This window comes from Corvus cornix, chromosome 3 (genome assembly GCF_000738735.6).
Source record: "Corvus cornix cornix isolate S_Up_H32 chromosome 3, ASM73873v5, whole genome shotgun sequence".
NCBI classification, from domain to species: Eukaryota; Metazoa; Chordata; class Aves; order Passeriformes; family Corvidae; genus Corvus; species Corvus cornix.
The window spans coordinates 91,615,973-91,760,151 of record NC_047056.1 but is presented as its reverse complement, the minus strand read 5'-3'; the positions used below and the strand labels follow the sequence as shown (position 1 = coordinate 91,760,151).

Sequence of the window (144,179 nt, the reverse complement as noted above, 5' to 3'; positions counted from 1 at the left end):
TTTTTTATATCCATTTGCAGAAAATTAAATATGTGGTTTATGTCCACTTTTATGCTTAACATAACAGCAGCTACATCAAAAAGTTGGTATAGATCTGGTCCAAGTTTTCATATATTAGTCTGCAGATGACAGAATGAAGTCCCATAGAAATGTTTTCAAATAAACATAGACATTTATTTAAAGTGGTTACTCACAGGACAGGTACTTTTTCCCAGAAATATTACCTGCAGTCTGTTTCTGGAAACATCTGTGCTTTAAGTGGTTTCTGTAGTGTTTGCAAAGCCTCCAGACATACAAGCCATTGAGAATACAACCGAAACTGTGTGTTGTCTCACCCTACAGCAGTTTGTAGTGTTGCCTGCAAACAAAAGTAAAAGTCAGACCAATTATGGCTTGAACACTACCTGTGCGACACTGATAACTCTCTAACCTTTTTCATTTCTGTATTTTTGTAATACCTCAAGCAGAGGATATGCTTCCCTTTCAAGCTCCAGCCCACTCCTGACCTAACCACTCTCATTCAGGTTGGGGTAACTTTCCCTTCCATTTGTTCCATGAAGTCGGACTCCACTGTCTGTTTATTTCATTTTCTAACAACATTTTCACCTTGTCCAATGCAAACTCATAGAATTTTTACTAAGCATTACAGATTTTCTTTCTCTGCCTTCAAATCACTTACTGAAACTTTGATTTGCAGCTAAGATCACTGGCAGCCATGCTAACCATTATCTCACTGTCTTCACACTCACCCATTTTAAGAAATGGTTCCCTTGTCCTGCGCATAGACTGTAAACTGCTTAGGAAATAAATACTATCTGAGACACAGGCTATGACTAGCATTCCTATGTGCAGATAGAAAGATAACATAGGATAAAAAATAGTAATTTTTGTGAGGAACATCAAGATGAAAACGATTGGTAAAAGAAGAGCAGTACTTCACAATGCACCACTGAGGCTTTTGATCAGTATCTACCCACAAAGAAGAATGCCACCCACTAAGCTGGTAATACAGATTAATCACTCAAAGCATCCACGAGTCTTTTTATGGCGATCATTCAACTTAAGTCAGGTAAGCCTACAAAATATAAGGGGGAGAAAAGCTCAAGACAACAAGGCAGAAGAAACAGAGGGGTGGAGAGTGTTTTTAAAAAGAATTCTTTTGTTTATCTAACATACAGTTTCCCCATAAGAAGTTCAATTTTTCCACGATGGTTACTCCACCTTTATACCAAATGACTTGGAACATAAAGAGCTCATTTAATACAGGCATTTCTGTTTACAGTGTTTAAAAATTCATAAACTCACTATATAAGCCCACTTGCTGGGATTCATGCTAAACAGTCTTTCCTCAAAACAGTGTCACACCTGCATGAAAGAAAATTGGTTATAAAATGGGGGGAAAACAGGTGGAAAAAATTATGTGCAGAATTACTTTAGAATATTTAACTGCCTCAGCTTACACTGAAGAAAATACTAAAATTAAATAATGATGGAGATTATCAGAGCAATACATTTTAAAACGTTTGTGTGAATTAGGCATATGGTGGTCCCTAACAAGAAGCAGGATGTGCCACAATGCCTACTTCCCTTGAAACCTAGTTTGCATACATGTTATATAGATTGTTCTACAGAAATAATAGAATAGATTCCTCTTTTGGTTGTGGTTTTTTTCCTAAATGGAACATTCTAAAAATCAAGCATTCTTTACAGAAAACAAAAAAAGCAAAATTGAGGGCAGCATAAAAGAAGAATAATCAATGAGAAAAATAAGCGGAGGTTTTCTTCTTTTATTTAGTATAGTAGCATTTGGGAACCTTACACTCAGATCAGAATACCAGTGTGTTTGGAACTATGCAAGAATATTAAAAAAAAAAAAAAAAAAGAAGAAAACATTGCTTTTCCTATAACCTGAACGTCATCATAACTTGATTCTGATTTTATAACACACAGGTATGCTAAGCTTTATACTCCACTCAGAATGCAAAGCGCTCATGCACTTTGCAGACAAGTGCAATTTTTTGCTTTATTCAAGTTATAATAGGAAAGGTCTACTTAGGTGTACAAGAACTTACAAAAGCTTTAGATAAAAGCCTCTCTCTTAGGTAATTCATAATATTTTTTACATAACAAGATTGTTATGTAAAAAATTGGGACAGAACATCAAGAAAGCATGTAGATTTGGTTGTATAAGCAATCTGAACAATTTTTCATCATTAAAAGTCATAAAAATCTTGAAAATCTCTGATACGTTCAAAACATCAGGGCACATCTCCACTGTTTTTGGAACACAGTATTAGAATCATACCAGCTGTGGTAGACCTTTGACTTTGTGATGATATAGCAAAAATATCAGAAAAATAGTGGCGTGGCACAAACCTCAATGTATTATTGTCTATGGACATCGAACTTGGTAAGTACAACTAACTCTGGGGTGTGCATGATGGCAGAAATTTTTAAGGAAAGAGGAACATGAACACAAGAGGTAAGTTAGTCATTGTGTTAGACTGAAAATATCCTCCAAAGTTTCATCAAGAATGCTGTTTGCTAAGACACCTACTAAAAGGAGATCTTCTTGGAGCTTGGAACTTTGCCCGTTCTGTGCCTGAGTGATTCCAGGAAAACAAGATTCTCTGTTAAACTACCTCTAAAAGCATGCAAAATGTTATTTTAATTACTACTCAATAAATAAATACTCCTTTTGTTGAACTTTTCTTCATGCTTGCAATACTCTGTTGGCAAATATTTCTCTATCTTAAGTACCAAGTGCCTTCTTTTCCTTGTCTGTATAAATATTATTTTCAGTCTATCCACAAAGAGGAACTGACATTAACTTCAGCAAATAACTTAGAATCAATAAAATAGTTGCTTTCTGGAATTTGGCAGAGCAAAACATTGAAACCGTAATCCTCTGCAGTGGCCATAACCTGAATGAGAAAATTAAGATATAGACATAAACATCCACCATAAACTTATGTATGGCGTGTTTATCATTTTTTCCCCACACTCAGCATACTAACCCATGCACAGTTATTAAGTTCATCTCTTGTTTGTGATTAGGCAAAATTAAAAACCCGGACTTGTGATATTACACATTATTTTAATGATGACGTTAAAAACGTTATGAGTAGGACAATATTTAACTCAATGCAATCTGTCCACTTGTCTACTCCCTAACTAAGGGAAGACACATAAGTAATTGTGGTGAAGAGTATTAATGATAAAAGGAGACTGCAAAGCTGCTTCAAAATAATATGGTTGCAACAGTCAAATGTTGTTGCTTCTCAGATACTCTTTTCCAAAAGCAGCTTTTGCAATGCACGATGCTGCAATAGCTTCTCCTTATGAGTTAGGAGATTGGTAATTATTGTTTTGGTCAATTCAACCAGTCAGGTTGCAAAAAGTAAATCTTTCTTTCTCGCTGCTTGTCTCCCTTGTCACCTTGTCTTGGCTCATTTCCCTTCCCCTTTCTAGCCAGCAGCTATTTGCATAATATTCTATTGCAAATGTCAATGAGGGTTGTTTTAAACTTTTTCAGAGGTGTTTGTTATTTTTCTTTTGCTGGTCAGACAAATTATTTTCATTTTAAGCAAAATGAGAGAATAAGTGAAAAAGAAATCCACTGTTAAAAGTGTGATTAGCTCTGATATACAATATTCAAGATAAGCCAATTTCTTGCTTCCCACTCTGTGCGACTGACTGGCCATACAAAAGATAAAAAAACTAATGTAGTTGTTTTGATCAAGACTCTTCCTTTGGAGCTGGTAATGCCACTCACTAATACATTCCCAACAACACCTGGGATGGCTCCAAAGGAAACAGCAAACAGGTTGCGACACACTCTCTACTGGCTTTATTGCACTAAAAAAAATGGGAATTTCTGTCATGCACCTTTCTCCCTAGTATGAAACCCAAGTGAAGCTGGGGTAGGAGTGCTTCATAGCAGGGTATTTCTCTGAGTTCCCAGAAATGGCAATTTTTGCCTTACTAATCTGCTGTGGCACATTTTGAGTTCCATGCTGCGTTCTTCTGGTTTAGTTGAGAATGTCTCCACTGTGTATCCAGTGTTCTCCCTTAGGTGCCATACTCCAAGACAGGAGGAGGAGGAAGATGCACAGCAGAAGCCTCTCCTCACCCAGAAAGTCATCGTCAATGGCTCCCTTCTTTGCACATGGATAAAGAGAGGCAAAATGGCTGGATCACTTATAGTTGAACATTTTGACAAAATTATTTAGTCAATGAAGTTGAAAGAAAGCCTCTAAGAACTGTGTGGACAACAGTGGATAAGTTAACCTTTTGGATTAATTGAAGCTGTGTTTTCCTCTTATGCTGCTCAGTGGATTCAAGCTGAATACAACCTGAATACTCCGTGAATACAACAGTTAGTAAACTGATGTTTCACTTCAAATGTATATTCCTCAACTGATCTACCTATATCAAATAATTTTGTGGTCGTTTCTTAAATCACTTCTGAAAGTACTGCTTCTTCTTTTGGATTACTTCTCATCCCTGATTTACATCTTTTGTAGCTACTAACAAAAATAACTGTGGAGTTTTAAATATTGCAAAGATATGTCATTCAGAATTACCACTGTCTCTTGCCTTGCCCATTTTCCTCTAAGACCCTCTCACTATCATGTTTCAAATATCTGTTGTGACCATTTACACAAAAACTGCATTAGCTATTGCTTTCATTTGCCCTTCTTTCCCCATGCTTCACAAATTTACAAGGAAAAGTGTTGGGATCAGACAAAGGCATATATCTGGCATATCTATTTCTCTTTGGCTCATATTAAGAGTGGAGAGCCAGAAACTCAGTGATAAGCATTAGATGCACTGCATCTGAAACATTGTTTTTGAAAACAGAAAATTAAAATCTTCTGCTGGAATTGTGAAGGTTTTGAATGGATGTCAGAAAACATGAAAAACCACACAGTCCTCACCAGTATTTTGTTTTTCTAAAAATATGATACTTGATCCATCCTTCCATGCACAATCACACACATACACACACACTCACACAAACCCATATTCTAGTCCAGTGATGGAGTAAATCCTGTGGCTAAAAAACCCAATATACAGCTGTGAACAAGTGATAAAGCTACCTGCCAGCTCAGCTGTAAAGGCATGTCCAAGGCTTTTTTTTTTACCTCCCTTAGGAACAATGGGAATAGGGTTGTGATTGCTACCTGTGGCATTTTATCACATAAAGCAAAATGTCTATGTTGTGTTGGAACATTTCATCAGTGTCTCATCACTCTTTATTGGATATGTCATGGCTGTTCAAAACTGCATGGCAAAGATTCCTTTGAAATATGATGGTTTTAGGAAGCCTGACACCATGTTAGCTCCCTCCATCCTTATAAACCTAAAGCCCAATCCTCCAGAAGTTTCGTATAAAAAATTTCAAACACAAAGCAAGGATTTTGCAAAAACAAAGTGCAGATTCACTGAAATAAAAATATTTTTATAAGTATTTTGGTTTCATAAATGCACGGCACAAACATAGGCAGGCTTTGGAGCAGAAGAACACCTGTCTCTGATATCTGTTCTTTTCCTAGCTAACCCTGAAGGCAATTTTGACCTTGAGTCACAAGTTTAACGATTTTAAGAAGCTAGCAATATGCTTATGAAAACTGGAGATTCTACCATTTCCAGGCCTGGAACTGCAGAAGACCTAATTATGTATACAGGACTGGGGTCAGAGATCATGACAGTGCCTTTGTATCACTAGACTTCTGAAGCTGGTGAGTGCCAGTTCACAGCACAGAGCTCATGAATAGGGACTCAGCACTTCTACACCTCCCACAGAGAATTTGTGATCCTAGAGAAACTCAAAGGAACACCCTAAGCCAAACTTTTCAGTGTCTACAGAGTCCAAATAATTAGAACAGGAGTTCTTAGTTTGAGAGGGACTTCCCAAGCTGTCCTCTCTGAAAACAGCTGTAAAAATAATTGTTCGCCATGCCAGAATGTCTAACGAATCATTTTGTTGGGCCGAAACTAAGGTGACAGCATGCTTCCTCAAGCTGGGAACAAGGTTTACAGAGCCTACAAACCATAAGCCTGACGATTGCTCTTCTGAGACTCTTGCAACCTTGTATTATCTTGATGCGGTGCAAGGAGGGGGTGGAAAGAGTGCCGCGTCCATCCTGAAAGCGTGCCTTCGGAGCAGCTCAGGTGGTGCCGCGCAAACACACTAGGACACACGCTGACACGCTGGAGTTGGTGGATACACGCAGCCACTCACACACACAAAGCCGAATAGCTTCTGCAGCGCCACCAGAGACAAAGAGGCGGGAGGGGTCCTTTGTATGGAGTTCCAAGGGGTTTATTGGGGTCCACCCTTGGAGGGATCCAGGGACAAAGAACCCAGTACACTGAGGGGTCTGGGGTTTTATCTGAGGCAGCACTGGGGGGGGAAGAATGTCTGAGACCAATCATCTGGGGCCCAAGGGGTGGAGAAGACATGGGGTGACAGAACAGTGACCAATGGGGAAGGCGAGGGGTGGCACATATCTAGAATATGGACTTAAAAGGGGTAACGGTGGTGGTAAGCCAACAGGCCGTCTAACTGAGGGTAATTAATGTAGGGAAGCAAGGTCTTGTGGGATCTCGCCATGACCTGAAGGGCGGTCTTAGACCTCTGAGCCTTCCCACCAGCAGACCTCCACTGTTTTGGAGCGCTGTGGCTCCATGGTCGATCCCATGGTGGACTCAACCACTGCAACATTATCTATCATGCCTTGATCTGTTTCTGAAGATTTTAAATGTTGATAAGCACCTGCAAAAAAGATTACTTACTACATATTGCCTCTTAGTGATTTCAGTGGACTGAATGTGAGGGCCTAAAGTGCTTCTTGATTTTTAAAGCACTAAAAGGTGTCCTCACATTATTCTCATGTAAACCAAAGGGCATGAGAGATAAAGTCCTGGAAGCATAGAATGAATAAGGTTGTAAAAGACCCTTAAGATCATCAATTCCAACTCTTATTTGAGCACTGTTAAGTCCGCCACTAAATCATGTCCCTAAGTGTCACATCTACACATCTTTCAAATACTTCAGGGATGGGGACTCAACCACTTCTTTGGGCAGCCTCATCCATTGCTTGACAACCATTTCTGTGAAGAATTTTTCCTAATATCCAACCTAAACCTCTCCTGGGGAAACTCGAGGCCACTTCCTCTTGTCCTGTCACTTGTTACTTGGGGAAAAGAGGCCAACCCCCACCTGGCTACAACCTCCTTTTGGGCAGTTGTAGAGAGTGATAAGGTCTCCCCTGAGCCTCCTTTTCCTCAGGCTAAACAACCCCAGCTCTCTCAGCCATTCCTCATAGGACTTACCCTCTAGAGCCTTCATCAGCTCCATTGCCTTTCTCTGGACTTGCTCCAGCATCTCAATGCCTTTCTTGTAGTGAAGGGCCCAAAACTGGACACAGGATTTGAGATGTGGCCTCACCAGTGCCAAGTAGATCACTAGTCCACTCTATTTCTGATGCAGATCAGGATGTCACTAGCCTCTTGGCCACCTGGGCACATGCTGGCTTACGTTCAGCTGCTGTTGACGAGCACCCCCAGGTCCTTTTCCAATGGGCAGCTTTTCAGCCACTCTGCCCCCAGCCTGTAACTCTGCATGAGGTTGTTGTGACCCAAGTAAAGAACCAAGCACTTTGCCTTGTTGAGCCTCACACAACTCTCCAGATCCCTCTGCAGAGCCTTCCTACTTTCCAGCAGATAAACATTCCTGCCCAATTTAGTGTCAGCTGCAAAATGATTGAGGATGCATGCAATCTTCTCATCCAGATTATCAATAAAGATATTAAAAAGGGTTGTCCATAATACTGAGACTTGAGGAACCCCACTAGTGACTGGCCACCAATAGGATGTAACTCCATTCACCACCACTCTCTGGGCCTGGCCAAACAGCGTTTTTTACCCAGCAAACAGTGTGCACTCTCCAAGCCAAAAGCAGCCAGTTTCTCCAGGAGAATGCTCTGGGAAATGGTGTCAAACTCCAGGCAGAAAAAATCTACAGCCTTTTCCTCATCCACTAGAAGGGTCACCTTCTTATAGAAGGAGATTAGGTTGGTCAGGCAGCACATGTTTTTCCTAAACCCATGCTGGCTGGTCTCATCCCCTGGTTGTCCTGCAAGTGCTGCATGATGGCATTCAAGATTATCTGCTCCATGACCTTCCCCAGCACTGAGGTCAGGCTGACAGGTCTGTAGTTCCATGGAATTTTCATCCAGCCCTTCCTGCATATGGGCATCACTTTGCTAACCTCTAGTCCCCTGGGACCAGTTAGCAAGGACTGATTTGTGAGCACTTCTGCTGGTTCCCTCAGTACCCTTGTGTGGATTCATCCATCCCCATGGACCTTTGTGTGTCTAAGAGATGTAGCAGGTAGCTGACCATTTTCCCTTGGAATACGGAAACTTCATTCTGCTCCCCATCCCTGTCTTCCAGCCCAGGGGGCTGGTACCCAGAGAAGAACTGGTCTTACTACTGAAGTCTGGGAGAAAAAAGACATGAAGTACCTCATCCTTTTCCTCATATTTGCCACTATATTTCACCTCAAATCCAATAAAGGATTAAGATTCTCCTCAACTGTCCTATTGTTGCCCTCAGTAGCCCTCTATACTCTTCTAGGGATATGATGATCAGCCATGATTGCAAAAGAATAAAGATTTTACAGGCTAGAACCTATGTATATATAAATAATATACTGAATTCCATGCAGCAAAATTGCATATAAAAGTGTACATAGGCCCCAAAGAGAGAAAAACCTATCATTCAACAAGGTATCACCTCATGATGGTTCCAGGTAAGTTAATTCTTACACTGGGAACAACAGGTTGCTTAGCAATAGGAGGACACAAGAAAGACAAACTGATATATTATATCCAGTGCTTCGGAAAGGCTAACTTTACAAAGCTCAGGAAAATTTGAACACAGATAAAGCTTTTTAAGAGGATTCCAAAGGAAGGTCTCACCAGTGTAGTGCACAGTGGCACTGATACTTCCCTTTCTCTGCTGAAAATAGTTTACCCGATACATCCTTATGCTAAGTTCCCTTTCCACAGACCTGTCCTATTGCCACACCCCAGCTGACCCAGATCATTGTCCTTTGCTGTCATTTCCAACTGATCAGTCCCTAGCTTCCAGAAGAAATTCTTGTTATTAGTCCCTAAATACATTACCTGGCACTTTTCATTATTAAATGTAATACTATTCTATTACTGCAGTCTTTTAGGTCATCCAATTTCTTCTTCGTATTGATAACACTTCCCAAATTTTTTCATAAGCAAATTTCATTACCACATTCCTACTATTTCTGCCAAGATCCTTAATTAAACTATTATATGAGATCAACCTCCAAAACCAATCCTCGAGGAAATCTACAGACAACCTTTTTTTCACCACAATTATTCCTTCAACCAGTGTGTTGTCATATTGTCTTCAGCCAGTTCTCTTGTACTTCTGTCTACTTCACTGTTCTTCATTTTAACTAGTATCTTACCAAATGGTGATATACTGAATGCTCAGATGAAGATCAGATAGAATGAATGAATTTCCATTACTTTTCATATCATCTAAGACTGATAAAGAGGCTTACATTGGCATGTCTCATAGTTAGGAGTCTTAAAATGATTAGTTGACAGAGCTAGTATGATTTACATTCATATTAAAAACACTAGGAAGTACAGAAATTTCAGAATAGATACGTGATCAGCTAAGGAAACATCTTTGAAGAAATAAAAGGTTTCACACACAAATAACTAGGTTGTCATCATAACCAAGTAAAATTGTGGAGAAACACAAAATCTTAAGACAGGAATAAAATTATGTCAAGAATTTAGATTTTAAGGAAAACAGGCCCTTTCAAACAAAAGTGATTTCATTCTTTCATAAGACTGACAAATGGAATGATATACCCTTAATATAGAAACTTGAAAACTATTTGATGTGTGCTGCATTACATTTTGATTAATAAATGAGCATCATATTCTATCAATGAAGCATGTGGTAAATAGTTTAAAAGTTACCATGGACAGTATATACTTTGAATCCTAGACTGACTCCTGGAATAATCTAAAAGGATGTGCACTATTCTCTCTGGTCTGTATTATATATTATACCACCCAGCAAAGCCACCCAGGTTATGGGGTAGCCTTTATTTTTTTGGTTTTCTTTTTATATTTCATGAAGCAGAATCAGAGAGATGAAGAGAGATGAAGTAGTGTGCAAAAATTCCAGAAATTATTTGGAAATTTTTAATATGCAAACTTGCCTATGCAAGTGAGCTTGAAATACCTTTTGAAAGTGTATTAACTTATTAAGCAAGCAAAGACAGATTCATCCTGGAAATTTAAGAGAGTCTCTGAAAAGGGAGTAGACCATTCCTGTGATCATGCTAAAATACTGACAGACAAGGAAGGCTAAGAATGGCAATGTCGTTAAGACCCAGTATTAGATTCTACCTTACTGAAATACCTTCAAGAACTCTTCCCACTGAAGAGTTTTCCATTGACTGGGAGTGTTTTTCAGGCTGTCCCAAAGGCACTGGTTCAAGGCTTGGTTCTATCCAAAATTTTCATTAGTAAGCTAGTTAAAAATTATTACACGACCATACAGTAAGCAGAGTGATAAATAATGATGAGGAAAAGGAATCATGCAGAACAGTTCTCTCTCACTTGCTAGGTTCGGCTTCTATTTAAACAGTGTAGAATTTACTAATTATAATGCAAAGTTCTATTTGTAGAAACCAAGAGTAGAGGTAAAATCCACAAGTATGACAGATTGTATCCTGAAAATTAATGATTAAAAAGCATGTAAGAATCATAGTAGACTACCAAATAAGCATAAACAGCTGGTGCATGCTACCACTATCTAAGGAGATTGCACCTAGGTCTAGTCTATTCAACAATTTCAGTCATTGGGGAAAATGTGTCTCTTCATTTGGCTTCTCATGTGCTAATCAATTCCTAATTATCTTCAAACATATTGACCTGCTCTCACTGTTTGTGCCATATAGACTAATGAATGACATTCTAAAGAACACAATATTACACTTGGAGAGCAAGGGATTCATGTATTATTCACTCTGCATAAATATATACTGTTACCTCTTATTTGATCTAAGTCAGACTTTGGAACTTGCATATTGTTTGTGTGAGGAGATGCTGATAATGCAATCTTGTTTATTTACATCAACATTTGAAAAATAGAAACCAGAGAACTAAATAAGTCTCTTACAACTCTGCCCTGGAATTCTCAGCCCCAAAAACTCCCTTTGTCAGGACCACAGTGCCAAGACTGGTCCAGGCTATGCCTGGTCCTTCCTTGGTAGCCCCTCTCTTTTCTCCTATGAGTTTTCTGCCTTAACAATGCAACAGCCCAAAAAATCTCACCAGCCTTTCATCTGCTTTACTTTTATACCCAGAAATATGTACCCAGGTTTGGGAGTGAGGCTGCAGTCTAGTTCTTTGAAGAGCTAACTGCTTTCTTTTTTCCCCCGTGGTTGTGTTTTTCCATCTTGATGCAGAAGCAACACATTTGGGGAGGTGAAGGGCTTGAGAGGTGAAAGAATAAAGCATAAGATGGAAAATGCTGTTGCGTAGGCAGAGTAGGGAAGAGGACAGAAGAAGTCATCATACATAAACAAAGAAAAAACACATGCCTTGGGAAAACACAGGAGAGAAAGAAAATAGACTTGAAGAGAGGAAATTGACATTGGAGATTGCTTTGAGCACTTACCCATGTTCACAAGTCTTTTTCTCCCATGGTACTCCCAACCAAATGCATTACCCTTGTGGGAAACAATGCCTTCCAATATGCTACACTGGAAAAAGTATTCCTAGTTTTGTATGTAAAGCTGATAAAAAGGGGAAGAATATTCTGAAATTGTGCTTTGTCCAGTTGAAGATAAAACTGCCTTCTACCCTCTGCTGGTCCTTTCCTAGGCAACCTAATTTCTCCTGATCAAAGATTGTGTGATTTATTCCGGCTTCTGCCAAATGTCATGGCAGCCAACAATCTGTCAGAGCCTGCCTTCACCTCTTCCGTGCTCTGCTATTCCTATGAGGACAGCTGGGACAGGTGCTTGGAGAAGGGTATTCTGACTTTGTGGAAGGGAAAGGTTGAGGTCCTTAGGTCACTTTTTTTTTCCTGCTGCTTTAACAGTTTCATACCAAACAGGAATTTGTCTTCAGAATTATGAAGACTGTGTTCTTTTCCTGACTTGCTGATCTGGACAGAAGTGAGATAAGTAAGAATTGGTCTAGCATTTTAAACCATTGTAAGCTTTTTTTCTCTGTTGATGTAATTAAAAAAGATAGAAACATGCCAGATACACAGAGGACTTAGCAATATACCTATAAACATGCATAGAATGAAAACAACCCCTGCACACAGAAGCAAAAAAAACCCCTCCTGTCTGACCTTTATGTTAATTTAGAGCCTGTTTGAATAGATGAGGTGAGATTTGAGCAGATGCTTAAATTTGGTGCATATTGTCTTTTGAGGTCTACTCTAAAACTGCAGTTACTCTGCAGAGTGCAAGTGCAATAACAGGTTTCAAAGCAGGCCAGGTAATAATACTATTCCAGGGGCATGTCACAAATAAACACTGAATTTGAAGCACCTTGGTATATCAAGAATTGATCCAAGTACTTCTCACAATTTAGAAGGTTAATCCTGAACTATATATATTTTCAGAATTTAATACTTTAAAAATGAAAACATCCCTTATCAAGTACTATCTTACCAAAACCTTGGACTTTGCCAAGGATAGATACAAGACTTTATTTGCGGAGACATGAACAATGACAGCACAGTTTACAAATCCCTCTCCTAAGCAGAGATTGTATTTCCAGTATTTTAAGTATATTTAGGTATTCTGCATCATATGGCCAAACTTTACAAGAGTATGTGTATAAAATATTCTTTACAGGAATATATAACTGTTGCTGCATCAGGGCCCATATGCTTGCTTACTTCATAGGAGCACGAATGTGTGATTTTAATTCTCTCTTTACTGCTTTCATTTAAAGAACATTTTCCCCTTCTGGAATAAACACATAATTAGGGTTCTTACAATATGAAGAGAAATGAAAGCCAGGGGGAGAAGAGAATATGTCCAGAGGAAAACATAAAGGAGGAGACTCTGCTGCTATGAGTATCATGAATGGGGGCCTGTAACAAGTGCTTCTACACAAATGGATGCAATGTGAGAAATATCAAGAGGAATTACCAGTTCTTGTGTATCTGTAGAGAAATAATATCAGATAGAGGAGTGTGGTGGAACAGTGTTAATTTTCTCTGTTTTCATTTTGCCTCTGTTCCACGAGTTCTTTTACTCAGAGTTTGGACTGGAACACAGGATTGAGACGCCAGACTTTTCTTCTAATTGATGTTTATTATTTTCTTATCTATAATACAGCTGCACAGAGTGTGTCTCCAAGTTAACAAGGTGGAAAATGGCCCCGAGTTCTAACTTCCAAGGCCATTTGAAGTCCAAATCAACCAATTATGAAATGAAACCTAAATTCTCCAAACCCAGGGTTCCAACAGAACAGCTCCCATGATTAAGTGTTGCAATAGCTTTTTGTGCAAGTTTTTTACATCAGAGAACAGATCAACACGGGTGACGTTGTGGTGTGTATCTGTTATATATCATCTGATCAGAAATATCAAGACAAAAGTTTCTTTAGACACAACACTTTCACTTGCCCTGGTAGCATGGGGAATTCAGCCACTCTGATATCTACTGGGAAAACATAAAGCTTGGTGCAAACAATCCAGGAGATTTCTGGGGTGCATTGTCAAAAAGTTGAGTTGGTCCTAATGAAGGGGATCAACTAATTAGGGGTATGCTCTGCTAGACCTCTCACAGAGCTAAGAACTGGCCAAGGATGTGAAGGTCAAGGGCAGCCTTGGCTGCAGTGACTTTAAGAATGTGGAGTTTAAAATTCAGAGAAAAAGTCAGCAAAACAAATAGTAGAATCACAACACTAGACCTAAGGAAAGCAAATTTCAGATTGTCATGAATCTGCTTGGCAGAGTCCCATGAGAGACAACTTCAAACAAAAATGGAAAACTTGAGGAAGCCCATACTTACTTTTTGAAATATGTATATGTTCATGCAACTTATCCTGTTTAATGTTCGTATTTTCACTAAAGTAATAATAGTAATAAAGTAATAAAGTAATAGAGAGAAGAGAGAGGATCATTAATCACTATATACTCAGCTCTTCAAAAATGTGACCTGAAATTAGAAGACTGCACTAGAGTCTAAGTATGAAGAGTGAGTGGGGGTTAACATTTGCATAAGATATGTAATATGGGCAATATAGACAACATGGATTATGTAATGCATATACTTATTATGATTAATAACATATGTATGAAGACTTTTTAAAAATTGATATGTCATAATTGGGCCCTAACTACATATACAACCATTTATACCAAGGTGGGAAGGCTATTAAGAAAATATGACACCTGAAAATGTTCATCAAAATGAATTTGGGGCTTTCAAAAATTTTGAAAGTCTATCCACTGTAAAGTACAGATTTGGAAACATAACCTCAAGTTAACAAGTATGGACAGAGGGTAGGTCAGGCTATACAGGAGCCAGAAGACTTTAAACAAGGGAGAACATTTTCTCTAGAAGGCACGTCAGAACAAATTAAACTAGGCTCCTACTCTGAAGTATTTCATAAATGGATCTCTACTAAACACTGAGGAAGTCTAGAGAAATTAGCCTCCTGTGCCTGAAGCTAGTCATTGTAAATACCTCCTAATGTCCTTCTTGATACTATGTCTGTATATAAAAGTAGATCAAATAATTGGACGATCATAAAAATATGGCAAAGGTACTTGGGCAGACAAGGAAGGTTTCTTTGATGTAGATTTGAATTTTGAACTTCAAGAGATGTGTGATGATATTAAAATAAATCAGAAAGAATCCTTGTGGTTGAGAAGACAAAGATAAAAGCAGAATATAAATTTATTCTACCTCCATTTCTCTCTGACCATTAGTTGCAATCCTGAACTAATAAATAAATGAAAAAGCACTAATGCTAATATTTAAATATTAACTTTTTTTTACTTTAAAAGAAGTAGAGTCTTTTTTTCTGACCTTTATTTACCATTTAATTATTCCATTCTGCAGGAAACATCTAGGATGAATTTATTCTAGGATACTTATGAAGGCAAGAAATAAACATCTAAAATTTGCTCAGGTACAAACTGCAGGACCAGATTCTTTCTAAGTCATAATTTAAAGCAGAAAAAAAAACTCTCCTGGATGTAAGATAAGTTAGCCAAATGTCTAATGAAACTTGTTTACACAGCACTGTAATAAAAATATAGATGTTATGTATGAGCATCCTAAGCACGTCATATCACCAGTCTAAAACACTTTATATCACCTTGAAGGTCCTTTAGACAACAGTTTGAAGACAATTTTTTGCCTACTCTCTTGGGTTTTTTTCCTATTTACATTCCTTGAATATGTACAAGGTTAACTTTGAAAGAGGTGATGCATTCCCTCTGTGCTTTCCATATTAGGAAAGGTATTTTGGATATGTATCTGTTTTATCTTTATTTGAAAGGATTTCACAAATAGAATGTTTTATATTTCTGTTTATGATCAAAAGAGAAAAAGACCTGGATAAGGCATGATCAAAAGAAATTTTAAAACAATCCCATAATACTTAATTTGAGCATAAATAAATGCAAGTCAGATAAGACTGAACAAACAGATGGCAAATAAAAATAACATACAAATACCAAATAACTCATGACTGTGCATAAGACCTTTCATGCAGTACAAAGAGTCTACAAAAACAAAATCTGTAGCAAGTAGTGGGTTTACTCTTTCTACATAAAATAGAATATTCTGGTTCAAACTAAAAAGATGTTTTAGTAAAGATATTTTGTTTCTTCAATTTTGCATGGACTTTTGCATATTTATTACAGCTTGATATGAAGAACAATTTTTACAAAGGTAAACCAACAGAACAACCAGCATCCATGTGACAGGAATATCCCTGTATTCAAAATAGAAAGGAAAAAAAAGATGTTGAAATGCCAGCCTCATTAGTGCAGTATTTGGTATAAAAATATTGAAATTAAAATATTATTAATGTTTAAAGCCAGAAATTGATTCAATATTGAATACTGCTTCAAAGGCAGTGCCTTTGTCTTTAGGAAGTATGACAATGCAGATTTCAAACCTGTAAAGATTTGGGGATATGATTTTAGTGAGCAATGGTACAGAATTCCATGCAATTTACAGGATAGAAAAGTTTATTTTGCTTATTATGCATGCTTTAAGGCAATCACAGTGCTGTAAATATTCAGTAATTTATCACTGGGGTAAGACAGCAATTAATTAAATCAACATGAGGTAACAAACTCATTGACTAGTATTGACTACTATTTAAAATAATTTTGAATATTCCCTAGATAATCACCATATTATGACATGGAACACACTCAGCATCCAATAGGGGATGACTTATTCATAGAAGAGGTGAGTTTAAAAGCTTTTTGAGAAAAATCTCTATGGATTCTGTCTAAAATCAATGGAGAAAATAAAGTTCTTAAGTGAAAAAATCAGAACAGTTTAATTAGGATACAACTCTGAACTATCCATAAAAGAAGCCTTTCAATTAGCTATAACGAAAGCCAAGGGAAACTTGGGAAACATAAGTGCTAAGAACACCCACCTCTGTCAGTATAAAATTGGAACTTTGGCTGCTGAATGGTTATTACACCTTAGGGTTCAAAACTTTAAATTAATTATCATTAGGTCTAAAGGAGAGAGGAGAAAAAAAATCCCTAAGGTTGTATCCAAATGGATTAAAGTAGAATGGAAAATAAATGGTTGCTCACACACCTTCTAGTCCTGAAGTTCAAAATAAGGACTAGGGAATGTATTTCCTAGGATGTCCCAAGTGATTGACAGATCTATCATTATTCTCTTATATTAGCATTACCACTGAACCTTGAGGCCACTGTCAGACTGTTCAAGACAGTGTTTATCATCTTTAAAGACAAAGAAGACAGGTAACATTAGGGTGGGGGATTGAACACTAAAGTAATATCCATGTATGCTAAATCACTTATCTACATCAGGCAATTTCTTGCATTTTTATAGGTAAAAATAGTGGGTCTGCTCGTTATTCACTTTGGTTGACATTTCCCTAGTACTCTGCACTTAGCTGCATATAATCTTGCAAAATATTACCAGTCCCAACTGAATTTTTTTAATTCAGAGAATAAACTCTTTGGAAAAGTCTTTATCTAGATTAGTTAGCTTCTCCTGAAGGTATGTTGTATTATAAACTCAAGGAAAACGTATTTTGAAGGCTATTTATCCTGTGAGGATCTGGTACTCAAATGCTTTGACTTAAGACATATTTCTGAAATGTGCCTTATCCAGCTTCACGCAAATATATCTAAAATTGTCGAGGTTGGAAAACTTGGAATGTTGCCACTTACACATGCTCTGTAGAAACTTTTGATCTTAACAGATTTGGGTTGGTGTAGATGCTGCCTTTGCTGGGTGAGGCAGCTTCAGCCAGTGCAGAGTAATACTTTCTGATTGTTTGGATGGCTGTGGACCGTGAGGAGCCCAGGAGCAAATTCTATTCATCTATACATAGAGCATGAGCACTCTCCTCTGCATTCACTGAGCACTGAGCACTGAGGAACTGTGGGCATTCAAAATGGGAAAAGAAACAAGATGAATCTAAATGGACATGAGAGAGTGAATTAGGACTAAATAAATGGGAGGGAGAGCAGTTCAAAATTGAACCTAGAACTACTGTAAGTAATAAAAATCACACAATGGTAGAAACTAGAAAGTGAAACCACAACTGGGTTAGAAACCATGGCAAGACAAGGAAAAGAACAAGAGTCAGGGAATAGGATGCAAGTAGAAAGAGCTAAAGGGGTTATTGAGCAAAATTAGCTGTGAAGGCATTGGGACATTGAGATTGGGAAGGGATCTGGAAAGTGCAAGTGGTGAGGCAGTGGTACAGATCTCAGCAGGAGCTCTGCCACTAGAGGGAACTGGGGCAAGTCACATACTGTGCCATGGTTGCAGGAATGCAGGTGCAGGAAGAAAAGAAAGACTAATGGAGAAGCAAAGACTGGAACTAAGCAAAAAAATGGGGTCTGACTGCACCAGAAGATTACAAGTGTGGCAGAAGTCTGGAGTGAGGGGAGCAGCTGGATAATGTTCTGGTGCTTGACCTGTCACCATGGAGAAGGCATAGGAAGTGTTTTGTATAAAGCCTACATCATCAGTTGAAGAGTCTCCTAGTAATTCAATAAATTACTTAATAAAGAAGTAATCAGCAGGTAGTACAGTCGAGTGTCCAGAGAAGGAATGCCCATTCTTGATGTCCTATTTTCAAAGCTCTAACCTTCTCAATGTGTAAAATAATGCTGGATCCCAGCACCAAGACATGGGTCTACAAGATTGAAGTTCACCTTATTCTCTATATCTGGCAGTGACAAATAACCAGTATGGCTAGAAAAACTTAATGTACTACTTAATCACATACTACTATAAGCCATTACTCTGGGGTCACTAAGGAAAAGATTATATTAATTTGAGTTTGATTGGTTTATGAACATGATTACTTGACATGGTCATCAGTAAAAACAGAAAACTGCCTCAGTAGCAGCTTGAAAAATTCACCATCTCCTGCTTTTAGTAAAATTATACAGAGCTAACCTTTTCTGTTGGAAAATAACACACTTCTCAAGCACATGCGGCGATACAGTAGCATTTTGTCATATTCCTTTTTTATATGGGGGATGTATTTATCTTTCAGTATGATAAATTACAAGTTCTACAGAACAGTGCACATTAAATGATGCCAGAGCATAAAAGTGGCAATGATGCTTCATATTACAAGAATATAAATAGATAAAATGTACAATAGTTCAAAGTATTTTCAGGAACTTTAAATTTTATTATAGGTATGTAAATAAGTGATAAAATATGAAGAAGATAAAGCATTTTTCAGTGCTATAAAATTTATACAAATGAAATTATTTTCTTATATATGAGTGAGAGGAGGAGAGGCAATGCCTCACACAACAAACACATTACCATGATTTTTACATGCCCTAAGATACCAACACTGACATAGTAACTTTCATTCACTTGTTCAAAATATTCCAGCTTTTTGAAAAAAACAGCTGAGAACTGCTTCGCAAATTTCTCTTTAACACTTCCGTCCAAAAGACATGATTATCTTCCTACTATGCAAAAAAAAATGGGATGTTGTTCATTACTAAGACAATAACATGAATCTCTGTCCCTTTCTATTGCCTTTCATCAGTCTGTTTTAATATCCTGGCCCCTAGGTTTTCATCTTGACTGTTAATCTTGCCACCAAATATCAGCAAAATCTGAGAAAGTATGCACAACCTCCCAAGTCATAACATGGACTACATGTAACACATAATCAGAAGCACATACTAAATGATCAGAAAACAGAAAAAATCTGTTCTCTCATCTTAGGATGTCCTAGCACTTTAGGAGAAACACAATTTTAAATAGCATTTGTGATTGTGAAGTTAATGGCATCCTTTTGAATGTCATATTTCACTTAGAGATAGCTTAACTTTTGGGCATCAAATATTCAGATACTGTCACTGTTCTAGGATTTTTTCCTTCTTTGTGGCTGTTACTGCAACTAGGATTGCTTTTAAAAAGTAACATAATTAATTTGCTAAAATCTCTTAAGAATAAATAATTTTAAAATGTTTTATTGTATTTTTAAAAGGAATGCTATTGTATTGTATTTAAAAGAAATGCTATTGCATATATTATATGCATTATAGTTATGTTACAAAACATATATGTGTGCATAATTACCCTTCTAAGTACTCGATTTACCATAAGAAAAGGCTGTAATGTTTTGCAAAGGAATTGTTCCATCTTTGCTAAATTACAACCTTAATTGTAACTCAGCAAATGTTTCTAGGCATCTGTAACAAACATTATGAACAGGATGATTCTGATTACACAGTTTTTTCTAGAGATCATATATTCCAGCTCTAAATCACCTGTGCTGCAGCCCTGACAAATTCCAAAGCAGAGGAGCACCATCTAGTTGTTTCTATATCAAAGCTGCTGTCATTTTTTAAATACTAGTTTTGATAGTATTCTTTTCGCAAACAATAAGATGTTAAATAATCGTAAATGGTTTAGGTATATTTAAGCAGGAAATTCCTTTGTATGGTTTAAAATTTATTTCTAGATGAATGCAAGAAGGTATTCTAATAACCAAGAACTTAGCAGATTTGACTTGCTTGGTTCTATTGTGTGTGTTTGCAAGTAGGATTTGTGGCTAGACAGAGGACATCTCAGCATCATGCATCAGCAGGAATGATCTCAGGAACACGTTTGCACTGTTCTCAGAGATGTGAGTGACACCTGGTATAGTCAGGCTCTGTCAAAGTCTTCAGGACATGGGAAAATAGCAGATCTATGAGATACGATCTTGTTTATTTATTCCTAATGTGGGATACACACCCATGGCTCTTCAGTCTTTCCTAAAGCAAACACCTGTCAGTCAGGTGAATTTAACTTTCTCACTTTTAACTGTAGAACTTTTTCACAGTGTTCAGGGAGCACAATCATGATTTTTAGTCCCAATTTCAGCAGCACTCTCCTTGTCGAATACAGCAGAGATATTTTATGCAGACTGCAAGAAAGTGCAGAGTCAGGATCTTTGTTGTAATCAGCTCACCTGCAGACTAATACTGCAGACTACCCACTAAAATTTAAAATGGGTAGTTTTATGTATGAATTCTTTAGTTTGTCAGCATGCTTCCATGCAGTATATATACTAGCACCAGAAGAAAAGAAGTATTTGGCAAAAACTTAATACCTAAAGAGACCTACCTATATAAGCCTGCCTATAAAAAAGCCTGGCAGGAGATCTAAGAAAGTCATTGTATCATTTTTACAGTTTCCCAAATGAAAATTATCTTCATACTTTAAAACTTCCTAAGGCTGCATATTCAAAGGCACCTGGAGACCTACACTATATTCTAGACATTCATTTAATAAATCTGGAAAGACAGACATACACAGAAGAAAAATTATCCTGCAATATGCCTATTTCTTTGGTTTTGGCTGTTAAAAAAAATCTCAAAGCTACAAACTAAACAAGCTCAATCATTGGACTGGGATGAATAAAATTACCTATTCTTAGAGACAACAGAATACAAGTAAACCAGAGGTGAAGAACTGTGTACAGGTCTGTAGACTTAATGAGGGAGCTGCTATGGGACAGCAAGCAAAAACACAAAGCACATTTATATATGTCTTCAGTGTTATGGTAGAGCTTGTATATTACCGCAGGCCTGGTTCCTACGGTATATCACCGTGTCCCGCAGCCATAGGGAGGAGGAGGAGAGAAGATCCAGCAGGCAGGAATTGTGCAGCAAGATTGATTTCTTTAATTATTTTACAAACTCTTTTATAGACTTTTTTCTTCGTAGTCTAATTGGACAAAGAACCAGCCACCCCTTGGGGGTGATTGGCCAAAATCCTAAAACATCCATTGTCAAAATATTTTCTGCTATACCATAAACAAGACTTTTCAAGGTTGCAGGTGGCTTGGTTGTTTACATACTCCACTACCTCTTCTGTGAGAGAGAAAAGTCTCTCACGGACTTAGAAAATAACAAGAAAATCCTCGCTAGCAGCATTTTTGTACCTACACTTGTAAAGCATTATTAACTGGCTGAAGAAAAAAAGGACTAACAAGCTGGACAAACAACATTTTAACTCATTAAGGGTAGAAGTTTGTTTTAACCTGTTATATAATTCACTTTTATAAGCCGGTAGGCTGGGAAACAGATGGCTGCTACAAATTCAATTCTTCAATTGAAAGAGCTGCTAGAAGCAGCTTTCCATGACTTCCCATGAGGTCAGATTTAGTAGGAAATGAGATAAAGCATTCTAATATTGTGAAAGAACATTTAAAGCTAAAATCACCAAAATGTATTTTCATGACCTAGTGCTAATGGTAGTGCTTCTTTGGCTTTGTTTCTCCAGGAACCAGTAAGCTAGAGACATTTCAGAGACTGACAGAAAAAAAATACTTTAAAACTGCAGATGGTACCTCATTTCCTATTCAGATCCTGGAACTCTATTGAACTTTCATAATCTGGATCCTGAAAATTATCCTGATCTGTCAGATAAATACAAATTAAAATAAATAAACAAATGAAATAAAAATAAAGATGAATATAGAAGAGCTAGAAATTTCACATTTTAAAAATTTAAAATACCCAATACCAATACATTCTGTAGACCAATATTTAGGACCATTATGCCAACCAACACCTACTACGCTTCTTAAATCAGTGTGGTAAGCCTGAATTAGTTAAAAAGAGCCAGAAAAATAAACAGAGGAAATACTTCAATATCTATATCGGTCTGCTACCCCCTCTGGAAGTGGAACAGTGTGTCAGAGTATTAAAACAAAGTCACTGGCAAATCTCCAAGATAACAGCTGTAACATACCTAGCAAAGTCATATATCATAACAAGCAATCTCTGCAGGAACAGAGACCATCTAAATAAAAGCAAAAATGGTTATGATTCTCTGCTTCTTGGGAAGATCTAGAATGTCAGCCAATACTTAGCTACAGCCATGGTGCTCCAGAGCACTATGTGCTTTCTACATCCATGAAGCAAGTCCTTTGAACATCCCATCTAACGCTACAGTGTTGGGTGCGCTTGTATAAACAATCTCTTTCACAGATATCTGTAAGATGCCAAAGGCCTTCCTATTCTTTTTTCAACTCCTTTTTGTCTATACCTTACAAATTAGTTGATTCACTTTACTGTACCAGATGCTCCTGCCTTTCACCAACCACACTGACCATATTATATCAGTATGTGAAAAAAAGAGGTAAATTGTGAGACTGGGAAAAGTTGAGAAAGAGTCTGATCCTCAAGAGCGCTCTATCTAGAGAGAAGTAAATTCCAGCATGGTAATGTCCCATTTTATCCCACTCCCAGTCTTTATTCACACTGAAAGGCTTGAATTGTCTCATGCATCTCCAGTGGGGTATTCAGTCCACATCTACTGCCAAGTTAAGGAATTAATACCAACCTTGTTGCAGCCAAGAAAAGACTACAGTACAGACATCTCAAGCACTCTGAAATGCCACAGATATTAGAAAAATATTCAAGCCCACTCTGTGAGCAGCAGGTTCATACCCTGGCACCAGGGTTGTGTTTGTTTTGAGGCAGAGAGCTGTCACTCCAGATGAACTATGAGAGAACAGAAAGAGCCTAGTGTAGAGCTATGCCTAGGGCTACATTTTTCTACCTGAGATATGGGTACACTCATCACAAGTGTCTCACTTCTTGTTCACATGACATGGACTCCTGCAAGCTATTTTCTCTTGGATCCAGAGAAGCAGCCTGGGTAAGAAGAATGAATACTCCAGAACTGACCTCCTCACTCACACACCTTCCTCTTTAAATGCCCCAGTCAGCTGCTGGCCAAGAACCAAGGAGCAGGTATCTGCAGTTACTGGCATTTCTGCAGCTGTTGTTCCTGGTCCCAAATTAAGCTGGTTTGTCTTTTGGGTTTTTTTCCATTTGTTTTTCAAGAGAGAAAAGGCAGGACAATGGCAAGGTCAAAAGAGCAGCAAGGCAGGTGTTATAATAGTGTGTCAAAGGAAAGTACACAGCATTCTGGCAGCAGGGGTTAGTCTTCTCTGTTAGGAAGTAACACTAAAATTTTTGGTTGATTTCTGAGCTTGGGTGGGGGTTTTTTAATGGTCTGTACAAACCTCTGTTTACTTATTTATTTATGGCTTACTGCTACAATATGTGTTTAAGGACAGATTCAGTTTAGACTTCAAGTATACATTGCAGTGAGCAGACTGACCTCTTTTCAGGTGGGAGAAAGAGGTGGCAAAGGTGGGAGAGAGAGGCGGCACTGCTGGTGGGCAGGAATCATCAAGCATATCATTGTTGGTGCCAGGCAACATTAGCATATGCAATTAACACTTCATTTCCAGTACTAAGTAAAATCCTATTTTCTCTCCCTTGTGTAATAGGAATTTAGGCCAGGCTGCATGGAACTCTGAGCAATCTGCTCTAGTGAAATGTGTCCCTGCCCACAGCAGGGGGTTTGGAACCGCATGATCTGTAAGTTCCCTTCCAAGCCAAACCATTCTATGATTCTGTAAGAACTCACAGTCAGTAAGCTGTGGTTTTGCTTTGAAAAAGCAGTTGACTAACTCAGTAAGCGAACTGCATGGCTGATGATTCTCATAACATTTTTTTCCCCTAAAGACATTTTTTCTTATGTTTGTGAAGAAGTGTAGTAGCCAACAGTCATTGCCAAAGACCAGCTTCCTTCCTAACAATCTTATCTGGACCTCAGCCATGTTCCTTCCCTGTTACTCCCTCATTTCCCTGAAACTCTTTTGCTCATTCTGCTTCCTTTTGGTTGCAAATACTGTTAATGAGAGAGTGAAGCTCTTAAAGAATATGTAAAACTCCATTATGTTTACTTCATGCTCTGATCAAAACAGCAAAGCTGCACCATTTTATAACAATTAATTACAGCCTTTTGAAACAATGAAATTTGAGTTGAAGTGTTTCTGCTGAGTTTAACAGGACATAAGGGCACCTAGGAAAAATGCAATGAACAATCAGTAACTAATCAATTCTGCTAGCATTCCTTTACTTCAGGGTAGTAGGAAGGATTAAATCAGACTAAGAAAATAGATGCCTCTCCTGACATCTTGAAAATATATCATTGCAGGTTGCTCACATTAAAAAGTAAAAATGTTTACATGAGCTCCCCTATGCTACTTTGTTGGTACTGTTCATTTTTAGAAACAAAACCCTTTGCTCCTTATCTATGAATCACTTTGGTTACCCTTGAATTTTATAAATAATGTCTTGCTCTCTGCTGGTCAGATAGCCTACTTTCAGATCAGGAGAGCAAGAGCAATGTTCCTATGATGTAAAATAAAACTTGCAAAAATTGCTAGCTGCTTTCCTTTTAGTTTCTAGGTGACTTCTGAAACTCAACTGATATCAAAAAGTGATGTAAGAATTGTTTTAAAAAATGAAGGAACTGCTTTCCCCACAGCATTTTAAGTTTAATCATGTCCTGATTTTTCCTTTGTAACCAGAAGCATTGATCAGCTTTGATTCATGTAAAAATCATCTTCTGGCATGCTTCTTTCTTGTGATGTGATGGATATAGCCTACTTTTCTAAAACCCAATATGCTTGTTTACAAGCAGAAGTTTCTTTCTTCATTCTTGCTCCACTCCAGCCCCTACCCCCCAAATGTGTACATTTCCTCTGTTCAGCAATCAAACATAACATTTGCAGCAATATGTGCCATAGCCTAGCTTCATGGTCAGGGTATAGTGATCCTGATGTTATGATCACAGACAGGTCTGGGACTATGACATGATTTTCCTTTTCCTCTCCGAGGCCAGATATGAATAAAGTCCTGAATTCATTTCTCATACATCATAGGGTCACGGTCTGGAAAAAACAAGGATCACCACTGAATAATGCAAAGAAGAGAGGTCATGCGTAACACCACTGCCAAAAATGAGGCTGTAAATATGCTGTCTTTAATAATGAAGCACACTTAAGTTTCTCATCCTGAAGTTCCTTCTGTCCCTTCCTCTCTCCTTGCCCCCCCCCCCACCTTTTCTCAATTAGATCACTAAAATAGAGTAAGTTTCAAAAAAATGGGTCTTGGAGGAGAAAATGTTACTTTTAACCTGGACACAGACAACTATGCATCATGAACATCTAACAGCTTACTGCTACTAAGAGGGGACAGCAAATAACGGTATTACCATGTGTGTATGAAAGGGATAATTTATTAAGCCTGTTTCACCTTCAAATATATTTTATCACGGATGTACTCTACGAAAATTGTGTGCCCAACTACTTAAGGTCTCTGCATTTAAAACAAGAAGAGACAAATGTTATCCTTGGTGTTGTTGTAAAATTCAAAATGCCCTTGACATTTATTATACTAGAATTATGATGAGTCTAATTTGTAGTAGACTTGTCAAAGTCTTGAAAAGCATACATCATTCCAGTAATATTTTCTCTAGGCTTTTAATAAGACATCCACATTCTAGATCCAAACTGCTTTCCTCATAGGAAATAAAAAGGACACAGACGTCGCTCAAAAAGACACAGACCTCACTCATTCTATTGTTTCTCCCAAGCTTTGCTGCTCGTGAAGTTTCTTTCTGTAAGAACACCTTGTCTCTTCCTCAGCCTTAAGACACATTAAAATACCTTTTATAACCCAATATATTGCCAGCAAGAACTCCTTGTTCCAACTGGAAGGCAAAGCAGATGAATTCCACATCACTGAGTATATTCCTAGAGCATGAATACTTTTACAATCCCAATTGAGACTCTATATAGTACTTTTTATTTGAGCAAGTCTAGTGATGCAACTTTTTTCCTGGTAATATATTCACTTCCTTATTGCCAGACACAATTTTGCTGCTATCTGCAAGTCCTACATGAAAGTGCCATGAGCAATTTCTTTGCCACGATGTTTTGCCATTTTTGAGAATATTGGGTTTAGGCCTCATTTTTTCAAATCAGTTAAGAGTTTGAGATGTCCAACCCAAACCTCTCTACATTTCTTGTTTCAGAGGAAGGCAGATGATATTTTCTAAGACTATCAGCAGCTTATCAAGATAAAAGAAGTTAACATAGGCCATGAACAGGCAATGAATTTGTCATTCAACTGTAACAATTCATGTACATACTTTGCCTCTTATAAACATTTTTTTTCAAGAGTCAGTGAGAAAGGGTAATCAATCATTCACTGAGGTGGCTGGTGTGGGGTCTGTAGCTCAGACCCAGGAAGCTGTGACTGGTCCGGAGAGATGGTCCCATGAGGAACCGTCTTCCCAAGGCCCGGTGTCTTCCCTCAGCTGTAGCTGGAGTGCCTGTGCAGAGAGGCTGTCAGCTCTTTACTGATTCTCAGCTGGTGATTTCAGCTCTTGCTCTGCGAGGCAATCTCCAGGCCAGACCAGGAGGAGAGAGACGAGAGACCCATAGAGCAGTTCCGCATGGGGCAGCTTTATTAGTCCGCACCCCACGAAGGGGAGGCCAGGGACGAGCTCTCTCTGCCCTCGCAGGGGCAGAGGGCTAGATCTTATAGGGATACAGGGGGTGGGTGTCAGAGGGTAAAAGCCAATGGGTTACAAAGGATCTGCGTAGGGTCTCCCAGAGGATTCTGGGTCTGTCTTCTTCTCACCATAACTGAAAGTGGTTGCCTTTCCAGGGGAGTTCTCCCTAGAAGTTATGCAATCTCCTTATCTCAGCAGGCCTCCCTCCAGGGCAGAGGCTGGGCATACCCCACAATTCACTTGTTTCTAGATAAGAGCAGAGTTTTTGGCAGCTATTGAACAATCTGCTATGCTACAAATTAACAGATGAATTCCATAGTGACTTCTCTATAGGTCCATACCTTCGCAACAAAAATGCTCTGTATTTGCCACCCTGAAAGATAGGAACCCAAAATTATCAGAAAAAGTCTACATATGGGAAGCCTACTACTCATGTTCAAAGTGTTTCAATGGCTAGCCATATCCTCATGAGTCTCAGGCCTTAATTTCCAGACAACAAAAAGTGATGTGAAAACTTCAACTAGATGAACAGAAATTAGTTTTGGAAATGTTACGCAGTGCTGTTGGGCTTCAGGAAAGAACAGATTTTTAGCTTTATCAATAGGCATATGGAAATGTAATATACATGTGGGAAATTGACATAACAGAGCAAGAAAAAGGTAATCTCTTAGTGCACATGATGTCTAGCTTTGTGTTATGCTGTATCAAAACAGCATTATGTGAAAGAATGCCGAAATTTAAGTAGTTAGAGAACCACCTCAAAATTATCTCAGACTTTGGAGAAATCAATCTACAATCTAAAACTTTGGGGTACCTTATGAAAGTCAAATAACAGTCCTATTATCTGTCTGTGGGTTACAGTATCTTTCAGCCTGTGGACCTCCTCAGCTTTTCCAGTAGATCTTTGCGTCACTTTAAATTTTCATATTCATTGTGTTATTGCATAACAAATACTGCTTATACTGCAAATCCTTACTAAGTGATCTATATATCTGTAGCTTGCTCTTAACTGCAGAGCACCCTTTTATCTTGTTTTGTTATGTTTTGAACAGTCTGACAAAGTTGCTGACTCTTCTTAGCGGTTTCATTGTATTCTGATGATCCAAATATATTTTATCTCTGTCTTGATGAAAGAGAAATTAGAATCCAACTTCAAACAACTGAAAAGTAAATGGGTTAATCTTTAGTGCTCCCAAGTCTCCCATATGCCATTTACCTTCTTCCTTATAATCCATTCCTGAATTTTTTTCCATTTAATATTAGCTGGCCCATAATAATTACTAGCTTCACTAGAATTGCATAAAAGATTAATTTGGTCTCTCATGACCAAAAATATATGATGAGCAATAGAAACAATCAAAATGGGTTTGCTCTACTTGAACATAAATGGACATTTACCTAACATGTCAGTTGTTCCTTTGCTGCTTTCCTACAACCTACTTGGATATGTACTGAGAGTTAACACTTAGCTCTGCTGCACTTCTTCCATTTACTGTGATAACAGGTTAGCTAAGCAGAGCTGGAAGTATGCAAAACCTTTTTGCAGTTCTTAGTCTAGATGCTGTTCAAACATATCTGAAAAAGAGGGGGGAAATGGACAAACAGAATTAAATCAATTTTCAGGATCAATCATTTTATTAGAGTGTACCACACAAAAAGGCATTAAATAATAAGAATTCCAGTCAACTCTATCAGTAACTTTTGTAAATGCTGCACTAAAAAAACTAAGTGTTTTGTAGCATTCTGGAAGACCGCATTCCTAGTAGTAAACTATTCACAGAATTTTAGAATATCCCAAGTTGGAAGGGACCCATAAAGATCATTGCATTCAACTCCCTGCTCCTCACAGAACAATAAAATTAACCATATGACTAAGAGCATCGACCAGGCACTCCTTCAACTTTGTTAGGCTTAGTGCTGTGACCACTTCCCTCAGGAGCCTGTTCCAGTAACCAACCACCCTCTCAGACCCTTTTCCTAAGTCCAGTCTGAACTTCCCTTGACACAGCTTCATTCCATTTCCATGTGTCCTATTGCTGGTCACCAGAGAGAGATAAGCATTTCACTCTCTGCTGCCTGCCTTGAGAAAGGTTTAGATTGCCAAGAGGTCACCTTTCCAGGTTCTTCTCCAGGCCAAACAAGCCAAGTGATCTCAGCTGCTTCTCCTAAGTCTTGCCCTCAAGAACTTTCAGTGTCCCTGGTCGCCCTTGCCTGGAGACTCTCTAATACTTTGATGTCCTTCTCATATTGAGATACACAAAACTGAACACAATAGTGTGGGGGCTGCAGCAGTGAAGTGTTGAGAAGGACAATCACCTCCCTTGAGTGGCTGGCAGTGCTGTTCCTGATGCACCCCAGGACACAGTTCACCCTTTCAGCTTCCAGGGCACTACTGACTCATATTTAACTTGCCATCATCAGTGTTGAAAACAGGCAAAAAAAGGCATTAAACGTCTCTTCTTTGTCTATGTCCCTGCTTAGGAGGTGACTGACCCCAACAGCAACAGACCAATATTACTTCAGATTCTCCTTTTGCTATTAACGTATTTTTGAAAGCCCTTTTTGTTGCCCTTCCAAACTCTAATCAAGATTTGGTAACAAGAATTTTATCCCTACAGTGGTGACCATCATCTCTGTACTCCTCCCATGTTGCCTGTCCTTATCTCCAATGGCCATACATTTTCCTCCTCTTCCTAAGATCTAGAAGAAATCCCTGTTCAGCCAAGCCAGCCCTCTGTGCCACTTGACTTCTGACATTTTGAAATTGCCTGCCCTGCCTGTCTGTCCTGAAAAGCCTGTAACTGTCCGTCGCAGCACCCCAGTCATAGGACTCATCCCAACATGTTTATCTTATGCCAGTGATTTCATATATATGGGACAGGGTCAAAGCTTCTATTTCTTCTTTCTTATTCCTCAGGCTGTGCACATTTGTATAAGGACATTTCAAATGTACTCCATGTAATGAGCACATCATGGACCTCATCAGCACATGGTCCTTCAAAACTTGGCATGCCACCCCCCCACTTATCTCTAAGGAGACTGGTTTTATCCCCTTCCCATTTTAAATCTAGTTTAAAGCTCATTCAGTGAGCTCTGCAAACTGCTATGCAAAGATCATTTTCCCCTTTGTGACAGGTGTATGCCATCTGTTGCCAGCAGGCTCAGTGTCATGTAGACAAACCCAAAATTCTGCCAGTGACACCAGGCTCAGAGCCAGGTACTGATTTGCTGGTTCTTCCAGTTTCTTCCCTCATCATTTCCTGCAACTGGAATGATTATGAACACTACTTCTGCTCCTGATCCCTTAATTTGTTGTCCCAAGGCCCTGAAGTCTCTCCTGATTGCCCTCAGGCTCCTTGTTGCAAGCTCACCATTGCCTACATGAAAAATCAGTAAATGATCTGAGAGTCATACCAGGGTATGAAGTTTTCTCATCACATCACAACCCAGGTCCCAGAAATGCAGCAGGCCTGTTCTTCTCTACAAGATCGAGTTGCAGGTGGTTTTGTTCCAGGTGTTTTGTTCCACCTTTAGAACACTGTCCTGGTCTACAGCACAAGGTGAAAGATGGCATGGACCAGTTCCACAACACCTTACACTGGTCCAAGTCAGATGAGCTTCCGCTCCTGCTTTGATAATGTGGCCCTGTCCCCTGCTTTGCACAGGCTCAGAAGTCATGCACTGACTTAATTCAGGGAGGTGATCTAATTCCTAGAATTAAAGGATAAATCCAGTTGGAAGGGATCTCGGGAATTTGTCTAGTCAGGTGCAATACTGAGATAATATTTGCTTGGGTCTTTGTGCACTGTGCTCTCGAACACTTCCAAGAATAGATATTCCACAACCCCTCTGGGCAACCTGCTCCATTGCTTGGCCCAGTTACCTCAGTCTCTCCTCAAAGGACAAAGGTTACAGTCATCCTGATGGCCTTTCACTGAACTTACTCCCATTTCCCCATGTCTTCCCTGTACAGAAAGAACCCAAACCACACTTTATTATTGCCAGAAGTCCTTCCTGTCCAGGTGCAGGACTTTGGATCCTTGCTCAATTTAACAAGGTTCCCATCAGCCCATTCAAGTCCCTCTGAATGGCAGTCTTAAACTCAGGAGTACTGACATTACTCCTCAGTTGGAGTCACTCACAAACTTAATGGATTCCTTTCTTACAGCATCAAGGCTCTCACAACCTGAAACTTTGAAAATGCCAAAATATGTATTCCCAGTCAGAGTTTATCTAACCTAGTATCCTGTCTCAGAGTTTCAACCTATTTATGGTTTCAGGATTTCCTGAACTAAGCATTATGTGAAATACTTAGTAACCCACCTGAATTCTGTGACCACTTCTGTCAGCCACAACACCCAGGTGCTAGGAGTTCTACTGTTTAAGTTCCTCTTGTGTGGAAAAAACCCCCACCTTTTTGTTATGAATATGACTTCTACTGATTTCTTTTGATGCCTGTATGTTATTGGGAAAAGAGAGCAAACAGCCTCTCCCCAGTATCCCTATCCAGGTCACTCATCAGTTTGTACACCCTTTTTTACACACCCACCCCCACTTAGCTGTTTTCCAGACAATACCGAGGCCTGCTAAACCATACAGAATCTATCACATACCTCTGCTCACACCAGTCACCCTTCTCTGAACCTGAATTCTACTATATCCTACTTAACTTGGGAGACAAGTTTTGTTGACAGGATGTAGGCAAACTATAGTTACAAGTATAGTAATATTCCTTGTTTTGCTGCCTATTCCCAAAGAGATAGTAACAGAAAGCTCCTTTCCTGTGTATACCACTTCATCCTTAGTACAAGTTAGAAGATCTAGTTGGCAAGTAAAGCACTTCAGATGCCTTTAAATGAGATATGGTCATTCATGTCAGGGAGATATAAGTTCACATCATTGTTCTCTTTCCTGTGTCCACTGCTTCGGGATCTGAGTCAGCTGCAGCAAATGTGAGTCCTGCTTCAGTTCACAGCCTGAACTCCAAATTTACCCTACCATCACTTTTCCTGAGACTCAGTAAGCTGTGGAGCTCACAGTAGGAGATGGAAACCTTAAATTGCTCTCACATGTTCAAGCAAGACCTGCCTAAACATATGCAAGAGGACCGTGTTTTTAAACAGTATCTTTTGGGCTGCTTTGCCAAGTGTGAGTAAGATCATGAAGCATTGGGGATACTCTTGTTAATGCTGTCCTCAGACCTGCATCTCCATCAGAGATGTAAGAAAAGCAAGAAGCCTGTGTTCAGTAGTCCAGTTCTATATTGCTTGGGAAAATCACAAAGCTTCACAGCAGAATTTTAGTACAAAGGTTAGATAAACTGGCTTTTCCACCCCTTCACAGCTGCAGTCTTAGCCTGAACTGCAGGCAGTGAAAACTGCTCAGAGGGGAAATGCATAAGCCTTCCATGCCATCATGAACAACACAGACACCTGCTTATCAGCATGTTGTTGAGTCATACTCTCAATTACATGATGGGCTGTTGTTTTTTCAGCATGTTGCTGTCTTTTTCTTCCACAATAGGCCTTTGGGGTCAGAGTGCGTCAAAGAAATTGTCTTACTGGGTGAGTTAAAACTTAACAAGGATAGGTCTCTATCTTAGTATCACTGTTTCACAAACACAAAATAAAGCTGGTGCTGTGTCAGCACATTAGCTGTGGATATAAAAACAGTGATTTCTTAAATTACAGGGTAGAAAAAGAAAATAAAATTGGTCACTGCCTCAGCTGAAAGAAAAAAGTATTAACTGCTTTTTCATTTCCTGAAAAAGGTCTCATACTTCCTTCACATCATTTTCTTAATCATGAACTTCACATTGGAAAATGAACAAAATCATCTCATCAATGAGAGCATTCAACAATTTCATAAGACTACGCAATCCATAATGTTACACTTTCTTTGTGACAGGAAATAAATGTCCCTCATAATTTTTCCCATGTTCCGTAAAACACAAATAAGGACTGAGAGTAGCAATAAAGGTTTTTTGACAATGACAAATACACATACATCTGACAAGCATATGCAACTTTTTTTTCCAAATATTGCTCACAATGGCTATTAGAAAGCTGTTTTTTCTTTGGGTTTTTTTCTTACTAATATGTACTAATAGTCTACATAATATATACTAACATAAACAGGGAAAATATGAGATAGGAATTTCGTCTTGTCTGTTTATAATGAACTTCTGCAAAACAGAAGTGGAAAGTTAAAACATGCCCATCAGCCAGCCAAAGGAGGAAAACAGGAAAACAGGAAAAAAACAAGCCACTGTTGGCAATCTCAGGAGGCATTCTGCTTGTGGAGAGGGAAAGAGACTGGAATGCCTCTGAGGCTACTGAGGTGTGACTCCTCTATCCTGTTGTCCTGGTTTAAAAGACAGGTGTCTGCCAAGGAAGGCAGGAACCTTACTGGAATGGAAAACGTGACCCCCTTCCCTCCAAATTATTATAACTTTGAAATTATGGGGCTTTCAGGCAAGGATATAGGCAAAGGAATAATAGTTCTTTACTAGAATACATATAACAAGACAAACAAACAACAATAACACCAGCAACAACAAACAAAACTGGAGACCCAACCACAGCCCTCTCGGCCATCAAGCAACCTCCCCTTGGGTGCAGTTACGGTCACAGCCAGCAGGGGCGCTGGTGGCTCCCGGCCGGGCAGGGCAGGTGCAATGATTCCCCCACACCTGCAGGCGGCACTGTGGCGCGAGCTCAGCCACATCTCCCCACGGGTGATGGCAGGCGTAGCTGGGGGGAGAGATGGAAAAGGGCTTCCTTTACTAATTGGAAACTAATAAACAAACAGCTACAATCCTGGAGCTCATGAGCTGGAAAAATTAGTCCATCACAGAATAGGTATGTGGTCCTGAGAAAAGGATCCTGGGGGGAAGTATGTAAAGTATATCTGTCAGTCCAGTATTAATGGCACAGAACACGGCCGCCAAAACACTGCACAGTTTTGTATGCTTCTTTAAAAATCCACACTCAAACTGAAACAGGCATAGACAAGAACTGTTAGGCTTACTGAGAAAATGAGGAGTCTACCTTGTCAGAGGAGACAATGACAGTTGATGTGGACAATCAGAGCTGATTTCTGGAGCTTCCTCCATGCAGGCAGCATGCAAATTTGTACCTGGTCCAAGCACTTCTTCCACCTCCGCATCTGGAATGGTCAAGTGGCATTGTAGAGATGATAACTCCAGTTTTTATACAAGTGTTTAGGTCTTAAATACACAAACTGACTGACAGGGATTTACTACTTTAGAGGAAGCAGCTGTCTATCTGGGAGATAACTCACACTTGGAAATTTAAGATTAAAAAAAATAAATACAAAAGGTTAAAGCTGTTGTTTGCACAAACTGGATATAGGCTCATAAATCCACCCAACCAAATAAACAAACAAACACTACCCAATAATCAATATACAAAATCAGATTTTACTTAATAATAGCAAACCTCCTCATTTGTTCCAGGAATCTTTCATATGCTTAATGTCAAGTCCCAGGGAGTAATACATAGCCCACCATCTGAACTCTATGCCTGAGAAATTGTTTCTGTGATACAGCTTTACAAAATACCATCCCAAAGTTCACACCCAATTTATGGCAATAAATTAAGGGCTGGCTGAGAAGGAATCTTTTGAATTACCAAAGAAACACTTGAGAATACAGCCCTTTTTTATATTTTACCTAAATCTGGAAAATGACTGAATTGCTGGATTTTATTTTTTAGTTTTTCAAGACTGTTTGGATGGCTAGGAAACATTTACGTGTTTATACAACTTTTACTTTTTTGGGACTATTACTTCTTTTTGATTAAGAGGTCAACTGAAATGTAACTTTCACAGTTCCTTCCTTTCTCAACATAATTAACCTGTAAAACTCTTTCTTCCTAGTGCAGCATTCTATAACCTGTATGTCCTAGTAAGTACTGACTGTAGAGAAATCATGTCAATATAATACTTAATGCTATATTCCTAGCTTTATAGACACCATGAAATTGCATATCATCAAGCCAAATAACAAGGCTATTTAGAGGGCATTTACATTATGTTTACTTAATGTAAATAAGCCCCATTCATTGCCACTTTCAGGAGTTCATTGTGGTATGAAAGCTAAAACACCCTGATGTATTCAAACCGGCAAAATAGCAGCTGTAAAAATATAGTGCTGCTTTCTGTAAGTACTAGAGGATGATAAATGCTGAGGAGTAACTGACAGCAAGACAATACTGGCACAAGAACAGACAACTATGAACTACCAGTGGAATTCTGAAAGTTTAGTCACCATCTGAGAATTAAGTTCTTGCAAACCCTAAAGTAAGTCTGAGGTCAAAACTCCAACCATTTAAGACAAAACTGTACAACTGTGGGACAGTTTCAGTATTCTGTGTATTCATTTCCATGATAAAAAAGGTGGACATCCCAAACCCAGTGTTCTCATGAGTAGTCCTAGTCTGCTCTGATAATGAATTACATCTTCTTGCAATTACTACTCTTCATTGTCTCTCAGTGTAGAATCAGAGCATACAGGTATAATTGCACGTTTCAGCATATTTGCCTTTAGCATCTATAAAACCTGCTACTACCTTTCAGCTAAAGGCTCAAACACAGCCTGTGGGTTTTTTACGAGGGTTGTCATGTACATTTAAATCTTCCCCCACTTCCTCTTCTGGAATTGCCTTCAGATCAGTGTTCATAGACACTGCATTAAGACAAGACTCCCTTTTCCTTGAGGCACAGTTGAGAACCTCGGTAAAAATATTTTATTATCTGCTAGCAAAGAACTGTGTAACATACTGACAGAAGTACAAAGGATACATAAATACAAACAAACATATATATGTAGATTGACTGGTTACTTTATACACAGAGTGAATACATAAATGAAAGAAAGTCTGTCGCACATTCAGCAGAGGAAGCACCCAAGAACTAATGCTCAACACTTGCCACAGGTCTAGTGCCATACCAATGCCCTCAAAATTAAACAAATTATCAATGCCAAAATATTGCATACTAGACTAACATATCTTAAAAAGCATTAGTATAGCCATCTGCTTGGTAGATTCCTAGGAGTCAAGATCTGAGTCTCTCCACAAAAGTAAGAATGGGCATAATGGACCACACCAAAACCTCTTTAGGTCAGCACTGTCTCTCCAGTGGAAAATTACTGAAAAAAAAAACGAGAGGAAAGAAAAAACCAAAGTATTCCCTTTACCTTCTCAGAGTCCAGCAATATACAGTTCAGGGCTTTACTGAGGGAAAGGTGGTTTTGTACATTTTTGATAGTCTTAAAATGGTTTTCAAATATTTGCTGGATTTGCTTCAGAAACCATGTAGTTTGCCAGCACTCTGAACACTTCCACAACCTCATGAGGTGCAATGTGGAAATACACGTTCTGAGAAGACCCCATCTGGTAGTCTCTTTTGGTGCTCACTGGCTCTTTTTGGGAATGCTCCATGTTCGCCTTCTGCACATACTCATGATTTTAAGGACCTCAAGTACATCCCCCTTCCACCATTTCTTTTCCAAGCTGACAAGTCCTTGTCTGAATAGCAATTTCTCATACGGAAATCATTTAGTATCCTTGTTTTGCATCTCTGTTGTTCTTCCATGTCAGCTACATTATTTTTCAGATGAGGAAATTAGCATTACATATTAAAGAATTCAGAACAGCACCAATTTGTACAACCATATAGTAACTCCTGAGCTCCATGAGTTGCATAATAAAGCTGTGCAGCACCATTTTCCTTGATGTGCTCCTTCTTTCTCACGATAAATCTCCTTACACTCACTAATTCCCTTACTTTATTATACATTTTACCATTTTTCCCTGGGGAAGTCATGAGTTTTTCTCTAACTTCCCTCTAGTATCATGTTTGCTACACTCCACCCTTCAAGCACAAAAGCCAGTTAGGGTTCCCTAACCACAGTTAATAGTACGGTTGCTCTCAAGCAGTTTTACATGCTTTGGTAAATACTGCCTCACAGTGCTCTTTGCTAACCCCTATTTTGCTGGCTTTTTCTGTTGTTTTCTCACTTCAGACACTGCAGTTTGGGCCACCAGAGAGTTGAGAGACCAGCAGTTCTCTGATCCACTTTCCTACAAACTAAAATTCTTCAGGACTGCCTCTTTGGGACTCCTTATGGTGACCGGTGACACAGAAAATTCATTTGGTATTTGGCTTTGTCAAACCTTCATGGCATCCTGGCCTCTGTCAGCAGTAGTGTGGCCAGCAGGACCAGGACCAGTGATTCTCCCCCTGTACTGAGCACTGGTGAGGCCACACCTTGAGTGCTGCGTCCAGGTCTGGGCCCCTCAACTCAGAAACGACATTGAGGTGCTGGAGTGACTCCATAGAAGGAGAGCAGAGCTGGTGAAGTGTCTGGACCACAAGTCCTGTGTGGAGCGCCTGAGGGAGCTGGGGGTGTTTAGTCTGGAGGAGGCTCAGGAGGGACCTTATTGCTCTCTACAACTGCCTGAAAGGAGGTTATAGCCACCCGAGGGTTGGTCTCTTGTCCCAGGAACTAGTGACAGGATGTGAGGACATAGTCTTAAACTGTGCCAGGGGCAGTTTAGGCTTAATATTAGGAAGAATTTTTTAATAGGAAGGGTGATTAGATATTGGAATGGGCTGCCCAGGGAAGTGGTGGAGTTACTGTCCCTGGAGATGTTTACGGAAAGACTCAATGCCATGGTCTAGTTCACCAGGTGGTGTTGGGTCATAGGTTGGACTCGATGATCTCAGAGGTCTTTTCCAACCTAATTAACTCTGTGACACTGTATCCAGCAGCATTCGGCTGTGCCAAGCCTCCACCGGCGCCGGGCAGGGCCGGAGCCAGGCCGAGCACGCCCCATTTCCGACCAGGCCCACGGGACGGCACAGCCGCTCCGCGCCCCGCAGCTGTACGGGCACGGCCGGGCCGCCGCCCGCCCCTTCTGCGCAGGCGCAGCGGGGCCGTGCGCGGAGGCGGGTTTGAACCGTGGCGGGCGCTGTAAGCTGCCGGGCTGTGCCGCCAATGGAGCCCGTCCTGAAAGGTACCGGCTTGGCCGCCGTGCGGTGGCTTCTCCCGGCGCGGGCTCCGCGCTGCCCCTGCCCCCTGTCTCCTTGCGGCCCTTGTCTTGGCGCTTCCCGGCAGGGCGGGTGACGGGCCGCTGGGGGGGCCCGGCCCGCGGTCGCGGAGTAGTCAGGGCTCCCCCCCGGGCTGCTCTGACTCGCCGCGAACCCGCCCGATCCCGGCGGCGCGGCCTGGTCGGCCCCGGCTGGAAGCGGCTGTGCCCGGGCGCAGGGGCGGGCAGGGCCGGGCTCTTGCCTCCGCTCGGGCTGCCCCTTTAGGGTGGCTCCCAGTGGGGCACTGCCTGGCGACCCCTCTGCTCTTCCCACCCCGGTCGATCGTGGCTTTCTTCTGCATCTCAAAATTTCTGCCTCCCCAAGTTGCCCTCTCATGGCCATTTTCCTCTGCGATCACCGCCTTCTCTGAGACCTTCTAAGGCTGGCGTTTACAAGAACCCATCTCTACTCAGAGCTCTTCTAGTTCAAAAAAGCGCCCAGCACTTCCACATTTTTCTTTCCATCAACTGTACAAAAACTCCTGTGTTTTGCTGGAATATATTTGATTAGCTAAAATAGTCTAATTATTGTAAAATACACCTTTGATCCTACTGCATGTGCATGGAGCTTTGAAGTAGCATCCCTTTAAGTTCCTAGTTAGACCTTTACTGAAATGTTCCGATCTGTTTTCCTAGGAGAATTTTAGCTGTGAAAGTTCTAAAATATTTGATGTAAGAGGAAGATACTATCTTTTCAAATGCAAGTGAAATGTTTTTCACAATTGAACAATCAAGGGAAAAAGCAACTCTGGCAGAATCTGCCCCAGTCTAGTAGTAGAAGGAATACAGTTAAAAGCACATTGGAGCAGACTTGTCTTAAATTCCCATTTATATCTGAAGTACTGATAATAAGATTTTTCCCAGTGCTTTGTGTGAAGCAGTGGTTTATGTTTCATATTTCTCTTGTATGACAAAAATGTTTCTAGTAATTGTAAAAATATTTTAATCTTTGTAAAAGATACTTCTATTATTGGAGCATTATTCTGGTTTTCATTTATAAAGAAGACAGATGAGACTGCATAATAATTAATCAGAAGAACATGTTTAATTATCTTAGTAGCTAAGATAATTAAGCAATATTTGCTAAGGATGACCCTTTTAAATTGAAACTCTCAGTTTTATTCATGAGTTCTGAGAGTTGCCTGGTCTGCAGTTTGCATGAAGTTGTTTTTGCTGAACTGCCATTTCTCCAGTTTTTGGAATTTTCCTGATTTGTCATTCAAAATGGGAAAGTGGCATGGCCAGTGGAACTGTAGGTCACTTTAGTGCCTGTCCTATGTAAAATCAATGAAGGGATTGTTATGAGTTTTATTTGCTTATCCCTCCTTGTCAGTACTTCTGTCTTTGGTTGGTTGGTTGAAGATATTCTCAACCAAGGCTGATTTGATCCCTTGAAGAGTTTATTAGTCTGCTTAATAAAGCAAGCTAATTAAATCTGAATACCTAAAGTTGCATAAGGCAACAGACATTAAATTTTATTAGCTGCTGTTGTATGAACTTAATTTTGGGTGTTTCAATACAAATAAAGTGACAGTTGAAGCCAATTGGAAACTGTTACATGATATTTCTGCAAAATTTTCTGGGAGTTTGGGCAAGGAATAATTCTATTGTGGTGATTCTATTTTGTTCTGTAAGTTGTGTTATATCAACTAGTTTTCAAATTTTTAATTAAAGATTAACAGTGATTAAATAATGGTAAGGCTGAGCAGTCAGGTAAAGATAACGTATTGCTTGTTAAGCTGGTAGTGTGTTTTAAACAGATGAAGTGAAAAGTCAGACTTCTAAGTTATTTCCATTACAACTAATTTAGGGGACATAAATACACTAAAAAAATTCTGCTGCTAAAATCTGACACTCAGTTTACTAAAAGCTGTATTTGCAACTGAATGTGATCTGTATAAAAGAAACTTCTATTGAAAAGGCAGTTGGACCAGTTTTACCATGGTGTGTGCTTCATAAGTTGTTGTGTTCTCTCTTCTGATCCAGGTATTTCTGCATTTGTGGAAGTTTGGTCATCTAGCAGAACAGAAAATTACTCAAAAACCTTCGAACAGCAACTTCTTGATATGGGAGCAAAAGTAAGGAGACTATTTTGAAATAAATAGAATAGGAAAGATCTTAATTATAAATTAGCGTGCTTGTTCTGCTTGTCACGTATATTTCTATTTAATATGAGTTTTTAAAGGGCAGGAAGGGAGAAAATCAGAGACCTTAGAATAGACCAACATACTGTAAAATTCTTGCTACTGACGGATGGGAAATGCATCTTGAGCCTTTCTACATCTACAGACCTCTTTGCATATTAATGTGATAGCATGCATTTCTTGGGAAGTATTGGGTTTGCCACATACTGTGGGCAAAGCAAATCTAAGTGTTGAAAACCTGTGGTTTACAAGTATGTATTATATTGTTCTGTTTTCATCCACTTGTAAGCAGCTGTTCTGTTATTAGTACAATATTTTCTAACTCAAGTACCATGATGTTTTATTCTTCCATTCACTCGCCCACATATTTGGATCAATTCCAGAAAGTGCTAGTAAAAATACATCTAAGAGTTTCAGTATATGTCTCAATGATTTTTTCCATACCAGATATAGTTGACTTGTAGGTGCAAAACATGTTTAATTGCCAGCTGTAACATTTCAACCAGAGACCAAAGTCAAACTGGCATCTTCCCTTCTTGCACATTATCACTGGTTAAGGGAGATTTTTACAACCCACATCATGCTCTAAAAATTACTTGTGTGGACTCCCAGAGCTCTTTAAATGGGCATGTTTAGATGTCTCTTACAGTAATTTAGGAAATCATGCTGATCTCCCTCCCCAAATCCTCTTTCTGTATGAAGTTAGCTGAGTGAGTGTGACCAGAACAGTAGGATAACTGGTTTTATTATTGAAGCAAACATGACTCTCAATAAATCACTTGAGTGAAAAGAACAAGAAATATTTCTATGCTGTACTATCAGACCTGTGTAATTCTATTCTGATGATGCTAGATTTTTTTCTCACAGAAAATATGGCAGAAGCATAAGGCTTCAAAATTCTTCAAAATGATCAAAATAACCAAATATGGTGCAGGCAGGTGATACAAATGAGCCTGTTTAGCAGATCCCTATGACTGAATAGGGATGGTCATGCCCCTTCCCTATTCCAGACACTTCCCTGTTCTTGGCTGAGCACATGATAGTAAGCTGCCTTGGTTCGCTATGTCAGGAAATTAAATTCTAAATTAGTTTTTCACTAGATTGTTGATTCAGACATCTCAAAGTAAGTTCAGCTGAGCAGCAGAAGATGCGCAGCGTAAGGAGAAGAGGTGGGAAAGGAGAGAAGGAGGTGTAGGGTGGTGCTTCTCCATAATTTGGAGGCAAAGCTGCATCAATCATCCTTAGGACATGGACTGTGAGGCAGATACTGGTAAAAGTAAGCAAGCAATTGCAGCTGGAGTCATAATTTATTGTATAAGAGATTAATGGATCATTGTATACCTAGATACTTAAATATCACGGGGTTTTTATCTTCTAAGAAGTCATAATCAGCTTGCCACCAGCAATGTTTAGAAAAGACAAATAGTTTTCTTAAAGCTAAGCACAGACCCAGCATGCTGTAAGCCAAGTATAATGATGCAACTGAGGGTGCAACAGAAAGCTGCGGAGCCATTTCCATTTGCTGGGGGAGATGCCGCAGCAAAAAGTGAGTTCTTTAGATCTCGCCAGGTCAAAAATCTCAACTGATCAAGCAGTTCTGTGTAGGGTCCTTAGTCTCCACAAAGGAAACCTTGTTTGTGAAGAATGGAGTACTTAGAACTGAAAACATCACTTGCCTATGGAGGCTGATAACTGAAAGTTTGATCATCTGTGCTACTTTAATTTTCTGTATTTCTCATTTTTCAAAGCATTCCCATTTAATTTTTGTTTGTAGTATCTTCAGCCTTCCCTCAAAACAAAAAGTGATTTTTATTGACAAAAATTAGTTTAAAAAGTGAGGTTATCTGTACTCTTTAAGCCTGAGTTCTTTACTGTCTAAAAGATATTTTGTTATTTCTTTGGATAGTGGCATCTGCTTTCTATACTGGCTGATGCATGAGAAATTATGTTGCACTACATAAATAAACATGTTGCAAAATTAGTAATACACATAGAGTAGGAAGTTGAAAACAGTAACCTCGGGCAGTTTGAAAACAAAAGGCTACTCCATGTCTTTAGCCTGCATCAGCTTGACTAATGAGACTGGAGTTTTTGTTGCTTGAGTCTTTGTGTGAATTTGGGAAAGATCAAAAGAGTCCTTGACATAATGTTTAAAATAAATTTTTATGCTAATGGTTTATACACTAAAAATGGACTACACTAGCTGGTTTCATTAGCATTTTCCAATTATCAGACTTAAATATGAGCTCTCTGTGTATTTCTGCAGGTTTCAAAAACTTTGAACAAGCATGTGACCCATGTAGTCTTCAAAGATGGACGTTTGACTACATGGAAAAAGGCACAGAAGATGGGTGTAAAAATAGTTTCTGTACTCTGGGTGGAAAAGTGAGTACTCGTGGTTATAATGAATATGGCCTATTTCAGAGATAATAGATTCTAGTATTGGTTTATTGAAAAACTTAAATACGGAAACCATTTTATTAATGTACTTGAAATAGTGATAAATATATGAGTAAATTACAACTTTCCTTTGACATTATTCCTATTATAAACCATGTGACTCACATAAAAAGGTAAAACGTTAACTCTTAAAAAATGAATGTGTTCAACTAATTTCATAGTATATTTGTTAACAGTGTTCTGCTCCTGTACTCTCTGATGGTATGCATAGGCAATGAAGGCCATACTTATGTTGAATAGAATTCTTCCATTTTCATAAGAAAAAGCACATTTCACCAAGGGCATTGTATTGTTTCTATACTTAAATCCTGTAAACAGAATATATCCTAGCAAGACAGAAAAAGATCCTTATATATGCTGGTTTTTAAGGTATTTGGCAAGTTCAGGACAGAACCACATGAAGATTCTCTACTACCATATGGAAAAAGTTAAATTTATTTTTTAAAAAATTAAAGAAAAATTTAATCTGTGCAACCAGTCCTTTAGAATTTGCTACTCCATAGCTGCGTCTCTGAGTTTACAAAGTGCTTGTGAGGCCTAACTAAAATTTCAAATGAAGTGTAAAACACAGTTTATGAATATGCATGTGTTAAACACTCCAATCGATAAATCAATGAGATGATGGAAATTAGAATATAAATCAAGTAAAGAGGGCCTTACCTATACCAATTGTAATATGCATGGAGTGGTCTAAGTGCAAACATTTTGGGCTTGTTTTTTTTTAAAAAGTGTGGGCACAAGGAGGGAGGGCAAATCTGGGGTCTACAGGCACTTAAATGTAGGCCAGTACAACTCGAAAACTTGTGATGCAAGTCTGTTAGCCAAAAAAGAAATTCATGCAGATCTGCAGAAGAAGGGTTTTTCTTTTTTTTTTTTAAGTATGTCAAATAGAGAAGCTTCAGCCACACAGCCCAGCCAGCTTTAACACCAAGCAAGAAATACCTTTAGTTCCCTAAAATGAGGGCAATGCAAAATTTTATTTATGTGAATGTATCTTTCTGGGACCTGGTGCTGTTTGAATGTGTGACAATGATGAGGATTTCAATACAGTTGTAAAATTAAATATGCTCTTCAGGTGGCGAAGTGTATAAATACAGAATTTGAAATCTTAGTCGCATGAACTATAAACTATTTGAGGACTTGGATGTGCTGTAGTAAAAAGGATCTCATGAAAGTCCAGGTGAATAGAATCAGCAATGGAAGAATGAGAGTGTTTTACAGGGGAGAGTCTAGGATATGTCATACAGAAACACTCTTTCTGTAATAGCAATGCCACCACAAGAATCTCCTCTGCATGGCTGTAAGGCATTGAGTGGATGAACACTGTAGAAAGCTGAAGCATAGAAACAACTGAATGTGTGATACTCTAGGGGACAGCATGGAGCTTTGAAATCCAGTTGTAAAAGCCTCAAGAAACTTTAAATTTTGCTGGATAACAGCAACAAAGGAAAAGACAAGAGAAAGCATCTAGAGGGAAAACTTAGGCTGTTTGGTAGGAAACAGAAGGCTAGCATCTTCCTGGTATTTTTCAAGTGTTCCTATCATCACTTTCTGACCAAAGCAAGGTCTTGGTGCGTGGCTTAGAAGATGAAGTTTGTTGGAACTGGGGGAATCATCTGAAATAGATGTATTTTATTGCAGAGGAGGACCCAAGCTGTGAATTATGATTGAACTTCTCTGTAATTTTTTCTTCTGCCCTTCAGTTTAAGGTAAATGCCAAAAGGTACAGATGAACATACAGCTTAGATTGGTGTATACTGTAAGCAGAATTCATGAAAATATCATGTCCTTGGACAAAGTATAGGTTAGGAGCAGTAGATGCTTATATAAGTGATAGTAATGAATATTCTTACTGGTCATGGGGTTATTCAAATGAGGCACAGGCAGTACAAAGTTAAATGAATCTGTGCTAGTATACATGCAAATTTTTGGTTTTTGTAATAAGATGAGAGAACCACAATGCCTGACTAAATTACATGTCTAGTATATCCATGTCTCAAACATGGATATACTAGACTGGTAGGCAGAAGACAGTCTATTGAACCCTGGAACAATATAAATAGGAAGGACTGAATAATATGTACCAGTAAAATTGTGGTCCTGTGTGAATGGAAACTTAGTTTGAACCTGATAACTGTGTAAGCAAATCATGCAGGGTTCCTATGAGTTTTATTATTGCTAAAAAAGATGGCTTGATTAACCAGCTGCTTCATTCAGTAGCAAGCGGAACATTCTCAAAAAGGTCAGAAATGCTGTGAAATGTTATCTCAGCAAATGTAATAGTATGTGTCAACTTTCTGGTGCAGACTGGGGGTTGGTGACTCCTGTAGAGTGCAGTGCAAAACCAAGTATGTTAATTATTGCTTGGTCTTAATTGGTTTGTGGATTGTTGTTCAAACTATGTCAGAGGACCTTCTCGTAAGTATGTCTACAGTATAAAATAGGTGTTCCTACTGGAACACCAAACCCAAGAAATTCTATGAATGCTTAAATTTTAAAAGGAGTCTACTTAAAATGGAAGAAGTACTGTTAAGAAGCTAAGACTGAAGGGAATAAAATTCTTGCTGATGTCAAGGAGACTGTTTAAAGCAGTCCTCTTAAGCATATCAGAAAGATGGTCGTCACACTTTGGGACTTAGAGTAGACATTTTCATAGCATTGTCACCTCATCAGTAGTCAAAAGTCAAATTAAATAGAACATGAAGCTTCGTATAGTGGAACGACGGCATTTTATTGTGGCTATATTGGGAATGTTGCCAGAGGATGGCAATGAGCTTGACTGAAGTTCTAAAATAGTTTTCTTACAAGATGTGATTGAAGAGACAGTCTGGAAAAGAAGTAGGAGCGGAGGAGGCAGTCTACTGTGATGACAAAGGTTTGTGTAGAGAGGCTGAATGGGAAATGAATGTATATTTTCCTTTCCCGCAGAAGAATTGGAAAGTGTTACATCAATACACATGGAGACAGATTCAGAGAAAACAGTAAATGATGGGGTTTTAATAACACAGGGTTAGGCTATAGAACTCCTTGTTGCAGAATCATAGTGAGCAAAGATTTTCATGGGTTTAAAAAATTGCTGAAGCAATTAAACAGTTCATTTTATCAAAACCCAAATATAGTATTGCATCTGACCATCTGACAACCAGAAATCTGTGGAACACAGTAAACTGAGAATGTTTGGCTGTGTTTTTATGTTCTTACATGCTCTTGGGAATCTTGATATTGGAGGATATTGCAGGATGCTGCGGTATATGATATTTAATCTGGATGCTACTTTTTGATGTTTGAAAATACCAGACAAGGAAGGAAATAATATATACAATTATTCCAGCATTTTCTGGTTCTTCCGCTTTGTGGAAAATACTCTCGCATTTAACAGCTAGTGGACCCCTACTTCCAACCTGTTAGACTTAGACCCTAGTGTTGCCTTCCCCTGAGCAGTGCTTGAGCCTCTCAGAGGAATATGCCCTATGAGCTGAAAAGTGCTGTAATACTTAGATTTCTCCATAAAAGCCTGAAACGTTTGAATGGTTTGTGCAGTATTTAGTGATCATTGCCTTGTTGAATTCTTACTGGATTTCTAGTGCTCTCTCCAATGATCTGCCTCAAACTTTTATTGGAAGCTTCTGCTCTATAGTACAAGCATCTATTTGAGCCTAAACTGTGTATGCAGTTCTACAGTTTAGGAAGTAATTTGAGAAGACAACTCTTTAAGATGAAAATTGAAAATCAAAAAAATTCGTAACTGCAGAGTAAAGTTATTTTAATTTTCTTTTTAAATTGTTGATACACGTCTAACTTTAAAAATAGCAAACAAAAGTCGTGGACTTGCTGTCATGCAAATAAATTTAAAATTTAGTGCAAAATGAGTGACAGCTTTACAATCACTGAGAAAAAGTTTTTTACTGCTTCTTCAACACAAACACTTCAGTGAGCATCCTAAAATAAAAATCAAAACCCAGAACAAAAAGAACCTGATATAAGATGAAATTGCAACAATGTCCAAATTATGAACACTTAATACTTCCACATCAAACGCATAATTGTGAAGCTCTACCTGTGTTTTCTTAGTAAGGTAACTCATCCCACAAATAAGTTATATAAATCATTTACATTCAAATTTTTCTGCGAAGTAAAGAATTCTTAGATTTAATGGTAAATTTTTCATCACTTTAGATTCTCTGAATCAATAAAATCTCTGAATTAATGTAACTTTTCATGTAGTCTACATCTGTGCTGATTATTGTCCAGAATTTAATAACTGTCACTGAAGTCCAGCTGCTGAATCTCTGTCTTTGATGCTCCTGAGAACTCTAAATTCAGTGAGTTTGACAAATACTTGCAGTGGTTTGTCCTTCTCATCCATTCAAACGCAAGTAAGGATGAGGCTGTAACTACAGTGCAGGCTCACACTGTGTAGCAGTTCCATCGCTAGGTGTCACCAGAGCCACACGAGCGGCTGCTGGGAGCACAGTCCAACAACTTGGAAAGGTGTGGAAAATAACATGAGTGGGAATCTTGCTGTTTCAGAACTGCAATTTGGAGGGCATCATTGGCACAAAAAATTGTATCACATATTTGGCGTGTAATAAACAGAAGCAGAGAGTGAGGGTAATATTATGGTACTTACCTTAAAAGTTACACACTTAAGAAGAGCTGGTGTTTCGTTATCGGAGGGCTTAAAGAACTCTTCTTGCAATAAAGGTCTCATTCTTAAAACCAAACAAAACCAAGAGAAAAAACCTCCACCAAACCTTCTTTAATTTGTTGTGCAGGTGTCAAGAAACTGGAGTCCATGTTGATGAATCCCTATTTCCTGCAGTAGACACTAATAAAGGATTTCTACTACCAATCAAAAAAGTAAGTATCTGATTTTTTTTTTTTTTTTTAATGGGCCTAGAATAATAAACTTTAAAGTTTGAACTTGACTTTTTGACCTCAGGCATTTGAACTGTTTATTTTCAGAACATTCTGTAAACCCTACCTATCCATCTGAGTAAGAGTTTAAAGACAGTCTATTGCTGTACTCATGTGACATCTTATCTGAAGAAAGTATACTAAAAATCACGTTTCTGTATTGGTGATTTAAAAAATGAAGATTTAAATTCAAATTATATAATGATGACTAATCAGAAAAACATGACTACTATGTGGCTTATGTTTCACAGAGTTGCAACAAATACTAGTATTTAAAAAACTACCTTTAAATCTTTAACTTTGCCGCAAGCCAAAAAAAAGATTTGTTAGGTTCTTTCTTATTTAATATTAAAGCTTATTTTGCAAAATGTTAACTTCTATAATTACCTGTGACTCTCAAGGAGGTGATAAGCGGGATAAATATCAATAATAAATACTGTGACAAAGTGATAGGCAAAATAGGAGGTGTAGTTATTTTGACAGTTTTATACATATAATTAATAGTTTTGCCTGTCTTGTAGCACAAATGTATGCAGCCAAAAGACTATGTTGAAAAAACTCCAGAAAATAATAGAAAGCTTCAGAGAAGACTGAGCCAAATAGCTAAAGAATTGGCTCTACAAAAAACAGCAGTTAATGCTGGTAAGAACTATTTTTTACTAAGATTCAAATATGTGAAGTTATTTCTTTAAAGCACTTGATGGGGTTTTGGTGTTTGTTGGCTGGGGGTTTTTTTGAGTCTTGCATCTTGCCATGAGAAATGAAGTTGATGTAATTTTTACAGAGTTCTTTGAAATTCTGTTGTGTTAAGGCATCTGTAATGATCTTAGATCTAAGAAAACTCTTTATTTTTGGCAAGTTTTTTTGAAAAAAGAAAAGAGACTTCATCTGAAGCTGTTACAGTATTTAAATATTAATACATAAATACAATTTCTTTGTGTAGAAACAGATGTACCAGTTTTATTGTTTGAAGACAACGGTTCACTTATATACAGCCCTGTTAATAAGATAAAAGATCAATGCAATGCAATGGAAAGAAGAATAAAGGATATGAGGGAAAAAAGAGAGAATCCTTCTACTGGTAAGAAGTTAAATTTTACTTACTTATGAAGATGCACAAATGGCTGCTGGTTTTATCGCTGACTTTTTTGTGTGCTTGTTGTGCTCTCACCTTTAGAATTTTTTAATATCTTAATTTCATGTCTGGAGCACAGTGGTTGCAAAATAATTTTTTTATCACTAGTCTGCTCAAGAGGACTAATGTTTAAGCTAGACTTTCTAGCTGTGTAAATTGATATTATCACCTCTTGATTAAACTTTACAGCGAGACACTAAATCTTGTTTCCTGTTAAAGTATAAATTTTATTACTCCCACATCAACAGTTTAAAAAGTAGCCCAAAACTGATGAGGTATCTGTCCAGGTGCTGAAGAATGGGACTTAAAAAAGAAATAAATTTGATTAACCTAATTAAATAAATCTAGTTGATTTTTAAATGCATATTCTGATAAACTAAATCCAGATTGTAGTTTTCAGATATTTTTTTGGTGTTTGCATTACCTTACTGAGAAAATATTAGGGTCTAAGTTATTAGGTTTTGCCAGTTACTATAAAAAGTGTTGAATGTGGAACATCTTTTGGTGGGGGGAGGAAACTGTAGTACTCGAAGTTTTAAGATGCACATGTCAGCTAGACTGTCAATTTCTAATTTCAAAAGCAGTTGTGAAAGTAATGAAACAGTAATACATGGATGAAAAATTAAATCTCAGTTTATTTTAGTGAGGCTTGTATTTATTTTCTGTTTGAATTTTAAGGTAAACCTTTAAAAATTTTAAAAGCATTTTTGCTATATCAAGACTTGGCTGCCAGTTGCAAGTTTTCACAGATTATTTAGTGAAATGCCTCAGCAGGCCTTAAAAATATCAGTAATAATTTCTAAATGGTTTGACATCATTCTTTCCTTTCAGAAAAATGTGCTGCTGAGTTACCTAGAAAAAATGCTTGCAAATATCTCATTGTTTTTTTGTATTCCTAGGTTCACAAATGACTCAAACACTTCCAAGTAGCTTACCAGGAGACTGCCCACTTTCTACTTGTGTCTTAACTAATTCAGAAGATGTGCTGCTACCAGGTAACTAACACAACTTGATATATATTACAGAAATTACAAATAATTCATGGCCTTTATATCTTATTTTGGAAAGTACAGTATACTGAAATGGGAACTGTAGCTATTTTCTCTTTTATATTTAAAGCTGAATTATCTTAGTTTTTCTTAACTAAAGAAAGTATGTTGTACTAAGAACTCGAGAAAAATGGAGCAAGAGGAATACCACTGGATAAATATTCTGCCTTACTGCTGTATTGCCTGCCTCACTGCATCCTCTTTACTCATACCATTCCCTGTTAATAACTTCTTGTCCTGACATGGTCTCAATCTTCTCTGCTCTTACCAGTGATCATATATATAACACAGAGTGCACATCAAATAGTGTGATGTGAGAAGCTAAAAAGAGATCTGAATGAGGGTAAGACCACAAAGAACTGAAATGTCTTCCAAATTTTCAATTGAAAAACTCAAATTTGAAAGTTAGCCTAATGTGTTTTTCAGCTTAAGTAGTCGGGTTTGAAGAAAAACAAGAGTAAAAATAAATTGGCTTTTTAAATGTTTTATGGTTTCAGATGGATTAAAATAATTTGTTAGCAAGGTAAGAACCTCATAAAGTTATTCTTGTAAAGTTAGGGGTTTGTTCCTGTGTTTTGGTGTATTAGCAGGGCATAGGAGAGAAGATTATTGTGAAGTCTGTTGAGCTGCATCAGTGAACAGCTCATTAATCTTAATAGTATTGATTATGTAGGCGATTGGTGTGTGCTTCAAACCTCGTGTCATCTGTCAGTCACAGGGACAAAAAGCGCAAGTCAGATGCTGGCCTAAATCTCAATAGAAGAATAAGTAGAAGGGAGTCTTTAGAATTTGTAATGAGGGCCACTAGAGCAGTTTCTCTGCAGCTTTTGTAATACAGTTTTAAAAGTCCTTCAAGAAAATGTTTAAGTCATAGACTGTAATATTTCAGTCTCTGACAGGATACAATAGCTAAAACTGTTGCAGGTTCTTATAGAATTTGCTTTGTTTCTCATCCATTTTCTGTTTAGTTTTTGTTGACTTGCCATATAATATCCAGAGAAGTGACTAAATCTTTGTTTCTTCAGTTCAGGAATTCCATATATATTTCACTAAGAAATTGCTACACTTTTTGTTTGGTTTAATACATTTATATTGCCACTTTTTTTGTTTTGCAGAAGAACAAATGGAAGACTGCTTGAACTCAAGTTGTGATTATCTTTGCAGAACTGAGAAATCAAAGAGACAGAGGACAGAGGTAGCAAAACATGCCTGTCATACTTGGACTGATATTCATATATCCATGAGCGCATCAGTGAATTCTCCGTCGCATGGCAATGAGCAGAAGAGCTTAACACCAAAACGACATGCCAGAAGTTTAACAAAGAAACAGATTATACAGCACACTTTGGATGACAGATTGTCTTTAGGAAAGAAACATTTAAAGTTTCCAAAGAAAAATCAGAAGAATGAGACGTGCAAGACTACTTCAATTGCAAATGAAAGTTCTCTTCTTGAGGGCTTTGGTCATATTAGTCCTTCCAAAAAAATAGTCCAGTTAAATACTGCTCCTGCTTTGATTGACAGTTTCTCTAATTCAGCTATGAATAGTGAAGACTTAGATGCATGTTCACTGGATAAAAGCTTCCCTGTTGACAGAAATGATTATATTCTTGAAGACAAGAAGAGGAAGAAACTACAAACATTACCAGGTTTGAAGCTGGCTACCTCAGAACTGGGTACATCATGCTCTAAGGGGTTCTTGCAAGCAGTTACTATGTATAGCAAGTCTTACTGCGCTGAAGAGGCTTCTTATGAAGACTTCTTTTCATCATCTAATTCAAATGAAAATGAAGTACGAATACAAGTACCAAAGGAATCACAGAATCCTTCTGAAGTTTGTTGTAAATACTCTTTTACAAGCATGGACCTACATGATGCGAGTTTCTGTGAGCTACGTAATACTGGCAAGAAAAGTAGGAAGAAGTCTATTTCAGTGAATGATTTTCCACTAAAGAAAAAAATCAAACCAGCTAAACGTCCTGGAAGCATACCATTAAATATATCAGGTGGTGAAAAAGATGACACTGAAGAAGCTCTAGATTCTGATGATGTGAATAGGCTGCCACAGCATGCTCATGAAAAATTCTACAACAATGTGAATTACTGTGCTCATACTACTGGTAAGTTACTACATAGAGCTGGAAAATCAAAAGATATCATACTGCATTAGATATACTAATGCAATGAAATTGCAAAATGAACTGCCATTCCAAAAGGAAAAATATTTCAGAAATACACCAAAAGAAGAAAATACTGTGGTACTGACTTTATTATTGAGTAAAATAAATGAGTCCATAGAATTCAAAAGAACACCTATTTGTTTTCCCATACCTTACAAACACAAAGTCGTAAGAGATAAGGAAACTGCTCTCTGTGCACAACAAAAGTAATGTTGAGCCTTCTTTTCTCCTAATCTCCTAACTTTCTGTAGCAGTTCAAAATCTGTTTAAGAAACCAAGGTCTTTCTGTTTTACATGTTACGGTGCTCTTGTAAATTGTTTATTAGTAACTCCTCATCATAGGTTCCCTTGTTCAAACTATTTTCAATTCACAAGTAAAAATTGTTACCAGAATTGCAGTTAGGATCATAAAATCTCTGGTGGAAAAAAACATTTGAGTTAGCAGTTTCTAACTTGTGCAGTGATGAAGATGAAATAAGACCTGCAAGAGTTGCAGTGTAAGTGTCTTGTTGACCCATGACTTTTTTATATGGAACTGACCTTAATTTTTAATAATAATTTTAAGACTATTTTTTATATTTAAGCATTTTCAAGTTGGTTTAGTATAAGATATTTTTATGTAAATGTATACTAAAATACTGAATCTCAGGAACTTCACTGGATGATGCTCCTAACTTGCATTGGGGTAATCATTTTCAAATTTTGATGTTTTGAGCTTTGTCAAGCTTTACATAACTTTTGTAATTATAATTGTATATTTTAGTAATTTATTTTCCCTAGAAAATTCTGTAGAAGTGTGTCAATTGATTATATAAAACTAATTAACTTAAAGGGCTCGACAAACTTGTTATCAGACTTATGAAATCCAGTGGAAATGTTGAACCATGACTGTGCCTATATGTGTGAGTAATAAGTTACTGAACTGTGAGCTGCTATTTTGAGTTCTCTACACCTGTATTTTAATATCTGGAATGCATCATTTCTAACACAGTTAAAAAACCAGTGGATGCAGGCATATGTTACACAGGTAAAAATGTACACCCATAAATGACAACTTTCTGCTCCAAAGGGTAGATGAGCCATAAAGTTGAGGTGTCTATGTTGGATCTTGTTCTCACCAGCAAGAAGGTGCTGGTGAGGAATGTGAAGCTCAAGGACAGCCTTGGCTGCAGTGACCATGAAATGTTGGAGTTCAAGATCCTTGGAGCAGGGAGGAGGGCATACAGTAAGCTTACTACCCTGGACTTCAAGAGGGCAGACTTAGGCCTCACCAGTGATTTTCTTGCTAGAGTACCATGGAAATAGGTACCCAAGGTATATTCAAGGATTGTCTCCTCCAGACTGGAGAACAACGCATCTCTACAAAGAGGGAATCATGGAAAAATGCCAGCAGGCCTGCGTGGATGAACATGGAGCTCCTGGACAATCTTAAACAAACAGGTAGCTTTCAGAGAGCAGAAGCAGGGAAAGGTAGCCGGGGAGGAAGACAGAGAAATCGAACAGCCATGGATCTGATTAGGAAGGCTAAAGCACTATCAGAAGGAAATCCACCCAAGGATATGAAGGGTAAACAAAAAAAGCTTTAGGTGCATCAGCAACAAACGAAATACTAGGGAAAATAATGGGTCCTCTCAGGAGTGACAGAACTAGTTACCCAGGTTGTAGAGAAGGCTGACAAACTCAGCATGGTTTTTTCCCCAGTCTTCACCAGCAAGTGCTTCAGCCACACCACCTGTGTTGCAGCAGGTGAAAGCAGGGACTGGGGGAATGAAGAAACTGCCTGCTGTAGGAGAAATCCAGGTTTGAGACCTCCAGCTCTGGAGCCCCCAGAACAAGAAAGAAGTTGACCTCTTGGAACAAGCCCAGAGCAGGCCACAAAGATGATCACAGGACTGGAGCACCTCTCGTATGAAGACAGACTGAGAAAGTTGGGGATGTTCAGGCTGGAGAAGAGAAGGCTCTGAGGAAACCTAAGAGGAGCTTTCCAGTGCCTAAAGGGGGCTTACAAGAAAGCTGTAGAGGGACTTTTCTTGGGGGTATGTAGTGATGGGCCAAGGGGGAACAGTCTTGAAATGAAAAAGAATAGATTTAGGTTAGATATTAGGAAGAAATTCTTTACTCTTCAGTGTGCTGAGGCACTGGAACAGGTAGCCCAGAGAAGTTGTGAATGCTTCATCCTTGGAAGTGTTCAAGGTGAGTTTGGATGGAGCTCTGAGTAACCTGTCTGGTGGAAGGTGTCCTTGTCTATTGCACTAGAGTTGGAACTAGATGATCTCTAAGGTTCCTTCTAACCCAAACCATTCTATGATTCTGTGAAATAGATGAACCCACTGTAAGAGGTTTTTTGCCATGTGTCAATGTACTAGAAGATGATCCTTAAATGCTGTAGGTCCTAATGTCAAAGAACAGTCTGGTTTTCATTAAACAGTCATGGAAACAAGGAGAAAAATCACAGAGTATTCTGAGCTGGAAGGCAGGGACCCACAAGTGTCACTGAAGTCCAGCTCCTGGCCGTGTACAGGACAGCCCCAAGAATCACACCATTGCCTGAGAGCATTGTCCAAATGCTTCTTGAACTCCATCAGGCTTATTTGCTATGTTTAAACTTAGGTATTCCAGTTAATTTTAGATTTAATTATAACTTTTAAATTCTAACAACTAAATTATGATCTCTGTTCATGTGTGATGTCATGCTTTTATTTTCATGCTGGACAACTTTTTTAAAATAATAGTTTTTAGAGGACAGAAAAAAAAAGGAATAACATTCAGCAAACATAAGTTATCCAGTGTTTATACTTTTAATCCTTTTTGTTAGTTCCAATTTGTGTTTGTAGTGATTTTAATAGTATTTGTGTTTTATCAGTGATGGCCCTTTTCCCAAATATGGTATATTCAGCTTTGTGCATCTTTTGTGTAGTCAAGTAGGACCTCAGGTCTGACAGCTTGAATAAGCTCACTTAAAAATTGAATGAATCAATAATGTAAGCGAAGTTGTGTTTTCCCTAATAATGCAAGGTTTGTGGAAGAAAATGAAAATCTTGTATTGCACTTACTCCTGTGATTCTCTATGATGGAATAATTGATTTTTATTAATTGTGGATTAAGCATTTCCTTTTTTTAATTAAATGTAATTTGTTTCTTGTCCCTATTAGTAAATAAAGGGTAAATTGGTGGGGTTTTTTCTGTATATTGTACATTATTTGAAAACCGGTAAATCCAGTATATTTTTAAAAATGAATGAATTCTCTTTGTTTGTCATATACATATATATGGTTAGGAGTAATCAAATAGCTATATAAAATATTATATCTGTAAATGTTTTAAATATCAAACATTTTTCTTGCCCATTTTTTTGTTGTGATTTTATGTCAGTGGCACTTTCACCCAGTATCTTTAATGACAAGAAGATTTGATAAGCTTTCTTTCCATAGACTACTTGGAACATTTCATTTTAAAGTAGAAGTGTAATATGCAGGCTTGTCTGAAACCAAATTTTCAAGGCCTAACGCTTATGTGGTAGCAAGCTTCAGGTTCCTTTGTAGGGCACATTCAAGACTGCCCAGTTGTTCTGCTGAAATAAGTACTGCTACTTAATTTCCTCTTACTCCAGGTCATGAGACTCTTCATCTGAAAGCTACAACAATAAATAATAATGGACAAGGAATGCAAGAGTATACTCTCTTAAGCTTTTATCATACTAAAATAATTTAGAAATTTGAACTCAGACTTAGCATTAGTTCCAGACTTAAAAATAAACTTAAGGCTTATCTGAGTGAATTTTATATATTTATGGTAATGTGGAAGGCAAATATTATCTTAATTGGCAAAAAGACTTAAATGAAGAACCATTTTACTGTAATTAATGTAGTTCAGTGTTAAGCTGGGAAATCTGGAATATCACTCTGGTGCAAGAAATCATTGTGTTTAATTTAGATTAATGAGTTTTACCTGAGTTTCTAGGTGCTATGGGGCTTAATGCTGCAAAAATACTTTTTATGTCTTTAAAGCACACATGTGAAAACTTCCTTAGATTGATGTGCCTTTTGTTTTTTTTCCAGCTTTGGAAGAAGATAGGCTTACTAAAAATATTGTCTAATGTCCTCTTGATGCCTTAGGTTTTAACTTTTATATTTTTCAAATTCTGTACTGCTTGGTGCATGACTCTGAAGTTTCTTGTAGCCTGTTAATTTCTGCTCTCTCATGCTAGGTAGACATAACAAAGCCTCTCTGGCCCTGCTTTCCAAGGACACCAAGACTGTCCTAGGCCAAAAGTATAAACCAGAGAGCCACTAAGGGGGGGGCAAGGTGAGGGGAAAACTGGAGTTTTAATTGGAGAATTAACCCTGCTATGCAAATGAACCAAACCTATAAAAGGGTGAAGAACTCGTGAGCTGGGGTCCATCTTGGGGTCCATTTTGAGAATAGCTTCAGAGTCCCCAGGGTGTACCTTTGAAAGCCTTTCAAATAAATACCTACTTTTATTCCCTTACTCCTGTCTAGTCTCTGTTTCTGGGAGGCCTCTTAAAGCATCACTCTTGATATTTTATTATGTCCTTGTGAAAAACAAGTGAGGCATGAAGAGGAAAACTTTTTTCCTTGATTCCCTCTTTTGTTTATCTTCACAAAAAGTTGAATTGTAACTATTAAAAGAAAAAAGGAAAAGTATTTTTGAATACAGGAATAGGTTGAGGATTATTTTGATGTAGTCAAATTTGCAAAGCCTGATGATACTTGTCCTAGAGCATATAACAAACTACATAAAACTTTTATAAATGATTAACAGGCTCTCTCTGAGGACCTGGGGGTTTTCAGCAGACTTGAAGAAATTAAGTTCTGTATAATAAAAACTTGGTGTTTGCCCATGCTTCAGTAATATCTATAGTAATAATAACAAAAATTATTAAATATGCTGTGCATATGTACCTGAAGGATTATTAATGATGACAAATTTGGACTTAATTTCTTCATAGTTGGGGTAAATACCTCTATGGATAAGTACAAAATAGTAGATACAATATAACTTAATTTAAGTGACACTTCATAACAATATTTTTAAAGTAGAGAACTGATACTATAGAAAAAAATTTTATTAGATAGATGTGGTTTATTTGATCGAGCAGAACTAGCTCATTTTGCCTAATCGTTGCTTTTTAAATCAATGGAAATATCAAATAGAATTTTGAAGATAATATTCTGGTTCAAAACTTCTCATTAGTGTTAAAATGATCATGAATGAGTAGAAATTTAAATTGCAAAGTAAAATCACTCTAATTTGTGATAATGCTTCAGAGGGCTCAGTTGTTGATTTTGGTGCCAATCATTGAGCAGTGTTTTGGAAAAACATTTAGGGGATCTCCTGGACCACAGTGTCAGGAGTTACCTGCATGTTTGAACTTAGTTTAGGGATAACTAATGCTGGATGCAATTGCTTCAAAAAGTTCCATCAACTTTAAAGTTCTCTAGGAAAAGCTACTAAAGATGAAAACTCATTATTTGTGCCTGAGTGACTGCTTCAAAAAGAAGTAATCAGGAAAAGACAGAAAATAGTGAAGCTTGAGACCTATAGGATGGAAAACTTGGAAAGTGCTTGAGAAGTCCTGATAGACAGGAATAGCAAAGAATAGTCCTTATTAATGTAGTGCCTAAGATCCCTGAACTGGTAATCAGAGATAAGGGACATTATCCGGTCTTCCTGCTTTCCTGTAAATATGAAGAACCCACAGAAGTGAACCCTAACTGGAAAGAAGTCCAAGAATACAGGTCTTAAGACTTTAAGCCCAAGTGCTGTGGAGCATGAGCATTCAGGCCAAGAATAGTAAAAGGAATATTATAGCACTTTTCACTGCTGGCCCCCAACCCAAGCTACCCCTCAAAAAAAAAAAGAAAAAAACAAACCTGAAATAACCTAATGGAAATTAACAGAGACTACTTTGGGTAAAGCAGTGGAGTACACGATCTCCTTACATCCTATGCAGTCACGTTGTTAGGCTTTTTTTAAGGTTCAAAATACATCTTTAAAAGTTCTGTTTTTCATGGAAAAAGAGGTCATTCTTTTTTTCTTTATTGTGTGTTTTCTCCTCTTCTACTTGCCATCAGTCTTCCTCAGTGATTAAAAACAATGGGTCTCAGTGCAATACTAAATAAAATTAGCGTAGTTATTATCTCTTTATTACATGACACTATGTGTCATTCGAATATTGAATTTAAATCAACAATTGTACCTGAAAATCAGGTTTACATTTATTACACAAAGATTGCTGGAATAAATTTTTGACTAGTTTAAAGATTATAATTTTAAGATGAGTTATCAGTAACGGATTGTAATTTGATGTTATGTTAAATCAAGGATTAAGAGTTTAAGTAGCTGACAGAGAAAAAATTATTCGTAGTTATATATGCATACTAAATAAAGATAGTACTCTTCAGGATGTTCCAAAAGTAATCAAAGCAACTTAGTTAGCAGGAGCTAAATTTAGGCCACTTTAATCACTAATTAAACTTTCTTTAACTGATCTCATCCATTTCTTTGAAATGAAAAATTAACAAATGCTCTAAAGTAGACTTTATTGAACGACATTTGGGAAAAATTCTTTCCTTAAATTTTGAATAATTAAAGCTTAATTGTTTAAAAGATACATCAAATTATTTCATCTTAGGCAAGCTAATTTCTCAAATGATTCTGAAGTTTATTATTTAGTTCTTATAAAAGTCATCCTGACAGTATTGAAGAATTAAATGTGTTAATTCATAAAATACGTAACGAAAAATAGTGCTTTTTGACAGAGTGCGTTCTTATGGATGGTGCCTTTTGATATATAATAGGTCTGATATGCCTGCATGTGCACAGAATCCTTGCCTGCTAACAGTTTGCTAGATTTGCTTGCAAAGCATTTGAGAACAAGTTTCAGACCTTCAGGTCATTTTAGATAAACAAAGTGTGTACCAAAAGCATTGATTTTTAATAAGAAAATCTAGCCACTGATGCTTCATATGCAGATATCTCTATGCAGAGAAATTGCATGTTTTGTAATAAATAGAAAGCAGTTTAGCAGATTCTCCACTTGTAGTTAATACATGGTTTTCAAAATATAGGAAATTGGGAGTTTTACAACTCATTTATTTCCAAGAAGAGATACTGAAAGATGAAGTCAGATGCTTGAGTGTCATTCCTTTACCCTAACTGAAATACAGTGAAAAAATAACTGGTACAACTTATTAACGAGTATCTTAAGTGTACATAGCACTGTGATATGATAAAATAATTGGTGGCAGTTCCATTTCATAAGATTGCATTTTTCATTTTAAGTTTCTAAATTTGGTTTCTAGGTGATGAAAATGAAGTTTCAGAGTGTCATGTTACTGATGGCTCTTGCAAAGTTTTTAACAAACAAAAGAGTAAGCACACTGGGGGGCTTAAGAAAAGCTGGAAGACTCCAAAAGGTCAGTTTGACTGGACATTTGCTTTGTTAAACTCTTTTGTGGAGGATCATTGACCGACTTCGTATGTACAAAAATTAAAATAAATTCTCTTTGCAGTATCAATTTTAAAACTTTTCCTGAATCTTTTCTTGATATAATATGCTGATGGTCTTGGTGTATAACCATAAAACTCAGCTTCTGGTAACTTGTGGTGACAGAGTCCATGCCAAGCTGACACCATAAAGGAGGTTGGTAAGCCAGCTCAAACTGAAAAAAGCTGAAAAGCCACTGAAGTTACCTGAAAAGATGCCTGTTCCTTTTGGAGGAGTTACTAAATGCAACAGGTTTTTTATTTGTTTTATACTGGATCATCACCAGTGGATGTTTCTGCAGAATAAAGATTTATGCATGATTTTCTTTTAGGTTCTGGTAAAAGTAAATTTCTCAATTTGGTATTTGAGCTCAATTTGGCTGTAAAAAAGGGAGAGAGGATTGAGTCAGCACTGAATCTTTTTTTTAAGTGTTTTTCCTTTGTAAAAGTCTTTTAAGTAAATATAAAACTGATCAGGAAAATAGATATTAGTTCTTTTAATCAGTAAGTAGCAAGTCAATTGAAATGAGTGCTGAGTTCTTTTGAGAATGGAAAGTCCTAAAGCACTAAATGATATCTGCTGTCATTAACTATATGAAATGCGTTAGGTGTTTCATTGGTAGGTACTGGTGGAGTTTCAAAGAGACTGATCACCGATTTTGATACTTTTTTATGTAATAGTTTTGTGCAGATGCAATTACTAAGTTGTTCAACATTTTAAACATCCTGAAGAGAGGATATTAATCTCCATGGGCCAGTGATCTCTGGATTAAAATGATTATTTGACTTGTCTGCATTTTGCTACTTTTACGTTTTTTAAATATTTATTCCCTTTATTTTCCTAAATATATTATGTGTAAAATTAATATCTAGAATGTAGAATGTATAAATCACTCTAGATCCATGTCCTATAGAAGCATTTAAGATAGTGCTATCTCTAGGCTAAAATATCTCTCCAGAATAGTTTCATCTCCTGGCACAGAAATCTGACTGAAGCTGCTACATATAAATCCACAAACCACACTCAGTGGCTCTTTCTAAGGCTATTTGCAGAAAGTGTGCTTGGAGATTTGTCAGGTTTGTTGGTACTGATTCCTTCTCCAGTGAAATTACTCAACAAGAGCATTTTACATCAGTGCTAATTTTGACTCATTTCTCTTAAGATCCCAACATAATGAATATATAATGAAGAGAAAGAAAAAGAAATATGAAATTCTATTTTACTGTTCCTCTTTGTCAGATCTGGCCTTGCAGTCAGAGGTATCTTTAAATGGTTCTACTTGGTGTCTGCTTGCAAAGCATGCTCTGTGAGGTGTTTAACAGTAGGAAAGTTAAGTGGGTGCTAGAGAAAATTTCTATTGAGTGTTTTGAGATTACTTCTTTTATCCATTCATTTTATCTTGCTGATAGTACCATTTCACTCAAATATCAATAAAATAGCAGTGTATAGTTTCATTCATGTCAAGAATGCTTTTTAAAACTAATTTTAATGGTTTTCATTGTCAGCGTGACTATGCAGATTCATATAGAGACAATTTTGGGGAAGGACAGGTATTTGACTGAAAAATAAAAAAAAAAAAATTCACAAAAAGGTGCCATGTGATTAACCAGGTGCTATGTCTGGCAATGAGACTGGTGCTCTGAAAAGTTTAAATTTTAAGAGAATATTGTTTTGAACAAAATAAGACTCTGTAAATTTTTGTAACTAATTATGTTGCAAAACCTCTCTAGTACCAATCAGAATATGTTCTTGAAGCTTTATAAAAACAACCAAACATTATACACCATTTTTATTTAATACATTTTTCCAGTGGCTACAGTTTAAACATTGCAACATTTTGCTAACTTTTGGCAATGTAAAAGTTAAGTTAGAAAATGTTAGTTGGTTTCCTTTGCATAAAGAAAGAAGTGGGAGAGAAATGGCACAAATATCTTTAAAAATATTATTTTATTGAATCATAGTATTATGAAGAATTTCCTAACTTAATTTAAATCTTAAAAGAAACTTTTTGCTAAAAGCAAAACTGCAGAAGAAATGCCATTTCCTAGATATTTTCATGGATGAACATTTCCACAAACGTGACTATGTGAATCTTGAGACAGACCATATTGCTGGGAATCTGTTGTAAGTGTGATCTCTTAAATTCATTACTTTGCTTCCTAAAATAAGAGACAGCTATGTAAATTGCAGCTATCTTTTTTATAGAAAAAGAGTTTGAAATGTAATACCTCCTTAAAAATATTTTAGATGCTTGCTGAATGTAATTCCCAGATAATATCGAAACCGAAACTTCTTAGTGTACTTTAGTTATAACTCATTCACTGTGGTGTATGCTACAGTGAACACTACAATTCTAACTCATTCAGTACAGTGAACGCATGTCAGTAGGCCTTTGGAGTTCACTATGTGATGGTAAATATTAAAAAAGCCATGGAAAAATATCTTTAGGAAATAGGACTAGGTCTAAGTCTTAACATTATTTACTTCTCTGGTTCTTTCAATTTTTCATTTGTAGTTTCTTTAATAGAAACCAAGCCATAGGTTCTGTATTTCTCTGCTGTGCTATTGTGTTATGCTTTTGTTTTCTTCAAAACATCATGCAGGTTGAGTTTCTTGTATTTTGTTTTAGCTGAAGTCAAAACCAAGAATGACTTTGTTTAGATACTTGTGATGCCATGAAGATTTTTGCCTTTTCTTTTATACCCGTTATACCTTTTTACAGCTTCTGTATTCCTAGTGCTTTTTGCCTACATTCTTGGACTTGTTTGTCAAGCTAAGAGACTAAACATTTTAGAAGCTTCGTAGTTAGGGATCAGTGTGCCCCAGACCCCAAGGTCCTCTCCAGAACACATTCTGTAAACCAAGATAGAACCGTCCAGGGGAAGGTTCCTTGGGGAGGGGGGCTCACTTGAGCCTCTCATTGGGGAATCTTTGATAGATATGCTAATTAGTAAGACCTATAATGTTATACCCAATGTTGGGGGGGTGCATCTCAATGCACATGACCTGGATGTGTGCACCTAAGGATCCTTACAATAAATACCAAGGTAAAATCCCTTTTCCCCTTCTAACCGTGTCTGACTCTTGATTTTAAGACCAGGAAAAGGCATCACTTGTATATCACAATTTTAGATTAAAGTACTCATAATTTCTTTATCTATACTCTTTATGTCGGCATGCTTATTGCACTGTTAATTTGGAAGATGTCTAATCAAATACATGTAAAATTGTAATGTCAACAAACAAAAGCCACAAAGACAGAACAGTTTATAATGGCAGCTGCAGGTGTGTTTGGGGAAGATAAGTAAGATTTTCAGGAATCTTTAATGGCTTCAGGAAAAAGATTTTTGGATTTAAAACAACACCACCACCCCGAAACCAAGACTTTTGGTAAGTTCAAAGGCAGCACATATAGACAAATTTATAAAATTGACTCTTAGTTTTGAGGCAGAGTTGGTAAGGATAAATGCTGTCGATTAATGCTTGTGAATGTCAGCAGGTGGCTTCCCTGGTCTAGAAATCTAAGTTGATGCTACTGGATTGCAGGGATAAAATAAACCCTTTTTGCATTGTGATTTGTTTTTCAATTATTCCATGAAATTGGATTCATAATTCTTTGTTGCTTTGCACAGGGAGGACAAAGTGAAAAAACTAAAATTCATCTTAAAGCCGAAAATGTATTCAAGAAAGTTATTTACAGTAGTGGTGAACTACTGGTATGAGGTTGAGTGCTCATTTTATTGCTTATTGTCACAAAAAAGGTTACGTTTATCACAGCGCCTGTTGCATGCCACAAGTTAAATATTTTGTACTTTAAAAAGATCAGAGATTCATTATTATTAACCAGTTAACTGCCATTTTTATCCAAATAAAAATTTGTTTTATAGTTTTAGAGGGATAGGAGAAGTGATGAATGTCTTTTAAAGCATCTAAGAGTTTCACGTCACTAGAAATACAATTGGAATAAACTTTAAAATGAAAAAAACCCTTAAAATACTGTTTTCTGAGTGAAACGAAGAAACTCTTTAACCATGTGAAAAAATGTTTTTTTCACGAGAGATAATTAAAAACATATTTTCACAAAGAAGACAGTATGGACTTAACTGAAATTCCTTCAGTTTTGTTTTTAAACAGATTCATCTTGGCTCATATTTCTGTAGCTCTTGGATTTGGGTGAAGGTGCATCAGCACTGATCTTAAGAGATTTTTTGAGAGAAGATTTTTACAAGCAATCTAAGCTCATGCTGTGGAACAAATAGGGTGAAGCAGGCCATTGTGAGATCCTGTTATCAGAATCCTTTTTTAAATTACTTTATTCATGGCAAAACAAATTTTAATATCCTGAAAAATCTGTTACTATAAAACATGAAGCATCTTGCCAGATATTCAGGAAAGTAACTTTATGACTATATTTTATATGTGCATGCATAGACTTGTCTTAGATTGTGTTGGTTTAGGGGACAACATAATTTTATGTTTTCCTTCCAGTTTTGATTTGTAGTTGCTTTGAATAGGTACATATTTTAAATACTGATACTTGAAATGTTACTGGCTTAGAGGCACAAATGAATAGGACAGTGAATTAGACAAGGTGGAAGCATGCAAGCTCTTTTAGAGTTAACAATGAAGAAACTAGAACTACCTACCTTTATGGTTTGGGGAAAATGCTTGATGTAATGGGGGTGGTCAGAGGATAGCACTGTGAAGGATGCCTATGAATCCCATGGTTTGAGACAGTTTTAAAAATACTTCTGTATGATTAATCCCATGACTATTTTCACTCAACCTTTGCGAGGCAGTTCTGGTTCTGGACTTCCTCCAGCTAGTGAATTTGTCCCCCACACTTCTCCCACATCAAGTTGAGGGCTTCCAGGACAGGAGCCATACTCTTGGCAACTGCTGCTATACCTTACAGTGCATGCTTTGGGCCATATCCTAATGTCAACAGTTTTGTTATCACCCCTTAGGGATGCTACCATGCCTGACAGGATTATCTCCTGTAGATGAACCCAGTGGGTTGATTCATGACCTTGGGTCACTAGAAATCATTCTCTTTATGACAGGTTTCATATTAGCTATTTGGGACTACCTACTGAAGTGCTGTGGTCTATTTCTTAAAAGTGTCTTGTAAAATCAGTACCTTTCTATGGCAAAAGGCACATGCTCCTCTCAGCTCAAGCTGTTTCCTGTTGTTCCAGGGACACTGGCAGCTGGTGTTCACGCTCTTGTATGTGTTGCTGTTTGGAACACTGGAAATGTGCTGTGACAGTGAAACAGGAGGTGGTTGACTGTAGCTTGTCATCTTAGCAGGCAGGATAGTAAAGATCCAGGAACTGAATTTTCCTAAGTTTTTATATTAAATTGTCACTAAATTTCTGTTTCCTCAACAAATCAACATATTGATTATTTTTCAGACCCTTCTTCTAAAAGAAGACATAGAGGATTAAGTAGATGGAGAGTTTTGGGTTTTTTTGTCCACATAGAATTAAGGAAAAAAAAACACCGTTTCTTTTTTTTCCCCAGAAGATTGGTAGGTTTGGTGACTTTTTATGAGAAGACTGTTTATGAGGCTTCATGTAAAGTCAGAACATATTTTTTATTACTACTTTTAGGCAAGTAGGAAATTGCTCAAGATCTATTCACAGTGAATGGTAGATAAGGATAAGCACCAAGAATAACATCCTGGAATATCAAGTTATTTGAAGTACATCTATGTCATCTCCATCCTTTTGAATAAAAGTCTGTGGCATTTTTGGATTTAATGGTGGAAGGAAGGCTTAGGTACAAGAAGCAAATGCAGCTCTTTCTGGCTCAGAGCATGAGGGGAACAGTACATAAACCTTGTGCAAGAAGTCAGATCATAGAGTCCATGCTTGAAGCATACCTCATTGCTGAAGATATGTATGTATGCTGTTCTTTTCCAGTTTTGAGGTACACTGTGTTCACAACCATCATGCCAGAAAACCAAATAATCCACTGGACTGCAGCTGACTTGGCAGAGAATAACTGTAAAATTGAAACTGTTTTCCCTCTTGGCATCAGGAACTATCAGGAGGAAAAGCAACTGCTGCTTAAATCCTCTTTTTTTTTCTTTTTTTTTTTTTCTTTTTTTTTTATTTAGCTCTTGGGAAAATTAACACCCTACTTAAACCTGCTGGTGTCTGGCATGACTCTATAGGCTGGAAATCCTTTTGTTAATGGGTCTCCTTTCTAAATTATAGTCTTGCAGCTCATGAAAATTGTTGAAAATCAATCTGAACAAAAGATTTCCTAAACTCCATTTCATCAGCATCAGTGTCTTCATCAAGTTTTTGTGGTAATAATTTGACAAATATTACCATTCTGTTCTTCATTGGAATTAAACATTTGATAGATTATTGGTGTGATCTTTGTAGAATTGAATTATGAGTTTACAAACAAATCTGTATGGAACAGAGATATAAATAGGCAGTCAGTCAAATAGGAAAAAATCTTGCAACACATTACATATGCACTACAAAAATCTTTTGTTTTTCGGAGATTTGTCTGCAAGTATGATTAATTCATAATCCTTCAAGATTCTAAAAAAATATTTGGGGGGGGCATGGTTAAAAAATTTTTATTCTACCCTTCCTAATATTGCTGTTGCTCTTTAAAGCATGACATAAATATTGTTCAGTTGTTTACCATATGGTCTAGAGGGCTGTAAAGCTTTAAGTCAGGTTGTTGGCTATGTGCCAGTTTGGACAAATTTGGAGGAAAATATCCTCTGATAGAAGCCAGGTTACAACCACTCTTCTCCTACCAGGTTCAGGAAAAAAGAAATTTTCCTTGGAGGAAAGTGAAAGAGGTACAAACTATTTATTTAACAAACACGCAGGAAAAGGATAATAATGCTAAATAATAAAACCTCTCGCCATGGAGAGAAACCTGGGAAAATTTCAGATTTCTTCTGTAGATGTAGTCTCTCTCATCCTTGGAGCTGGGTCGGTGTGGGCCCACCTCTGTGGCCTTGGTGGAAAATTCTCCCAATGTGTTCTGATGTTGAAGCAGTCCAGAAGAGAAGAAGGGAAAAACCAAAGTCCCAGGAAAACAAAGTTCAACTCTCCATCTCCCTCTGGAGAAAAGGAGCTGAAAGCTGGCTGAAAAGCAAGAAGGGTGCTTCCTCCACTCTTGCTGCTGCAGAAAAAGAGGAGTGTGTATCTGTGTCCTTGAACAACTGTTTTGAAAAGTTCGCTTGGTTTTTTCTCTCCCCCCTCTCAGGCTCTGTTTAAAGGCACAAAAAAGCACAAAATTAATTTCTAGGGATAGAGCAGTGATAGGGGATACACATCATAAAGTCACCCCAAGACAGTTATCATCAACAAGTGGCTTAAAACCTTGTCAGCAAAGTATTTACTGAAGTTTACAATCTTGTATCTTAACACAAAGTTAACATAAATCCTGGCTTGAGTCTTTTGGGCTGCAAACATATTCAGGATTATCTTCACCTCAAATTCCACTCATTGTTGCATAGTTGGCAGTCTCCAGAAGACTTAAACTATCCAAATTAACTTCACACTGCTAATAATTGTGCAAACCCACCACATAACAGTTGGGGTAAAGCAAAATGGTTTTTTCCCCTCTTAAAATGGTTCCATACCTACAGCTTGCACAACGGAAATGTGTCTCTGTGTCTCAGTTCTTCTGCCCAATGACCCATTGTGAGCAGAGTTAATGAGCCACTGATGTCTCCAATGAAGTAGCTGAGGCAAACATTGATTTCTAATGAACCGTCGATGATGGGTGACAACCATCATGACCAAAACTTGAATGCATGGCTTGACAAGGTCTTAAATATCAAGCAATTAATTTCACTGGAGCTACTCTACTGTTGCCCACTACCCTTGTGGCTTCTTTTTTTATCTCACAATAAGGCCATATAAATCTGAAGCTTTATAAAGTGCTTTTAATTGGTCATAAGTCAGCTGTCTGGAGGCATTGTTCACTTCATTAGATCATTATGAGAGTGTAATCAATTTTTTTGTTTGAACAGATGAAACAGATTCATTCTATAGCATACTCTTTTTTTGTTGGAATTATTTATAGAAGGGTACAAACTAGTTTTCTTAACCTTGGTGAGGCTGGAGTTAAGGGGTGAAGTTCATCTTGCCTAAAATTTCAGCAGAAAAAAATTAACTGTGCATGACTTTCTCACATATCATTTGGGAAGGTGAGTATACATTGGGCATTATTTGGTACTAATGACAGAATTAATTTGCTCCTTAGTGTTGTCTTTAAAATGTTTCTTTTTGCCTATACCAGTTTTCTCTGTAACATAGTGTTGCCCCATGATAGCCCTGGTTCCTCTTCTTCCTGTCTTTTGACTTTTTTGGGGTAAACATGTACCATTCCTTCACCTGAGCTTTCATCCTAGAATCTAATCATGTTAGAATCTAAACTATAACGTTCCTTTCTCCTCCCCTTAGCATTCCACTTCTTGAGATTCGCTTCTGTCACATTGGTAATCCTGCTGGCTCTTTCTGATACTAGAAAAACGTTCTTCACCCAGAGGGTGGTTGGGCGCTGGAACAGGCTCCCCAGAGAAGTGGTCACAGCACCAAGCCTGACAGAGTTCGAGAAGTATTTGAACAAGACACTCAGGCACACAGTGTGACTCTTGGGATGTCCTGTGCAGGGCCAGGAGTTGGACTTTGATGATCCTTCTGGGTGCCTTCCAACCAAGGATATTCTATGGTTCTATGATTTCCTCAGGTTTCACATAATAAGGTAAAGACATGAAACTTTCCTGGTAAAATACAGTTGAGAACTGGACTGCTGCTTTTCCTGAGTGTTGCTGACCAGGAAGTCAATCCCTAATTTGTACCTGTTGGAAAGGCTTGAGCTTGGAATGAGAATCACTACTGCCTGTGCTTGTAGAATTGATAATGTCACGCTGATTGATGTAGGAGTTTTTTGGTTGCAGTCAAATGATTGGGAAGGAGCATCTCCTCTCCCCTTAATCTTTGGCTATCCTAACAGAAAAAGTCCCTCTCCAGTTTTGCTAATGATCACAGATGGGTAAACCTGTCCTTCAAAGTTGCAGAATGCTGGGAAAGCTATCCCTTGCTACAAAGTTATGCATTCCTATGGTTGGGGGTTTTTTATTTTTCTTAAATATAGTTGTTAGCTATGATTGGGTTGCATGTGGAAAACTGAAAATGTCAGAAAGTTGTAAACTCTGACACTGTTGTCTGAAAAGTCTGAAGCTACTCATTCTCTCTTATCTTGCAAACACGAGTTCTAGGGGTTCCTATGTCTTCAATTACAGGATTTCTCATTATTTTCTTGTATTTGGCAGTGAAGGAAAAATGATGCCCAGGCACCTGTCACATCATCTAATTTCTCGGTCTTCTAATAGACTGCTTTGTTTTTCATCTTTCCACATGGCAATATTTGATTTAGTTAGGATGGGCTCATTTTTTCATATCTTTCTAGGACCAAAGCAGAGGTACTATATTTGGTGAAGAAATTACAGTTGAAATTGACTTTTGCAGCCAGAGGAAACTTGAAAAATATCAGTATCAAAGGATTGGTAAGAGAAAGGTCAGCCAGAAAGTAAATTACAGCTTTAAATAATTGCTGTTTAAAAATACTGAATAGTAATCATTCATTCCAATTACCAATTATTTTCAGCTATGAGCCACAATTACTTGAACAAATTAATGTTATACTACTTATAATATGTTTCTAAAAACAGCTTTAAAGTTTTGGGTCCTGATTACAACGTTCTTAAATAGAGGCAGAGTGAAATTAACCTGATATTTTTAATATTCCTATACTACACACAGCTCTGTCTTTTGGCTCATATACTATTAAGACTGAAGATTATTACTTCTGAAATGGAGTTGTAAAGATCAAAATTGATTATAAGTGTACTAAACCAATTTCAGAACCAGCTGATGGACTTCTTTGGAATAGCCAAAGAAAGGGATTTGAAGATTATAAAACAGTATAATATACTCTCCCTTACACTTTCTTTGCTCACACATGCACTGTTTTTTTCCTGCCTGCCTCCCACCCTCCAAAAGTTCTTTATCCCTTGTATATTGGCCAACCCACATAGGGTATCTTGTTGAGTCTGAAGTTGAAGATCTTTTTTCACTCCACTAAAACACATATCTGAGTTTGAGACTACTCTGAGGCTTATTTCTTTCAGAACTTCAGTCAACTCTAAGGCACAAGAGGAGCACTTGGACTAAGTAATATGCAATCTAAAAGTGCTATTTATTGGTTGAAATAATTTCTTGAAAAATATTTGAGACATGGGTTCTTGACTGAAAGACACAATGAGGCCTAATATACATAGGCTTGAATTTTATCAGTCACAAATCTAAATGTATTCCTATCAAATTAATTCTTTGCATAAATACACTTTATTCTTGAGAACTAGTCTGGAAAAACATTTTATGGTCTCATTTTCATTCATTTGTCACTTATGAAAAAAAACTCATGACAAGCTTAATGAAGCAAAATTTGAGTTCACCTTCTTGAAAAGCAGGTTTTACAAAACAGGACTTTTTTCTTCTTGTCCTTCATCTCCAGGAAACACCAGCTAAAATTTAGAAGAGAGAAAGAATACATTTTGATGTTGGATACCTCTTTTGTGGTGTAGGTCAGTTAACATACAGGAAGTATCACTTTTAAGTACTGGGGAGATTTACTAATACTGTTTCCTTCTAGCTACTGAAATGAATGTTTTCTGTTTCAGATGACTTAGAAAAATCTTGTTGTTGGCAGACAGTAAAGAAGTACTTAATGCAACTGTGCTTCTAAGAAATATATAAAGGAAAGCTGAAGCTGTCATTTATAACAAAGTCTGTATTCCAGACCTCAAAAATAACTCAGAAAGGAGTGTGTGCTCTGACTCAGGGTATGGATATGCAACTCTTCAGGATTCAGAGATTAATGGTAAATAAAAGGACCAGTTAACTTAATACCACCTTTTCCAGTGTTTTATTAATAATAATCCTCCTATAAAACATGCATTAGAACTCATAATGATGCTCACCAGATGTCTTTTTGCTGGTCAGAAAAGTAAATGCTAACTCTTTTTTTTTCCAATAAAAGCAACATGTAAAATGAAACAGACACAAAAAGCACAGAAGAAAAATTGCATATTGGGGGGTGGGGGAGAAAGCAATTAACTTGAAAAATGTAGAACTGAAAATTAGAACATAGTTTGGCTAAGTTTTCCACTTGGTAACTGTAATTAAAGAGAACTGCTTGTCTTATTGAAGCAATAAAACAAAATATTGTCTGCTTAGCAAATGACCTTTAACTTGCAAAAATATGCAGTTCTGAATGCAAATGGAATAATAGCTTGGAAGAAATTAAATTTATTTCCAATTTCTACATTTTGTGTGCACCCTCCTGCATTCTTAAGTCTTTGAATCACTTCTAAGTGCACTGACAAGACATTTGTTCAGAATACTCACTGCATCATCTTGTACACGATGTGTTGTAATATAAAATCTGCAATTCAAAAGCTGACCTTGCAAGGTAAGGTCAGGACAGGCTGTAGATTTCCCGATTTGTGTGGATTCAGTATTTTTTGTTACCTATAGACAAGGTATTAAGGAACTGCTAACAAGCATTTTTGCTCTGAAACTGAAGAAGCAGCTGTAGGATCTCAGGCTGCTCTGGCCTTGGTTTATAGTATTGCTTCTTTTTAACCCAAGTTTGGCAAAAATAGTGGTATGATTAGTAATACTTTCATAACATTTATAAAAAAAATGCGAGAAAGGATATTTTTCTGCACATTCTGAACTGACACATCAGGATTTAGCTTTAGAGCTAATACTATACAAAGACCCTCAAGAACCTAGTGCAATTTCTTTGTGTGGATTTAACTCCAGACTTTTAGACAAGGAGGTTGATTGTGATGGCAATGAGGCTTGGCTGCAGGTAGTAAAGGAGAATGTCATGACCGTGCTGAAACATACACATTTGACATAGATGAGTTCTTCCACCCAGAAAGACTGGATAGATCAAAGCAAAAGCTTGCTTTTAAGCCTTGTTTTTGGCCTTCCCAGGCTGTTACATCCCAGAATCCTTTAATGCTCATGAGTTTATGGAGATCCTACCATGTGTATTAAGACAGTATGAGGCATATACTCATAACTGTATAATGTGGCATCACGTCTGATTCTAATCATCTGACCTAACCTGTGCAGTAGTGTACAGTCCTTTGGACACAAGAACCCTTACTCATTGTGTTACTAGATGCCCCTTTTGAGTGTTTATTCTCAAATGTTGTGTATGTAACTTAGTACGATAGGTATATTTGATGTATCTTGTTGCGTTGTCATTATTTTTATTCAAATTCTTTATGCGTAAAACTCCAGTGTAGAATTGAGTTGGAACTTCCAAAAGCAATTAAATGTAACTGCTTGTTTGGAGTTGGAAGTAATGCAGTAGAAATTCTTTTGGCTAAGAATAGAACCAAATTTGATCAAGATAAATGCATATTATCTTCTTTTCAACTGTCAGTCTATCACTAGAGTAAGATTTCATCAGTAAGTATTACTGGTAATAAGTTAGAATTTGGAAACTTTATTTCCAAAAAATACTGCATAGAATTTCTTTCAAATATTTCAGTGCAAAAGTTTCGTCCTTTTTTCTTTTGAAGTTTTATTCCATTTTACTGTTATTTGGGTTTATATTTTCACATTGTATACATATTCAGTGTGAGGTATTCAGTAGAGCTTACATAGTCTGGTCTGAGTGCATGTTTATCATGAATTTAAAAAATTATTGAATATGCTGCATTACATTGCTTCTGAAGACTTAAATAGTATCTGGATTTTGTGGTTGAAATTACCGTGTTGTGTTGAAATGACTACTACTTGAGTTATCATTAATACCTGCCTTGTCAATGGAATCTAAATTGTGTTTTATTTATGCAAAGAGTGTTCATATAATGAACAGTCATGATGCACATAATTTGTCTACATTCTGTTAGTCTAATAGTCTACACAGATAATTCCAACTCCGTTCTTAAATACGAAAGTTTACTTGGTCTTTCAATAGAGAACAGTTCTGTACTGATAACAGAGGTCAGATGGAATTGCATCAGAGTTCTCTCATTTGTTCTTTGATTCATTACTGGGTAAAATGAGTTGCCCTGAATTTTTTTTTTCCTGTGCTCACAATTCGAAATATTTTTGTGCTCTCAGCTCAGTATATTACTCAAAGGAAACTGAATTTTAGCAGAGACTTTGGGAGCTTACCACTTGTGGTTGTGTTAATATATTGGGGGGCAGAAGTGGGAATTAGTATTTCATGTGGAGCCATAGCTATCTGGAAAAATAATTTAAATTCATATAATGGTTTTGAAAATTAGGAGTTTTTTGAAATCATTGTATAAAATTCAGTCAGTCTGTTTTCTCTACAAAATTAAAATGTTTGTGTATATTTATTTGTGCATGTTCATGTAGCTACAAGTAATTCTTAGCTAAGATGATCAAAACCTCTTACATGTGTTTTTGATTACCATGTTCTGTATAGTTATGTATTTCTCTGATACTGCTAAAAGTCATGTTCTATCCTGCCTCTGTGCATACTGGAGGCTTTCATGGTCAGTGGTGATGAACTTCCTCCTCTTCTGACCTCTGTAATAATAATTCCTCCCAAGCTTATTTAAAGTCCATAGGGGGCAAACATTCCTCCTTCTCACATAAGCTATGAGGGGTATTGCAGGAGAAGAGAAGGGTGCTTTTTAAGGTGTCTAAGAATTGCTGGTTTGAGGATTGCTGTATTCTTTGAGTATACCCTGTGTGTTACATTACTTGGACAACTTTTATTCGCTAGAAAATACTGAAGAGTGAAAGAATGTTTACTTAACCTTGACATAAAATAGTGATGTTGTGCCAAAACCCAAAAAAAATACACTATCAAAATAAAAACAAAATAATTAAAATTATATTTTACAATAAATATGCTCTTGTTTCTGAAGCATCCCAGCCAGTTTCTGCCTTTCTTTTGGAATAAACTGGAATTTTAAATTACAGGTTTTCTTTGTTGTAGGTAAGCTACCTTTTCCTTTCCATCTGATGAAAAGGAAAAGTCAGTAGACCAATACTGTTCTTATTTCTATGGCATCTCAGGCTGGAAATCCTTTGCTTTTTGTTTTTACTAAAAAAAGCATTCCTGTCTTCTGCTATATTGTATGCTGTGACATAAAACATGATTGAAGAGTTTTGCTTCCTTCCATGTCCTCAAAGTTTAATATTTCTAGAATATTTGTTAATTAGTATAGACTCTTCTCCAGGTGATACTATAATTATGGAGTAGTTTACACCTTTTAATATAACATTTTCTAACTTGAGGTTTTTTCAGATTTTTGATGTTTTCTTGTTTCTTTCATGTCTCTTCCCAACAAGGACACTAGTTGCAACAAATACGTCTTCTGAGTAAGTATTAACCATTTTGACTCTTTATTCAGCCCATCATTTAAATTTGAATGTTGATAATTCTTTTAAGCCTATAGAAAATGAAATTTATCTTTAGGCTCTGCACTTTATTTCTTTCTGTATTCTAGCTAGGAACTTGTACATGCATGCATATGTCATTGTTATTTGGACTGTATAGGTATGTCTTTGATGCAGTGGTGCAGACTGAAGCGGTTCCATAGGTGAGTTCAACAGGGCTTCAGAGCAATAAAACTAAAATTTTAAGCAAGTTTTGAATTTTTATGAAGGAAATGTAAATAGTAGTTGTGAAGAGTAAATGGTTCAGTCCAACACAGCCTTTTCACCATACATTTTAATTATTTCTATTTAAAAAGTCATAATCTGAAACATCAGTTTAAAATGTTTTATTTCATATGAATAGTTGCAGAATAAATATCAGTTGTAGGCTTTTTAGCAACTTAGTTTCAAAACATTAGAAGCAACTGCCACTGCATATTTTGGGGGAGAGTTAATAATTTTCTGGCATGCTCTTATCATTCTCTTAAAAGTCTTACAGCATAAGGAACATCCAACAAAAACATGATTCCATATTTTATACTACACTTGCTTACAGTTTTTGAATTCTTTTTCAAAACTCAGGATATTTATACTACCCAAAAATCTGTTTCAGGTTTGATATAACTAAATGCTGACAGTAACACAGATAAAAATACTCAGAAACAGTACTTAGTGGCTATGCTTTCAGAAGTTTTTTGTAAAAGGTCGTCAATAGCTATTAACAAGTATACTTATGTATGTCAGAAACATAAAATGGAATTAATAGTTTTCTTCTGTTTAATGTGCCTGGATGCTAGTAACACCAAGACTATAAAATGAACTTCACAAGTCATGCAATGCAGGATCACAGTAGAGGAGGTAAAGATCATCTCTACAGTGCAGATAGTAGGGGAAAACAGAGGCTGTGGTCTGCCTAAAAGAGGGGAACAAATCCTGGTTCAGCTGGGTATTTTTTTTTTTTTAAGAGGTCATTAATATATTATTTCTTTTATGTTCTTATATGTTGACTTTTCCCACTACCCAATTACTATTTCATTAAATTAAATTGTCTGGGGATAACAATTGCTTTTCGTCAGAACCTTTTCATTAAGACTGCTTTTGGCTGACTACAGCTGTAGGCATTCATCAACTTGTAAATGGGTGAAGGGAAAGGGAGTGCTTCTGAAAGAACTAAAGAACAGAAAAGAGTCCTCCAAAGTACAACCCAGTGGTCAAAAGCCAATTCTACTTACCAGTAGCTACAGCCTCAAAAGCGGTTCATTAGAATTTACATTTTAAGATGCATGAGTTCAATGGTTTCATGGCATTGGGTTTTGAGATTATATTAAATGCTGCTCACTGATTCACAGCCACCAGCTACCTAATTTTCTGATTTAAAAATTGAGTGAAATTTTGCTGTAAATTTTCCTCCACCAGTTTTTGCAGCTGTCTCAAGTATAAACTGGTGAGTTTTCTCTGCAGTTTGTAAGACATCTTCAATTCAAGAAGATGTACAATTCAATTCTGTACAACAGAAGTTTTTCTTCACATTGTAAGGAATTTTGTGTAGATACAGGAAGAACTAAGAAAAGGTTCAGGTAGGGCATGGGAGCACGCAGGGCCAGCCCCTATGGGTTGCAATGTTGCAAAAACATTCACTTGTAGGCTATGCCAAGCTAAACCTCACAAAATGAAAAGGGAATACTAAATACTCTAGTAACAATCAAAGCTGTATAGCCAAGGCCAGCATTCATACCAGAGAGAGGGTCAGTCATTTGATTTTTTTAAGTATTTCAACATACAATATCACCTTTTGACTTAATTGTGAGATTAATTTGCTGCACTGTTTTCACTACTCATTTTTTTGTTTTAAACTTCTTGAAAAATAGATTGCTCCAATTTTTGTGAAGAATTTTTTTTGCAGTTTTGTTGGGATTCTGCTATGTAGTGTTTGTTTTAGCTGGGATATTTTGGGAGTTTTAACAGACTTCTTTTCTGTGGAGTTAAATGTAGTGAGAATGAAACGACCCCAGAGGTTTCTAGAGAAGCTCTGATTGCACTTGCATTGTGTCCGTGATTAATTTACATGTTTTGCCTTAAAGGGTCACCACTGTGATAGATGTGACTGTGTTCAAGGTTGTGCCTAATTGCTTTATCTTGTGTTACATGGACATTTCAAAGTCAGTGTGGGGAGCAGAGGGACCACCAGAATTTTGCTTTCATTTACAGATTTTAACAATCATTTATAATTGTAAAAATAATCATTAATAAGAGCAGTAAATTATTATCATGCAACAGCTTTTCTCTGATGATACCAAGGTCTTTCTGCTTTCATAATTATATATTTATGTGCTCCTGCTTAGCTACATAGAGAGCTCAAATTAGAATTCCAGTTATAGATGGCCATTCTGGAGTTTATGTTTAATTTTATAGATTTCATTATAATTGTATTTAAGGATAAGTGAATTTTTAATTGAAACATTAGGACTTCTCTCTAAATTTAGACACAGAATTATTCAGATGCTGAAAATCTGGTGCTTCCTAATGAAAAACTGTTAAGTGCGCTGTGTCGAAATGTTTGCATTTCTTGGTAATATTTTTGTTATAGTACTACAAAAGAAACCAAGAATTAGGCTCTGTTGTGTTGGGCATTGTACATAAACAACATAATAGATAATTCTGCACTCAAAAGCTTTTATTTAAACAGACAAGATAGTATGAGGGGCAAAAGGGCTTTGATGAGCAAATAGATGTTGATGCCTTTCCTTGGTCTTAAAATCAAGAGTTAAACATGGTTAGAAGGGAAAAAGGGATTTTACCTTGGTATTTAATAAAGGATCCTTAAGTGCACACGTCCAGGTCGAATGCACCAAAATGCACACCACAGTGCCCACCCACAATAGATCTGGTCTAACATTATAGGTCTCACTAATTAGCATATCTATCAAAAATTCCCCAATGAGAGGCTTGAATGAGGGCCCCCCCCCCCCCCTCCAAGGAACCTTCCCCTGGATGGTTCTATCGTAGTTTACAGAATGTGTTCTGGAGAGGACCTTGGGGTCTGGGGCACACTGATCCCTAGCTACGAAGCTTCTAAAATGTTTACTCTCCTAGCTGAACAAACAAGTCTAAGAATGTAGGAAAAAAGCACTAAGAATACAGAAGTTGTAAAAAAGGTATAACAGGGGTATAAAAGAAAAGGCAAAAAATCATCATGGCATCATGTGATTGTGTGATAATGGAAGAAGGTCTGTTTGGACTCTGTGGAGAGGCTAATGAATTTAGGGCTAGCAAGTGGGTAGAGGCTTAGTGAGAAAAGGATAAAAAATGATTGGGGGGAAAGACATGAGGTGAATTTGAGTTAATTTGTATTGTGTGTATATGATTTTATAATTCTGCCTTCCTCCATCCAATGTTGTATGGGTTTTTTTACCTTTTCTTCTTTTTAGGAAGCAAAATACAGTAATTCAGGTAGTGAATAAACTTGGAGACTTTTTGTTCTCAGATGAAGTGTGTGAAACAAGTCACGTAGTTACTGGGAGTCCTTGTCATACCTTGAATATTATGCTGGGAATTGCTTGTGGATGTTGGATTGTTTCTTATGAATGTGTAAGAAATGCTTTTTAATTCTACTACACAATAAATTAATTTTGTATAGCTGAAATATCAACCATGTTTGTGTCCATATTACATACAATATTGCCAATGTTAAGATATTCAGGCTTATGTAGAGTTAGTTCAATTAGATGAAATTTGTCTGTGTGAAGATCTGTTAGTTACAGTTTTTCAGTGCTTAATTTAGCCAAAGTATTTCTGTATTGTACCTCATTATGTATTTTAGAAAGGCCCAAGGTCTTATCTCATGGATGAGAAACTCATGTCCCATGCATTATTTTTGGACAGATTAATTTCTGCTCAACATTAGCCAACTCACATTATTCAGATTGACTTTTTTATATCCTGATATAATATACTTCTGTTATGTTCTGAAACATTTATTGTATTCAGCATTGGTAAAAATGAAGGGAAATTCTTAGATATTTTGCTGCAAGTGGGAAAAAATGTAGAATAGAAATAGTAGTGACTGGGTGGGGAACTTATCTGTCAGCCCAGCCTTAAGCCATCTCAACTGCTCACAGTAATAATAGAGATTAACCACTCAATCTGACATTGCAGATGACTGTTTCTCAGCTTTCCTCATGTTTCCAGAGCTATAAAACATAGATGTTGAAATTTATATGGAAATAGCTCTTCGTCTTATACAGAAAAGAGTTGTTGAATAAATAAATTTCTTGGTTTCCTCTTTCTTATAAATACTTCAAAATTTTCTTGTTGGGTAGAAAATAAACTGCCGCCTTTTTGTTTTCAAGATGTCTGGCACTTACCAGTATGAAGCTTGTCCTATGTGATATATATGTAGTTATCTGAAGTTGTTGTGGCATACTTCAGGTTTTTCAGAAATTCTTGGTGATTAATTTCTCTTGGAATAGAGGGTTTGCATCTTTGGTCACCTTAAGGATCCAGTAATGTGCCTTTGTGGCAAAAGAAGACTAATAGTATCCTTGGCTGCATTCAGAGGAACATATTTAAGCAGGAGGTTTGGAGAAGAAAATCTCCACAGACTCATTCCAGCCTACTGTATGATTCCTTGCATCTACTAAATAAATACACTGAATTATCCATCCCACACTTCGCTTTGTATGGAGCATTCAACAAGTCACAACATAATTGCTGTAAATTACTTTTTCATAACAGGGTACTCAAACATGAAAGCTGCATTCTTCCTTGAGAAAAAGCTTCATATAACTACTATGATAGCTAGAGATGGAGAAAACTACTACAAAATAGTTTCCTGTCTTTGTACATAAGGCAGTATTTGGATAATCAATTTTCCAACAAGTGCTGTCCTAGAATTTCATTGCCCTTTTTATGCTCTGCACTTCTGTGAACAAATGCATGGTGAAAATATCTACCTATGCTCTTCATAGACCAGTATAGATTGGAAATGTTGTCCTCCTGTCTTATTACCTTGTAGACTCATCACAGGATCATCTGTAGCCCTCAGATAATACCAGTAAGTTGAATGAAATTGTTCCAAGGATTAGTTTTTTTCCTGTAGATGTTATTGGATCAAATGCTGATGCTGCTTTCACTCATTTTATTGAGCTGCTATTTAAAGTTCTGAAATTAATGGGAGAGACACATGAGAAAGAGCTAGAGAAGAACTCCAGATCTCCAGATCAAAAGTTCATTTAATCCTGTAGTATCTGCTTATCTGGAAGATTGCTATTTTTAGTATTTTTAGAACTGTGCTTATATCTTTCACCAAGACTGGGTCCAACTTTGCCCATAAATGTCTATTCCCTTAATTAATTAATTAATTAATTTCACTGAAATAAAACTGTGCTTTGAACTTTTTTAAAAAATTATTTCTTAGCCTGGTTAAATCATTGAATCATATCATGCAAGAGCATTATTGTCTTATTTCTAGTTCTGTCAATGGCATCATTTTGCCATCTTTTTACCCAAATTGGTTAACTAGAAAAGAGAAAACTGAAGCCTTACCTAGCCAGAATGAGGAATTCAGTAGAAAATTTTAGTCAGGAAAATTTTATTTAAGAAAATAATCATCTCCTTTTATTGATGCTGCATAACTCAATCCTTTAAATGTAATGAATCCTACCATTAATATTCTCACTGATAAAATAGTTCAAATTGGACAAATAAAATAATCAATCAATCTGGAGAAATTAATAATACCTTTATAACATGGTATCCCTTTTGAGCAGTGATGATTGTCTTTTGGAAGATGTTTATCAGCATTTTAAGAAGCTGTTTGCCTCTGCCTTTTGACTTGTAATGTGGAGGTAATTTAGGCTGAAGGGTTTTTTTCTTCTGAGAAAAACTTAAAATGTTATTTTTAAAGATGGATGTTGGAGAAATACCAAATTTAACATCAGACATTTAATCTTCATAGCACTCCATTTGCGTATTTCAAGATGAATTATTCAAGTACAAATACCATATGATCATCATTCAGTGTGCTAGCTGGATAGGTAAGAGATTTTGAATAATAACTAATCACATGGTGTGTTTTCAGACCCTAGAGAACCTGATGTTTGCTATACCATTTCCTATATGTTGTGAATAAAAGAACATAGCTGATATGGATATGCAGATGAAAATTCTTCCCCAAAGCTAAACTTGTTGCTGTATAACCTGCAGGACACTTGTTGGAGCTCCATGCCATACAGGTTGCGTGCTGCCAAGTTAGACAAAATAGCCCATACTTGAGCATGAAGTAACAGATTAATCACTTTGATTCTAGAGTCCAAAGCCAAAGGAAAATATTCTTTAACTTTGTAAGAAGTCCACAGAAAAACTGTGCTTTTCCCACTCTTGTCTTCCCCCCCCATATCCTCCTAACTTTGATTCTCCATGACCAGCAGGACTATTCTACTAGAATCTGATACATTCTTAATATCTCAGTGTTATCTTTAATTTTCCTAACTTCCGATACTCCTATATCCAGCATTCATATCTGAGCCTTACTGTACTGCTTTATCATTACATTTTAAGCTAACTCTTTTGTAACTGCACCTTTGAAAACTTCTAAATAGCTCTTTCTTCTCAATAGAAACACTGAAAGAAACACTGAAGAATTTCAGTTGAGAATAATATTGCAAATCTTAACTCCTATTTGAATTACATGAATCTGAAGCTTTTTTTGGTGTTGCTGTGAAAATATACTGGTAGAAAATTTGCCAGAGTCAGAATCAAACTTTCAGTGACTTGGAATGAAAAGCTCTTGTCTTTGTTTTCATGAAAACTGAATGTTTTAGTGAGTGGTGACCTAATTATTTACTGCAGGACCTGTTCATGAACTCAGCATCTAATTTTCTTTTTATCTAGGAAAGTAGATACGATGCCTTTGTACTCACTTCCAGAACCATGATAGACAAGCATTAATCCATCTTTTGTTAAGACAAACAAATTTCATTTCTAAACAAAATTCTGTAAATACTACAAGGGTTGATAGAGGTCATGGCTGTAGAATTGGCCTGGAAAGTGAAATAGGATTACTTAATCATAACTAATCTTTTGGGTTTACATTTTAATCTATTTGGGTTGTTTGCCAGCTACTTTTGATACAAACATAATTTTCGTACTATAAGGACATGATGTATGTGTAATACAGCATGGTACATCTGTTCCTGCTCAAGTTTATTTATGAAGAATTTATTTTAATGTAGCATGTCTCTATGAATTTTATTAAAAGTTACAATTTTCTTGGTTCAGTTAAAGTTGATTTATATTGTGATTAAAAGAGAAATTACATTAACAAGTTTCTTTTGTGTTCAATAAATATATACAGCTATAAGTATAAAGCTAAGAGGCTTTGATATTCTTACTGTAAATTGTTAAAAGTAATTGTAAAAAATGTACACAGGTACCACCCTAAAATTTCTATTTTACAATCCTAAGTTGCAGTCTTAACTGTATGTTTTTAAGAAGTTACCATACTTTTCTTAGCTGAACACTGCAGTGCATTATTAGGTTTTGAATATTTTTTAAAGGTCATTGATTTATTAATGTGCTTAACTCTTATTTTCATGTTTGGTATGATATAATGACTAGAAATTATTTTCTCTTTTTTTACAGCTGTTGCATTTTCAAATATTTGATTGTTCTTTTTTTAAAAGTAAACATAATATTCTTTGGATGTTTTGTAACCGAGTTTAGCAAGAAGTCTAAAGATATGCTGCTTTTTATTATCAGCAAAAAATCACTGTTCATTTCCAATAGCCTGCAAGATTGGACATCTCTCCTCACAAGTCAAACATCTCTTGTCACATCACACAAGGCACCAGCTTTTGTAGAAGTTCACATTAGAGGTTATTGGTGTCCCTGGAAGTCATCAGGCATAAGACACTTTAGACTGAAAACTATAGAACTTACTTAGAAAATAATTTTTTTATGAAAACTGAGCTTGAAATTTACTTCTTGTAGCAACAGATTTGGGGCAAAAGAGCCCTTTACAGAAACTTATTTTCTTACATACAATTAGGCCATTTTATAAGGTTTACATTGCTAGTTCATGATCAATCTGTTCAGCTTAGAATTTTCCATTTGTGAGCTGTAACATTGTAAAGGATAACTGTACCATGCTTAAAATATATAACGACAGTTTTTATCTATGGGGAATATTTCATAGACTTGCTCATGAATTTTGTGAGGTAACATTTTATAATTTAAATTTAAACTGCATTTGCATGGCAGAGTATTTCAGTTATTGTGAATCAAGCGTGGGAAAAAATTTGAGGCACTGATGAAATTCAGCTTGTTCTAAGATGAATAAGACAACTGTTTAATAGTGCATGGCTGTGCTAACAGACTTCATCTATTTGAAATGGCTAGAGAACTATTTAGGAAAAATATGAGAGAGGTAGAATTATCCTAAAACAGGGATTTGCTTTCTGATAAATTCCATATATCCTATTTTGGGGGGTATATGTATGCTTCTTGTTCAGTTAGCTTAGCTTGCTCTAGGAACAGCAGGGTGTCCCACTGCTGGTTGGTAACATTTCTTTTTTTGGCTCCAACTTAAGGGGTGCCAGATGGCAACTATAGAAGAGATATTGTGAAGCTCAAATACCTGTAAAAGGGAAAAGATGTTGAATTGAGTGACAGTGGACAAACTTGGCAAAGAAGATACAAGTGTTTTACCTCTCTGAGAAGCTTCATGGCTCACCACTGATAAAACCAATAAGGAAAATAATCTCATCTTCCTTTAGAATGGGCTTCAGAATTTAGACTATCTACAAATTAGGAGTCCTTTATATGACTCGAGGGTGGAGCCAATTTAGGACTGTGTCTTTTTCCATTTTCCCATTAAGACAGTGCTTTACCAATTGAGAGATAGTATTTGAATACTCTCCATGGGGCTTTTAATATTATAGTCAACCAACTGCAAGTTATGATAAATTGTTCTGAAGAATGTTTTGAAAATCAATCCGTAAAAAATGCTGGATGGAGTAGTTTGGGGAACGTTTTGCCAAAAAAAATAATAAAAATACTGTATTTCAGAAATTGAAAATACAGCCATTTTAAGTTGTTTTTTTCTGTTAAGCATTTGGTGCTGGCCCTGATGAGAACAGAAGTCTGCAAGTAGTCCACAGTTTTAGGATTACTAGCCTCTAAAGATCATATTGATCCAGTGTTTCAGAGCTCAGTTGAACACAAATGATTATGTATTTTCTAGAGAGTCAGTGTTCTGCAGTCTTTTTTTGCTCTAGAGTATGACACTGATAAAGGAGGATACCAAGGAGAAAGAAATTGGGTTATTCTTGTTTGCAGGATGATTTATATATGTAGTGTGGATTCTATGCAATAGTTGCATAATCCTTGTCAGTAGTAGGGATCCAGTATTGTTTGACATCTTCATTTATGATCTGGATGATGGGGAAGAATGCACCCTCAGCAAGTTTGCAGATGTTAGAAAACTGTGAGGAGTATTTGATACACCAGATGGGTGTTCCTGTTCAGAGGGACTTTGACAAGCTGGAGAAATGAGCCAACAGGAACCTCGTGAAGTTCAGTGATTACTGAGCTGAGAGAACAAAACTGATATATTATGACTTTCCTTTTCAAATTTTTGCTCTATGTATTGTGATTTTAAAATAGTTGACTCACACTGTTTTAAAATTTAATATAGCTATCCATAGAAGTACGACTGATATTTCAATGGTTTGTTTTAGTTATAAAATTGGTATCTTTCTGATTTCTTGATTTTTCAGCAAATCATTTGTTTTGGGTAAATGAAATAGCAAACCAACTATTGTAACAGCACTGTCACTTCTAACTGCACATTCAAAAAGTTTATTTTAGAAATTTTAAGCTTCTACTTACCACTTATTTTATTTTAGGTTCTGTGGTCTTTGGAATTAGGCCATTGGATCTCAGAGGAGCCATATGAGCTTTCATCCAGCTTCCCTGCGGCTCCTGTAAGTGTAATGGTCCTTTAAGCTTGTGAACCTTCTTTTGTTTATCTGGGAAATGATTTGTCCTCTAACTAGGTTTTGTGAATAAGAAAGCCTACTAGAAAAATATTTTTTTAAAGCAAGTACTGTGAGGAGTTATTTTCTTCTTCGTCCACTACTTTTTGAAATGTGTGCAAAACCTTTGGTACATGTGGAAAATGCAAAATATTGATTCACCAATTAACACCTGAATAAACCAGCATCTTATTGAAGTATTAATGTACTTTAATTTTATTTCTATCTGTACCTGTGTACAAACTGGAGAGGCACGTTATTGCCAAATGGGAAGATTTTCAGGTCATGCAGGTCTCAATTTTTTTGGCCCAGAATTTACTTGGGCAATGGAAAATTACTGTGGTCTTCTAGAACTGCTAAGTAGGAAAAAATGAAGCATTTTTCCTGCCTCTAATAGTCATTCTCAAGTACTGAAATGGGAACCAGTGCAAAAGTGAGTATGTGGGGGCATGATGTACCTGTGTAGACCTCAGTCCACTTCATGTATTGTAATTGATTAAACAGGAATTTTATTTTGGTTTCAAAACAAGTAGAATTCTAGTTGGTTACTAGTCAATCATTCCAATAATTTTCCCTCTACTAAATTCATGTCTGCAATTTATTTCTCAAAGTTTCATACAGGCTTTGAAGAAAGAACAGTTAATGGAGTATGAAATTTATTTTTACTGTAATTTTATTAACTTCTGTTTAAGATTCTTTCTAAATCTATAACTCAGATAAATTTACATATTCAACATGAAGCTTTATTTCATGATTGTAAGTTGTATGTTCTCAAAGTTTAGGTAAACTTTAGCAGTTATTCTCAAATAAGCCTAAAGAAATTAATTATTCATTATAATTTCATATTTTTTCTAAAAGGAGAAAGTAGATTGTTTTATATATTCAAATAGAGTAAGAATGGTAAAAGTGTGAAAAATAAATAAGAAGCATGTTCTTTTTTTTCCCCTTTTCTGTATTTCTATGAAAAAATCAACACTGAATTTCATGTTAAGTTGCTTTGAGTTTTCTGTTTCTTTTCAGACTACCTTGATTAATAATAAAGTATGCTATCAGTAACAATGTACATAGCATTCTTTACAAGTGATTCCTCTTGGGGCTGTTTTTTAGATTCCATTTAGAGGTTTTATTCCTAAAGCAGAAGTAAGCAGAATTTGAGAGATGGTGAGAATGTAAAATTGAGGGAGGTTAGGGTTGTGCTGAATCACTTCTATTTGCAATCTGCTGTTCTTGCAAAGGAACAAAGTTGGTGTCCAAGGTGGTATTTCCATTACTGTTCCAATCATTCCCTTCTTTGGTCACTCTCATTTCTTACTGTAACAGATACCTTATTTTTTTAAAGATGCAATTATTATTTGAACATGAATGGTGGTTTTATTTGCTTTTTTTCCCTTGTTTCTTTCCTAAAAAGTACTTAGGGAAAATGGAAGTGCATTCTAGTTTCACATGCTGTTTATTTGATTACAGGAAGGAATTAAAAGTAGAGGTTACCTTGCTGTTATGTTTTAATTGTTTGTACCAAGTCCAAAGCAGTTGTTGCAGCCTTCTGTTTCCTTTTATTGCCTTCCATCTGACATGTCCTCCTGTTGCTTCACTGTGGCATTTGGAATTCAAGCCATGCAATTTTCTTTAGATTAAATGTAATTTAAAGACATTCACTCTAAAATTTTACATTTGTGCTGATAAATTGATCCTTTTTCCCCCAAAATGAAGTCTCATTAAACAATTTATTCAATGTCTACATCCGTATTTTTGATCACTTTCCCAGAACAGTCATCGGAAAGCCTCAAATTTTATAAACTTTTTTTCAACAAATTAAAACTAGCCATGCAATATTAAATTATTTTTGTCATACAGTGTTTTCTTACTAAAATAAAGAAATTTAATGTCAACCAGAAGTTAGCACTACTTTTCTTTACCAGGTTGACCATTCAGATTCCATCATGGTTTTTAAGAACGTTTTGGGGGATTTTTTGTTTGTTTTTATCAGCTTTTTGGATATGCTTACTATCTCAAATATTGGGAGTATTTTCTTTAGTTGTCTGATTAAATGTAGCAACACAGGAAATGGAATAATGTAGACTCAGCATTTCTATTCAATTTCATAGAATCATAAAGTGTTTTAGATTAGCAGGGACCTCTGAAGGTTGTCTAGTTCAACACTCTGCTCCAAGGGACTTGTCCAATCCACCCTCATGGTAATAAATGAATAAATGAAAAGAAAAATTTACTTTCCCCAATTCCAAATTGTACTTACTGCCTCTTGTCCCTGTCTCTTGTCTCATAGCAGAGCACCTCCAGTAAGGGTCTGGCTTGGTCCTCTCTATGTCCTCAATCAGGCAGTTGTGGGCACCATTAAGGTCTCTCCCCTTCCCCTTTTCTCCTCTAGGCTGAAAAATGACAGCTCTTTGGGTGTCTCTTGGCATGCTGTGTGCTTGTTGGTATGTGTAGCTCCTCTAGTAGTGTGATGACTCTTCTAGACTTGCTCTCTAAGACATTTCTTGGAAATTCATGAAGGCAATTTTTTTAGTTTTTTAGTCCTTACAAGTTTGCTGTGAAAACCAATAAAATACTAAGCAATAATTTCAAATACATTGAGATTATTTTATGCAACTCTTCAGACAGTGACTATTAATTTACATTCTTTAGGTTTATATAAAATCAGATCATGAAGTACTATTAGAAATATTATTTTGTCTCTGCTACACTTTAGTAATGGTGAGTGACACATTTGCAGTGAAGAAGAAGAAGGGTGGTGGTGTGAGTGGTTGAGTACTCTTGACAGCAGCTTTAATGTCAGTATAAAATATAGAGATTTCTTCCATCTTTCTCAAAATCATTTACTTTTTTCAAGATAGAATCATAGAATCATCAAGGCTGGGAGAGACCTACAGGATCATCCAGTCCAACTATCCACCCAGCACTTCCACTGTAACCCCTAAACCACATCTCTCGCCAGATCCAGACGCCTCTAAAACACCTCCAGGGATAGTGACTCCACAACCTCTCTGAGCAACCTATTCCAATGCCTGACCACTGTAACACTGATTTTTTTTTTCTAATATCTGATCTGAATCTCCCCTGTGGGAGATTAATGGCTTAAGGCCATTTCTTCTGGGCTTCTCACTGCAGGCACAGTAGAAGAGAGACCAGACCCCACCTCACTGCAACCTCCTTTCAGGTGATTGTAGGGAGTGACGAGGTCCCCCCTGAAACTCCTCCATCTAAACAACCCCAGATCCCTCACCCCCTCCTCATAAGATATTTTTTCTAGACCCTTCAGAAGCCTTGTTGCCCTTACAGTACCTTTTGTTAAGTCAGCCTCCAGAAACGTGTCTGGGGTTTTTGGTTTGTTTTGGGTTAAGTTCTTGCATTGTAACTAATTCAGTCATCTGCTGAAATCAAAGTTTTACAAAAATATTAAGCAAAGACTAAGCAGGAGAATAAAAAGCTAAACTTAATTTGGAGAGAAACCTCCACTAAATTATTGTGATTTATGGAGAAATTCCTTCTCAATCTGAACTGCAGTGTTTAGTACACAATTTTAAAGCATATAGTAATAAAATTAAGGAAAAAAAAAAGCAAAGATCACCCAGTAGAGTAATTTATTCACATTGTGGTGTACATTGAGGGCCTACCTACAGAGAATTTTTAGGGAGAAGTCCTAACCTTACTGAAAAAAACCATAGTGTGACCTTAGGTAACTTTCAGATTATTTTTCTTCCTGTTTTTAAAATGTAGTAATTTGTATCTTAAGTTATAAGCATAAATTTAATTGTATCAAAGAACATGCATATGTTTTTCAGTTAGGTTATTTTTACAAAACATATAGATATATTACAGCACCAGGTGATAAATGATTGTCATAGACAATCGGACATCTGGTGTTAATGCCGTTGTCTCAGTTTATAAAATACTGCTCAGTTATTTTACAGGTAAATGACAAGGGAAGAAAAAAAGTGCAATCTTCATAAAAATGTGTAGGAATACATGCTATATTTTAATTTGTAGGGATTTTTGTAATTTAAAGATAGTGACTGAAATAGACTGAAAAAAATGATGATTTTTGTAAATGGTATTTCCCAAGAATAAATGCAAACTACTTAAATGCTATTTGTCCTCTGTTAAACATTGTCATACAGGCTATTGGAAAAAAATCCTCAAATAAGTGTAAGAAGTTGCTTAGGAGACTATGGGGGAAAAGAATGTATTCCCTTACTACACTATTGAGCTAATTACAGGGAAGTATTTTTTTTATGTACATAAAGGGCACACATGACACAGAAAGATAAATAGTTCTAGATCTAGCTAAGTGTTTTATATTAATGTTTAAAGTTCAGTGGTGAGGCAAAATGCATATTTCTAAAACTATTTTAGGGTTTTTTCACAGTTCCAGTTATTTACTATCACATACATAACATAAATGATCAGTAAAACAGAGTCCTTAAGTTGTCTGATGGTTTCTTGGATGTTCTTTTTATTGAGTCATTTGGCCAAATCACTGTTATATCAGGTTGATGCTTTAGACTTTGTGTCTGGTTGAATAATATGAGCTGGAGCTGATCAAGGCGATTGCAATTCAGGAACTGTACTGAACTGACCCCTTCAGAACACTAGTGCATGTTTCTGGGCTTGAAAAAATGAGACAAGTTGCTTGGTAAAATAAGTCTTTGAAGACTGTACAATACATAATTCACATAATGACAAAGCATTTAGAAATCTGCTGGTCGAATCATCATAGTCGTAGCTTTGAGCGAGTATCCCGAGCCCTTCCAGTAGTACCACTTGATCCCGTTAAACTTGTTGTTATTCTGTCGTAATGGATAATACATTCCATTGAGGTTAGAAGGACCACATGCGTCAAACCACCATCCTGCAAGACAGAAGACAAACATCAGCAGAAGTAATTCTCAAAATAGCATATAAGGTCACTTTGTTGTCTGGAAATGGGAAAGAAATCTAAACCCAGTTTTTTGTTCTTATGATTTGGAAGTGTCAGTATAAAATACTTGCCTCAAACTCAGGAAAGAAGTGTATTTATGTATCAACTACATATTCTTGAATCTTATGCAATACATTGTATTTGAAATTTGAGAAGGGAAAGTCTTCAATCCATTTATTATCCACATCAAACACTGTTGACAGTCTGAGGGTGGAACACAACTTGAACTATAATGATATTGAGTTGCCTTTGGTTTTATCTATTCTTTGGTTAACTCCTGTTCTTCACAGACTTAAACTCCTTTCTTAATTCTTTCTAGAGGAATTATTCAGTTCTCTGTGCGGGTCAGTTCAAAACCTCCTGGAACTTGGGAAGAAGGAAAAGGAGAAAAAAGCAGCCCAAACCTATTTTGTATCCCTATAGTCCTGACCTGTTAGTGGGTCAGAAGAAAAAATTGTTTTTATTAATATAATAATATTTTTATATTTCTGTTATGGTGGCAATAGTGTGTGTGTTCTGTTTTGCAGGGCAGCATTCCAATTATCCTTTTGGATAAACCAAAGCTGTCTTTTTTTCTTGCAACTTGTGCTGTAGAAAAATGAACAATTGCTTAAAAGATAACAGGAAGAGAAGCCAAATTTACAATGCAATTGTTTACATTTCAGAATGTGGAATTTTAGATTAACAAATTATATAGAATTACTTGTGTAGTTGAAGATAAAAATACCACCTAGAACTCAAATATAACTAGTGAAAAATCATTAGAAAAATGTAGATATATCTGTAATGTATCTTTACCACTTGATAACTATATTGAAAAAAGGAATTAAATTCGTGTACCCTTCTGTGGCACGTGCAGTACACAGCAGCTCTTGGGGTTTTTCTTCTTGGGTAGTTAGGGAAAGGGTTTATGCTTAAAGAATCAGGAGCCATTTCACTGACAAACTGAATCTCTGAAACAGGTTTTTTGCAGGGAGTTGTGTTTTGATCTCTGAATGTTACCTCATTCCTTGAAAGAGGAATCTGCTCTGTCTCTGATTAGTTCCACAATTACAGATTTTCTTGTACCCCAACTTCAGAGACTTATTTTGCCTCCAGTTTTAACTTCTCTTGTTTTATTTTAACTAACTTTTGTCAAATGATAAAATACTTCATTTGGAGTCACCATACTAGTATTTCTATCCATGAGTTTTGAACTTTTTTAATAGTCAAAATTATCACTATTTATCTCGTAGACAATTTCAGTGCCAATAAAAATAGGAAGACTGAGAAACATAAAAACATTCGTACCTCCTGTTAGCATTTGTGAACATTTGCAAATACATTTGTCATTGTCTGCATCCTTTGTGCTAAAATCATTTCCTGGTTGGCTTATACTACTTATTTTGCCTGCTGTCCCAGTAAGTCCTTTAAGGTAAATCCTGTAGAAGTGAGAAATGGAAAAACAATTATTACGTGGAAGTTGATGGTAGTTGTCTGCAAAATAATGATGGAATAATTTGCAATAAATATCCTGTTCAAATAGTTTAATTCTTTTCTGGCCAATGTCCTGCTGTAAGATGTTTTTCAGCACAATGTTTTTATATGAACAGAAATGGTCAGCACAATATTCTAATGATCATGTGTTTGTTCATGTCATATTAGAAGAAAACGAGAACAAGTAGATAGTAACTCTTACGATTTTTCATGTATTTATTAATACTGAAAGTACATTGTTGTACTTCAATGCAACAGCACATGCAATTTTTTTTATTAAGTTCAAAAGTTTATAACAAAACTGTTTTGATTCCTACTTTTGCTGTTAGGACAACACAGCAATTTAGCACGACAACCCCACATATATGAGGTAACAGCATTACCAAGAGTATTAATTATGAGCTAGTAAATTATATTTTAGAAGTTTCTCAGTATTTCCCTTTCCACTTTCCTAATGACTTATCCTTTTCACATCATTCATAAATTTTAGTGTTAACTCACCACAAGTATTTCAGTTTGCTTCAATTCCCTGGCAGGGTAAGCTTTCAGTGAGGCTGCTGCTGTTGGGATCTGCTTGCACGGGTGCCAATGGAATCTCGATGGGGAGAAACACAGGGCACTGAACCGGGCAGGGCAATTACACAGCTATTCCTGTGTTACCTTGAATTGGAAGGACTTGAACCCTCTACGGTGACTGCATTTCTGTATCAAATAGCTTGTGCTTCTCAGAGGTATTCTATTTGTTTAAAGAGGAGATCTGACTCTCTGAGGAGAATTACCTTGTCCCTCAATCAGTCTTCATCTTGCAGGTAATTCTCTGCTTATGACAGAAGTTTTCTTTGGTAGTTTAACAAATTATTTTAACCCATTTTATATTCCCTATTTTAAAATGTAATAAATTAATTAATTTTTATTCATTTAGGATCAGTTCATTGCAGATTTTCTTTAAAATGTCTTTAAAAAAATTACTGGTTTTCCTTAAGATGAGTTCAAAATTATGTAAGCCAATTTCTAACATATATTGTATTAAAGGTTCCAAGTATAATGTATGAGCCTAGGCTGGGTCTTCAAATATCATTTGAAGTCTAATATAAACATAGTATTATTTACTTATTATTAATAATAAATTTTTTTAGGTACAGTCTAGTATAACAGAAGATGAGAGGCCGTGGATAGAAATTGAAATGAGATGTTCTGACTGGATATCAGAAAAACTTTTTACCATGAGGAAAGAAAAGTAAGTTGTGCCCCCACCTTTGGAGGTTATCAAGACCCAAATGAAAAACCCTGAGCAACCTGGTTTGATGTCATAGTTTGAGATCAGGAAGTTTGATTCAAACAAAGTCCATTCTGATCTCAGTTTAATATGAAGAAATTTCAGTTTTATGGCCCAACTCATAATCTTTCCAGCATTCAGAATGTATTATTTTTTTTAATATAATGGATCACAGAATCATAGAATTGTTTAAGTTGGAAAGGACCTTAAAGATCATCTAGATCCAACCCCTTTGCCATGGGCAGGGACACCTTCCACTAGATCAGGCTGCTCAAAGCCCCATCCAACCTGGCCTTGAACACTGCCAGAGATGGGGCATGGAAGATGTTCTTAACTGAATACTTTCTTTGGTTTTTTCTTTTTCATAATGTTAAATATATTCTTTAAAGCACTCAGTTTTATGATGAATTCCTTGTTTGGTTGCATATTGTAATAAAATTGCTTTTACTATCTTAGTTTTCAGTAATTATATTTTAATATTGTAAATGGACAAGGGTAATCACCCATTTTGCAAAGGTTGCCTTTCTAAGTATTTTAAAGCATTACTTAAAAAAAAAAATCTCTGCTGTAGATTCTGACTGTTTCCAGATGAAAAAATATTTACTTTGGAGTTGAGACAACTAAATACTACCAAGGCATTAAGATCTAACGTTTTGTGGGGGACAGATGCCGATAGTTTTGAATTGCTTTGTTTGCATATAAGCCCTGAGTTGAAATAACAGCATCAGTTCTCTCAGGTGTCAGGTCGACTTTATTTACAACAAATAGTTGCTAGAGATCTTGGAGAAATTCATCTAAATGGAGACAATTTTTCTGTCCAGTCACCCAAAACTCCATGAATCCATAAGACTGTTACAAAGAAACATTTCATGGACCATGTAGTAGGAAAGCATCTGTTATACTGTGAAGTCTTTAGTTTCTTCTATAATAAATCTAACTATTTATTGCATTTACAGAGAGGCTGGTGAATGAACTATGAACTGCCCATATATTTCAGCTGTGGCTGATACTATTTCAAAATGTATAATGCTATGATACTATTTAAAGTGTATAATACTATGATAATATTTATATAAAGTATTTATCTAAAATTTGTATTATTTCTTATTTAAACCAAGAATTAAGAAGAAATTGTGAACCTTTACATTTTACAGGATTAGAGGATAAATAATAGGTCCATTAAATTGACAAGTTGTTGGTGAGTGAAATACACATTTACTCCATTTTCACAAGTAGGAGAGTTATTGAGAATCTAAGCCAGCAGGTCGTGGAAGGATAAGGCCACATCACCTCGGTGTGCTCTTTATGACAACAGAACAGTTCCTCGAAGTCACTGACAAGGAAAATCCTTGCAATATAATTCATCTTAGTCATCCACCTTCTGGAAATGTATTTATTGCAGGGAATCAGGATCTGATAGCAGCTGCAGACAGGTTCCTATTGTCCTAATGACTGTGCACTGTCACCCTCTGTATTGGCACATGTATCCTATCTTATTCCATACTATCTCATTATCTTTGCATTTTCTGTGTAATTGGAAAATAATAATGATTTGTATGAAATAAGGCCATGCATCTACACAGTTTAGAAAGATTACTATCAGAACTTTTTTTTATTTAGATCTGATTTTTCCTGCTTACCTGTATTTTTGTTCTTCACTTGCTAGAGAGAAGTGGTCATACAATGAATATGCCTCATTTCCTTCCCAGTCTTTCAGGTGTATTTTAAGAACATAACGCTTCTGATTAGTCAGTTGAGAAACAAACTCATTTCCCAGCCAGTACTCCCCAGCAGGATCACCAAATCCCTGTAATTCAAGTTGTATATTTAAATAGCTTTGTTTGGGTGGATTTTTTTCCTTTGAGTTTGAAATTATCACTTTATCAGTTTTTAAGTTTAATAGTTTTCAGCCTGTCAACTAAGAATTTTACTGTGTCCATGAGGGTTATTGATCTGTAATATTTCAAAAAATTGATTTCAGCAAGGACAACCTCAGGAATCTGAAACAGTGAATCAATATTACTTAGTAGATTTGGAGTAGTTTCTACTGTTGCCACTAGAAACACAAATATAAACAACTCAAAAATGTAGACATATGATGGAACAGTTGATTAAAGAAAACTAAGGTTTCTCTTTAAAAACAAATAACACACTTGCAAGTCTGCTTAGGCAAACAACTTACACTACTCTGACATTTTCTAAATGAGCATCTGAGGATAAATACAGCTTTTTAAAGTTGCTTACATTCTAAGGATGCTATTAATATACTTTTAGTATATTAGATTTCAAATAACAATAACAACTAATATTAAGGCTTCAGAGAACACTGTTTACCATCTTGTACTCTTTCCATGTCCGGTGGAAGTCCACACTGCCATCTTCTCGTTTCTGAATAACTGTCCAACCTCCTCCACCAGTTTCCATGTCACAGTAGGCCTACCAGAGTAAGCATGTAACAGTCTAAGTGCATGCATTTACAGTAAAACAAAACCAGAAATCATGTACTTTGCATAATTCTATATAGTGGCAAGTTGTGTGCAAAATATGAGTTAACCTAAAAATGCAGGTTTTCATAGCTTTCATATGAATCAGTTGTGGTTGTCCACAAAAAGATGTGATTCCTCAGTAAATATCACACTTAGCAGAATACCTTAACAAATTACACCTTTCACTTCTCTTTTTTGTGAGAGATCCATTCAAAAATCCCATGACTTGTCAGAGTATAGATACTGTTATATTCAGGCAATGAGCAAACTGAAATACATTTTTATTACCATAGTACATTCTTCAATGCCTTTGCAAATGATCTGACTCCAAAGTTAAATCTAAGTGTATTACCTGAAAGTTGTATCTTAAAGCCATGTTATTATACAGACTGCAATGAACATCTTCTGTGCTCGAACAAAAAAGTAACAACTATGCTTCCAAATATTCATAAATTACCTTTGAACTTACCAAGTTACTGCTAAAAATTTGAAAAGACTGACATGTAATAAGCAGTTCATTGAACTCAGTTTTAGAATACCCAATAAATGCATCCCTGGCACAGTAAAATTCAAGTTTATAGGTGACTTCTTCAATCAATCTCCCAGATTAAATTACTTTAGTGTCAGAGGTGAAAGGTAATACTGAAAGTGCCAATATACTGTGGAGGTGCTGATGGGAAAAAAGGCTTTTGAAAATGAATGGGAATTTTGGAGTGATGTTTGGGAGAAGTAGGGGATAAATTAAGAAGAAAATTTTGTGAATATTAGAATATCTAGTACAATTTTTCCTGAGAAAGGATTTCAAATTGTTGCATCTAATTCTGCTTTTCTGAAACTAACAGAACTTATAACTAGATGTGTGAAGTCAGTGGAGCTGAGCTGGTGTAAGACAGTACAGTGAAAGTCCAACTGAAGTCACTATCTATTTAAATTGCATGTTAGTATCAATACTATCTTTAAGAAAGATACTGAATTTCTTGTCAAAGTATTCCTGTTTGGAGAGTTCTCAGTTAATGTTTTCTCATTTGGAAGTTTAATTTTTTTGACCACTTTCTGCCAAGATACTGAAGTTCAGAGCCTTCTTCAGAATCACTTCACATCTTTGAAAACTTCTGAATTCTAGTTTGGGTATTAAACTACATTAACTTCTAATCTGTATTCTAGATCTTTCATCCATTAAGTCAAGTTGTGTCTTCTCATTTATAGTAGTATAGGCAAGATCTGACTTCTTACACTTTGATAGGATATTTCATCTGTAGAGTAATTAAATAAATAATTTTAAAATAAACTAGGCAAGTATTTCATTATGAATTTTGATGTTTCCTTCTTTGTTTAACAGTTCTCTCAGTAGTCTTACTTCTTGCCTAACTGCTGCTTGTCACAACATGCCTATAAAATTCCCCAAATTATGACTGGGTGACACTGAAGCTGTATGTCTTTTTCGTCATCTTCTATGGGTGACTGTCTTATCAGTGTTAGCAGTTAGCAGATTTGAGCTCTTTGAATTGTTAGACATGCTGGAAATTCATTGAAAAAGTATGACTTCAGAGAAGCCAGTTTCCTTTTGTCCTGTGGTAGTGTTATATGTGTCATTTTGGGAAGTGAAGTGTGCTCCTTACTAAGTTTTCAGTATAGTTGGCTCTTTTAGGGTATGTGTATTGCATGTATGTTGTACACACACATATATATTTATATAAATCAAACAGAGTATTTATAATTCAAGCGGTGTCATATATACACTTGAAAGGCATCAGACCTTTGAAGGGAAAGAAAGTCTTTAGAGCTGCAAATATCAAATATATTGGTGTTTCAATAGGTTGTAGCACACTGGAAATCCAAAGCCCATACTGTACTTTAAGCATGCAGTAGACTTTTTTAACATCAGAGAATCACAAGACATTCAGTTGGAGATTTTTAGGGAAGATAAAATAAATAAGGAAAAGAGTTGGATAAGGGATTACTTTTTAAAGTGTGTCTTGTGAATGGAATTTAATTGAAAGCAGCAACCTCATTTTATACTGATGTATGCAATTCCTTACACCTCAAAGCCTGTTTTTTGTTTGGCTTTACTAACATCTCAATTTAACGACTGGTAAAATTTTGATAATAGCATATAAATTAATTTAGTAAAAAAAAAAAATCCCTTCAAAGGAAAGTCTGAAGATAAGGTATTGTAAGTGAAGATCAATCTGTTTTAGAAGGCTAACTCATGATGTGTAATGTATATGTGAAAACTAATTTCCACAGAGGGCTATAGAGGGATACTAGGAAGGGGCTAAAGCAGATGCAGATACTTTTTTTAAACATCAAAACAAGTTAAAAATCTGATTTTACAATGATCAAATATCATTGGTTGTAGATAGTTGTTGACTCCGAAGCTTAACCCCACTTAAAAGAACAGTATAAGCAGCCAGATGGAGACTAGAACTGTTTCACCCTTCTCTGATATATGCAGTTTTTAACTATATACAGTGGAAGGCCATGTATCAATTTATTTGAGCCATGGGTTCAGTCTGATATTGCTATTGTAGATGTTAATTGATGGTTATTGAATGTTACATGCAATTTCCCTTATGCCTCTTGTCTAAATTTCAATTTAGTTGGAATTGATACTTTGAGAAATCAGTGCCTTTAAATAGCACTTTATTTTGTTCTAATGAGATTAAAATAGAAATAGTAAATGGTTCTGAATGTCTTTCATAAAATATTCCTGTTACAGGCAGTATCCATTTTTTTAAGTGAATGGTAAGACAACTAGCTTTAAGAGACATTATAGATCCTTGAGATAAATGCTGGGGTACTGCAAATTTGTTCCCAAAGAAAAAAGCAACTCACTAGGAACTGAAAAACATAATGAGAAATTGAAGAAGAGATGACCATAAAAATCTCATGTAGATTTTTCTTACCAGTAACAATTTTTAAAAGTATATGTAAATTTGGGAGTATAATTTTTCCACACCAAAATAATTTCATGTCAATCAAGTCTAAGTCTTTCACTTAACACTCATTACTAGAACAGAACTTTTCTGACCTTTCAACCTATTCTAGGTTTTATATTCAAAAGAAAGATATGTAACATTTCATAAAACTAGTAAAAATAGATACCAAGATTAGGCAGGCAGCAGGAGTCTTCAAATAGATGCCAAAAAGAATAAAGAGATTAGCCTCTCAAGTTACAACAAATTGGAACGGGCAGTTATTTGATGTATCTTGTGAACTGCTTCAGTACTTACAGTTCTAGCAGCTGTAGCACTGTAAGAAGATATTTGGGGTGTTTTCAGACCTACTTTGAGAATGTTAAGGCTCAGGCTGAGATATCAGTATAAAGAGCCACTGCAGTTTTTATACCAAAGCAAGTGCAATATCCACATCTTTGCAGTCACCCTGCTGGCTGTTGTCTGAACACTTTGGAGTTATTATGTTCAATGATTTTGTATTCTGCTATCTCTGTCTCCTAGAGATGTGACTAGATAAGAACTACAATGTAATTGGTTCATGAGGTTGCTGTATACATAAAACTATTGACTTTTCATAGTTTTGCCTCTGCCATTTTTCCTTGTGTCAGCAATATTTTGCTGTTTTTATTCAGTGTTTTTAAAAGGGCTTAGCTTTTGTCCTGGTGCAGAACAGGAAAGTTTGAAAATATTAATGGAATTAAATAATTGTTTTCCTCTCAGTTGTCATATGCAATTCCTTAGTTTTGGATTATGATGGGAGACAAGTTAGTAATGTGGGATCGGTTACAGATTACACAGAAGTTGTTTATAAGCCTGTTGGGAGGTCAGAAGGTGTTACAAGAGGAAAAGATGAAAACATAAACAGCAGTGCAGCACTTTTGGCAAATAAAAAAGGTCACTCTGTTTCCTGGTCTGAGTAGCCATCCACATCATAAACAGTTGAAAATGCTGTAACGTGTTGATTATCCCTAAACCTTCACTTCCCTTGACAACTCCTCTTATGCATTCATATTTGTACAAAAAAATCAGCATCAGGTTAAAACTTTTTAGTCTCTTATTTTCAGTGTCATACGGTAAGTAAAACATTCCCTATCTTTTTCTATCTGAAATGGACAGAATAAGATTTAAATTCTTTCATATTATTAAATGGCTGATTTAATACTAAGTGAAATTATTACATTTTAACTATGTTTTTTAACCTAGCAAGCTACCAAAATGGGTATTTACATAAAGTATTTTGAGCCTTCATATTCAAATGTAGAGCATTTAATATCTTACAGTCTAGGGAATTTGTACTTTTGTGCTTTTGAAAATGCAGTGTTAGTGTTTATGACATAAATTTTTCATTCTGTAATACATCATGCACTTGTGTCTGCTTTTAGAAAATATGCATGTTCTATATACTATATTTGACAGTAAAATTAAAACCAAAGATAAAAGCTTGAGACAAGTAATAGTAAGGGATCCAAGGAATGTAAAACTTCCTGAGATGTCTAACAAAGACTGCTGCATTCTATTACTCTAGAGATTCAGTAGCTTTCCTCTCCTTTAGATTTTAAAATTGTGATTGTAGATATCTATGCTATTAGATGCCATTCAGCTTCATGTGTAATAAAACACTTCATTGCATCTTATGTAACTAATTTTCTTTAGAAATGGATGTATTTAGACTAGATTATTCCAAAGGAAAACCAGCTTTTTTTTTTTTTTCCCAAGAGAAGCAGACTCTTGAATAATTTCTCTAGAGCATATCTACAAAAAAATTGCAAGTTTTATCTGTTGTATTTTATAGATCTTACCCAAACAAATTGCTTATTTCCTTTAGCTGAGCGCTTTGTAAGTGTAAAGATCACAGTCTGGCTTGGGCTAAATGAAGTTCTGGCACTTCAAAGGCTAGTCACCAGTGAACTTCATTTCTAAACCTTTGCTTGAGAAAAAAAATGCTTTCTCTATCTTCACCAATTCCTTTTCCACATTGCACCTCTTTTTTCACTGCTTTTTTACCTTTTTTGTTAATTTTTATGATGGAATAAAGTAGACCCTTAGGAATTCCATAAAATATTTCCTTCTCTTGTGTAAAGGAAATATCTACAGTAGAAATTAGAAAATAAAAACATCAGGAAATTATTTAGTGTTTGTCTAAGAAATATATTATTCATATGTCCCTTAGCCTCCTCAGCCTGCTATGCCTTCATCATCTGAGCCCCACTCCTCCGAATGCTCACTCCAGGTTTTTTGGTTCTTTATCCTCACAATCCACCTGGGACGTTTCTCCCTTTCAGATTCTATTGATTGTTTCAACTGAATTATACTGTCTGAAGCTTTATCATTTTATTTACTTCAGCAGATGGAACATCTCTGTGAGGCATCCAGGTTATCATCCACTGAGTGCCATTTTTAGCTCAAGGTCTCTTCTACAGAGGTATGAGATACTGCTTTAACTTAAATTGACATTGAAGTTCATTTCAGTTAAACACATAGGGGAAAAAATATCCATAGAGAAATTTAAACTGATCTAGTGAAACCACTGCAAACTCATCTGTTATTAAGCAGTAGTAGTATTTTCCAGAGCAGTATTTTCCAGAAAAGTCCTCTCTGTTAGACAGTATCTAACTGTTAACCTAGTTGTTACACAAATGTCCTTAAAACTCTCTGTTACAAAGAACTGAAACCCATACATGAGTCCAGTACTAGTAGATTGCTTTCATGAGTATAAATCCATGAGTAATCTTCCATGCCCCTGACTTTACCTCCTTTTGCCACCTGAACAGCCTTGGGCATATGAAGGAGTTAAGAACTTAGAGGAGACAGGAGTCTGCTGATCATGCAGAGCAACTCTGTTGGAGTTACAGATTTTATAAAGAAATTACAGTATCTTATTGATTTAATTACATTAATTATGTGGAGGAAAAGAGTGGAATTCTGGCATGATGAAGCAAACAACAAAATGTTATTAATTTAACTGAGCCAAGATTTCACCTGAAGGACTTTTTCTTCCTGTGAGATACTCAGATCTAGGAGTGATGAAATGCTTATAAAAAAACTTGGTAAGTAGTAAACTTCATTGTTAACTAGCCTTTAAAATAGCATATTTGCCAGATCAAATAACTTTTAACATGCAGTATGCAGCTCTTTATAGTCATCCTACCTTCTTCTCTTGTGCAGTGTTTGAAACTGTTAAAGTGTAGATTCCACTTGTTGTCAGTCCAGATTTGAAAGCTTCAGCACAGTCTTTGAAGCTGATCTGCTCCTCTTTGGCTATGAAGTTGTTTTTAGCTGTTAAAAATACAATAGAAATTGAAGGCATTAAGAGGAGATGAATGAAAGTTACTAAGAATCATTTTATGGTCTAATTGGCTTAAAGCAGTTCCAAAAAAAAGTCTGACCCTGGAAGAAACAACAGATCAAGGTACTTATTATGTGTGTTGATACTTTGTATCATTTAGAGACATTATTCTGATAGGACTGTGGTTGTTTGATAGGTTGAAAAGTGCCAACACTTATTAATATGTTGAATGAGAAAACTCAAGGTATTGCATCTCATTCAGTTGAACAGTTTCTGCTTCCACTCATTGCCCTTGCTGGACTCCTACATGCATTACAACCTATGCATGCATTGACTACTATTACATACATAACTAAGTAGCAAATGATTATGTTAATAATGACTTTTGGCCAGTAGTCTAATATTGTGAAATGAGTTATGAAACCTTTTATAATGCAGCAGTCTGGTGGAACTACCCTTTCAAAGTTTTAAGCTATTTTTTTGCCCCTGCGCTGAGCAGAAACAACTTTGTATGTACCAAGCTGAAGCTTGGTAGCTCAGCCCAACTTACTAAAGAGACATACCTTCTGGAATTCATTTGTGTAAAAAATACATTTTCACATGTCTAAGCCTTCTTATTCAACAGAACAATCTAAGGCTCGTCTTTTTGTTCAGTTCTTTATTAACTATGGAGGTTGGAATTTCCTGGCATTTTGCCTGCTGACTGATATTTCATATTTGACCCTTTTGGGGTTGGTTCTGTGTATTTTCCCTTTTAATTTAATCTAACAATCACAGGCAGTTACTACAAAGGTTTAGCTGCCATACAAATACATGCTTATATTACAGTTGCTTATTATGTTCTTTTAAGCTTGCTTATTCATTATTTACCTGTTTAAGTGCTTTGCCTTAAATAGAAAAATAACACATTCAGTGTTTTAATTGCTTTTCCACACTCTATTGTTTGCATACTGTCTTAGAAGCTTTCCCTGCTAATTTTGTCTTTTTGGCAAACACTCATTATTTTTTCCACTCTGGGTTTAATGGTGCTGTAGCCAACATGACTTTGACTTGTTTACTTATTTGTGCACTAGCATAGCAGATAACATCAGCAGGAACATGTACAGCTTTGGTATTTAAGGGAATAGCGTCAGTTATTAAGAAAAAAACTTGGAATTTACTTTGCTTAGAAAAACCTAAAATAACATATAGGACAATACTAAAAGTGAGGACTTCCAAACACCCTTTTCCTTATCTGTGATCCACCTTACAGTAACGTATCATAGACCACCTGTATTTTAAGTTGTAATGCAAACTTTTAAATATTTTTCCCAGTATTTAATTTTGAATCCTTTTTAGGGGTTCTGTATGCTTGTGTATCTTCAGCCCTGAGAACTTTACAGGCAAATGTGACAGATTCTAGGGTCTTTTAGAACAGCTTCTTAGTTTGTCCAGGTTCTGTATCAGACATGAAATTCGGGGCAGGGAATGTTTAAATCCTGTATAGCCATAACTTTCAGTTTATGGCTTGTGTGGGTTTTTTATGGAGCACATGAATCTGCATGAATCTGGAAGCTCTGCTTGGTGGCTATGATTTGTTGCAGGGTTATCAGGCATTTAGGGGTGAGATTATTGCCTATAAAGTTTTCTAGGCTGAGGGATTTTTAGGATGAATGAGGAAACCTTGGTGAAGAACTTTTGGGAGTACCTGCTGCCCTGGCTTGGTGCTTTCTTGTTTTGAGGGCTAAAAACTATGCCTGTGCTGATTCCTTTGCCTTTAGTAGCCACTATAATTCATCCTTTCTTTGTTAAACTCCATGTGCATAGAGCAATGAGAGGTGGCAGAAACAATCTCTGTGAGCCAGGAAGAAAAGTTGCAGGCCTACAATATGCAGTTTCACCTAGATATATGGTTAAGGGAGTGTATGTTGCCATGCATATGGATGCCATGTGAGATGAATGATACTTGACAGCTCTGTATTTTGTTGAACCACTGGAGAATTGGTTCAACAAAATAGAGAAGATAAGCAAACTAGAGAAGATAAACAAAATGTTGAAAAGAAATCACATAAACATGGCTGTTTCTCCCACTCCCCTAAAAAGTAGGTTAATTAACTCAGATGCAGAATTCAAGGCAAAGAAATACAGACTTTGTGAGAAGCAGAAGTGTGTCAGAACTAGTTGTAAGACTTTATAGGTACTAATGGACACAAATTAGGAAATAGCACTGAAATAATATAGGCATGTCTGCTTTAACTTACAGTTTGGTGTCGATATCATGGTAAGCAAGCTATGAACCGTCTCCATCAGATCGTGTTGCTGTTTTTGCAGAACTGAGTTGTTTACTGTAGCTGTAACTAACTGTTTTTCTAGTTCTTCTATAATAGAATTCTGTCTGGCTACTAGGACTTGAAGCTGATCTTTTTCATCTTTTATTGACTTCAGCTGAAGCATGTGCTTGTCTTCCATCTCAAGAACTCTTTTTTCTAGAAAGCTAAATAAAAGATTACAGTTAGGCTCTCCAGAAACAATTCTGAGCTGATGTCAAGGGAATCAAGCCTGCTATATAAATTTTTTTCTTCATAAACACTCGACTTCATTCTCTGATGCTATGCATGCAGTAGACAACTAAATGAAAGTTTAGTTTGATACATATGCTGTCATTTATTATATAAGCGCACAAATAACATTATCTATTACAGTGTGTATTGCAGGCTTTAAAAGTATAATAATTGGGTGTTTGATAATTCAACATTCTTAAAGGAAAGATAAGTGACTGAGTTCTCATGGGTTTACCCTATTAAAAGATGAAACTTATTTGAAGATGTAACTATGAACTTTCCAAATATCCTATAATTATAATAAAATATATACTTAACATAAATGCCATAAATGTTATGGCATTAGGACAGGGAAATGTACAAATAGTTACCTGAAGATGTGTTACCTTTCTCCAGTTTTGGAGCTGGTATTATTAGGGAACTGCCTGGGAACATTATTTCTCTGCTAATTGTTCTGATATAGACTCTGAGAAAGCTGATGTTAAAAGATGCATAGCCAGAAGAGAGAAGTTCACCTAAAATCCATCGCTGTTACTGAAAAAAATAATCCTGACCCTTATATATAATTATGTTTCAAGTGGACTAGCTCAATGCAGATTGTATTTTGTTAGGTGAGAAACAATGCTTTTGTGTTTTATATGGATGTTACAAGGGTAGTCTATAGTCTGACGAGTTCAACACCAAAAAACATGACCTTTTAAAAATCAGTATTTCCTTTGCTTTCCATTTGATAAGGATGCTTGTTTTTCTTAAGCTGCTAGATTAAACCTTTAGGGAACGTATATAAATGTAGTAGAGTAGTGAACAAAAATGTCAAAACATGTCTCCTGGGTTTCTTAAGCTAATTCTTTCAAAGAAAAAGCGCTTTGCACATATGGTTCTCATTGAAAAACTTGCTTTGAAGGAGAAAACTTACTGTTATTGCTGCTTTTATATTTCTCTAAAAGCAATAATAGTAAACTATTTATTGCCAAAAGTAAAATAAGACTGTGGTGATATGGAAATGAAACTAGCTGAAAAAAGGTATGAGCCTTTGGACCACAGCCAAGTACAGAAAAGGATAGGAGTAATAGTTGTATATTGGTCAATTTCGAAACATTGACTCTTAAGGAACATTGAATATGATTAGTGTTTTATTTTTCTCACTACATTAGATAAAAATTGTAGCAATGACCTGGTTAATCATTAGGATAGCTGTGTACTACATGGAAATCAAATTTTGGAAATGTGGTTACACTCAATTACTTTGAATCAGGTTACATCAACTTCATCTGGATAAGTCTAAAGAAGAATATAAATTGGGTACAACTGAAGTACTGTTTCAGTTTTAGCTTTAAGTTCTTCACATAAAGGAGAACTTTAGATAGTGAAGAACAATATATAAACAATGCAAGAATAAACCTGCATGAATCTCCTATGCTTTAAGTAATATATGACCTTTGTAATGAGTGTGGGTACCACTTTGTAATGGGTTTGAGCTTGTGTACCAACCCTTATTTTCCTACTTGAGCACATTTGTTTCTAAAACTGTTAAAAGGGCACTTAATGGAATAGTGTTTTATTGGGCTATGCAAACTTACCTGTTTTTTTCTTGCAATTTAGTTATCTCATTGGTCTGATCTGAAATCTGTCTTTCTAGTTTGTTTGTTGAAAGAGAGTGTTCCAAAAGCTGAAGTTCAAGTCTGGTTGTCTGGTTTAATACCTAAAAAAAATTTACAAAAAAAAATACTTCTTTTAAAAATACTTCTTATAAATAAATTGTAATTTTGTTACGTTGTGAAATCATGCAAGTCTCTATGTGCACCTATGATTAAAAAATATTTTTCAACACTTAATTTAGGCACAAATAATCATACAATCAGAATGAAGAAGAATACACAGAGTTACACTAATTTTTTTATTACACTACCGTATATCATTGGGAATATTTCAGTAGTATGCTACATTTCTGACGGGAGAAAACTGATGAAAGTTACTATGTACTTTAGCTTTGTTGTTATACCTTCCCTTCTGTTATGACAATTTTTATTTCATTACTGGAACTATCATGGTTGTGGCTCAAAGAATGAGTTGTTTTCTCCATCTGGTGTTGAATGTAAGTCTCTCACTGAAATCTTGGCCCAGTCCTGAAATCACTTGGTAGGTCTCTCCTAGCTATTTTACTCAATCCCAAATTATATCTTGAAGTGTTTATCATGTGAACAACACTTTAGTCAATTCATTCTTTGCATTTTAATATTACCTGTTCTCTATGTATTGTTTACACTTTATTTGCATCTTTAAATGAAGAAATGCATATACTAGGAAACATGGAAGATACTTCATGCTTTGTATTGGATTGCATTACTTTGAGGCATGTTTTCTAGAAATATTTTCTCATTGTTTTAGAATTGCTTTTTTTAATTCAACAGAATTTGGCTTTTCTTGACAGGAAGAATAGATTACTCATGTCCTTCATGTTAAACAGTTATTCAGGACATGGTTTCACACTTAAGTGTAATTGAAAACTATTGCCAAAAGTAAGTGTCCTTGAGAGAGCAATTGTTTGGTTAATTTCCTTATGTTGCTAATTAAGCCTTAACCCAGTCACCAGTAATTTCAAGCAGAGAAGGAAAGTTACAGTGATGATTTTCTTCCTCTAAGCAGAAAATAACTGAGTAATTTCCATAAAGACATTACTGTGAATGAATAAATACATTCTCTCAACATGTGCAAAATATTAGGCTCCTGAATAATGCAATCAGAAAATTGAATTCAGTATGACTAAGAGCTGTGAATTATCAGTTTATCAAAGAGTTCTCAAAGTCTTGGTTTAGGTTAAAAAATGTAATTTAATTCCTTGGATGAATTCTACAGACAGTAAAATGTCTAACAAGGATTTTAGGCTTTGCATACTTTTTTATATTATACAAAATGTTATGTGCTGCATGATATATCCATTATGTGTTTTGGCAATTATAGATCTCCATCTTTCTACCATGTCTGCAAAACTACAAATACTTACCGCTCTACATTGATTGGACTTGTCCTTCTACTAATATCTGCATTCTGTTTAACAGAATGTCTTATTGTACTTAATGCTATTCAATTAAAACCCCTTTGTTTTTGTTTGAAGTAAGTTAAGAAATGTACAGTAGACAGGTTTACTTCTCTGTGAATATACTTTTCTAGCAGCCTCCTAATTTCATTTTTTTTGATTCATCTCAGATTTGTTTATGTATGCCTTTGTTAACCACAATACAGTGCATTGTGCTGGAAATGAACCATTATCCCACTTAGAGTATCTGTGAAAACATTAATTAAAAAGATATCGTTCTCTTGATAAGTTTAAAAAAATAAAAAAGGAAAGATTCAGTTTAAAAAAACAATTAAGCTGGTAAATGGAACAAAGACATTTTGAAGAGACTCGTTTAGCTAAGACCTGGTGATGAGAGGGTTGTATAAAAGCACATTAAGACCCAATGGATGCCTGGATATAGTAGTTTTAAATACATTCTCTTTAAAGATTAATTTAACAATTGTCTTTCTCGACTTACTTAAAATACTACTGTAATGAAAATCACTCAAGTGACAACACTGGGCTTGAGATGAAACTATGTATTTCCAAATACTAATGTTTCCTTAAGCTGGCTAGAGCTGTGGGTGATAACAATTGACTTCTAATTGTTGAACAGAAGCGTGTAATACCAAACAGTGTTAAATGTATAGCTGTCGTATTTGGGAAGCAGAAGCATTTTTAGGTTGAAATTCTTTACTTACTTGTGCTTCAACATCTGTTAATTTGCGGGTCTGTTCAGCTGTTTGATTTAGCAAGTTTGTGCCTATTTCAATCATTACTGCAGTCTGGTTCTGCACTGCAGTTTGCTGGATCTCTACCATTTCTTTCTTCATACTGTCTTGGATGTAATTCTCAAGCTACATGGGAAAGGAAAGAGAGAAGATAGTTGCATTCTTTAAATGTTGGAAAGGGGGTAGTACAGTAAGCCTGCTGGCAGCCTTGCTAAACAAATTTGGTCCTTGTCTGTTATGTATTTATGTTAAGTTTCCCAATGTTAAGCTCTGTGAGAGGAAGACCAAGTGTGACAAGGAATGTGTGGCCACTTGTTTTCTAAAGGCAGGAATAGAGATTTGCAGGAGGTAGATAGTAGGTACAGTGGTGAGAGTGCTTGTGGGCACTTGGAAGCCTTTCTGCCCTCGTGCTCCCACCATTGTAACCATCAGAGGAGTTTCACCAGCTTTGACAGCGATGGGAAATTTTTAGAAGATAAAAGTTTAGGAGTTTAGTCATCTTCCTGTATTTACACTTAACTATTTTAAAAGCATTTTTCATCACATGACTAGAAGTCAGAGAAGAGGTCAAATGTCATTTAACACTGTTATGCGCACATTTTTATCAGGGAGAATTTCAAATAAAGACACAAAACAGTAGAAAAACCTATAAATACTTTAAATGCTTAATATTAAGGAATGCAAAAGTTGTTTAAAATACTTGACTCTGAAGTAATTTCTGTCTAAACTAATAAGGCTTTTTTAGTAGTCATTTTATAGCAGAGTACCCTGCTTTCAAGGAAAGTGATGAGAAAATAAGTAGCAAGGAGAAAATTAAAGTAGCCTTTTGCATAAATCTTTCTACCTATCTGGATTCTGAAAAAGCAGTCTGATTTTTCATCACACTTCTTTACTTCTTCTCAGTAATTGCAAATATTTCCTATTTCTTTAATGTGTCATTGTTTATGTTTCAATTCATAAAAGTCCAGGCCACAAGACTTCATTTTTTTTCCATTGCCTGAGGAAATTTGTAGAATCAAACTTCTACTTCACTCTGAAACTGTTTTAGCAAGGGAACCATAATAAATTTTGAGCTTCTTGCTGTACCTATAAGGAGGATACTAGCTAATAACAAATAGCTAGTGTCATTAAGCACAAATGGTAATACATCACCAATTCCTAAACTAAGTAAAATGGTAAAACAGGTTGATATCTCGATTTTTTTAAAAATACTATTTTGATAGTGCTATCTTGATATGAATGATGTCTTGTGGTAAGGAGACACTTCGAACATTATTTTACAGCTACTTTCCGTATCAGTGAGGAAAAAGCATCTTGTGATTTAATATTCTATAAACCACTATTCAGATAAAACCATTCCACTTCCAACCAGCTAAAGATCAATGGGCAGATCTATCAGCTTTGAATATTTAATAATTCCCCCTTAAATATTACTTGAGCAAGGACTGGGTTAATTTTTCATACTCCACAGTTGTTTTTTAAAGGTGGCAAATGAAGAAAACATATTAAAAAATAAAAACCTCTAAAACTGGTAGTATATGCTGACGTTTGAAGTGACCATTATATCTTGATGCCCAGTGTGACCAAACTGTCAGAGCAGTATTTGTTCACTCCAGTCTCCCCATGCAGCTGGTGAACTGCAATGCACAACAGGGAGATTTCTGACTTGGCATAAGCTTTGACCCACATCTACTGTTCTGCTCCATAAGCGTACTTACTTCTCAAGTGTACCACAAAGATTTAAAACTAGCCTTTAGGCAGCCTCTTTGCATAATGATCTTTTTGAATATAAAAAGTAAACATACAATCAACTGGGTTTTGGCATAAAAATTTAACAGGGGTATCTTCAATTGCCATCATACTATGGTAATTAGAATTGTTCACTATTCATAGGGCTGATTCTTAAATGTTACCATTTGCTCCAGGCTATTCCTCATTTTCAAAAGCTTCTCCAGACAGAGACAAATCTAATTTGACCAAACATGTTGGACTGGACATCATTATAGATAACATGGAAAGAAACTTTGCTCAAATGCAACTCTGTTAAAAGAATATGTAGGGAGATCTCCAGAATGCATTTTATTTGCCTCAATGTCACAGTTAAGTACTGAAATCTTTATCAGGATCAAGGATATGGCCTCACCTGACAGATTCAATGCATTGAAAATGTTGCATCATCTTTAATTTAGAAAAAAAGGCCCAAAAATAAAAAGAAAGACAGCAATAATAGATCAACAAAGAAAGATTGTTCGCAAGCTTTGATTCTTTCATTAAGTAATTGTGGATATTTAACCTCATTCTTCAAGGTTCCTTGTTCACCAAAGAGAGAGCAGAATGAAAATCTGAGCAAAGACATCTCTGCATATAGGATTACAGAACTGCATGGCTTCTTTGAAAATGTTATCGCTGAAAACACACTACTAGAAAATGAGTTAATTCTGGGCTTAAAGGTAAGGTAAACATTTTATGGTAGGCTTAGGCAATTGCCCAGTTCAAACACACAGATGTAAGGTTGCTCTGAATACAGTACGCAAAACCCGTGATTACAGTTGAAGGCATCTGGTGGTTCTGGTTGCCAGATTTTTATACCCCTTGTCACTGTGCTTGCAACCTTGGAAAGCAGTTTTGTTTGGACACACAGATCTGCATTTTCATAATTTATCTTATTTGAATATCTTTAAGTGTAAGTGTATCTCCAAGTATCTGATCTCTTTCAAATAATTTCTCATTTATGTGGGGAATTCCCAATCACTGAAATATACTCTTGATTCCAGTTTAAGTTTGTCTTCACATCTGTTTTTCAACTTAAAAATATTAAATATGTAATTTAGGGAATATGGTATCTGTGCTTGCTTCAAAGCATGAAATGTGAACACCAAAAGGGATTTATATTAAGATTTAAAGCCAGTTTCATTATCTGACATTTATTCTAATTTAGATCAACATGAAGCATCAAAATTATAATGACCTATTAAGTAGCTTTGGAGCTTCTTGTGGCTTTTTCCCTTAAAATTATACAAAGCATGATTACATAAAACCCTTCTGTTTTTTCCTTCATATTCACTAATCCTCGCCCACTTTTGTACATTCTCTGCATGTACACATCATAAAATCTCTTTTCCTGACCTGAACCAAGATACACATTGATCCCTCTCTGCTTATTTCCCCTCTCTCATCATCACACAATGGAAAACTGTAGAAAGTAGCACTTTGTACAACTACAACTTCCTAATTTTTTTTTTAGTGGCGGATGCTTACTTTCATCTTTCTTCAAAGAGGAATAAAAGAACGACTTTCATCAAAAATGCCCCGCCATCTCCCACTGACCTTAGTGACAGCAGAACATGTTCCTACTGCATACCCTGGGCAAGTAAGGCCCTTGGGTTTCCCTGAGAGGGTGGTGGAACACGGGCTCCAGTTCCCACAGCCACAGCTGAGCTACACTGACAACACTGAGGATTAGCAGCCATTTTGCAAGACTGCAGTTCTTTGTGGCACATTTCTTTGTAGAGTACTATTCATCAGCTCCTGCCAAGGAGCCTCCTTCCTTTGTAAGCAGCAGCACACTCAGAGTTTCTGAAGGAGGAAGAGGTCAAAAAAAGGTTTAAAAGAGGGAAGGACACAGGAATGAATGACTCAGTCCCCATCCATCACTTGGGAAGCTTGGCAGTTTGGTTTGAACAGCATGTCTGTCTTCTTCAATATTTTGCTCAAATTTGGAAGGTGAAACGGATTATTTGCCAGATTTCTCCTTTGCCACTTGGCTAGTTATGGTTTAATCTCTTTTTAATTCAAATAGTATTTGGCATATAAGAATTGAGTTAACCATTATTACATTATTGTTATTTTGAACAAAGTAAATGTTAAAACCTAATAGCTGACTATTAGTGATGCATCTTCTTTCAGGAATTTTGCTTTTGAGGGAGCAAGTCAATCAATGAATTCTATCTTAAAGATAATACAAGGGAGAGGGAATATTTGAAAGGAGGAATAGTTAGTTGATAGCATTTCAGTGATTTTTCTTGGGATTTTTCCATTAAACATTCTATCTTTTGTGTAAGAATTTGGCTGGCATGTATTCTTGAACAAAGTAAATATAAAAATGAAAGCACAGATGGGAAAAAAACATGTCTTAAAGTATGCTTAAATTGCAAAAACAGCTGGGAAAATTGAAATCCTTTCACAGTTAAGATTTGTTATAGAGTTATAGTGATGCATTTTTAGAGAGAAAAAATTCTCTAAGGTCATCACTTTGGGGCTGTGTCCTGCTTTATTACTTCAAATCATATAAAATCATAAAATTTGATGAAAATACTTCAGCTAAGTTGCCAGAAAAACAAGGACAGGTCACTAATATTGGAGCACATTCCAACACATTGCTTTTATAGCCAAGACTTTTTTTTTAAACAAGCTTTAAATTGGCAAGAAAGAAAAGACAACATGTAGACTATGCACTAAAAGAAGTATGTTTTCTAACTATTGGCAGAGATAGTATTATTCCATTATGAAGGATTATCAATACTCAGTTAAATGAAAAGTCTTCCTGATTGTATAGTTTGTATCCATGTTACAGAATTTTTCAAAGCTTCAGCAACTTACTCGTGCACTTTATAGACATTTGACTTACCATTATTTCCCTTTTAAGTTATGAATGATGTCTTGCATTTGTTCTTTGCTGCCAAATGTTTAATTTATACTAATTAAACAGTCATGTTCATGGCAGCATTTATGCTCCATGAATACATACATCCCTCTTTTGCCAAATGCCACCCCATATAAATGGTACACATAGTACTGGATGCTTGTTCTATTTTATAGAATTTTTCAGTTATTGGAGCAGGATTTCCAAGTAAAGTTTGGTGATTTTCTTAATGTTTATAGTCTGATTCTATCAACTCTAACATTTATTTTCAGCAAGAGGTAATGTTAATCGTGAGTTTCTATATAATGCTATGTCCTATGTGAACAGGTTGTGTTACAATGCATATTGCATGCTTAGTCATCCAATAAAGACACAGAGAAAACTGCAGGGCTAATGACACATATGTAGTGATTTCCCTCTACCTTTTGTTTTGGATTTACAAAAGTGGAGTAGATCCTGTAGAAAACCTAGCAACAAAAAATACATTTACAGTTAGGTACCTTTTAAATATGCATTGAAGCTACAGTTTGGCATACTGTAAAAGCCTGGGAAGTAAGGAGTTAATGCATTGTTATGCCTCAAACGCTGATGGCTATTCAAGTGGGCAAATAAGAACAGGATGTGGCTGGAAAGAGGGACTGTTGGAAAGTAGGGCAGCACCTTTCTGGAACCCACTTCCCTGTTCTGGTCCATGGTGACATAAAGGACAGCAGATGTGCAGAAATAGGATCAGGAATCAGGCATGAGCTGTCAACTTAGGGTCAATCCAGTAGAGGGGGATCAAGACCATCAAAAGATCTTCAAAGACCCTCAACCCATTTCCAGAAAGGTCCAGAAGAATGGACTGCATGTGCTCACTTATTTACATGAAGAATGAGAAACCTAATCCCAGGGGAGGAAAACTTACCTATAAAATGATCCCCTGACAAAGCCCGGGTGGCACCAGGACCTTGGACACCCTATTGGCTGGATCAGTGCTGGACCCAGAACTGGTGATCCCCTTTCCTCTCCTATTTCTCTTTATAGGAGCAAACATATTTCCGTGCCAAGTGTATCGTCTGTTAATAACATTTTGTGTGCGTTTTTCTTTTGGACCCTTTTGGCTCTTGCCACTCTATTTTGACCAAAGGCATTGAGGAATTTTGCATGCTCCCTTCCGCGAAGGAGTGAGATGTGGCACATATATTAAGTTGTCAAAAGCTTTGAGTTATGGTTCTCACATCCCTAATAAAAATGTCCTGTGCTTTATTCAAAACTTACCTTTGCAAATTTAAACCATTGGAGTTTAATTAGCCCTTCCAATACCTGTGATCATCATCCTGGTACTTTATGCACTAAGATGTTCATTATACACACAGAAGTGAGCAAAATGGAAAAGGTACTTAAGCATCCATAATCAGATTTGCTTAGTTTTAGTAACAGGAAAAAGTAAGAAAACTGTTGAGTCTCATTAGTTCCTTTGGGAATACTTTTTCAGAGTGTAGATACTTCTATACTTCTATAGATGCTTCCTGCTTCTTATACTCCAGATGTCTTCAGGTATCTTTAACCTAGTAATGCTTGGTCTTAGTTGTCCTGCCCGTTTTTCAGAGTGGCAGTGTTCTTTGGATTATGGCCATATCTGATTTCTTCATAAGTCATCTGAAGTAGAATTTAGCCCATAATTTGGAACATTTTTTTTCAAATGTTGTGCCAACGTGCAGTTTTCTGACTGTAAAAGGTTATCCTTATATGCCACAAAAGACTTAAGTTTCTCATTCACAGATATATTTTTTAATATAAAGACAAAAATATAGTTTTTTCAAATACTATTTTAACAGACTTAATTTTCAATTAAAATACTAAATATTTAAATTGTTTCTTGTAGTATAATTGAAGCCTGTACATTTAGAAGGGTTTTCTTGGGATGAGCCACCTTGGATCCTACTGGACATGGATAACAGTGAAATGTAATGTAGTCTTTAAAAAAGAAGAAAACACTGTCTCAATCACAGCAGTTCACATAGGCAGTATGTAGTATTTTACCGACATACATATGCTACCCATGCTCCTTAATGTGCATGTATGTAACCATATTGCCAGGCGCTCCATGTGCACCTGTATTTGTGTTTCCACATCCCTGTAATGTATTGGTGTTATGAAGGCAAAATACTGTCAAAATTTCAATTTTGCAGACAGTTTTGTTCTTTTTAAAATAGCTTTTCATACTTATGTTCAGTCTGTCAATGTTGCTACTGCTTAAAGTCAGAATGGAAATAGAAGAATGACTACCCTTTCCAAGAGTCATTTATCTTGACAGACCTAAGGGAACACATTTTTAAGGGCATTGCATCAATCCCCATCAATCAGACCTTAAGCTATTTTAAATCAGCTTTTAATAAAATAATTTATTTCTCCATGTTTTCTGGAAGTAAGGTATCAATTTTAGGAGCTTATCAGTACACTGCAGAAATAAAAAGGAATCATGTCTCAAAAAGAGACATTTAAAATCGCCTTTTTTTTTCCCCTAGAGCAGGAAGTCCCGATGGTCTACAAGTTGTTTCTCAAGGGAGGGAAAAAAATCTTTTGGGAATGTATATGGAAATGCCTGAGATGTCTCTACGCTATTAGATTCCTACATGCCCCATCAAACATGTCTCCCTGTCCAGACCTCCAGCTAAGATTTTTCTCTTATCTCATTTTCCTCTCAGCAAACAAAAGGTGAAAGTAACAGCATAAATGAATGCTATCTGGAAGTGAGCTATGATTTACTGGAAAATATTCAAGCTAAAATTGTGTAATAAAATACTGAAAATTTAAATGCTAACCCTTAAAATAGTAAATACAGACTTTAAAGTAAATGATATGCAGATGGTTCTGGTAGGGACACTTGTGCACTAAATGGAAGCTTACCAACTTATTCTCCTGTCTGATTACATTACATTTAGAGGAATTTTTATAATTTATACTTGCTAGCAGAAGAAAAAATTCCCCCCCTCCTTTACTGGCAAAACTCTATTTAAATAAAAACTAAATTTTCATTAATATAACATGAAGCAAAATGTATTAAATGTCTTCATTTTCTATGCAAATATTTATGAAGAATGACTTTCATTCTGTGTTCTTGAATGGAAGTACTTTGTACCCAATTCTAAAAGTTATTACACCATGATTGTACTTTCTACTGTATGTTTTGAACTAACTATGAATGTTAAAATCCAATGATGTAGATGTAGAAAAAGCAAAGGAGCACATATGAAAAGGGAAGAGACTCTGACAGCTGAAACACTCCCAAAGGCTGTCGTAGAGTTGATCTCCCACCATTCCAGACACTGAGCTTATTTTGTACACCTAATACTACACTACTGCTTTCCTACCTCCACATGTGTTTTGTCATTTGGAGGATGATGTGGGTGGGTTCTTTGTACTATATATGATGCATGTACTTTCTGTGGTGCATTTTTAGGGAGTTGTACATTAAACTGCAAATGAAAAATACTCTTTTCAAAAAAACGCTGTTAATGGAAACTAAATAGTCAACTTGACAAACAGCTTAACAGTGTGAATTTCTATATAGCTAAGTAAATAATTTTAAAAAACCAAAATTTAGCAAGAGTAGCTTCAAAATTAAAATCAATCATTTGGTAATTACCCCTACTCATTAAGAGTTAAGGCTGTTCATTAAGGCGGTAATTTAAGATTCTGGATCACCATTTTTCAGGATCATAGCTAAGTGGTATTTCTCTTCAAAATCAGGGAAGGAATTCATAAAGTTCCCATTAGTCTAAAAATAAAGAATAAATAAATAAATAGTGTGAGTCATGAATGGCATTTTCCCGAAGTTCAGTAGCGCTGCAGCCAGGAAGACAAGAAGCCGGTGATGCTTCTGCCATTCACTGAAATGCATATAAATATTCTTCATTATACACAACAAGCCACCAATACTCAAAATTAGGATTCCTTATTTATAAACAGTATAGGAAATACTGCTAATCAATATTTAAATTTTAAATACTATGTTATGGCATTGTGCTATTGATGCCTTTTCCTGGTCTTAAAATCAAGAGTCAGACACGGTTAGAAGGGGAAAAGGGATTTTACCTTGGTATTTATTTTAAGGATCCTTAGGTGCACACATCCAGGTCATGTGCATTGAGATGCACCCCCCAGAGTCTATCCCCCCCAACATTGGGTATAACATTATAGGTCTTACTAATTAGCATATCTATCAAAGATTCCCCAATGAGAGGCTCAAGTGAGCCCCCCTCCCCAAGGAACCTTCCCCTGGATGGTTCTATCTTGGTTTACAGAATGTGTTCTGGAGAGGACCTTGGGGTCTGGGGCACACTGATCTCTAGCTACGAAGCTTCTAAAATGTTTAGTCTCTTAGCTTGACAAACAAGTCCAAGAATGTAGGCAAAAAGCACTAGGAATACAGAAGTTGTAAAAAGGTATAACAGGGGTATAAAAGAAAAGGCAAAAATCTTCATTGCATCACTATAATTTCACAAATCGAATATCCAAACTTTCTGGAGATAAGCCTACATGTTTTCAATCAGATTTTGGACTTGCATGCTGCCATTAGGGAATCAGGACTATACCACATCAGTGTAAGGACGAGATTCTGCCCTACAAAGATGACATCTGAATAAACACTTGCTATCCCAGATCTCAATAATACTTTCTCATTTATGTATTTTTTCCATTCCACTGAGTAATAGGCAGCTGAAATAAAATTATTCTCAGATATGCTGGTGACATTTTTCATGAAAAACATTGTCCATGTAGCCTCATAAACTTTACAAAATATTTAGCAAATGTATCTGTCACAGTTAAAGCCATTTATCTTTTTTATCTCAACTTACAATATCACGTGGTTTTTTACTCTTCTTTCAACTGGACAGTCTATTTTAGAGAATAGCTCATGATGTGGTGAAACAAATCAGATTTCAAGTTTTTGACGAAATATGAAGCAAATTCCACTTCTCAAAACATGTTATTGGGGAAGTGAAAAAGAGCTAGGCATTTACAGTTCATTCTCAGCATTGCTTTCTAGGGAAGCAGTCATCTTGCATTCCATTTCCAACCAGAAGGAAGAATGATTTGGAATTCAAGGATCAAACTAGTTAGGAAGCTATGGTACACAATTAGTCCATTTTGTAAGCTATAAAACTGGGTGTCTCCAGTTTCAAAGCTGTGTTCACAGAACATCTTTCAGCATGACAAAAATTAGATTTTTTTTTTTAAGTTCATGAGTTAAGGAAACTGAAAGCATTTTAAGTAGTTCTTAAACTTTGCAATATACTGGCATCTAATTATAGTTTATTGAGCTTTTATAAGACCTTTTTCTCGTAGAAGAAGCCTCAATGATGCTACCAAGTGACAACCAGTCATTTCAGCTGAAGGCCTGACAAATTTTGAATGCTTAAGACTTTGGGGAAGCACATGTCAGCTGCTGTATTCAGTCTTGAAGGACTAAATTTCTTTACTGAGAACCCGTTCACTGATTTTGGAGAGGGGGAAAAGAAAGTAATTTCTGCTCAAGTACTATAGCTCTTTTTTTAAGACGTGCTGATCTTTCTCACTACTGTTTCCATTGATAATATGTTATATGGACTGGGGAGGTGGGGTGTCTAGCTGCTACATTTACATCACCAGCTTAAAAATTCCTCACTTGCTGGACCAAACCTTTCAGAGAAAGGTTTCCAAAACACTGGGCGGGAGAAGCAGGACCCAAAAACCAAACTGGCCTTAACTGTGACTACAGAAATCACGAAAGGCTCCCTGAAATAAGAGAAGCTCATGTGGTCACCTCTGCTTAGTTAAAAAAATGAGCATCCTTGTATGTTCTTGTCAAATGCTGTTTATTTATTTCTCTGAACTGTTCCATTAGCCCAGTTAAGGGTCTTTAATGCAAAAGCTTCTGAGAAATTTCATGCTTGAAAGATAAAACAGAAAGCTACTGTGTTAAAAGTGGGCAAACAAAAATATCTGGAAGCAAGATCAGAACATATAGGCAGCGTATTGCAGAAACAAAATGTAGTGTGTGATGCAGAAAAAAAAAATTATGTAATCCTTATTTAAAATACTTTTTTTTGTCTCAGTAGCTGGAATTATCCATCTAAAAGCAGGTAGTTTCATTTTTTGGAACAGAAACAAGATGACAAGTCTTTCCATCCATTGCTTCCAAAATTTCATCTTTGTGTCTGGTACCCCCTGAGCATTCAGGTAGTGATGGAGTCACCTCTTGAGCTGAGCTCCAGTCAGTGCTCCTGAAAGCCTGACACCAGGCAGCTGCCAGTCTTCTATGAAGACCAAATCCAGATCCTCTCAAAACAATGCTACTGGCATTAACCATAAGAGAAGAGGAGAAACTCTCAGAAAGAATGGCTGAGAACCAAAGCTATACATTATAGGGTGGGTATTTTATGAGAGGACACTCTTCCCTGTCTGTCAAGATCTAGCAAGAAGGGCCACTGAAGAGGGAGACTTTTAAATACACTTTCCAGGGACTCTCTTGGATGTAAAACTCTGCTGTCAAGATGACTAAGCACATTAGCAATGGAGAAAGTACAATGACATTGATACTATATGCACCTAGGAAGAAAAGGAAGTTGTCTGTCTTAGATTTGAGAGGTGGGCCCATGCAAACATCATAAATTTCAGTAAGGCCAAGTGCAAGGTACTGAACCTGGGTCAGGGTAATCCCAAGCATAAGCACAGGCTGGGTGGTGAAGGGATTGAGAGCAGCCCTGACAAGAAGGACTTAGGGGTGCTGGTGGAGGAGAGGCTGAACATGCCCCAGCAATGTGTTCTCACAGGCCAGAAAGCCAAATGTATCCTGGGCGGCATCCAAAGAGCGTGGCAAGGGAGGGGATTCTGCCCCTCTACTCTGCTCTGGAGACACCCCACCTGGAGTGCTACATCCAGCCCTGGGTTCCACAGCATTAGAAGGGATTTGATTGGGTCCAGAGGAAGGCCACAAAGATGATCCCATGGCTGAAGCACCTCTCCTGTGAAGACAGGTTGAGACAGTTGGGATTTTTCAGTCTGGAGAAGAGAAGGTTTTGGGACACCTTAGAGCACGTTTCCAGTGCCTAAATGGGGCTTATGAGAAAGCTGAAGAGGGACTTTTTCACATGGACAGTGACAGGACAAGAGGGAATGGCCTTAAACTGAAAGAGAGTAGGTTTAGATTAGACATTAGGAAGAAATTCTTTACAGTGAGGGTAGTGAGGCACTGGCACAGGTTGCCCAGAGAAGTTGTGGACACACCATTCCTGGAAGTGTTCAACCCCAGGCTGCATGGAGCTCTGAGTGACCTGGTCTAGTGGAAGTTGTCCCTGCCTACAGCAGGGGAGTTGAAGCTAGATAACTTTATAGGTCCCTTCCAACCAAAACCATTCTACGGTTCTGTGAATACGCAGGAAAGTATGCACAGAAGGTTAAAAACAAATTTAGCTATAAGGACAAAAGAATCCAGCACTGAGAATTCTGAATGAGAACGAATATAGAGGAAAGGGACATCTAGGAAGCCACATAACTTTAACAGAAGGAAAGAAAGGAAATGAATCTCTGTGAGCAGAATTTTAAAAGTGGATGTATCAGGGATAGGAATTCTTAATGACAATAAGCTGTAAAAGGGGACTGGAAGGCTGATCTTAAAGCCAGCTGAGGGAATGAATTCTCTAGTTTGCTTGAAGTTTAAAAACACTGTGAAGTTGGGAGAAAATTCACTGAGGAAAATGGTAAGTGCAAAGGACTTGACTGGATAAGACTCTTGGGAGATGTTACTCCCACATGGACTAGAGAGGGACAAGAACAGGAAAATGTTTATTTCCTTGTGATGAAAATTATTACTCATTTTTCTATTCCAATAGCATCTTCACATAGTTAGAGGTAGTCCACATGGAATAAGCCTTAAAGCAGACATCTGATTTACTAGTGTACTCCATTATCAACTTCAAATACTTTTTCAATATTTTTTTTTATTAATACTTACTTAGTGAAACTAAGTATTTTTAGTTTCACTAAGAAGTCAGTGGGAATTTTTCTACTTGTTTGGAGCAGAGCTAGGTTTTTGTATGCTGTCCTCAGAGCCTTTTTTAAATAATAAAGTTTACCATAACAAAGAAGCTGAACTCAAGACATGGCTAAGGTTTTTCTAGAGTCAAGTCAAATAAACTTATGTGTCAGGGGAAAAAATTAGGGTATTTTTAACCCTATTTAAACTTTCTTCCCTAGCTGGTAAACTGTAGTTGTCAGAATCCTTGCTTGTATGTGCTAAGATTTCAACAGGGTCAGATTGTTTATATTTGTTGCAGTTTATAGTCTTTGTAAGGGCTAGGTTAGTAGTCTATGAGCTTACTTTCTAGTTATTTGAACTTTGTTTCATCCTGTCAGAGTAGTTTTCAGAAAACATTCCCAGCTAGGTTCCAGTAGCAGTTACAATAGGGTTTTTTAATTTACTATTACTTTATAGGCAAATTTTATATCAGACAGAAAATGTGGCATCAGGATGACAGTTTAACATAAGTGAAAACACAGGGATAGTTAATATGGTCAAAGTTCAGACCTCATGCAAGGAAGCTTAGGGGTTTTTAAAGTCAATTCCTTAGAAGCAGAAAAACACAAGATTTTTTTTATTTTTTACTTATTCATTTAAGCTGTCTTTTGCCTACTTTATCCATTTTTTAAGTTGTACTAAGAAACTGGAAACTAGTGTTTCATTTGAATAGTTAAATTACCCTGTTTGTAAAACATCGTTCTGAAAAGAAAAGCAAAAATATGGAAGTTTTTTCATTAGGTCTTCACCAGGGTATTTTCTAGAGTAAGAAAACATCTGAATGGACAGGGTACTTGTTAATGCGATTTGAAGTATGGCAAGTGCGTTTTCCATTAATATGTGTATTTCAGTCTTGATCTGCAGCTTTTTGGTGTTTGAATGTTAACACTTTGCACAGCTGAAATTGTCAGTTGACAGCTGATACCCTGGAAAAATGAGGCTATTGCTTCTTGGCTGAATGGCATATTCTCCTTAAGGTGCTGGTTTATATTGCATTCTGAAACTGTGGGTTTGAACTAGTATCTTGCAGGTAGTTACACCTTGTAAATGGAAAATGAGGAAAATTGTTGCATAGAACATAATGTAGTTCATGGGAAACAACCTAAAGCAAGTATATAACGTGTCATAACATGATGCCTACAAGTTCTGTCAAGGAAGACAGAACTAAAATTTTTAGGTGGCTGGGATCAAAATTAAACCTCTCAGCTTACTCAGGTACCTCACATCAGGTCACATGATGAGCAGCAGCCCTGCGGCACACGGATATCACACCATGTGTGGGGGAGCTGCTATGGGGGCTACAGCTATTGCCCAGGAAATGTCCTTTCCACTTAGCTGGGTGTCTCCCCATTCCCACACCCTGACAGAATGGAACAAAGAGGCTTTTTCCTTCCAGGATCACGCACATCAGGTGCAGGCCTGAACCAAAAAGCAAGCATAGCGATGAAGCTGATACCGTGAGTGCAGGAGGTGAATGACTCTTAGTGCCTGCAGCGTGAGAATGAACAGGTCTGCAGAGCTGTTGTTTGCACAGGGCTTAAGACACTGCTCAGTCATTTTTATACTAGAGATTTTCACAAGATCCTACTATTTTTAAGTGGATACAATTATTTTCTCCAAAGATGAGAACTTTTAGATTTTCTCCCCATCAAAAAGTTCTTTTAAGTGGAGTGATAAAGATCAAACATTTGCTTAGTGTGCTTTCCTGTGGTTTTGACAAACAGTTTATTCAAAAAAACATACTAAAATATTGCTTCTGAAGTACACAAATTATGGCAGTTGTTTGAGTGATTATGCTGTACCACACTGGAATGCTCTAACACGATAGTTTTGATTTTATACTGAACTACTCTGGTCCTCATCAATGCTTTAGTACAGCTTTTGAAATGCACAGAGCTAGTTTCCATCTCTTGATAATTCTATTACTAAAAGATGCTATACAGTCTAAAAATTGAATGCCTATTAAAAGAATTTCATTTGCTAATATTGAGAGAGGTGTAATAAATCAAGCAAGGCTTTTTTTCCCCCTTTTGGAAAGTTATTATTTAAGTCATTGTAGCTAGCTGTTCAATAAAATAGTTTGTTAAGCTCTCAGTTGTGTTACCATAACACACTGATTTTAATACCTGAGCAAAATCAATGAGAGAAATTTGACATGTTGTTTCCCAGAGGGTAAAGGAACTCTGTATAGTTGGGGTTTTTATTTTAAAACTCTATCATGAGGCTTGAGACCTAAATACAAGTATAAAACTAAAAAGATCATTTTTTCCCATCAGTATTAAAGGGAGTTTGAGCAAAGCTTGGACACTTGCATGCTGCTTGGGTTTAACAAGAAATCTCTAGAGACAGCTGAATTGGAAGAAAAGTTGCTGCCATCTAAGAATTCTGAAGTATTTGCTCTTCTACAGAGGAAACATTTCCTTACAGCTTCTGTGAATAGTGTAGCTGTGAAGAAAACTAGATTTCCATCCATACTTTTATTAACAGAGAGAGAAGTTAACAGACAGAGGATTGCATATTCTATCAGCCTTCCCTTTTTAGTTGTAAGACTTTTTTATGACCTTAGTAGGCCCCGGGAAGATTGTTAGCTAAACTGATAAAGCTTCATATGGGCAGTATAAAGACAGCAGAAAAGTTCCTGTAGCTTCCTGCTCTCTCTCTTCAGACTAAGCCATAATGTGCTGGAAGTTGGAAAGAAAACAGATAGATATCATTTAATCATACAAATTGTAGGATACATTTGCTGAGCTTTGTAAATAACATCTTAATTTTAGGGTTAACCTGTTCCATAAACAGATAAAAACTAACAGGATTTTCAGTAATTACTTGGATCAAAGTAAGAACTTTTTTTAAAAAAGCTTTTAAGGAGTAGTAATGTCTTTCCCTAGGCAGCTTAAAAACTGACACAGTGAGTGTTTGCAGAACCATCGAGGTGTGGGATTTTTTTTGTACAAAACATAGATCTGGATTTTGTAACCTGAAGAATTCTTTAACGTCTCCTCTGAGCTTTGTTTACTTGGAATAGACATCAGCTTCACCAAAAAGTATTTTTTATTCTCACTAGGGAGTAAGTAAAATTCTTTTTTCCTCTGTCCCATTTCCTAGAAATATATCTGGTCAAGGAAATGAAATGATCACGGTACTTCCATTTGTAAAGTACTTTTTAACTTACTGTGTGTATTAGGTTATTTGGTTTAACGCTGTATAATGTGCATATCTTTAAAGCATTTTCAGGTATTAAATTACTGAGCTATACTTTTTCTCTCCCCAGATGTTTTGCCTTTTTAAATTACCTGAGGTTCCTATTATTTTCCCACCACTAGTTTTTATTTTGCTAGTCTGAGAAATTCAAATAATAAAATGGCAGATAAAATTCAGTGCTTATTTCTGAAACTTCTTATTCAGTGCCATAGAAACTCTCCTTTTCTTGAAGGATCTAGTGATACTTATAGTCCACTGACACATTGTTTTCACTGTAATTACCAGTGAGATAGTTCCTAGGGTGCATTTGGACTACCAAAATATTTTCTGTGCATGACATCCTTGTTTCAGGTACTAGTATATGCATGAATTTTTTTTTTTTTTTTTTTTAAGAGCCATCTTCTATTTTCCCTTGTGCAGTCTCTGTACAGGTATCTTCAAGGTTCCTATTAGTATCTTAACTAGTATTTTAACACGTTAACTAGATGCTAGAATCATTTATCTCTGAAGTACAACTTGCATCTCCACTTCCAGGAAGAATTTTTTTTTTTTTTTTTTTTAAACAGTAGGAGTGGTGACATGCTGAAACAGGCTGCCTTGGGAAGTTGTGGACGCCCCATCCCTGGAAGTGTTCAAGGTTTGGCTGGATAGGGCTTTGAGCAACTTGATCTGCAAGATGGCCCTGCCCACAGCAGAGGGGTTGGAACTAGATGATCTCTGAAAATCCCTTCCAAACCAAGCCAGTCTGCAATTCTATGATTCTGTCAGGATGTGGGAATAGGAAGACACCAAAGTCTTATGGAAAAGCCATCAATCCTGATTTGACTCTTGTACTCAAGCTGTTTTTTAACAAGTGGGAAGCATAATGGTTATCTGTATATTCATATAGTATTTGCAGTCTAGTCCACAGTTCTACCTTCTACCTATTGTCTCTGGATTCTGAGACCTACAAACTTCAGTGCTAAAGCAGTATGTCAGGATGAGAGCCATACAGCATGCCAGCTTTTGTAAGTTCTTCAGCAATGCTGATAAATCTGCCTCTTCCGGGAGGGTTTCTGTTAAGTTTTCCATTCCTCTATTTGTCTCTCTCAGGCTGAAAAGGCTGATTGAACTTACTCTAGGAAGCTAATTAATATAGACTGAGGCACCTGATGAAACTCCGGGTTTGCAAAGTTCCAAAGACCCAAGAGTGGCACCTCTCTGTTGTAGACACTAATGTAAGATATAAGACTGTGTTTTCTAAATCAGTTGGCAACATTTTGCATGTCTAGCCCTATAATAATAGTGGGGGAAGACCATCTTACTTTGCCCCCACCCTGGCTTTCAGCCAAAGCTGTGTAGAAGCCCATGAAATGACAGATGCAGCAGGAGGTTCTTGCATTAAAGCATGTAAAAAGTTGTTAATAATGGTTAACTAAGCTGATTAATATTGTAAATCAAAGAATATGGTACATTTTCAAAAGCAAGTACTGTAGTATGTAAAAGACAGTATTAAACAGTCACTAAAGGTACTAGCTGTCATATTTTGAAGGTTAGAAACAGGTATCTGTGTCTTTTAGGGTAACTTCCATTCTAAGCAATACATACATGATAGCTTAGGAATCAAGCAAGTGATACTATTTTACTTGGTAAATTAAGGTGAGATGCAAATTACTGATTTTTTTCATAATTAACAAGGAAAAAGGAGCAGTAACAATAATTGTCTGTAAAAGAAACACCATTCTCAACTTCAGTCTCTCTGACAAAGTATCAAAGATATTCCAATGGTTATGCTGTTAAATTCCATGTATTAAGTGGGTATGCAAACAAAAAGGACTGGAAACTGGCAATTCAAGCATCTTCAAGCTAATTTCCTATAGTACACTTGAAGAAAGAAAAGAAAAAGAAAAGAAAGAAATAAAAAAAGGAAATCAAGCACTTAATGTCAATAATTGATGGAGAAAATCTCCCAGTTTGCTGTTTGGACCAGTCAAAGATGACAAGTTTATGATCATGTTAATAACAAACAAAGCACAGGAAAATATATCTTGAATGCTAGCAAGAGACTGGTTCTGTAAAACAAGCCTCTATTTATCACATTTTTTTACTGAAAACATCTTGGAGAAGTTGAATCCTCTATTTCGATTTTGTCTTGTAGATCCGTGCAAGAAAATCTCATCTTCTTTGTTGATTTTGTAAAATTTCATACCTGTGTCACCAATTTGGTATTTGCAGAATGATGCAGAAATGGTCTCTACAACACAGTTTTTAAACACATGCAAAAGAATCATTTCAAATCCTTTAACTGAAATTTACCTACAGGAGATACAACAATAAACTGTGTAATTATATCATCCAGAGTAGTGTGGAAACTTTAACTGGTAACATACCAATCTGAAAGTAAGAAAGTATTTTCTTTTGAGTCCTGCCAGTATTCTTTTGCTTAGCAAATACATTGTTGATAGACAGAAACAAGAATTTTCACAATAAGTAAAAATAGATGCATTACTTAAGAAAGGAATGCAGGATTCAGAGTCAGAATCATCTCTTTCGTACTTCAAAATTCAACACTGTTCAATATAGTTGTCCTTATCCATTGTGTGCTGGGGCTTTGGATGGCAGCATGTCAAAGTATCCTTTTGTATTTGGCAAATGACATTCAGTACAACAATAATTATAACTTTTCAGGGTATCAAGACAAGGGAAAATGAATCTCAGTTAAGAGTATCCAAAGATACTGCATTTCTATCAGCAGTGCATCCCCCTCCTAGTCTGCTGTGATGGTTCAGGATGAAGCCCTGGTCTTTGATTTAAATGTTGACTCCTGACACAGACTTTTATTTTCTAGTCTTTTGATCTGCTGATAAACTAGAAATAAATTACCTGTATTCCAGATGCTATCATCAAATTGATCATACATTGTTTTCAGCTGTTTGTAACAGGAAAGACTAAGAAAATAGGACCTGTTTCTTTTACACTATTGCTTTGGAGAGTCATATCTCCTGAGTCATAGGATCCAGTCAATATACTAAGAAGCAAATTCAAGTCAACATTAAGTTATTTTAATATCTTAAAAATGCAGTTCCTTGAGTACAAGTGTTGTGATCCAAATGGTAAAGCTGTCATTTTTTCAGATAGAAGTAGTCTAATTGTTGACCCTAAGGGATTGCCTGTCTTTTAGGAATATCTGAAAACCTGGTGTTTTATATAAAAAGTTCCCAAGTATAATAGCCAACATATATGTCTATATTTAAAATTTCCAGTCTTGTATCTCAGCTGCATACCAACTTCCTATCGTCTCAAGTTAATTGAAAATTTTATTATTGAGAGCTTTATTCTCCCTGCTCACACACACGTTAGAAAAAAAATCATACACCAGTATACAAATTGATCCCAAGATAGGAAAAGTCAAAGAGGAAAGTTCATTTCAGGTATATTGCTGCACAGCTGATCTAGGGTTTTGGCCTTTGCTTCACAGTATCACTTACTGACTTACTGCTAAAGAGTGGATTAGGTGGAATTTGTTCTAGTTTGTCATCTGAATGCTTAAACATAATCTGCTTTTCAAAAGACATTCTCCAGTTTTATGTATGGCACACGCAATAGTGGCATAATGCGTTATTAAAGTTCAGATTGAAAAGAATGTGTTTTCATGAAGAAGCAATTTGTAATAACTGTAGAAAAAAAGTCTTCTGCTTCCTATGCAGGAGCAGATCAGAAAAGAACCTGGACATATCTAACTCATTTTCTTCCCATTGTGTTTGCCCATTAAGCAGATGAAGCGCACACTTCCCATGCTGTTCCATTCATACAGCCCAGTGTTCATTCAGAAACAGAACATTTCCTTTAGTTGATGGATTAAAGGCAGGAGAGGGGGAGGTGTGTAAAAATGTTTGGGGATTTGCAATATTTCAGGAACAATGTTTAAAGGTTAATTCACACTTGAAGTTTGTAATGTATATTTTACACAACTTTAAAACAAAACAGGTTCTGCCTCTTGAAAGAATAAAAATAAATTTTAAAGATCAAGACCTAATGAAGTTTTTTGGGCAATTGCTGAGAAGCTAAATGTCGGGTTATTTTTAAAAGCAATCTTGTATTACACTTTCCATACACTAAAAAATTAAGCAAATACAATTTTTTCACCCCACATTGACTGACCTTGCATTATATTTTGGGAGGTTGAAATATGAACCTAAGAATGTGTATTAATGACCTTATAAAAACAACAAGTAAACTCTGTAAGCAGCTTTAAAGGTTATTGTTTGCTTTTTATCTTCACTTGCAGACCAGGTGTCTCTAGCAAAGTAAATCCGAGGAAAAGCTACTTTTTGTTGGAGGCTCTTTGTGAACAAAACAGATGGCATAGAGAGCAGGTGTTAAAATAGTGAAAAAGGCAAACAGCAGATATTTTACAGGATGTTTAGCTATGGAAGAGCTAGGGGAAAAAAAAAAACAGGCTGTTCTAAAGCATCTTATTTAGAAGTCTTTGCTCAAATACAAGAAACACTTCTCTGTCTTGTAAATCAGAATCTGTCTTTTGATCCCCCAAAGAATGGGTTAGAGATACTTATTCTATTCCTCTTGGCACTGATTTCCCAGGGACTGACAGGAAAAAGCATAGTTTTTACTAAATAAGGATGCTGGAATTTGTTTACCTGATGTCACTTATGATACTGTGTTTGTCTGCTTAAGTGGCATTTAGGACTGAAGTGTTGTGTGATTTTACTATTTATGTTAGGAAATTGCTTAGCAGCTGGGTAAATTAGGCTGTTCTACATTGTGTGGTTTTCATCCTACATTGCACATCTGTTAATTTTCATCTTAACATTACAATGGTGAGCATTGTAAATTAATAAGTAGAAAGGTAAGTAAGTGAAGGAAAGTAAGTTTGCCTGCTTAAGAAAACAAAAACTACTCAACTGACATTATTTGTGTCTCTAAGTTAAGCATCCTAAACATCTAAAGAGAGATTTAGAGTTCCACACTGGAGCCTTCAAGTGTATGCATTTTGGATTTAAGCTTCAAGGCTCATTTCAGGTTGATAAAAACCCTGCACTGTTTGTTCTGGAATGTGACTTTTAACACTCACAAATTCGCCAGCGGGTTTCATTGGTTGTATCACAGGAGTTCTGTAACTTTGTAACTGATGAGAGTAGTGAACCCTAATACAAAATTATTTTATAACTATGTATGAAATGACTATTCATTGTAAAAAACTGAATTCTCTCCATTCACAACACAGATTTCTTTCGCTATGAAGAAACCATTATGACATCACTGGAACACTTATTGGGAAATACAATGCCAAGTCCTCGAAACATTTATTGCTTAGGAAATAGGCATCTTGGTACAAAACATAAATGTTTGTTTATAAATATACTCTGCAGTTAGACTATATTATCACACTTTTCCAAATAGTAGCAAAATAAAGGTTTTTTAAGTCAAAATCTGTTGAACTGCATAGCATTTTGAATCAAATGAATTTCTATAAAAATGTGAAATAGTGATCAGATTTATTCTCCAGTAATACTAAGAATATATGCTGTAAAAATTTTTTTCTGCTCTTTCAGGTACAGATGTTGCCACTTTGGCAATAAACATGTCATTTTCCCTTAGTTCCAATGGAATTGCACTAAAAGAAGTTCTGTGATATCTGCAGCACCTTTTCCAGCCTATTTTTCCCTTGAATATTGTACATGTCACTGAAAAGGTTACAAGATGCAAAGGATATCTGCTAAAGAATTTTCTTGAAATTCTATCACTTCACAAGGCTAATTTCACTGCAAGTCAGACTTGCAGTCTTTGCTGGAACTACAGTTCTTTTTTTAGTGGGGTTTAATAGGTTAATTTCTGCATCCAGGTTTTGAAATCACATTTCAGATAGTATTTTTCAGGCATGACTCAGATAAAGGTACATTCTAGGTTCTTTAAATAGAGCTAAAATAGCCCTTGCCAGTTAGTTATAAATTAGTAGATGCTTCTCGCATGTCAGAAACTTCAGACATGCCCACGGTCCATCTGTGTAATTTGTCCAAGCAACTCAAATGTAATGACAAACTTTAAAGCACATTCTCTGCAGAACTGTGCAGTTCACTCTTCCTTTCTAGTTAAAATTATGTTCCCAGACTTCAAAATAACTTTTGATTGAAAGGTAATTCAGGAATTTAGGTTAGACAATGCACTCTGTGAATTTAGGCACTGTTCAAGGAAAAAAAGAAGTCACACTGAAACAGATAACAGGATGTCAAGTTTCTGGGATAGAAATTATATTAACCTACCTTCATTAGCCACTGAGTGTTGTTTTCCATGATGTTCTCAAGTAGCTGCAGTCTTTGAACTGAATCATCATAGTCCAGAGGTGCATCCCTTTGCACCGCGTTGGACACGTACGGAGTCGAGGAGCGGCAGTTGTCCGCCTCAGGCAGAAGGAAGGTGTAGCTGCACGACCCGTGCTGAACTTGGTACTGCTTCTTGCCTATCGTCTCCATGCTCTTACTGAAGGAGTTGTATCCTGAAGCTAAGAATATGCCGCAGCCCAAAAAGAAGCAGGCGGCCAGCTGCATTTTAATCCCTGCGGTAACTCGGCGGACCTAGAGAGCCTGGGTGCGCTGGCCAGAGCCCGGCCCTAGCTAACCTGCGGCGCAGCCGAGCGCTCCGCTGCCATGTGCCGTCAGGCGAGGGCTGGGCTGGCCTGCGTGCCCCCGGCGGGCCGGAGGTGCGGCCGCTGCCGCGCCGTGCCCGCGGCTGTCAGGCGCGGGAAGCAGCTGCGGCCGGCCCCGCCTGGCCCGCTGCCTTCCTGCGCCGCGCCGCGCCCCCGCCGCGCAGCCACCCGAGTCAATCGCTCCCCTGCCCTTATAGCTGGGTTGGTAGGAGCAGGCACACATGTGGAGCGGAGCCGCTCCTCCCTCCCGGGCTCGCCAGTGCTGGGGGGCACCGCACAGCGGCTAGCGGGAGCGGGGCGGCGAGAGGAAACCCCAGGGAGGAGCCGGCAGCGGCAGGACCCCTGCGAATTCCTGCAGTACGGCTCTCATTAAGGGTTTCCTAGACAGAGCAATCAGTTCCGATAGCCTCCAACTATGCTAGTAAATTATTTGCGTAATCATTTTTAGCTCTTTCCCCTCGAACCCCCTCCCTTCCCCCCCCCCTACATACAGAAGTCTATGGGCTTGTTTGTTCTTAATTTATTTTCTTTAAAATGTGCTGAACCAAGATGTAATTTAGTTAGTGTGTAATACATTGTGGAATTACAGAGAAAGACACTGTCCCAAGCATACAAAAGCAGGCTTGGGTACGTCCTCGCAAAGAGAGCAAGAGGAGCAGTAATTAGGGGTTTTCAGCTGAACACAGACTTTGTATTTTACTGAATCTCTGAAATGAATACTCATGTTTAGGCACATCTTTCAATAGTTAAGCATTTACAAGCTTTTTATTTATTATTTTAAAGGCTTGTTTTGTCTTATGACATGGCTAACTTTGGAAGTGCTAATGCTAATAAAAGAGTTAGAAATCACAAGTCAGCTGGTACTGGAAGAGGAAAAACCATCCAGAGTCAGTGGCAGTAAGGCATGGCTCAGGAAGTGGCATGGCTGAATAGGAATTACCCTGTTAGTTCTCCCTAGCCCAATTCTGTGCCCTTGGGAGTGGGAAATACCCATAAAAGGGGAGGGGAAATTCTAATAAAGTATTTGAAATGTATATATAAGAGTAAAAAGGAGCTTCCCCTACTTCCCAACTCCCATGGTCTCTGCAATGATCGGTCATCTTGAAAAAGCGGAAAATTGCTAGCCAACTAACCAGACCCTGGGAAAGAGTCCATTCCACTGAAATTTTGGAAAAGTTTACTTCTCTGTAGGAAGAAGTTGTCTTCTTGAAACCAGCATGATAGGATACTGACTGCCTGAGATTTTGGCTAGGTCTGGATCTGGAAACCATAGATTTTTCTTAATTAAAGTAAACAAAGGGAATGCCGTGCTAGTCAAACTAACATGAATTACTGACCAAAGTTTCTCATATTCAAGGAAAATCCCAGCATGTCTCATGATCTCTTAGGACAGACTCCTACACAACTTGCTGTATCTCATATAGTGTATTAATGTGGCTTTACATTTTTATATCATGGAAATTGCATTCAGGGGCTGTCAAAAATAATTGTAGCAGTTAAAATTCATGTTTTAGATTGTTGGAAGCTGCTGATCTTTCTTTACATAGTTACCTTTGGAAAGGAAAATCTCCAGAATTAAATTCTGGAGAATTCCAGAAAGATTCTGATTATATTTGGACTGTGATGAGTGGAACAAATTTGTCAGATTTTTTCCTGTGGAGTATTCATATGCCGTTGTTCATTCTTCTAACCAGAGGAAACAGAAGAATATGTTTGGAAGAGTCAAGATTATTTGCAGCAAAATATATGTATGTGAAGGGTTTGGTATATGAAGTATGCATTCTCCATCCCTTCAATTTTGTATTGCAATAGGAAAGCAGATTAATGTGACAGCTACTTGCATTGATAACAAAGTTTCCAACTTGTTGTATACTGATTTATAATTTTCAATGAACTGAAGTCTTTGAAAGAATGTTTAATTCCATGTGACTAACAGTCTTTTGCAAGACACTTGACCAACCTACTATTATCCAATGAAGAATATAGCATTCAATTAATGCACTAGACTGTGTGAAGCATTTCTAGTTATCTAACCAGACATTCCAATTCAGTATCTTCTGTTATTTGGGTACTTTAATTAATTTGCTAAGTTAAATAGGAATTTCCCATTACGATTTGTCCTTAAATTGGTCTGTTCCCTGTTTTCCTTGCACACCTAGCCCAAAAAATTACAGGGCCATATTTTACTAGTTATCCTTCCTTTCACCACTATGTGCTTATGCTCAACAGAGTAGTGCTGAAAATTAGATTGCTCCAGCCCTGAACATATCTGTCTCTTAATGAGGAAGAACTGGAGGATAATCTTTATTTTTCTGATTATATTGTCATGGATTTTTTTTTAATTCTTTTGTTAGATATTAAATGAAAATATGAAACTGAGCAGTGTAGTCTTTTAGACATTTTCTTTTTAATTATTAGAACTCTATTCAAGGGACTGAACACATATAAAATACAAGATTTAAGAGAGAATCTGCTGAGAATTCATTAGATAGGATCTCCATGAGAGGCTTAATTAAATCAGTAGTTTTTGAATGGCTATAAAGTTTGCCATCTGTGTGCCACCCCAGTGAGTCAGATCACCATTGTAATCTGGCAGCTCAGTTTTGCTGGGTTTTTGAGGAGAGAGGAGTGTCTCTAAAGGTTTGAACTGGAGTCTGTTTTCCTTTATGAAAGGCCAAAGCATGACCCTGGGAGGCCCTTGTGCTGTAATGAGGCCAGGACAAAAACTGCATTTGGAGACTGCCTAGGAAGCCTTGCTGTATCCTGGGCCTCCACTAGGGAGAACTGTGGTTGTAGGAATACTGGAAAGAGAAACAAGTTCACCTTTTACTGTGTTTTAAGCTGGGTTTGGTTTTTGTGTCTTGGTTTTTTTGTTGTTGTTGTGAATGAATGAATGAATGAATGTATGAATGAGTAAATGGCCAGTTGCTGCAGCAGCTGTCTGCAGTTCAGGGAAAAGGTATGGAAAGCACAGGTATCATTCTAAGAAGTGACAACAAACCCCTAATGGAATACTCTTACCAGCAGAGCAGGCACCCCCAGTTAGCTACTACTCACTGTGCTTCTCATCTAGCTCTTGGAGTAACACCCTGAGGTTCACCATGGTAATGTTTTCCCCAACCTTTCATTGATAATCCCAGGCTGTAGGGGCAGTGACTGGAATACAACCCCCACACACACATATAACTGAGAGAGGGTTTTGCTGTTTCCCCATCTGGGTCCAAAGGATTCATATTGCTTTAATGAGGTGCTCTTTCCCAATGTCCAGGAAAGTTAGTGAATGTTCACCTTGCCAACGAAATAAATATACATCCCTTTAACCCTTCGCTACAGCATAGTGCCGTATTTGGTGCATCTTTTGGAGCAGTTGATTGTGATCCTTCACCCTTTCTATCCCTTTGGGAGCAGCTTTCCCAGCTGTGGAGGAGGAAGTGGTCTTCTCTGCCTCTCCAGGGAGTCAAAGCCAGTCAGAGTTCAGGGGGAAAGAAAGTAGTAACAGCTAAATTTAGAAAACTGGTGTGAAAAGTAAGGCAAGTTAAATCCATTTTTGTCCTTGAAATTTGAGGAAGAGGAAGGAAGATGCCTGAATACAGCCTTTTCGCTGAGCCTTAGAGGCATTTTAACAAGTCTGCTTGAAGGGGAGGGCTTATTCTGAAAACTGAATGACTGAGAAGATCTGTCCCTGTCAGTTATGAGAAGGACCATTTCTTTGTTAGACATGTTGAAGTAGGGAGGAATTTAAATAATGTGGCATGGAGTCTTATAAATGTCAGAAACTGAGTAAAAAGTTTTATTTCAGACTAGTCATCCTCTCAGTATTTCTTTCATGTTCATTGTTGTCTTCATCTTTCATTTCTGCTGTCGATATGGAGTTTTGTATTTACATTCGTGATACATTTTTCCTGTAAACTAAAATATAGCTTTAGCCTGTGAGTTCCCGCTTGCTGTAGAGCCAAGTGTATACAATATATGCCATAAAAAAGCGAATAGTGGATTGGCATATTTAAAGTACAAATTAGATCATTCCCTTTTTAGAAAGAAGATACCCATTCTACAGAACTCACCTTATAAGCAGAGCTGAAATGTATATTTTGTCAAAACTAAACATTTAGAACATTTTGCCAGATGTGTGCAGGCAATTTCCTTTCCTGGGAAACAGTAAATTCCCTTACTGAGCCAATCCTGGGTTTCTTCCATACAGCATATGACTAGGCTGCTTTGAGAGAGATGCCTGAATTCTACTAACATTATCTTTCCAATTATCATTTTACTTACAGCTGTGCAGCTTCTGTTTGACAGGCAGATACAGAGCTCTTGTGAGATCGCTGATAGAAAAGGAAGTATATAAACTTCTTAAGTAATATGAGAAAATGTTGACTTGGCTTTAGTCTGCTATCCGCAAACTTTGCCACCTAAAACTTTCAGGACGTTGATTTAGTAGGTAAGTTCTCATTTCAGCAGTTTTCTCATTTTAGGAAGGGAAAACTACGCAATAAAATATGTGCAAACTAAAGGCAAAACCCTGTAAACAAGTAGGTTTGGTGCTGCATTCTTACAGGGATATTTGATCTACATATATAAATGAAAATGCTGCAATGTGAGAACATGTAACTTCAAAATCAAATCTGAGATGAAAAATCATCTGAAACGTGGAATAAATTAATAAAGTATTTTATATATTTCTGGTATTTACATTCCTCACATTTTGTCACTCAGTGTTAAGTCCCCACCTTTGGTTCCTGGTACTTCAATATTAGTTTATGATACTTCCATTTGCTGTCTTCAAAATATTTTCTTTCACTGTGAGTAGTTTAGCATTTTTCTCAGGAACAAATGTCAACAAGGACAAGACTCATGAACTTGTAACTTAAAAAACAGGGGACAGGATCCAGGACTCTACTGGATTTTTAGTCTGCTGAAAATCATGTCTGTTTTTAGATCTTACACTCTTTTTGAAGGAGAGGAGTGACAGGTTATTATGTTTTTCTATAAACCAAAAAATTTCTTTTCATCAAGACCCATAGTTCAGATTTTTAGCACTTTAATGATAATATCTTTGCACTTATTCTGACTTTCCCCACCATTTGCTCATTATCTTTTTTTATTTAGTCTGAGCTTCTGCACCAGTCTCTCAAGACTTCTTTAACAAAGTCTCAGGATTCCACTCACTTTCTCAGCTGCAGCTTATTTCTAATCACTCAGAACATCTGGTGTACCATCTTGTGAATTCATAATCATCTCTATGTTCCATCTCTGACGTTCCAGCATGTCTCCTTTGAGTGCCCTTCCTTACAAGGGAGGGCATTTGCCCAATAGTTCTCATATTGTACTTCTGCTGAAGGGACAAGAGGTCAATAATCTGATCCGCTGGAAATTTCAGTTACCACTCTGTCTTGGTGACTCAGTCTGTTTGTTCCCATCTTGCCTTGTAATATCCAATCCATCATTTCAGTACACAGTATTTTTCCTAGATGTCACAGCACTAGTGGAAGCATAATGCAGCCAAAACCAAACTTTGTGTATTCCCTTGGAAATGCTTGCATGCTCCCTTTTTCTCTTTGACAATTGATACTGCCACCATCCTTCAACACATTTAAATCTATAATCTGCAAGTTATGTTTCCTTTGTTTCTTTGATGTTTTATTGTCTCCCTTTTTTGATGCTATGCTTTCATTAATGTGTCTAAAATTCCTATCTTGGTCCTTATAATCAAGTTACTGAATTTTTTAACATAATCTGTCTGGCTCCTTCATAATATTTGAAATGTGACTTGCTTATGAAGCTTGTTTTACTAGTTCTGCCTCAGTAAATTACATTCAACTTTGCTATCATAAGGATAGTTAGAGAACTATCAGATCTTCACAAAAGTAGATTATGTACTTAATTGCTTCAAATTTGGAAGGTCTAAATTCAGCACCTCTCCTACCAATATGTCAATTTCATTGCTTTCTTTGTAGCCACTGGCTGGATTGGCTTTCCTGGACTATCTTGGGTTAAACTTGGGCTATCTTTTCTCAGATAATTGGATATTTAATGTGATCATATTTTCAAATTATAGGCTTATTTTGGTGTCCCACTTTTTTTAATATAACATTTTCTCAAGTTTTTTTCATTGAGATTGTATTAACATCAAAAGACATTATATATTTTATATATACATAATTATATCTGTATAAATGTGTGTGCTTAGTATGTTGTTGATGCTACTGTACCTAAAATATAATTGGTCATGTTAATTTAGATTGGGACTTTATGATATCACATCTTGAGTAATAACAATAACATGAATTAATGGGGTTTTTAAAATTCCTTTCGTTGTCATTTCCACATTCCAAAACTGTGTTTAATACAAAATGCTTCTTATTTCTGCTGTTTCATTACTTTTATAGTGATTTCTTTCTTCAGTCCAAATTTTCTAGTGATATCTAAAGTAGAATTCACAAGTATCTATGGAACACTAGTCTATACAAATAAGTAGGCACATATCTAAGAAGACTCTCACTGTGCATTAATGAAGTTCCTGTTTGTAGGACGGCTGGTAGTGTCTTTCACTGTGAGCATTTTCTGATAATGAATGTTATTTTAATCTTTGAAAGATGAGTCATCCACATACAGAAGTAGGAAGTGAGTCCCAGGATTATGAAGAATAGTTGCTACATGCCCTTCCTCCTTAACATTTTTATGTAGTTTGGCTATAGTGCCCAAAGGCTGTGCTTATTCTCTTCAAAGTTAGGTGATGACAGCAAACTTTAGCTGGTAACAAGTATAATTACATTTTAAACTCAAATTGCACAAGTTAAAAACTAACATGGAAATTACAGCTAATGTTAAGGATCTTACAACTGCACTGCTGAATATCTGACAGTGTTAAGTGCTGTGCTCTGTGTATCTCCCATACTGGGCAAAGCATAATATAGCACTTGTTTAAACAGGTTATCATTGGTTTGAAACTGAATGAGATAACTTGTGTACTAATGTGTAGCAACTAGCTCTAGTAAAGCCTTTAAAACCTGTTTTTAAAAATTGTTCCCATAGCACTTGTGGATTTACTCTTAACTGTTGAATTGTAAGTGAAAAAACTTAACAGATGTTATTACTCTGTATGCTTATATACTATTTCTATGCTTTGAAAAATGTCTTTTTAATTATAATTTTGTGCATTTGGACAATTTAAACCTAAAATCTTTATGTAAGGTTTTGACTTTTGTTGTATTATGTGAATGCTGTACTATGTTGATGTGAAAAGGCAGCAGACCCTGAAACAATCCAGAAGGCTTTTGGAAAATGAGAAATCTGCCTTACTGACATCCTAAAGAAAAATGCATGTGCCGTTTGTTTAAAGGAATGTATTTTTAAAAGGTCTAAGCAGCTGACAGTAAGATAGCCTTACAAATCACCCCAGTCGCTGTGATTTAAATCCTTCCTCTTGTAAGCAGTCATGCAGGTTAGCGGAAGGTCCTCTCATCTGGTAGTAGCACACTTACTTGCTAATAACAGCATGTCATACTTCCAAAGAGCATGTTCAAGTTAAGAATCTGAATTCAAAGATAAACTGATGTCAAAGAGGGAATGAAAAGGAAGTGAAAAACTGTGTAAGAGGAATAAACAACGTTTCAGAAAGGGAGAGGACATTTACGGCAACAGTAAGGTACCTAGTTCCTGACATCTGTTTCCCTCAAGAAAAAAACACAGTGCATGCACTAACCTTTTTATGGAGAGTGCAAGAAAAATATTTGCAGCATGTTTTCATACATTTATATTTGTTGAACTGTATTATGGATGTATAATTTGAAGAGGACAGAGCAACTGCAAACTATTTTTGCACTCCATAAAGATAAATATTTTCCTTTTTTCAGTACCAATAAACATAGTTCAGTAATAGTTCTCAAAAACATTGCCCACCCTCTTGCTGATTCTACCACAAAAACTGGGCATTCTTTTCATTGTTGGTCCTACCGCTGTATAACCAAAGGAAGGAATTAAAGTGGGTTATTTTCCCTGGTTAGTGAGGCATCAGAACCCATGATGGGACAGGACAAAGTTACCAAGATTAGGGCTTCTTTGAGTTTGGACTCCTTGCCTCCATACAACTTATTGCTCTGTAAATATCAACATAAGTACCTCACCGGCTGAGTAACAGTCTGTTCTTTATCTCTCCAAATAAATCCTTTGCTGGAAAGATAATCCTCCATCTCCAGTGGAATATGTAGACAAGGTCAAATCTCTTATAGGTATCCTATAATTAAACTGGGATATTGTCTTCCCAACACAAACCAATTAGAAATTCCTTTTACTGGACTTTTATCTAAATCTGAATTATTACTTGAGTAATTTCCCTACACAGGAAATTCAAATCTTTAAAAATCTGTATTCTGTCTCACTAGAAGTATATGTACAGGAAATTTGGAGACAACATTGGTGATCTCTGTATTGTTTGAATGTGATTCCATGTTCAGGCTAGCCACAGCCAAAGTGACTTTCATTTACAAATCAATTAGTTCAATCTTAGCTTATTAGCTTGAGTTTAAACTTGATTATAGAACACCTTGCTTGTAGTTGTATGTTCTTACTTGAATATTATGTCAATATTTTCAATCAAATCTGTGATCAAATTCTATTATAAATAATTAATAAAGCTTCACCTTTGGTTTTAAATGAAACATTATGATTTGTTACTGTTTCAGCAATGTGGCCTGAGCCTTAATAGCAATGTCCAGCAAATAGCATTTTCTTGAACATAAATAACTTTATTTCTAGTTCATCAAATTAGTTATCAGCTGATGTTCTACTAATTTCTCCCTTCCTTTGCCTGTTCACCCACTTGAGTATCATTTTTAGAAAGCAAAATCCATGCATTAAAATATTTACTAGATGATGTCATGAAATTACAGCATCTCCTAACTCAGCCAGCTTAGAATATTTTCTTTTTGCATTAATGAAGATTGTATCCTTGTGTAGGGTGTTAAGGTGCCCTTCTTTGACTAAATGCAAAAATCAGGTCAACCAAGATTTCTTTGTGGAGTCAGAGAAATTTCTCTCTGTTAGTCAGAAGGAGACTCTTGGGTAACAAGTTCAGATGTCAGCACCAGAAGTTAGGTGAAATGAATGTCATGAGACTTATGGAAAAAAGTGACAGTTATTGGAGATTTCAAATGTGTTTTATTGTCTCATCTTAAAGTGCTGTTGTTAATATATTATCAGTATTTTTCATTTTATTACAGTTTTCAGACTATTGTATCCAAACTATTGTTTTGCCTCTCTTTTGGTAATGGATTCACTTGGACTGTGAATTGATTAAAAAAAAACCAAGCCAGAAAGAAATTGGGTCTAAATAGATTATTCACCCTGGAAAGATAATTCTTTTACACTGTGGCCACATTTTGCAAGGTTAAGAGCACTTACTTTGGTAAATGTCAATTGAAATGTTTAAGCAGGGACTTTTCTGGAACCCAGTGCAGCCCATGTTGAGGAAGGATGGACTAGCAATGGACCGAGTTTTTGGCCAGCTGTGAAGTATTCCAGGTAGGACTACAGCAGGCAGGGAAACTGTAGGGAGTCATGGCCTAAACTTTGTTTTAATTTCATACAGAGTATAAGGATGTATCTTCTGAAGCTAAGATCTATGAGACTGTAGAAAAGCCTCTCATGAGGAGCGGTGGAATCCCTGTTGTATGAATAATACAGATGGCAAAACACTGAAAAATGGAAAATCCTGCACTGGCAGCAGTATGAATTAAGTGATTTAGTAAGCTTTTTCATCTCTTAATTTCTCTCATCAAACCTCATCACTCTGATGAAAGAAAGAAAAATGTTTATGTTGGACCTCCATGTGAAAAGTGCTTACAGGAAAAAAATATCCCTCTTCAGATGATAAAAATATAATTAATATATTTGAAATAATTCTTGCATTTTCTCACTGACATAAAATTAAACCTATCAGGCACAAGCTAATATTAATGCCTACAAACTGTTAAGCACAATTATTCCAATATAATGCAGCAGCGGGTTTCATATTGGAAATTTTTATAGTTTCAGATTTCTTTGCAATATTGGGACAACTTCATTTTATATTATTAATTCCATCAATTACATGCAAAAGAATACAGCTATTCCAATTGCTAAAAGCATCAGAGTGAGGCTGTGCTTCATAGACTATTATTGCCCACATGAAAACCTTCTTGGCTGACTGAGAAGTTTGCAACCAGACAAATTATTCTCAATTATCAATGGCTTAATTGCTACTTCTGTTTTCAGAATTTTTTTTACAAAGAAAACTTATTTAAACATATTTAAAGTGAATAATAATTTAATTAGTGAATAATTTTTTTTAAGATGCACTTCATGGACATCATGAACTTAACAAGCCACAAATTTCTCTACTTTTAAAACCTCTATTTTGGAACATTTATTTCATGTGAAGTGGGCTCCTTTGTATTCACTTGCTTTTTACCTTGCTGGTTCTGCAATGGGGGCAGAAAATCTGCACTCACTTAACTCTGACCTAACTCTGCTGGCCCACAGTTTTAGACTACAGTACACCCAATAAAGAAAAATAACACTTGCTTTTAAGATAGCTATTTCAATAAACTGATAGCCTCAAGGACTAAGAAAAAAAGTGATGCTTTAAAGGCGAACTGGGGCCTTCTCATTTAGAAGACTTTCCTAGTATCAGTCAGAACCTTTTTGTGATATGTCTGTCATGGAAAATGATCAGAAGCTGCTGAAGTAAACAAAACGTGGGTCTGTTCTGCATTATTGTAATTTGCAGATACCCTGTGCCTGCTTACAGAGGATGGCCAGAGGCTTTTAAAACTGTTAATGACATGAACAGTAGCCAAGAACTGTCTTTATTTGAAATACAAGTGTATTTTTAAAATAAACCAGAATGTGTGAATCCTCAAGCAGTTGACATTTGCATTAGCTTTAAACAGTGAGAATTTTTTTTAAAGATACAGATTTCTCACCAAACATTCTGTAGACTAGTTAAACAACTGGAAGCATTTTCAAGAGGTGTTACCACTACTTAAAATATTGGCTTTCATGACTGCTGTAAATCAGGCTTTACAATAAGTGACACTTGGCTCCTTTTCATTGATTTCTCAGTGTTCATAAATTCATTAAATGTTCATTCATCAAATTCTATCTCTTTTCTGGCTCTTCCATGTCAGAAGGAGGCACCTGTTTCCAAAAAAAATGAATTGGCAGATGGCTTAGTAAGTATTGCACCATATCACAGCTGGTGGAATGAAGTAATGTTAATAAAGAGAAGACAAACAGAAATTAATATATTCAGGATTAGAAATAAGGGAGAGAGGATTTTTTATCTTGTTCTTTTCTTTTTCTTCTTTTTTTTTAATTAATATTCTTCTATAAAAGTAGAGCTGTGAATCCTAAATACTAATTGTTGAAATACAGGACAGTTTGGGACTGTGCAACATCTTTGCACATGGACGTCAAATACACTGTAGTGCATCTGCTGTACATGCTGGTTTTATCCACGTATGCACTGTGTCATTTTTCCAGTTTACTAGGCATCTGAAAACCAGCCTGGTTTCAATGAAAATACGTGGAAAGCCATGTTCCATATGCTTTTCATATGAGACATGAGATTTGACTGTGTAATACTGGACATCCTTCATTCTGTGGGACATCTGCCAAGCTCAGCAGAAATAAAAGTTACAGGCAGGAGAATAAAACCAGAGGAATAAGTGATTACTAAAACCTTATTCTGTTTTTAATTTTTATATTCTACTCTGGTCTCAGCTGTTATATTTAACTTTTAACAATGTCTCTAGCTGGAATAGCCATGTATTCTGTACTTTAAAATGCTTTGTGGTTAAAACTTTAAAATGTTTAATGTTCATAAATGAATGACAAAAGTTCTCAGCGTAGGTTTAGAGACTTCCAAAAATCCTAGTGTGTCTCCCTTTGCATCTTTAGGTAAGAATGTATCTCTGATCTATGAGTTTGAAAAAGCCTAAGAGTCTTTTAATATGCATGAGTAGTTTAGATTGTATTTGAAATGTAAACTGCAGCTGTTACAAATTCTCTCAAGAAAGATCTTACCTTGTTTTTGAGTGTTGCCAGTGATTATGTTACTCTGTCCTTTTGGTCTGTTATGTCCTAGATTGTGAACTAATGAGATTAAGAAAGAAATGATAGCTTAAATTTAGGGGAAATAATTCTATTCCTCATGGTTACAGAAGCATGAAAATGTTCCTCTGAAAAATGGCAATAGAAAGCGGCAAATAAATAAAAACCTTTTTTTTTAGCATGATTTTGAAAGCCAGAATCCTGGTTTCTGTATAGTTCAGTTAGCAGTCCCAGAAATGTAAATTCCAAAGTCCCATTTTAAGGCCTTCCTTTCACATTTCCAGAATGTAAAAGTAAATACTGATACCGTCTACATATTTGGCATTGCTTTCAAGATGTTGTTTTCTTGTATCTATTTATACATCTAATACTGTTCAACTCCTTTTTATTGCCATGTATGTGTTTGTTATACCTAATGAGAAGCAAGTCCTCTCAACACCTTAGATGCTGTAGAAAACTTCAAATTAAACTGGAATTGGGTGTCCTGTCTACCATACAATCCACAGTCACATCCAGGTTTCACTTGCTAAAACTTACTGTGGCTGTAGGTAGAAATTTTATAATGTTCAGGTTAATGCATGTGGAGGATTTTTTAAGCACTTCAACTCCCAGTCTCATGGAAAGAACCTGAGAATATTTACCTTCATTTATCATGCTTTCAGTATTAGTAATTAACTATATTACAAGAGATGGCATAAATCACCTACTTGGCATTGTCTCACTTTAGTGAGACACCCTAAGTTAGAAAAGGTCCTACTAGGCTATCACTTTCTGCAGGCTATATGCTGCTTCCCTAATATTCTAGTACTCCACTGCTGTTGCTTTGTCTATGTTACATCTGTGAAACTTGGAATAATCCCTGTATGTGATACATTGCTACAGACAAGAAAGAAAGGAAATTTTACATATTCAGGATGCGAATGTAAATTACTATTTTTATTTAATAAAGACAGATTGTTGAGCCTGGCACTAATTTTATCCTTTATTACCAGTGAAGACATGAGAACTTGAAGTACATCCTGCTTCCATACCGGGGAAATTGGCTCAAACTGGAAGGAGGAAGACATAGCATCGTTTTTTTGTGGAATATGTCCTTTAAATGTTAGTTTACAAAGACATGCTGAGTAAAAAGCCCAATTTTATCCAAAAGTTGTTCTTAAAGATGTAGTATACTCAGATATACATAGCATACTCAGACAAAATAGCCCAGATAAAACAGTTTTAGAAACTTGTTGGACTTTATGGATGCATCTGATTATTGCTCAGGAGCCCATTTTGGGAAGGATATCCACCTACTTCTGTGGCTTCTCTGGCTGATGTGCTTAATCTATGCGCTTGAGCACACAATTATGTCCTGCAATGACTTAAAAATAACTTCTAACACCCCAATTAGCTTCTAAAAAGACCTCTGTTTTATCTACATTTTTAATTTTTCCAGGATGAAAATCAGTTCTACAATTCCTTTTCACCACTCTGTAGTCCTTGCTTGTAGTACGATGGCCTCATATATCTCCCTAATAGGATCTTGCTGCCTTGGTACACTTTGGTCATAAAAACTTTTCACTGGTTACTTTGCTTGTAATTGTGATGTATGCCGCCAGTTTCCTCTCTGCATTTGACTAGTTTGGACTAACATGGAAATGAAAAATGAGTGAATGTAAATTTTTTGCTAAAAGAAGGTCTTAAGTGTTGACAGTACAGCTTGTTCCAGCCCAGAATTTTCTCTGCACATAAACATAGAATACATTTCACAAATCAAAAATGCAGTTTTTGTTTGTTTGCTTTTGGGTTGTTTTCAGAGTTTCTTGAAAGGACATAATTCTTAAATGAAAAGAAACACTAGGATGTGTTTAAAAGGGAAATACTGGGATAACAAAGTACCAGAAGAGCAAGCAAAGCTTGCAGTAAAGAAGCTGAAACTAGTATACAGGTAATAAGAACAGTGCCAGGCCCAGTCATCTTTGCAGCTAATATTAATTGTGAGGAAGAACAGAGGTTTATGTTGTCCTGTTGATGTAGATTTGGTAAATTTCTGCTTTGCTGCAATTGTAACACATTACATGTGCATTACACATGCTTTTACATTATCATCTGAACTGTAATCTTGCACTTCTAGAAAATCAGCACATGGGGAAACTGTGTTATCATTTAAAAACACAATCAAAGTTTTACTTTGATCTTATTTCCAGAGTAGAAAAAAAAAGGTTAAGTTTATGTGCCTTTTCTTTTCTCTTCTGGGGATGTTGCACTGTGATTGTGTTTGCCTGCATGATTCATTACAAGCTCACTGGCAGATGGTCACGTACACTTTGCAAAAGTGCTTGATGCTAATAATCAGCTTTTAGCTTTAATATTCTTTTCCTAGGGTAAGTAATGTATATTATCCTAATGCCTAGAAATATCATGGTTGTTTTAGTCACTGCCATCTAAATACCTTTATCATTCAGTGAAAAAGGCTTCTCTGTACATGTTCAGTATTTTATGAGTGAAACCTACTACATGTATGGATGGCAGTGACAGAAAAAGTGGTCTTCTGTCTTCCATATATGAACAAAATGGAAGACTAAGGGTTTCA

General features: G+C 36.5%; 2 protein-coding genes across 6 annotated transcripts; one reads left to right on the top strand and one right to left on the bottom strand.

The window, feature by feature from the left end:
* Nucleotides 1-38,166: 38,166 nt before the first annotated feature.
* On the top strand, nt 38,167-91,869 carry MCPH1 (microcephalin 1). Of its 4 annotated transcripts, XM_039569169.1 has the most exons (11): nt 38,167-38,241; nt 40,300-40,391; nt 42,724-42,842; nt 47,693-47,777; nt 48,356-48,476; nt 48,778-48,915; nt 49,869-49,964; nt 51,134-52,138; nt 59,525-59,638; nt 84,104-84,181; nt 91,784-91,869. In XM_039569169.1, the coding sequence occupies exons 1-10, from the start codon at nt 38,223-38,225 to the stop codon at nt 84,151-84,153; spliced, it is 1,839 nt and encodes a 612-aa protein (XP_039425103.1). In that variant the 5' UTR covers nt 38,167-38,222; the 3' UTR covers nt 84,154-84,181; nt 91,784-91,869. The 4 variants fall into 4 exon arrangements, with proteins under 4 accessions (XP_039425103.1, XP_039425102.1, XP_039425101.1 ...); XM_039569168.1 differs by lacking the exon at nt 91,784-91,869 and having other exon boundaries at nt 84,104-85,197; XM_039569167.1 differs by lacking the exons at nt 84,104-84,181; nt 91,784-91,869 and having other exon boundaries at nt 59,525-60,217.
* On the bottom strand, nt 86,998-129,601 carry ANGPT2 (angiopoietin 2). Of its 2 annotated transcripts, XM_010406363.4 has the most exons (9): nt 129,129-129,601; nt 106,952-107,107; nt 104,773-104,894; nt 102,893-103,125; nt 100,515-100,642; nt 94,258-94,359; nt 93,564-93,730; nt 90,462-90,592; nt 86,998-89,102 (listed from the first exon to the last, which is right to left on the bottom strand). In XM_010406363.4, exons 1-9 carry the CDS (start codon nt 129,411-129,413, stop codon nt 88,942-88,944), a joined length of 1,485 nt encoding a protein of 494 aa, XP_010404665.1. In that variant the 5' UTR covers nt 129,414-129,601; the 3' UTR covers nt 86,998-88,941. The 2 variants fall into 2 exon arrangements, with proteins under 2 accessions (XP_010404665.1, XP_010404675.1); XM_010406373.4 differs by lacking the exon at nt 106,952-107,107.
* Nucleotides 129,602-144,179: the final 14,578 nt, after the last annotated feature.

Excerpts from the sequence above, each read along its gene's own strand:
- ANGPT2 (XM_010406363.4), bottom strand. The coding sequence starts at position 129,413 with ATGCAGCTGGCCGCCTGCTTCTTTTTGGGCTGCGGCATATTCTTAGCT. Across the intron at positions 107,108-129,128 it reads ACACTCAGTGGCTAATGAAG|CTTGAGAATTACATCCAAGA; the intron begins GTAGGTTAATAT and ends TTTCCCATGTAG. Across the intron at positions 93,731-94,257 it reads CATGGAAAGAGTACAAGATG|GGATTTGGTGATCCTGCTGG; the intron begins GTAAACAGTGTT and ends CTTGAATTACAG.
- MCPH1 (XM_039569167.1), top strand. Across the intron at positions 42,843-47,692 it reads TCTGTACTCTGGGTGGAAAA|GTGTCAAGAAACTGGAGTCC; the intron begins GTGAGTACTCGT and ends TTTGTTGTGCAG. Across the intron at positions 48,477-48,777 it reads AAAAACAGCAGTTAATGCTG|AAACAGATGTACCAGTTTTA; the intron begins GTAAGAACTATT and ends TTCTTTGTGTAG.